Genomic DNA, 143,469 nt, shown 5'->3' on the forward strand with positions numbered 1-143,469 from the left:
AAAACAACATCTTAGATGAATGTCTTAAAGTTTGTACTTAATGCCTTGCAACAAAATCACGCCAATAAATAAAAAAGAAAGGATATGATGAAGTGGTTTTCAGTTTGAATATGTGCAGGACTTTGCACACAGACAGTAAACAGTAAGGGATAAATGTTCACAATACAATTTGAACCTAATGTCTGTTCAGAATATGAATATGCAGCTTTGCAAAGGACTGTCAAGTGTTGCTCTTTGATTGGTGTAGATTGGTGTACATCCACGGAAAAATTATAATGGTGCCACATTTGCTTGGAACCCAGCGTGAGGATGAAAAAGCAATGTAAAGTAATTAATTTGATTTGCTTTAGCCTGCAGATTACGCAGTTTTTAAGAAAATCTGTAAGGGGAAGGACATGCTCTTCGAAAGACACAGCAACTGGTATGGGATGCACACTACGTCAATACGCCAATACATCCGGAACAAACCTCTCCTCCATCTTACTGGTGGTGTTGTTCCATCCTATATGACAGTCTTATAAAACATCCAACACTCATGATAACAATGCTACTTTTCCCCTAAAGAATCCACAAAAAAAAGGTAATGAGCTTCTTATTGCCAACTATTAAAACTGGACACTCGGACACAATCAAGCGCCTTTTTGGTTTTTGCTTGAATTTGTTGCCCGTTAAACTACAGCTCGTCTCTACGTTCAATGCATTAACATGCAACTTTAAATATTCAGTAAAACAGCAGTGTTTTTATTTGCAACAATTATCGCCATTCCTTTCCCTCCTGCTTACACCAAAGATAGCGTATTATGTTAGCATTATTACTCTCATATGGAACACACACCGTGTGTGTTGCTCCGCATACAGTGCATCTGTCTTGCTGCAGTGGTCCAGCCGCAGTGTTAAATAAATATAAAAAATAAAAAAACGGGGTTAAACTGTTCAGGTTTTAGCTCCGTCTCGCCCACGGTCTCCTGAACCTCCACCTCCGGCCTCTTTACACCCTCCAAGCTATCGGTCACCAGTGTGGGTCTTATAAAGCTTCTGTTATACTTGAAAAAGACTATAATGTTTATCTATGGAGAGCAGGTCAGATGGGAAGAGTTCATGTACCTTTTTGATTGTTAGTGTAGCACAGCCTCAGACAGCAGCACACGGAGGAAGCAGCAGCATCCACGTCAGTATTCAGCCCAAATATGTGCATTAATCAATGTGCAATTACTTGGACATGAGAACGTGGTGGGTAATTGTTTTCAGGATGGGTGGTTTTAATGGCATGCTTGTTATTTATCTATTTATTGAATTTCCATGTTTTATCACGAGGGTTTGTCACATCACCTGCTTGGATGTGACTTTGTTGTTGAAATGGTTGTAATTATATTTTATAATTTAAAGTTATTTATTGTGAGTCCCACCGACTCATCGAGCTGCTTTCGGTGAAGATATTTGATCGATCTTATGGCCCCTGAGAATGTTCCCTCGGATTCTAAAGGGATGTGTGCAGTAGATGAGGGCGTCGGTACGTCGACAAACGATGATCCGGATTATTTTTTTACAAATTTCATCATTTACATTGTTCTCTGCGTTTGTGCTTGTGAGGTTATGTTACAAAAAACACGCCTCATACAAACTGAAGTTGTTTTTTTTTTCAATATTTCTGCTGGTTGCATGGTACATGGCACTGCAGTCCTGCCATCTGAACGTGAAACTTTTCTGAAACGAAAAGCGAAGAACAACGCCAGTCAGGGATTTTCATGTAAACTGCCTAACCCTTAACAGTGAAAGTAGAGAAGTTAGATTTAGAGAATAACTGTTGAAAATGGGAGCTTAACATTATCGAAATTTTGATTCTGTTCTCAAAAATGTGATTTTATCTAAAAATGTGCGTCAATATTTTGATTTTATTTGTGATATTTTGTCTTCAGTGATGCTGTAAGGTTAAATTTAAAATCCACACGTCAACTTATTATTGACTAAAATATATAGCGATCATAGAGGAGACCTGAGGTTTATAAGAATTAGGTTATATAATAAAACCAGAATAACGCCCCATTTACATGACAGGGTGAAAACACATTGTTTTTGTGTTTCCTTTTGAGAAGAATGTTTGCGTTAACCTAGCGAAGTTTTGGAAAATTATGTCGATTTCCACAGAAATGACAGAAAAATTGAAAACGATGTTCGACCATGAGTTGGTGCTGCAGTTTGTTTTTGTCATGAAACCACACACACGTGCGCAGAGAACAGTACGCTATTATTTACTGTGGGTGCGGTGTGTTTCTTGACAGCGGCATTTTCAAAAAGTAGTGTTTTCCCCCAATTAAACGGAGACGGAGTCGGTGCAGTTTGAAAAAATTCCACCGTGCGATTCGTTTTTTTTTTTTAAAGTTGCATTTTCTGTGGCTCCGAGCAACGTTGTCGTGCGAGCAGACACTCAAAACACAATGAAAGTTTAGTGTTCTCACTTGAAAACGTCCTGTAAATAGGGCCTGGATCTCTTTCCTGACACTGGAGCAGACATGGGTAAATGGCCCGTCGCTGGCCGTCGTTTGGCTTCACTGTAACCAGAGAGTCAGAGCCAGGAGAAAAGTTCTGAAAGCACTGCCGAATGTTATGTCGGTGTCACAAAAGAGCACAAAGGAATTGATTGAGGAAGCAGTTAAATACTTTTAGTGGCCTTTAAGAAAGAAATATACAGAAGTTCCTCATTGACAATATAAGTGGAAGCTGTGAAATTTTCCTCCGTGTCCCATAAACCAGTATTTGTGCGTTCAGACACACCGATGCCCACCTACTGCACTGAGAATAACTAAGTATTAATCACTTTCAGTATTCCTAATCACACCTTTCAAAAATTAAGAAGTGAGCAGTGAACAATCAATTGTGCTAAAGCACACGGGCAACTGGAGTCCCTGCTGCCTTATTTGTGGCCCATGAGAACATTTCCAGAAGTGATGACACAAAGAAGAAGGTCAATTAACCACCAACTTACCGCTATTTAATTAGTACTCCACATTACATTAGCAGCTCCAGTTCACAGGCAACGTTAAGTACCCTGTTACAGGTTGGTTCTCCGGTAGAGACGATGGCATTTTGTGCCCCTCAACACCGTCCCAGTCCACCGTTCTTGTACTAAAGCAGCGTTTGGAAAGAGTGATAATGTGAGTTATTGAGAATGTATCATCACTAATCTTGAGTAGGTCTGCTCCACCGGGTCTGTTTGGCTGCTGTGTGATCCAGTTCCATTGCCTTTTTTAACTGGTCCATGTGTGTGACATCACTTTGACGGTGTAACATAAGACTTCCACCTCAACACTCTTTCATACGTGTGATGGCTGCGAGTCGTTTTTGTCTTTTCTTTTCTGTTGTTTGACAGATCACACCGACGGGATTGTCAGGGAAAAAAATAAAAAATCAGGTTTTGGTGTCGGCCACCCTGACTCATACTGTGAGCCTTTCTAGAGCCACATTTCTCTCTCATCGTTCATCAGAATTTATAGTTTAACAGTCCATGACAAAAACAACGAACCCACCAGCCGAGGCCTCAACACACCACCATGCAGTGCAGCCAGTGGACATGTGATTTTTATTTATTTTTCATTTGCTGCTGCCACCATTGTTGTGTTTCTGCGATGTTTTCTGCACATTCACTTGTAATGTGACATTGGAAAGAACACTAAAGCTTTTATCAGAATAAATACACCTATTTGCCTTCTTGGTGAGGATTACTCTGTATGCTAAATATGAATCTCCAGCCGGCTCGGCTTCCTTTTTAAGGTTATCTTGTTTTTCCTTTAGCTTAGCTTCAGGACATGAACATTGTTGTCTACTGATATGTCATATTCACGCTTCCAAATGAAAAACGAACATGTTGAGGTGTTTGCTAAGAGACTAGATTTGTTTGGCTTCCTCTTCGTTTTTTGTGCTAAGCTAAGCTAAGCTAACTGGTTGCTTCACATTTGGCATGCAAACATGAAAAAAAAAAAGTGTAACGTCACAAAACGTATTTGAAAGAAAGACCTGAACGTTGTGAGTCCAAATGAAAAGTCCCCACCGGTGAAATATGTTGAGCAAACGAGGATCTGGGCATGAATGCAGTTGACGTTATTCCAGGTCGATCAAGTTTTTCCCAATGGAAGTTGAGCAGCTTCAGTTGTAGCTCCATTGCCGGTGTTGTTCAAATCTGTGTGTGTGTGTGTGTGTGTGTGTGTGTGTGTGTGTGTGTGTGTGTGTGTGTGTGTGTGTGTGTGTGTGTGTGTGTGTGTGTGTGTGTGTGTGTGTGTGTGTGTGTGTGTGTGTGTAAATGATTAGGTTTGTAAAGCAGTAAAGACACAATGTACACCGACTGGCCATAACATTATGACCAATAGCTCGCTACCAAAGCAGCTCTGATGTGTGGAGACTTGGACTCCACTACACCTCCTCACTGGTTTTCCTTCTACGAACGTATTTCAATACATACTGGCCCCGGAATACACCACGAGAGCCCAATCATCAAGCAATCACATTTTGACCCTTGTCGTCAATTAAGTCTCCAAACATGCCCCTTTTTTTTAATGCCTCTAACACACAAACTATGATTTACGAAATGTTCACTTAATATCTCCCACCTGGTAACGGCTGATGAGATATTGCGTGCTATCGCTTCACGTGCCAGTGGTCATAATGGTATGGCCGATCAGCGTATGAAGAAGTACCTTATTTTTGCACCGATTGCCACCAATCAGTTGGGTTGATCTTGTTTTTCCTTTTCTTTAAGTGTAATAACCCACGACCTCCTCCTTGGCTTCTTTGAATCAGTGTAATCTATCCATCACGTAAGAAGCAACTGAAACTGGACAAATATGAAAATGCCGTCTTGCTTTTTTTTTTGTCCATTTTAAACACTCTCTACTCTGTTCAGCTTTGACTCAATGCTGTGACAAGCTCTGCAGCTCCATCTGTCAGCTTCGGCGCAACACATCAGGTTTAAATGGAAAGCAAACACAATTTTTCCTCATCTGGATGTCTTAATAAACGCACAGCTTGAGTCGTCATCTGCGTCTGGGAGTAGGGCACCGGGGTTCACCTGGATCTCCGAAGGCTGTGTTTGTCTTTGAGTCCTTATTGATCTTATTATCCGGGTTTTTGTCCCTGTTCAGTCTGAGACACCCGTATTTAAAGCTAATCGATTCTCTCAATCTGTATGTAACGCTGTACTGTTCATAACCTGTGGCATTTAAAGCATAACCTTTTCTTTTGGAGGAACCTATATGAAGTCGTAAGTGGATCGGGGTGAGTCATCATCCTTGTACTAGTATACGTGGAGAACGGTGCGTCACTGAATGGTAATAAATGGCAGTTCTCTCTCTTTCCCCCCTCGCTGTGTGGCACTTTGTTTCATTCACCGCAGCTTTGGGACCGTAGCAGAGGGTTTGGGATGTACTCCATGGTACAACTGGTTATACTGCAGTATGAGTGCATGACTCATTCACTTTGATACAGACAAGCACACACTTTAGCTCCGAGGCCGACTTGAGTGCTTGTGCTCTGAATATTTAAGAGAAACAATCTTATTCCCTATCGGGAGAAGTCACTCAACATTAGGTTTGATAATCTGATAAGGTTATCAGTAAAGGCTCATTAGAATGATCACAGAGGCTTTGGCTTTGTGTAAAGGGCTTTACAAGAATAATTTGCATTTGGATTATGATTGTCAGCGCTGTTTCTGTAGTGTGATTCTGTCGAATCTCTGGGTCAGCTTGCATCGACACTACTGCAATCATGATAGAGACCGCTAACTCCACAGTCCAGATTATTCTGAGGTGCGGCCTCCACAATGAGGACATGCCAGATGCCGGCGAGCTGCTGTTGACGTGATGAGAAGTTGACGGAGAGGACACGGTGTTTGAGGAACAGCTCGGGGCAGCAGAAAGGAGCTGCAGCTGGGAGAAGAGTGTCAACCAGCAAAGACTTCACAAGGAGTGGACACAGACCCGGAGTCAGAGCATCAACGGGCAGCAAACAGAGGTGGGTTCCAGGAAATTAACTGCAAATTCTCCTGCATGCGGCGGACCAACATGGACTTCCATACTGCGTTTACTTTGGAATGCAGAGTCTCAGAATGTGTAGGAGTAGTGGAGACGCTCCTGATCCAGGTTTGTTTATTTAGGTCCAGAGTGAAGTGTTCAACATTCAGCGAGGATCTGAGCTCCAATGTCACTGTGCTTTATAAGTCCACGGTCACTGCAGCAGCAGGTTTTTTGAGCACTTAATACTCCTGACCAGCTGCATACAGATGCTGCTTTCCTGTTGCAGCAGGACTTTCCACCTTTGAGTGAGAAACTGGGCTTGGAATCTATTTTCTATGAAGTTTGCATGTTCTCCCTGTACATGCCAGGGTTTTCATGTGTGAACGTGAGTGAGTGAGTGTGTATGTGTGTGTGTGTGACTTTGGACCCGTTCAGACCTGGCATCATCATGAAGTGGAGCCTGATTTTTATCCATTATCAGCTGGGAGCAGTTCTCGCCCGTTAGGACCTGACCTCATGATCTGAGGCCAACATACACACAAAGCAGGAGGTCTGAACAGAGCCAATGAATGCTTCAAAGTAAGTTGTGACGCCAACTCACCTGAAATTTGACGTTTCGCCACAAAACTCGAAGTGCAGTGTGGAAAGGCCTCAACATGGTTTGTTCGTGTGTCAAACTTGACACATTGGATCAGAGTCCGGCCCTCATCACAACCATAGGATTACTCTTACTCGTAGCGCCAGACTCTCTTGGTCGGGGTCCCATCTGAGGTGGATGTCATTCAGTTAGCTGACACATTACAAAGAATCCAGCAGGTAACGTCTATGTTTGAGTTCATGCAAGACCTTCCCGGTTTTAAAAACGTAACTGTTCTGGCTGTCAAATAGACGTCCAGATTACCGCCTGTCAATTATTGACACTTGATTGCGTGAATGCTGATTCTGAAAGTTATTTGCATTTTTTGACTCTCTTTCGGCTCCTGCAGTCTAACTAATTTGAACCATTCAAGTATCAAAATGTGCAGCTTTTATTTTTTTTTATTCTTGCTTGTAAGTTTTTAATATCTTTTAGACTTTTTAAAATATCTAAACTTTTCTCCAGAAGTATGGGGATTTTGAATTTTTTTTTTAAATGCCTATTAGTCTCACTAACGAAAGGCTGCGGTTCCAGTTTTCCCAGCACAAGTGAACGTCACAGTTTTTCAATGAAAGAAATCTGTGGTGTTTACGCTCGTCACCATGGTTACGGTGTGGGGGGGGCGGTGTCCCTGCGCAGGCAGGCGACGTGCGGGAGGGACGCACGAGCCAATCAGAGACGAACTCCGTTGGTCCTGCTGACGTCACCGTTAAAGGGAAAAGAACCGTTACTTGGCAGCCCGAAACTCTACAACTGCAAAGGGATGAAGATATGGCTGAATCCCGGCGTGGTCTCCATTAAAGCCCCCGGCGCTGCGCTCCGTCCTTCATCCTCGCCTGCCTTGCCGGGAGAGGTCTGAGCAAAGGCGGCGCAGCCCGGGCAGAGCCGCACTTTGCGTCTGTTGAAGGGGGGCGTTTCGCTGCCCGTCCGGACCGGGATGGTCTCCAACTGTGCGGTGAGTGAATGCAGCGACTTCCAGCAGGAGACCGAACTGCTGTCAGCCCCCGGCCGCATTAAGTTCTCCCGTTCGCCCGCAGCTTAGAGAAGCACACTGGGGGGCGGTTAGAAGTCAGGACGTGCTTCTGGAACATTTGACTTCAAATAGCGGCGCTAAAACAGCTTTTTATTTGGAGTAATGTGAAGTTTTATTTGTTTTGTTGTTTTCAAAGGGGGGCGGGGGGCTGACTCCAGAACACTACGGTCAAACAGCTGATTTCGATGTCGGGCCGTAATTCTGTGTATTATTCGGTAATAAAGTCCATTAAACTGCCACGGGGGTGTGTAGTTTGGCTGTAGCTTCACGTCACACCGCCCCGGTCCGGGCTGGAGCGAGCTGGCCAGCGGGTTACCAACAGCGGACACGGTGAGAGAAACTCCACCGGTCACTTCGTTATTAACTTTACGCAGAAACGAGTGGAAGTTTGAGCCTCGCCTCTCCTCCCCGCCCGGCTGAAGCCAGCCTCGCTCCCCGGGTTGCCCACGGCAGCGCTCCCGGGGTCGTTACCTAACCCGGGCACGGAGCCCCGCCTCCCCGCATTTCGTATTGGAATCACGTCGATGAAGCGACGTAGAACCGGGCCCGCCGCCGCAGTGCACCGAGCTCCGGCCCCGGTCCCGGCGTCCATCCCGTCCCCTCTCCGCCCCGTGTAACGCTACACCGGAGAGAGTCCACCACCGCAGAGCCGCGGCTGGCTGTGTTTTCCATTGTCCCTCCCCGAGCTGACTCTCTGCTGCACAGCATGACGCCAAAATAACAGCCGGCAGGTGCAATCTGACTTTTCTCCGGAAGAAACCATCGCTGCAAGCTGAAGCTGAAGCTGAAGCTGCACCGGACTAAATGATGTCACATCTCACTTTGCAATGTGAAATTCCAGCGCCAGTCCAGCTGAGTGTCATTTACCATTACATGATGTGCCATTCTGTCCCCGAGGACTGCAGACATGCCGGAGGATGAATCATGATCCAGTGGATCTGAAAAGGAGGATCCAGACTTATAACAAGCTCCTGGAACTCTTTAACGTGATTATTAGTGAACTGTTCACTTTCTCCCTCTTTGCCAAATTTGCTAGGGCCACAATGCACTTTATATGAGGACTATATGACTATATGAGTGCTTTTTCTATGTTATGGTTTTTAAGTTCTTACATCTGCTTACATGACTACTCAGTGTGGGCTGTTTTAAATCGCCCCAAGGGGATAAATAAAATCATTTGAATCTTGAATCTGAAACTTTGGAGAAAACCACTTGATTAAACGTTCTGGCTTCACAGAATTCACCATGATCAGGGTTCAGTTTAGAAAGTCCTGCCAAACATAAGGCCCGTGTACCAAAACTGTCCGGCAAGAGGCTTCATGGGGCCCGTCAGGCCGCCAAGCAAGTTGAAAAAGAATTCAAAGAGAACATAGTTTTTCAAGCAAATTTCTTAAGAGCTGCAGACATGACACAACACTGAGATATCAGTGATGCTGCCATGAAAGATGGCGACCTCCTCGCTCTCAAACCAGCCTCACAGCCATGCTGTCAGGGTGAGTTTGTAGAAAGTTTAAAGTTTTAATCTAGAGGTTATTATGGCACTATTTTACCATCTGGTGATGTAAAAGAATCCTGGCTCCAACCCTGACCCCCCTTTTCAGGATTACCCAGATGACCATTGCTAAGTATCGAGATTTAAAAAGTCCCGATCTTGTAAAGAGTTAGGTTTGTTTTGAAGAGTCGAGGTCAGGTGTATCGTAAAGAATGGAGCTCTGGTAGGGGTCTGTGACCTTTATGACCAAAAGAGCTTTTCTTCACAATTTTCCACCAAACAGAATTTGTCTGGACTTCCTGTGGACTCACCACCTGCAGGAAAGGTTCTTAATCGGTGCAACCGACCCGGAAACAGATAAGCGGGAGAAAATGGATGGATGGATGGATGGAATTTGTCTGGAGACCCAAAGCATGTTTCTTTATCTGAAATGAGGAAAAAAAATACTGAAAAAATGTCTGTACATAAAAAAAAACCTGAGGTTGCTGTGCATTTTTTCCATTCTTTCCTTTTCTCTTTTCTACATTTTCTCTTCTTTTCATTTTTTCCCTTTTTCCTTTCTTTTTTTGTTTTAAATTCTTTTCCTTTTCCTTAAAAAAAGGTAGACTTGTAATCTTAATCATTTTAATTTGACCATTTTTCCTTTATCTCTTTTTTTTTAGTTTCAGCTATTTGATAATTTTCTGGCAGTTCTAGCTATTCTGGCTGTTTTGCCTTATTTAGCTGTTTTTAACATGGAGATTAGCCTTTTTTTTTTCTTTTTTTTTTTTAATCTGTGTAAAATGCCAAATCAAATAAAAATGAAAACAAAATGTATATTTACATTACATTTTCTGAAAGCTTCAGGGAGCTTGTGAGGCAAAACCTTCTACTAAACCCCTGAGTCCTGGTCTGTGCCTCTTGAAAGCATCTCAGGTGTGAATTAAAGAACCAGAGTCTTATTGTAAGAATCTGGGTGAAGAGTCGGGGTCAGGTCTAAATAAAATCCAGGAGAAGAGAAGCTCACGGTCAAGTTTAAAGTCTCAGTCTGTTTGAAGAGTCCGGGGTTTGGTTTGAAGAGTGCAGGTCAGCCGTCGTGTCCAGGTCTTTAAAGAGTCTGAATCTAAGTTAAGGAGTCCAGGTATGTTCTAAAGGGTTTGACTCTGGTTGAAGTAATGCTTTCTTCATTACTTTTTCTTCTTTCTTTAAGAGGATGTGAAAGGGTTAAGAGCAAATTGGAATGCCGGCGAGTGTTGAGTGACCTGTGGAGGTCATAGGCGTCTGCTATATTTACCAGGGCTGAAATTTGATCTGTGGCATTCTGGATGGCTGTGCTCATACTATCCTCTGGCACTCTGAGGCCAGAGCCTCCCAAGTAGCGCCCAGTGCTCCCACTGTCTGTCCGTCTGTCCGTCTGTCTGTGGGCCTGGCCGCTCAGAACAACTCGGGTGAGACTCTTCAAAAACCTAACCCACGACTCTTCCTTCCCTTTCGCTGCTTTAGGTGCCCGCTCAACAGTGAGGGAGCGTTTGCTCAGCTGTAGGATGTGTTGGTTGATTTTTTTTTTTAAGCCCCGAAGAGACGAAGGGTGGTAGAAACTGTTTCAGAAAGTTCTAGATTTTTCTAGCCTGAGTAGGACAAACGAGAACAGCCTACCGGGGGTAGTTTACACCACAAGTTGAACACTGTGTAGTCCAAGAAGGCTGTAAGCTTTGAGGCGAAGCTTCATCTGTTGGAGTTAGTTCATCCACCCTGAGATAAATAATCCAGAGACTTTGCCAGATTCATCTGCGTTGGCTTGACCGTCTTCTTCAAAAGCAGTTCACTCCCAGGAAAGACTCTGAGCCGATCAGTCAGATATTCGTCTTGATTATCTGCGGGTTTATAAGCAGTGAGGCGCCCACTATCTATTATTATTATTATTATTATTATTATTATTATTATTATTATTATTATTATTATTATTATTATTATTATTGCTAGCTCATCTCTTCAGTGTCTTCTGGATTAATCAGTCACACATTCAGTATTAAAAATGTCAGAAAACGATGAAAACTATAACGAAAACCTTCAGACCGAGCATAAAGTTACATGTTTTATTTTGACCAGCGGGTTACGATGAAAATATGTAAACACATTCACAACTATTGAATCAAAATGTGCAATGAAAATGTATACAAGTCAAATTGTGCAGAAAAGCGTCAAATTTATTACATACTTATTAAATAGTTTGGAAGAAATGTTCTTTGGACGAGTGAACTGAATGTTCCAGCTTTGCAAGTAACATCCAATGAAACTTTTGGAGTTATATCTGAGGTTTTATCCACAAATGTCTTTTTGACCAAAACAGCTGGCGAGAGCTGTAAGATTGGAAACGATGCTGAACCAAAACCTTTTCAGTTTCTGACCAGGAAGCACTACATTAATGGGAAATATTCACATGGTTATGATGGCATCAGAGTCTGAATCAAGCCAAAGTTTAACACATCAGTTTATAAATGAGTGGTTGTGTTTTTGACGTGGCTCAGAAACATTACATGACTTTCCCAAACCGTAACACGATTTCTGAGAAGTCAGAAAGTCTGAACTATGACACAAAAACTGGAATGTTGTCTAACTTTATATTAGAAACATAAGCGATATGAATAATTGAATCACAAAACTTTGTTGAATTTGTGGCGGCTCCAGTAAGACGCGGATGTATTCAGTTTTCCCTACAGAGCTGACTGACTCATACAGTCTGTAATCCCAACACGTTTGTTCAGTAATAATCTGAATGTTTCTCATGTTGCTGCTTCATTTCACAGACCTGATCGGCCTCACAAAACCTTCGTGTGTGTGTGTGTGTCTCTGTGTTGGCAGCAAGAGAAGGATGAGCTGCCCCAAAGCCTTCACAGTCAACGTGGACTGACACACTGTTACCAATACAGCAGGTAAGCACCGTACACACACACACACTTTGTCCCAGTGTGAATTCTCCACTGCACTGCAGAAGTCAGTTCTGTGAGAGACTCAGATGAACTTATGAAAATAGGAGACGTGTTAAAGCAGTGACTCACAGAAATGACTAAGGAAGAAAGTTGAAGCCGTACGTCGCTTCATTCTCACTTTGCCACGGTGTCGCCACGTAGACGTTCGAAGTGCAGCTAAAAGGTTTGAGATGATCACAGAAAAGTCTAGAGAGTTCAAACTGATATACCGCCTCCGTAGTCTAATGTTATACCTAAATTATGATCCAGTGAGTTGAGCCAGTAGGATGCATGATGGAGCCAGTAGGATGCATGATGGAGCCAGGCTGCTTGCATTTAGTCATCCAGCCCGGCATGGAGAGAGAGGGACATCTTTACTCAAACCCCAAACTGCCCCCATTGGAGTGACAGCGCCTTGCATGGCTGCAGCCTCCAATGGAGTGTGAATGTGTGTGTGAATGGGTGAATGTGGTGAGCTATGTAAAGCACTTTGGGGCTGCTGTGAGCGAAAAAGCGCTATATAAGTTAGTCCATTTACCATTTATCCACTGTGTGAAAGCCAGTGTTGAACGAGGGCAGAACATCAAACGACCAACTATCTTTTTATTTACAATTTGGTCTGCAGCAAATGCATGACAACAATGACAGACTTACACCAGTATTTACTAATGAATTCATGAGCCAAGCACAAAACAGTTTTTTCTGCCATTTATTTGTGATCAGGGTGTGGGTCGATCTCGTGCAGCCACACCGACACAACACACGTGTATTCTTTTATTAGGCAAGGTGCTGCTAGTTGAGAACTGTCCAGAGCTGAAGCTATTACTCCCGAGACGAGGCCATCCTGGATCCATGAGCAGTTTGTACCAAATATAAAAACTACTGCTGTACAACACCATCACTGTCAGAGGAGCAGCAAAGAAAAGTGATGTTTAGGAGGAAGCTATATACTTTACAAATTCTGTTTCAACTGTTATATCTAATGAATCTTTTTGCGATCGAGGCTCTGAACTTCGTTCAATGGTTCCACCAATCAGTGAACTCTGTGCTGAGAGGTCCATCTTCTCCACAGGTGAGACATTCAGCTCCGTCTGTTGATGGTTTGAAGCCAGCCCTGCGTATCTCATGCGTGTCTGTGTGGGTTACTGGCAGAGACTGACGTGCGTTTGAGATCATAATGGTATCTAATTGAGCGGATGATTTGCTCAATGAATAAAGAATTACACCAGTAAGCTGCACAGGTGCAGCATCAATCACTTTTGGCCCGCAGACGCAGCCCTCTCTGAGGTCACTGCTGCTTTATTGCCCCACAGATGGTGGAAGTGATGAATGCAGTCACCCCCCCCCCCCCCCCCTCCAGGTTTTCACAGTGTAGAAACTCGCTTTGTGTCGTGAGGATTGTAATGAATGACGTCAGTAATCAGAGAAAAGTCAGTCATTGAAACCTAGTGTGAGCTGTGTTTTATTCAAATTTGTTCAAAGATGAGGAATGTTAGGCGAGAGAGCCCAAGAGCTTTTTGGACTATGCTGAAGGGCAAGCATCATTTTTTTCCCCCAGCATTTTCATGAGTCAGATATTTGTACTTAGCGTTATTAACTTTTCTAGACATTCTTGTGCCAGGAACTCAAGTTTTTGTCTTTTTGGTGTAATGCTCTGAAGAAGCTTGGCTGTACCGTAGTGATCTGTCATTTTATCTGAGGTCAAAACAAAGTGTTGAATAACAGCTAACCAGCAGCTCAGTTGAAGACACGGAGCCATGGCGGAACAGAAAAGCCTGGTTTTAATATGTTTGGCAGAGCGGCAGGACGGGAGGCGTCACTGTGGCCCACGCAGGCATCCGCAGTCTCTTATCTGCTCACATTTCAGGTTATAAATATGGCAGCTTGTAAGACCAGGCCAAAGCCAGCACAGCTCCGAGTTCTACTCGTCCTCTCTGTCAAATTTCAAACATCATTTCCCCTGAGAAAACAGTCTGAGTGGAGCCGCATGTTCATCTGGGCCGCTAATGCTGATCCGGTGATAGTGACGATGAAGTTCACTGTTCAGTGTGCCTCAGAGAGAGACAGCCAGCATCAAAGTGAGCTGCATAACCTTTTGAGTATAGCTGGTTTAATAAAGCTGATATGTAATTATAATGCTAATGCAGTAATCCTATCATGCAGTGTCAAATTTAAAGCCCGTGGACCGAAACTGGCCCGCAAGAGGCTCCAATCCGACTCGCCAAACCAAAAAGCAAATGGAAAACATTTCAAAGAAAACATTGATTTTTGAACCGATTTCTTAACTGTCGCGGACACAACACAGCAGTGAGACCCGAGCTGAGATATTGGTGATGCTGCCATGAAAACTAGATAACTAGATAACTAGAATTAGCCTCAAAGCCATTGGTTGCTTGACATAGCCATTGGTTTCAACACAGCTGATCTGAGCTAGCGCCGTGATTATGAAAAGCCCATATTAATTGACCATCAATACCTCAGCTCACCATGGCAACTAACAACATAATGAGGCCCATTAGATCAACATGACTGACTGCAAAGAAAAGCAGTGTCACTAAGTTTAAAAGCCTGGAAATGATAGAATCTGTACTTGTGCTCTCATTTTGCTCCCAGGGAGGTTACACCACCTCTTCCTAAACAGGAATCTCTTGGAAAGGACACAGCATTTTCAGTATTAATTGGCTCTTTAATTTAAATATTCTGTTGAGAGAGGCAGAGAGGAACTCCAGGTTTATTAAAGTGAAGATGCCACCCAACCAGGTTAGATTCAAGCTCTGTTAATTCAGCAATTGACTTGAAGTTACATCTTTCTGTAAAACTAGCAGCAGTTAGTCTTCAAATTCATTTATATAGCGCTTTTCCACTGCTTGAGCAGCCCTCAAAGTGCTTTATGTCATTAGATGTGAGAAATTTTGCAATAGATTGTTCACAAATATTATCTGATTAAATCCTCCGATAAGAGATTTTGCTTTTGAAAATACTCAGTGATTAAGAAAACAGAATGTTGTTTGTTCTGCAATACCTATCACACCAGAGCTGTGAAACATGCTGTCAGTGAAAGGTAGGGTGTGTGGATGAGACTGGTACCGCTGCTCTGCTTGTTGTAAATCAACGAACAGAAACAGCAGGCCTCAGAACAACAGCTCCTATGTGGTCTGAAAATAAAGGCGGCGGGGAGCAGGACATCGCTCACTCGTGATTCGTTCTGGTGAGGCGCTTCTTCTCTACTCTGCAACACAGAAGGGCTGATGTGATGCTGATGTCAGGCTGAATGAACAGTAAGCAGGCTGCTGATTGACGATAAAAGATGTGGTGAAAGCATGTAAATGTGGCTTCTGGAGTCAGCCAGCAAACCACTCAGACATCAGTGTGAATCACAATCGTCCACCTGAGCAGAGAGGAAGTGAATTATGGAGCTACCTGTTGTGTCTTCTTTATCATCTATGTGCTTTGTGACTTTGATAAGTGAAACATCCGAGCAGGCATCTAGAAAGCCCTCGCCTAAAAGCTGAACGGACTCAGCCAAGACGGAGCGAGTCATTTACTGCCTCTCCACACACACACACACACTCGCTTGCTCTAAGTCACCAGAGAGCATCCACGCTGATGTTACATTCATGCGGCGTCACCCGGGGCCAGGGCTGCTGCGGCAGCGTTCCTGCGTCATCACACTCATTCACTCATCCATTCTCTTATCAGGCCTGAGGTGACCCGCGAGGACAATTTGTGCTGGAAGAGATCTGACTGCCTGACTCATTTAACATCTCACATTTTCAACAGGCGCACATAGAAGGCAGATAAATCCACTCAAAGTCAATTAGCAACACTCAGCTATTCAGATAGAATCAAGCTTGAAAATAATTATTGTTTCTTTATTATACACACTTATTTTTTCAAGACCTTTAAAGGGGCTTAACCCTTGTAGTGCATTCAATGACGTGCACAATGTTGCTTTGTTATTGCAGTAGATCTTACAGCTTTTTCTTTAACTTCAGTGGCTTTTTAAAGTCAAGGAAATATTAATGTAATTATAAGGCATTTATATCTGTTAAACCATTACACATATTTAATGTTTTATAGCTTCGAAGATATCTCTAAATGGTAGTGAAATTCTCCCTGAAGTTCTGTAAAAGGTTATCCGTTGTTTGTTTCTGTATTTGATACACTGCTGAGTGCTAGTGTCTGAAAATATAAAGTGCTTTTTGGAAAAAAAAGCATAGAAATTTCCTTTTTGGATGTTTTAGATGAATGTTTTTAAATGAAAATACTCTATTTTGCGTTCATATCAAATACGTTGCCGGTGGGGCAAAACACAATGTTGAGGTTATTATGAGAAATGTGAAGCATAAATCTCAATCATTTTCATTGGACTGTCCTGGAAAGCCTGCACCAGCTATACTTCAAATCATTCAGTCAAATTTCGACCGATACTCTGTGGTAAGTGTATCACCAGTGGTATGCGAGCTTCCTCTAGTCTACTGGTTCGTGGGAGCAAGTCATAAATGTATATATTTCTTCATTAAATATTAGTTGTACTTTCAAAGTCTTTCAAAACCTGGAATGAAAACATATAAACCTCATATTTAAAATAAGGAAAAAGTCCATAGCTAACAGGGTCTCTGCTACTGAAAGTTCAGGTCAGCCATAATGGTAGTACTTGGAAAGCTCAATATTTTCTCAGGTAGTATACACTGTGTAAAGTTTGAGAACCACTACACTAAATAATATTGACTTTACATGTGGCGATTAATGTTTGCGATTACAAAACTGAAGAATGGATTATTATTATTATTATTATTATTATTGCTGCTGCTGCTAGTTTTCTGATTGTGCCATCAGTTGCTTCTGAGTCCAGTTTTCATTGTTTTTCAGGGCATATTAAGCATGTAAGAATTTGAGCTGATGGTTCTATGATGCATGTAGAAAATGAATAACGTTTGAACATCATTTCGGCTATCACGAGGCCAAGCCAAACATGGTCACTGTATTCTTGGGTGATTGCAACGTCTCCCAGCAAAGCGGATCCGTATCTAATCCACGAGTTGCTGTTGTCTTGATTTCTTCCGGTTTCCCTGAGTTGCTCCTAAATCCACTTCCACGTATTAAGGATGAGGTTCTTGAAAAGTTTTTAGCTTGGTTTCCCAAAACCTGCCTGGTAAGTGAAACCTCATCTCTTCAGCTCAGTGCCAGCAGGATGCCGGTACTCAGCTGCTGAAATCACACAGGAGAGAGTTTGTGACTCCTGCCACACTGTTGACAGCTTTCTTAATACAGATTTAATAGAAGCTTGGCAGTAGTGGCAGTTTGTTCGCCTATGAACTCTCATATTCGATATCTGTCATTTTCCAGTTGCACAGAGCCTTGTTGGACACTCTTCATTTCCTTGGTGGTTCTCTGCAGGAAGGGCAGGAATGCAGAGCATTATGTGCAGGTACCAGGCTTAAATTGGCTTAGACTATTCCCTGCTGCTCCTTTAAAGTCCTTTATGTGATGGTAACAAGAAACAAATGCAGCTTGTTGCCTTGGTAGCTATGGTAACTACTGGTTAGCACAGCCTCGAGGGAGGCCGAAAATGCAGAGTAGCCAGAATGCGTTTGTGTGTGTGCTGTTGTTTCCTTGGAGACGTCTCTTCTCAGAAGTGGATTCCATAGTTTGCTCTCGTCTCTTCCCCCTTAGTGTGGTCCATACTGTGTGGTGTTACTCCCACCGATGCGGACGTATTAGCTGTTTGCACTTCACTTTCAGGAGCTCGCCCACCAGGCCAGCCTGAGCCTGTTCCACCCGGCTGCCCTCTCAGTGTGGATGTGACACCGCGGCGAGAACACACCGGGAGGTGTGGGCATCGGGCACCTCTGGTGAGGTTCAACCCGAGGCTGAGGCCGTGCATGGCAGGACTGGTAACGAGTCCCATTTCTGCATCATGCCTCATGCTGATGTCAAAAATTACACACCCTGCGGTGCTGTAGATCGTCCAGGATTCACACTGTTACTTTATTCCTGTTGTCTGAAGTGAAGCTCCAAGCAGCTGGGACTATAATGATGCAGCAGCTTTGGACCACTGTGAAATTTTCCGCGAAGACTGAAGTTTTGCTTGAGAAGTCAGGGAATGTGCTGCGTGCTTTTGGCTGCTCACTTTGTGCTCTGTCAGTAAATTACCAGCTGGAATGAACCGACAGTGTGCAGTACTGTAAAAGGCAATCAGTCCATGCCTGAGAGAAGCATTTTACTGTGGACTTAAAGCAATGGGAAAGATTCTTTTTTTTTTTGCTGAAGCCCAGTAGAGGTGTCTGAGAGCGACTACAGACTCCCTCTCCAAGCTCTGATTTGCCAAAACATTACAGTGGACAAACCCACACTCACTACCAACTGGTTTTCTTTCAACTTGGGATCGTGGGGCGCTGGAGCCAATCCCAGCTGACTGCGGGTTAAAGGGTAAATGGATTTCACTTATGAAGAACTTTTGAACTGCTTGGGCAGTCTCAAAGCGCTTTACATGGTTAATCACACTCACCCTGACATTCACACAGCAATGGAGGCGGTAAATATTTTTTCTCCTGTAATTTTAGGAAGCTCACAAACAGAACGTTTTACCATTTGGGATAAAGCTGAGGTCACCGATGAGGGGAGATGCTGACTCAGGCTGAGTTGAACCTAAAGCTGTGGTTTCAGTGTTTATGAATCCTTCATCCATGTTGTGATCAGCCTGCTTTGGGCCTGTTTGCCTCGGGTGGTAGGTCAGTGAGTCGTCTCTCGTTTTCTACAAACTCATTTTCCCCCCAGACTGCCCACCACATTGCCTTGACTTAGCAATGTTCTGGCTCCAGCATCTCTCGGAAAGAGGGGATTGTAGAGTAAATCCAGGTCTGGGTGACGTCAGACACATCGTCCACGTTTTGCTGTTGCTGTCTGCATGGGTCTGCCAAAACCAAAATAACCCACCAAACACCAGCACTGCCAAATTATAGAAACTAACCTCATACTTCTCCAAAGCCTGGCTTCAGCCGGCTGACTCAGAGCCGCCCGACCTGCCTCCGTGTGCTGGCCCGTCTCCATCACGGTGCCTGTCTGCCTACTCCAGATCCATGCGCTGAATTATTGATAAAGTTGTGGTCACAGAGAGGCAGAGCAGCAGCAGCACGAGGAGAAAGCAATAGAGACCCAGAAGGAAGGAAAGCTACACAGGAGGAGGAGAATGAGGTGGAGGAGGAGCAGGAGGAGGGCTCAGGAGGGAGGCAGGAGGCCGTAGAGGAAAATAGAGAAAGAGGGTGAGTGAGGGTGAGTGAGGGAGGACAGGAAGCACAAGGAGAGAAACTGGAGCCTCTGCTCACTGAACTCAACACGCATCAGCAACACCAGATATGTTTATTTATTCAGACGCTGCTGTGCATGTGAACAAGAGCCTCTCTGCCCCGGCCCGCCACAGGAACAAACTGTGCCTGCGTGGCCTTACCTCCAACACTCGGCTGGGCCGTCCCATTATAGCCGCGGGAGACCCTCAGGATGCCCAGAGAGGGGATTTGTAATGTGAGAAGTAAAAGCTGCTGCAGTATGCTTCCCATATCTCCACCGAGTTCCTTTGATTCGTCAGAATTTCTAAAGTTTTGTCAGTATGTTATTTAGTTTGTAATTATAAAAGACTTCCAACCTCTGTTGTGTTTACTATTCAGTCTGATTGGACTGAGGACAAACTCTGCTCTATTTACAAGACTGGGCAGGCTGGGGTGAGCTGCTTAGCTTGGTTTTATATGCAATTTATAAGACGCAGGCAGTGGAGCCTACACAGTGGCACACATCTCACCTCATAGTGAGAAGGTCCAGCTCGGATCCATGTTGAGTCGGGGGCCTTTCTGTGTGCTGTCATGTTCTGCATGCGTGTGCATGAGTTTTCTCTTTGACATCGGTTCCATGTCCCTTGCCTGTCTGTGTTTGGCCTCTCATGGGTGGCGGCCTGTTCAGGGTGAAACTTGTCTTGGTCTGTACTCAGCTCAGCCCCAGCACCTTGCAATCCTTAGTTTGATAAAACATAAATCACTTTCCTGACACATTTTAGGAAGTAAAAAAAAAAAAAAAAAAAGAACATCACATTTTCAAATCACGTTGTTTACACTGACCACTATTTTTAGAAGATGCCCTTTGGATAGCTATAGTTGGCTGCTCCTGGCTGAGGGGCTCAGGGCTTAACTTGGATTGAAATTCACCAAGCGTGGCAGGCTATAGCCAGTGACATTGTTGCTATAGCTCACATCACAGAACTCCGAGGAGCAGAACACACAACAGAGAACACTTTGGGAAACAATTACCACAAACTGGCATGCCTGCAGATGAAGTATCGATGAGTGATCCAATGCTCAAGGAAGGCACAGCATTCTTAACTGGGATTCAATTCCTCCTCTCTCTCTCTCTCTCTCTCTCTCTCTCTCTCTCTCTCTCTCTCTCTCTCTCTCTCCTCTCACACACACTCCTCCTGGATAAATACTTTTGGCGTGTGCGTTAGAGGACAAGACTAGAGCTGACTTCTATCTATGTCAATCAGATAATACACTATGTTTTGGCATGGCGCATTCAACACACACAATTAAAGCCTTGCTTTTTCGGTCGTATTTGGGTATGAAAAAGTTCTTCCTGATAAACAATTAAAGCAAATAAAATCACACCTAAAGCATATATTTTTGATCAGTAGACTAAAACAGTATTCATAAAAGTGGAGATGAGAAGCAGAATGAAAGCTCAATATATGAAAATGATTTAAAATTTATAATTACATTAATAACAAATTACAAGCCAGCTAAAAGGGAAACTAGAAACCCTTAAAGAAGCAGTGTGTTTGATTTAAGTCATGCCTCTGTTGTACATTGGGTGGCTGTGTTGAGTCACTTTTGCATCAGTCTGCTCTGCTCCAGGTTTTTTGAGTTTCACCTCTTTGATTCTTTTTGGTTGATGCAGTAGTCATGAATGATAGGGTTCAGAGTGTTGACACTGATACCAAATAATCACAAAGACTGTGTAGAAGCCAAGTGCTTTCAATATTCTTATAATAATGGTTCCTACTGCTGCTTCACTGACTGACTCGATACATCCTCCATTTATAAGATTCCATGCTGTACCTTTAAGTCAGGAAAACATTGTAAACATGATGGGATGCTCTGAAGGGGTTGAAACCTGACAGAATGCAGTAGAAATGGGAGGAGAGTGAATGTCAGTGTGTCAGGGTTTGGTCAATAGCAGCGTTTTATATAATCATCTGACTATAAATCATAGATTTAAAATGTCCATGATATTTTGCCCGCTGTTGAATCATTTTGTTTTACAAGCAGATTAATGCTGAGTGAAGCGAGGATGACTGATGACCTAACCACTGCCCAGCGTTGTTGCTGTAGTGTAAGTATTGATCAGATTGTTGCTGATGAACTAATACGGAGCTGCTGTGTCTTTTTGCTGTGTGTGCAGTCGATGCAGTCTTCCAGAGGCTCTCTCTCCCCGTTGCTGAGAAACCAGCGGCAGCATGTCTCGCGTCTCCTCCACCGCCAAGCGCTACGCTGGCCCCTCCTACACCAGCCACTACAGCTCCTACAGCTCCTCCCTGACCCCGGGCCTTAGCTCCTACAGCGAGCGGGACAGGCTGTCCTACAAGTCCACCCCCTCCTCGTCCTCGTCCACCTCAGGTTACTCCTCCTCCAGCTACCTGAGCAGCTCTGCAATCCGCAGCCGCAACTACAGCACTTCCTTGGACCCCGACCGTGACCGGGGGCGTACTATCCCCCGCACCGACATCCTCGGGAGCAGCAGCAGCATCGGCCGCCGGAGCGAAAGCCTCAGCAGGACCCCCATCAAGAGCTACGGGACGTCGGGCCTCAGCGGGGGGTCGGCGTACAGCGGCTACAGCTCCTACTCCTCGTCCTCGGCCCAGTCCAGCTACCTCTCCTCATCACCGGTGGCCTCCAGCATTTCGCTCAGCCGGCGAAAATCTGTTTCCCAGAGTGACTTGAGCAGGGACCTGGCCTCTCTGGGACTCAGTGATGCCTCGTCCTCCTCCTCCACCCCGTCCTCCTCCACCAGTGCCCTACGGAGCTACCGCACTCGGACCAGTGATGTGTCCGACTCGTACAGCTCCGGCTCTCGCTACTCGGGCCTGTCTCGGAGCTCCACTCAGGAGGCCCTCTCACGGAGTTCCACCCAAGAGGCCTTCAGCAGCAGCAGCAGCAGAGCCCACAGCTCCTCGACGTGGGAGCCGAGCAGCAACAGCCTGTCCGGCTCCCCCACCAGGGACTCCACGGTAAGAACATTTTTTTTCGCTCTCGATCTGCTTTTAATGGCGGAGCAATCCTCCAGATAGGATCGATATCTGAGAACTGAGTAAGGCTGAGTAACGCTGAGATCTACATCCTTTGCTGACTTTCAATTAATTACTTGCACACATGCAAAGCCCCACAATGCTTTGTGGCATTTGTCTTTACTGTTCTTCACCAGGTGGGGGCAGTATTTCTCAAGGTAGTCAGCGCACTTCAGGTCCTGGTTTCTGGTCATTTACCAGACACCTTAATCCAGGGGACAGAGTTGGAGCTCATATGAATGTCCCAATTCAGATGCCCCCCCCCACCCCAAAAAGAAAAAGAAAAGGTCCTCTCATATGCCAGAGCAGAAGTCATTAGTCCTGTGTGGTTATGCGACAAACAAGCTCTTAGCAGTGATATCTGAGCCCTTCTCACCTATCAAGCAGCCAGATTACACCTCCAGGAGGGTGTGCAGGTCACCAGCCTCATCACACGAGTTCAAGCATGAATGACTCACTGCTTCCTCTGTGCACGTCACACAGCACAACTGACCCACTTCCCCTCTGGATTAGCCCCGATAACCACTTACATGATCAGAGGCGAGGTGGGGGTGGAGTAACGGAGAGGGAGATCGCGAGACGGAAAAGACATTTGTGGTTAATCATGAATAAACCTGCGTTCAACTGTTATCTTCATTCATGCACCAGATGCTTAGTTTATGTATCTTAATGTGTGCGTCAACATTTGGCTTCACTGTAATGTTGAGGGTAACGGCATTACAGAATACAGATTACAGTTAAACAATTCAATTCAATCTAGTGGAAATCTGTGAGCAAATCACAATAAACAAACTCCCAGTTTGCACATTTTCTATCACCTCACCAAAAGTAATTAGTGTAATAATATTATTTTATAATTTTAGGGCTATATAATTGTTAAACATGTTTTTTTCTTTAAAGATGTGAAATTTTTGTCTAGATATAAAATGAAACAACCAGATATGGGAATAGATGACCACCTAATTGCCACATAGACCCCACAGAATGTGTCTGTATATTGTAGGTTTCCTCAGTTTTTATTTCAGTCCTATTCTTTTTTATTATTAAAAAAAAAACATTTAAATGTAGTAAGCTCATGGTGCAACCATGGTAGTCTGTGTTGAGTTTGTGGCCGGTTAGCTGCATGCTCAGGTCGAAAGTGGGCGGCACTGCGCTGAGGAGTCATGTGAAGTGGCTGGACAGTGTTTGTTAATCAGAACGTCTTGACTCCCACGCAGTCCTGAGAGGAGCCAGTGTCATTCAGAGCTCGGCTCTTCATACACACTGTCGGTGGATGGGGGTGTAAATATGGCCACACTTCGCTGTTTGACTGTTGAGCTTTCCTGAGACATCCTAGTCACTTTAGAGGAGTGTTGAGTGTACTATAGGAAATGAAACAATGGCATACCCAACAGGGAGAATCTCATGTTCTTTGTGAAGCACATAAAATTTTTGGGCATGATGTGCATGCAGCTCATGACTGTAATAGCAGGAGGCTGCATGATGCGCACTCGGCCTCATGTTCACGTGTCAGTGTTGTTCCAGACTGATCAGCGGATAAGCAGAGGTAGTGAAGTCTAAGTGACTCTTACCAGCAGGCCTAAACTTGACTTTTAATCCTGTGACCCCATTAAGTAATCAACACATTTTCTTCACACATGAACTGACAAGTACAGCGGTGGATGTGACCAGCTGTGCTATTTTTGCTGTTAATGAAGCACAGGCCTCCTCCCTCCTCACTGTGGAGTTCCTTCCTGCTGTATTTACATGCTGGTCACATGCAGTCCTGTCAGACCCCGTTTACACAACAAGGTTCGAAATGGAAAACCATTCTTTTTGAAAACAATGTCCATTTGAATGGAAATATGGTTAGAGCAGAAATACTGAAAAGGATGTAGTGAGACATGGGCAGAGAACAGTGCGCTATAAACATTAAGAATAGTGAGTACATGGACAATCATTTGGACAGACGACTAAGTCGGATTGTTATTACCAGTGACTCTGAACTATAAAACCACCAAGTCCCAGGAGAATATGGACTGGAAGCCATGCCACTCTGGAGGCTGCCATTGTTGTTATTGTCCATCTACTCACACGTGAAGGAGAACCACTTACTACAGCCATGGTGCGCATGTGCAGTAGCAACATTTCTGCTTTCTTCACGGAGGCGGAGGGCTTTGAGAAAGTTCCACCTTGGGAGCTTAACGGAGTTGCATAATCAGTGGCTCCGAGAACCATTGTCATGTAATCAGACACCAAAAACTCAAAGAAAGTTTTCCGTTTTCACTTGAAAACGTTGCAGTGTAAATGGTGCTTCAGTTTCAGCCATGTTACTGTCACACAACAATTATATCTTGTACGCAACTTGTGAAAATGGTAACAGTGACTGAGGTTTCAGTCGAAAACAGTCACAGAGCTGCACGGCTCCTGTCTGTATCGAATGTCAGCATTAGTACCTTCATTCATCATTATGGTTGCGAGTAAAAAGGCAATAACCTAAAGCTGGTCAGGAAACGGCTTAAAAACATCATAAACCTGATTCACAAGATGGAGATTTTAACTTTTATGCTATGACTACAAAAAGTAAAATGAGAGGAATACTGGGAAAAATGAGATAGCCACAAAAACTCTAAAGGACTGTGTATAGACTGAATAATCTAGCGTAACCTGTCTGAGGATTTCAGTGTTTTACTGTATAATTGTAAATATCCTTGCCCTCAAATGTTCATGCAAGAAGTTCAAAAAAATTTAAGTACATTTTTATTTATTTTTTATCATTAACTGCATCTGTTGTCTGCTGCTCTCTTACTGTTTCACTCAATTGTTCATTGAAGGAGGAGCTCCTGGATTATTCCTCAGTCTCGTGCAAGATACCCCACCATATTAATATATTAGCATTTCCATGTAACCACAATGGATTAACATCCTTTCATAAATGTTTGCCTATGTTTACAGGACAAGTCTGCACATTGGGAGTAACATCTATATAGACTGGACAATATTTCGTACAATACCACCTCATTAAACAGAGAGCGATTCTCCATAGTCCCAAATGATCTGCCTTTAATGCTGCTGTTTTATTCCTCTTCAGTCAAGCATAAATGCAGTTATTTCTGCTGCTCCTCCTACCATTTTCAGATCATATCTGGCACTTCCTTCCTCACACCAGCTGTACAAGCAGGTGAAGTCAAGGTTATCGGTCTGAGCTGCAGCACAGCAGTGACCTTCACTGGGACACTCCGACACACACACTGTTGATGTGGATGGATGATCTTTTAGTGGACAGACACCACTGCTTAACCACTGGGTTTGTGGAGGCGAAAAATATTTTTAGCCTTTACTTATCCAGTTAAGTCCTGTTGTATTCAAAGATGAGGTAAAATGTGAACCACAAACTTAATAATCCAAATAAAACGAGGTAATGATAGCAAAGAGCTTATTAGGAGCGGCAATTATAGAATTTTAAAGTGGAAGCAACCTTGTACTGGTGACCAAATAGGGTTGGCAGTCATGTATTATTTTACCTGTTCTCTCTAATGATTCAAGTATATTTGCCATCACAGAACATGTAGAAAGAGGTATATAATTATTTAACAATACAAGGTAATGTAACAAACATTAGTAATAAATGAACTGCAACCAAGGGCTCTGTTGATGAATAGTTTCCTCCCACTGGCTTCAATATTCTTTCAAAAATACAATTACAACAGTTGTACTCATCCCAATGTAGCCCAGGATGTTAGTTAACCCCTATTCAGTTATTTTCCTCACATAATTCTCATCTCAGTATGTTGACTGTGCACATTGTTTTCCACTTTCCAGGCACTAAGTTCATCATCATGCATTAAAGCACCTCCTTTCTTCCTGCCATTTTCTGAATCTTTGAACCCACTCGTGCCCTTGTTGAAGACTCTTTTGAAAGTGTTGGCAAAGCGAGTTAAACCCAACCCTGCTAGTTTCTGAGAAGCTTGCAGCAGCTGCCAGCGCCTCATGGTGCGTAACGTCTTGTGCCATGTTTATGAGTAAGGCAATCTGGTTAACATGACTACCATCCTCTTTGTTTTTCCTGTTTTCTTCTGCTTATTATTCATAACAGACCAGGCGGACACAAGAAAACAACAGTGATATAAGCATTTGAGTGGACATGACCCGCTACTGCAAATCTTTTAAAATTCGTAAGAACTTTTTATTTGGATCTGAGCACCAAGCAGTGTGAGAACCCTATTCGAATGCAAAGAGTTATTATTATGATTATTATTATTGTTATTATTATTATTATGCTGTCTTCTTCTTCCATACTATGCAGAACTGCTGCATTATTGACAGCCTAAACGTGCCCTATGAAAATTTGCACACACATCAAAAGTCCCAAAAAATTTAAGATTTTATGGGCGTTGCACATGTGTCTGCCAACAGGGCTCCATAGCGCCCCTACATTTTACATATTTGTAACATCTACTACGGGCAGTATATTTCACCTACGTCCACATCACGCAGCACGGATGTGCCACTGACATCCATACTCTAAAGCCAGCAGGAAGTCCGTCATTTTCCGTTGTGCGAGAACAGTTTTAAACAAAGACTTCATGAATTTGGTCATGTTCAAGAGCAGATTCCTCCTAGGGATTAACTCCTACATGCCTCAACCTCCTCTAGCGTATACAGCAGGCTGTCCTGATGACAAGTTATTAAAATGTTACTCACAAAGTCAAAGGGCCCGCTGAAAATGCATGCATCTCCATCCAGCAGGAATTGATCCAACTCTCATCTGCATGCTTCAATCTGCTTAAAACTTTACATGTGTGATTACATTCCTTCCCTGATGAATTTCACGGACCAATATACATTCATAGTGATAGCGTCACCAGGTGGATGGGCTGGAAGTGCTGCATAGCTAGCCTGTACGTCCTTCAATCTCCCTCAAATTTTACAAGTAAGAGCAGAGTTCAACCGTGATTAATTTCTTAGACCAATATACAGTCACAGTAACAGCGCCACTTGGTGGATAGACAGGAAGTGCTGCCTAACTAGGCTGTATTTGCTCCACTCAGCCTGACACTTTACATGTATGATCACAATCGGCACTCGTTAAACATCCGTAAGCCAAAATACACTGTCAGTCGCAGTGACAACCGGAGGACAATGCTTCACTGACCAGCAAGAATTCCGGAGACCCGTACAACGCTGCTTGCAGCTTCAATTAATTTAGTTCTGCTTGTTGACTCACCGCTGATAGTTCTAGTTGGGTTCGCTTGTTTTGTAAGGAGTAGCTCACAGGTCTGACACAATACAGCAGGCAGATAGCAATGTGTGAGCCTTTGTGCTCGTACCCAACACTTCAGGTTGTTAGAATAGACTGAAACTGGGTCATGTACAACACAAACCTAAGGGAGGAACATAGTCCCTTGTCCTTTTGGCTATGGTGATATTACACACAACAGAATAACAGCGAGCTGATCAGGCACAATGGAAGAAACGTTCTCCAGCCCGGTTTACACAACAACATTTCAAGTGAAAATGTATAATTTTTCTATTTCCATTTCCAGAGAGCTCAGTCTTTACATGGCAATGTTTGGAAAACGATGTCCGTTTACATGGAAATGGCAGAAAAAACTATATAGTTTTCATGTAGGTCCTCGAGTGGAAGCTGTTGTTGGTTGTTGCACTGAAACCACACACACACACACACACACACACACACACACACACACACACACACACACACACACACACAGATGCACAGAGGACAATACTCTATAAAATCAACCATTACGAGTACACGGACATTCGTATGGACCGACCACCAAGTTGGATTGTTATTATGGTGTATGCTATAATCCAAGTGACTCCCATCTATAGAACTACCATGTCCCAGGGGAATATGGATTGGGAGTCATGAAACTCTGGATGACCCCATTGTTGTGATTACCCGTCTACTCATGCAAAAGAACTATATACTACGGCTGTGGTGCACATGCACAGCAGCAGGATTTCAGAAAAGAGTTGGACCATTTTCAAGAAGTTGTGTTGTCCCCCCTTTTCCATGGAGACGGAGTCGGAGCCTTTTTGAAAAGTCCCACCTTGGGAGTTTTCAGTGCCTTCAAGCACGTGTAGACGGACACCCAACAACACTACCAAAGTTTTTCATTTATGTAAAAGCCTCAGCCCTGTTCAATTTGTTATTGAAAATGGATTATTATGGTCAAATGTAATGATGTGGTATTTGAATATGTCACTTCTTTATTTTACACCACTGGGTAAAAGAAAGAAGTATTATAAGTAATAAAGTATTATACACTATAATATGTAATGAGAAAGTATGTCTTCTGTATGAGTATTCCTTTATGGTCACAAAATGAATGGTTTTGATTTAACATATATTAGTTCTCAAGTAATTCACACTATTTATTTGTCCTCCACCTGAAAACGAAAGGTGCTTTGAACAACCTGGCCAATGTGTCAGCACGCCTACAAGCTGCGTCTTAAAGAATCTATAATTACCGTTATTAGTCAGACTCTTTGTAAAGTTTCTCACAGGACGTTTACTCGTGGCCTCACTTTACAAAGACACTCTCGTCCACCTTTTCCAGCCACTGTGAGGTCAGAGTGGGGACGGCCTTTTATTTTCTTTGCCTTGAGCAGATCTTTGTGTCCAGACTTTTTGTTGAGTCAACAATATTTTTAGACTGTCTGGCTCACTGTTTGCCACCTTGGTTTAGACAGCTTATGGCTTGATTTTTTAAAAAAAAAATCCATGAAAAATACAGACACGCGCTGTCTGGTACGTAATGAAGCTTTTCTGTGTGCTTTGGCGAATAAAGGCCAGGGCTTTAGTGGCTCAGTTTTGTAAGCTGTTATTGTGGGTCAGTGTGTGGCACGTCTATCAGGGTGACTGATTATACTGAGACCTCAGGATTTAAGGTGTCCTACTTGTTTACTTTCTCTTTTTGATATTCTATGCGCACACACCGACACTGTGGATTGCATGTCAGCCATGTGTCCACTCATTTCCTATGTGCCCACCCTGCTCAAGGTCGAGGGGCTGACAGCATGTGGTGGCGCACAGATGCTCGGGTTGACTTCTACTACTTGGCTCCAGGCTGCCGTCGCCGCCGTGTTCTACTGCCACCCCCCATCTTTCCAAATTGTTTTTTAATTTGCTTGAAAATTTTCAGTCTTCTTATATATCGCATATGTCGATATCACGGTAAAGAAGAGTTGGTGATGCGAACCATGTGTCAATATATTTGGGATTGTGGTTCTTTCTTTTTTTGTGCCGACAGCCCATGAACCGCTTCACAGCAGTGTTGATGGGTCGTTTGGGAAATTCTTGCTGCTTCAATTAAGGTCACTGGGCCTCTCATTTTCTTTCCACTTGTGCTTCATCCTGTTGAGGAGAAGGTGACACAAACTGTTTGGTTTTGTTTGTTCTCTCTCAAACGTTCTCCTAAATGAGAAGAACTCAGCATCAAATGCCAATGCTCAGGAGCCCCGGGGCAGGCACTCTGGATAAGTGTGGACTGAAAGCTTTTCCCCACCAACAGTGAATCATCGCAATTACCCTCTAAAGGAATATGTTAAATTTAAACACTGAAGTGAAGAGATTGTCGGCCTAATGTGCCTAATTAAGCTTAGGGAATAGAGCAGCTGTCCCACGGTAATTGTACTCTGCCTTCTCCTAGATATCACGGCTCAGAGGCAGCTTTTGTCCCATTTCTCATAACGCCACCGTATTGGATATCATAATACAAACACCGGCTCTCTGCTCCCTTCTCGCGTTGTAGTGTTACACCTCAAGGATTTGGACATTCTCACACACACACACACACACACACACACACACACACACACACACACACACACACACACACACACACACACACACACACACACACACACACACACACACACACACACACACACAGGCACACACACACACACACTCTGATGGAATGTGCTCCATGGTTATTTGTTATGCACACACACTTCAGCCTGGGTCATGAGACTGTTGCTGGGTACAAGCTGCACTTTTCGTTTTTCACATTACATATCAGTTCAGCCAGTAATACCTGCTGTTTCCCTGCTGCTCAGCCGCTGGTGATTTAAAGTGAAGGAAATGAGTCTCCAGCCATTTTTATTGCAGTGTTTGACTGCTTTCTGCTGCCTGTAAGTGGGAGTATAGGTACCGAACGTTCCTCTGTCTCATTAGGTAACTGTGTTTGTTGGGGAACTTTCTTTGAAAATCTCTTGAATGGGAGTCTGTCAGGTCACACGTTTTATTTCAGATCGTCTGAAACACTTTCAAGGTGGACAGAATCAACAAATGTGCATCTCCTGATATTTCCACCCTGACTCTATTTTTGAGTCAGAAATATGAAAACATCAACCCTCATTTACTAAAAATGGATGTGACAGCACGCTGTTAAGCCCTTCTGACTCAGTCGGGTTGGATCATTTCCCTATTTTGCGTGCTTATACGCGATCATGGAACTTGAAAACATTGAGGCAACACCTGCCGACTTGTGTACAGTTTTCCTTCCAGCTATCAACGCCAGTGTTTTGGCGAAATACTGAGGAGTATTCTGAGTTTTTGGCTTCCTCTGCATTAAACTGGAGCATTCCATCCTGGCTGCTCGTATTGTTTGGAGCATGTTTAGTTGTTCTGATCTGTTAGACTGTACTGCCACTTGTTTCCACACTGCCATCATTTTTTTTTCTCAAGTCTGAGGTTTCACTGCACCTGAACAGTCGATTTTAACATAAACAGATTTTTGGGATATTATTGTTTTTGATTGACGATGACAGTTTCCCTTTGTACTGTAATAGTTTGCACATCATATGTCCATGCGAATGTCCATGCACTCGCCACACATGTGTTTGGCGTGTGAGAGGAAAGCAGAATACCTGGAGAAAATCTACACACATTTAAAAGCCGTGAACCATCACACCACCGCAGCCTGTTCACATTCATTATCATTTTATTCTCGCTCTGTGTCAGTAGTACGCCTTCTGAACAGTAATGATTCATAAAGTTTTGTGAGAGGTGTCAAAACAGTGATCTTTAATAGACTGGAACATAAAACGCAGCCGTAAATCTGTCTGAAGTGTCTCCAGTTTGGCTGTCGGACTGTAGCTGTCATTTTTCTTTGTCCCTGCTGTCATTGGGAGGGTTTGAACCTCCACTCTGTGAGTCACTGGATCCACATTGAAGATGTTCGAGCTGCAGATTGCAGTGAGCAGCCATGCAGCTCGTGCTCTGTGTGTCATGGAGCTGGTCCACTGTCGGCCCCTCTGCTGTCCCCATCCTCGGTGTGGAGGCAGTCTCCTTGGACCACCCGTGAGTCCTTCACGGTGACGTGCAGGGGGGGCGGGTGGGGGGCTGGACAGTGACGAGCGCCGGCTCGAGGCGCTCTGACGTCGGTCGGAGGCTGACTTTTCCCCGGGCCACAAGGGGCGGAGCTCCGGAGCTCTATAACGGAATCCCAGCACTGTGCGCTGGATGGATATCACTCACTCTCACCTGCGGACCGGATCACTCGCTGTTTTTTATCGGGCTTCCTCCTCTCCATCACCAGCTTCATCCCGTGACTTGAGAGGGAGAGCCGCAGGTCCTCGGAGCCGGTATATGAATGAATGAGTGCCCGATCGTACGCGCGCCTCTCTGTCCCGACGCCGGTTCATTAACCCGGAGAGCAGCGGCTCCGTGAAGCTCCGTGTATCTCTGTGAAGCTCCGTGAAGCTCGGTGTTCCACGGCTCCGTCCCTCTGCCAGCATGCCGAGCATGCGGCAGTCCTACACCGTGACCCTCCCGGAGGAGCCGCCGGCCGCCGCCTTCCCCTTCCTCAAGCAGGAGATGCGGCGGAAGGGCAGCATGTCCGGATCCGTGCTGGTCTCCACCTTCGTGGGGCTCCTCATCAACCAAGCCAAGGTAGGAGAGCCACATCTGGCAACAAAGGGATTGTTTTAACTCTTATTACTCGAGCCGAGACACAACATACCAATAAGACAGTGATTTAAGAAGGAGACTGGGTTTTAATGTTGCTTTGATTTGCAGTGTTTCACCAGGTTTTCATGGTTGAAAATGCACATTGGTTGTAAAGTGTTGTGGTCCTCGGACTGGTGGTGTGGAGGTTTACTGGAAACAGGACAGATGTTTATTCCTCTGTGTTATGTATGTTGTGTGATGAATGTCGATGTGAGTCATTTGTGGAGTTAAGCTGTGCCAGGCTCAGAGGGCCTGTAGCCGGCAGGTCACAGTTTATATAACCTGAGTTTAATCCTCCTCCTCCTCCTCCTCCTCCTCCTCCTCTTACTACACCACACTTATGTATGTACCCTCATGTATCTGTACCATGCAAGGATGCTCTGATGCTGGTTGCTCTAACAATGAGCATGTGTAGGTTGGTCCCTCCTCCTCCTCCTCCTCCTCCTCCTCCTCCTCCTCCTCCTCCTCCTCCTCGTCCTCCTCTTTCCATATGGACAACAACAGAGAGATGTAGGTCTGAGTACAGGATGTACAGACAAACATTGACAACAGAGGTCATGCGGGATTACAGCAGCCATTGATTTCTTCTGGCTGATCTGACTGGGGTTTATTTATTTTTCATTATTATTGAATTCAGTCGATTTATCTGTAGATAATCTATAATATCGTCTCATACATCTATATCATTGTTTTTACCAACATCAACCGAGTTATCAAAGCTAATTTTATTCTGCGTTTGTTAATCTAAAATATGTTAAATTTGTTGTTATATATGGTTTGTCATGAAAGCAGTAATACAATGGATGGAAGGTGAATAGAAAAAAGAAATTTCAGTTCAAAAAGCATCACAATTTTAATGAAATACAGGGAAATTATTGATGACTTACTATTGCTTCTGCTCCAAATGTAAAAGCTTCTCAAACTTCAATGTGCTTTCGTTTTAAAAACAGCTGATATCAGGCTTCCAACCACAGTTTGTGACTGTGTGCAGCGTGAGTGGGAGTTTAGTGTTGAATGTATGAGCTGTTACAGTTAAAGACGTTTGTTGGATGGAATTTATCTGGTCTGCTGGTGAAGTGTCTTTAATGACTAATTACTAGAGATGATATTAAACATCTATCCGATACTGACAACCAATATTTACTGATATCGATGTATATTATATATTAAAAAAAACACCTCCCATAATCAGCTTGTGTAGATCCTAACAAAAGACATAAGCACTGAATTTGAACAGTCTTTCTAACTTTTTTATTTATTTATTTACAAAATCAGACTGATGTTATGGGATTTATTTCCCATAGTTGTAATCTTCAACAGGTTTGAGACTTCTGGTCTCAAATAACTGTGGATACATAATAAAACTGGCACCGGTCAGAGGAAGCATGTTTATTTTCCAGAACATCACACTGTGGTCTGTTTGAAGTCAATAATCTCACTGCTCACAGTAGTTTGTGGTGGACTGAACTGTAATCACATCTACAGATGCTTAACAATTGACAATTCTGGATGGCTTATCATTTGGAATTGTTTAATCTTAATATTTGTGACATTTTTTGGCGAAATTGTAATAGCACACAACAATGACAATGGTGTGCTTTGAAAGTGTAATTTGTAATCAGTTCAATTAATGCATTTTATGACAAATGTAAAGAAAGAAATGTCTTAAACTATAGTTTTGATGAATGCTGATGCTGTCAGCAGCCGAGTTGACTTCCTGGTCTGATGTGTGTCCTCGGCCAAAGCTGACACCTCTGTCTGCAACCTTGGAGATGAATCGAGATGGAAATTAGACATGCATCCTTATTAAAGTGGGGTTTAAAAGCCTGTATGTCAGCTGTACTTGTCCCTATCAGTGCAGGAGAAGAGGAATGACTTTCGGTCTGTACTGTGTGTGTGTGTGTGTGTGTGTGTGTGTGTGTGTGTGTGTGTGTGTGTGTGTGTGTGTGTGTGTGTGTGTGTGTGTGTGTGTGTGTGTGTGTGTGTGTGTGTGTGTGTGCGTGTGTGTGTGTGTGTGTTCCTGCAGCATGGAGCAGAGCTGCTGTGAGCCAGCTTCTGTTATGTAATGATAAATTACATTAGAATACACTTTAGTGGCAGCCAGGCCCCGTCCAGCTCTTGGCGTGCTTGTCTGTTTTGTTGTCAGCGTCCACCTGCTCCTCCTGTTCTGTCCTTCTCCTTCTCCGTCCGCTCTGGCCAATCATCTGTCCTCCACTCCCCCCACTAACACCACCAACACCACTGAACACCACTGAACACCACTGAACACCGCCCGCTGCGTGTGGAAGAAACATCCAAACGTGTTCCAGCTTTCTCTCAGTGTCTGCAATTATTAATTTAACCACAAGAGACATGCATGCACGTGTGTGTGTGTGTGTGTGTGTGTGTGTGTGTGTGTGTGTGTGTGTGTGTGTGTGTGTGTGTGTGTGTGTGTGTGTGTGTGTGTGTGTGTGTGTGTGTGTTTTCTCTGCCATAAAAGTGCAGCAGCTGTTGGGTCAAAGGTAGTTTTCCTACTGCAGATTTCCAACTTGTGCTTTGCGATAATTCATTCCTCAAGGTATTTACATTTTGTGCTACGTTATTAAGTGCACATATGCGATCTCATACAAAAACTTAGAAATGTTTTATTTAATTGTAGTTTCTGTAACAGTATCACTGACATGCAGTGAATGCAGTGCCTTTGTGCATCATTTTGACCTTTTTTTTCTAATCATGAATGAATAACTAAAAGAAACATGATTTGCTTATTTCTGTATTTTTTAACTAAACACACCAATCCCCTCCTGATTCACACAAACAATAAATAAATGCTTCCTCCTAATGTGTCTTTGAAAGGCATCATGAACTGCTTGTAATTTCACACCAGGCTCATCATCATTGTATGTGGAGTGTGTTCTATCAGGAGCAGAAGAATGAGCTTTTAAATCTGTGATAAGTTCACAGCAGCTGCAAGCAACATTTCATTTAGTTTAATTTAATTTTATTATTCTAAAGGAATTTTATTTTTATAGAATGGACAATCAAAATAACCCTTTTTTTTTGTTTGTTTGTTTTTTGAGAAAAGCATTTGTTAACCCACTTAAAGGATTCCTGTAGAGCTTTTGAAAGCATTTCTTATTAATTCTCTGAGATTCAAGGACAGCATGTGGTGCTGAGCGATGATTCACTGCAGAGACAGAATCTACTTCAGTGGGAGTAAGTTGGCCCAGCGTGTCATGTATGGTATTTACACATTAGTATTTGGTTCTCTTCGGCCCACTCGTGGAGGCTTGTGCTGTGATTTCTCCAGTGTTGTGTGTCAGGATGAGGCTCGGGCCTCAGTACAATGTAAACACGAGCCTGAGAGTGAACAGTGCGGCAGGATGCTTCTCCCGGGAGTGAAGCGCATGTGTAAAGATCAGTAGATCTTGTTACATAAGAAGCCACAGCATTATTCTCTCTGGTCACGTGCTTTCTAGCTGTAGTGTGAGGACTGCTGGGTAAAACCCAGAGGACAGTGCATGGGATGATAGCAGGAATATTTATCTGAAGTTCTGTAAGAAGATATCAAGGAGATAAAATCAGTTAACCTGCTTGAGTGCAGAAACTGCTTATAAAACGTGATGTGATATATCTATTGTCACAAGACGACTAAACACACACTGTAACCTAATACAACACAAACAATTGTAATATTTGCCATGCTGTACTGCAGTTAACGAAACATTCACAGTCCTGCTGAGAAAAGTGGAGTTTTACAATTACGTTTACGACTCCAAAAGACACGCTTGGGGTCAGAAAATAGATTTCTGAAGACCAGCCCTCCAGCTGCAAGACGTGATCAAGTCATTTCAAGGGCTTCTAGTTGAAACCCGGACACACTGTTCACGTGGGAGAAAAACTTGACGGTGTCAGAAGAGGTAATTTGCTGAGAGTGAGCGAGAGATTGTTTATGATGGTCTGCCAAACAGAAAGACGGGTCAGAACACAGTTTTCTCTCTCTCTCTCTCTCTCTCTCTCTCTCTCTCTCTCTCTCTCTCTCTCTCTCTCTCTCTCTCTCTCTCTCTCTCTCTCTCTCTCTCTCTCTCTCTCTCGCTCTCTCTCTCTCTCTCATGAGGCGCTGGCAGGCTGTTCTGCCAGGTGGACCAGGGCATCCTGCTGCTGGTGTGAAGTTTACAGCCCCAAGAGACACAAGCAGAATTGGCAAATGGATTTGGGGGGGTTGTGTGTGAAAGACATGTCATAACAACAACAACACTGCCTCCAAGTTGTTTTTGTTGATTTCGCATGCTAACATTCATTGCTCTCTACTTGAGTGTTGTCTTAAAGGGGACATATCATGCTAAATCCACTTTTTTAGCCCTTAAATGCATGTTGTTGTATATTTAGAGTGTTTAGAAGTACAGAAAAGTTCAAAGTAGTCTCTTCAGGTGCTCCGTTGATATCTTTATATTCTGTTTTGGTCATATTTTGCGATCCGTTTCGATTTTTCTATTCTCTATTACGTTTTTTGAACAATGACGTCACAGTATTCCCGGCGGAACTGCCAAATTAGGACATCGACACTTCGAGCAATCCGCCATTTTTGTTTCTCGCTGCGATTTTGTAGTCCAACCTAAGGGTGCCGAAGTTACGAGAGGATAAGTCGAAATGTTCGGTTGTTGGATGTAGTAACCCACAAGCTTCGTTACACCGTCTCCCAGCATCAGAACCTTTTCGAAGTGCCTGGTTGAGTTTTATTTTTCACAGAAATGTACCCACATCTGTGGGTAAGGTCATTTTTGTGTGCGCGAAGCACTTTAAGGACGACTGCTTCAGCAACCTCCGCCAGTGTAAAGAAGGATTTGCCGAAAGACTTGGTCTGATTGAGCGGTCAGTTCCTTCTATCTATGGAGACGACGAACAGAGCACTTCGGTAAGCTGTATATAACGCTAAAAAGTGTGATGATAAGACGTCCCTGTCATTGTTTTGTTAGCATTAGCAGTTGCACCGTCTTCATATGTTAGCGCTGTGTGCTCGTTTTAGATTATAATGTAACTTCTGTGTTAAATAGTCGTTGTAATACAGGCAGTATTGTAGTAGTGGGCATGGATGGAGAAGTTAGTGTAAATATAGTAACACACCATTGCGTTACATCCATATGAAGACGTTGTTCTGAAGGTGCATCATCGTCATTTTCATCTCGCTCCGCCGGGTCCGACTCTGGCTCCAACATGTATGGCTGGATGGACAAATCTTCCGTTGTTGACATTTTGTAAATAATGTGTGAATATAAAGTTTCTGCGCCGCTAGATAATTGTATCTGTTCTATCAAACTACAAAGATGGCCGAACAGGGTGACGTTGAACCGAGTGTGACCTCTGCAACCTGGAGAGGAGGCGGGGTATGAAGTGTCTCATTTGCATTTGAAGAGACCGCCCCAAAACGAGTTGCTCTCAGAAGCACATCAGAAAAGGGGTAGAAAAGGGGCCTGTGGAGCTCTAATAATGAGGAATTCAGACCCAAGCATTGCAGTTCCGCTTTATATAGACCACAACTGTATGATTTATATGTAAAAAGGAAGGATTTAAAAGCATGATATGTCTCCTTTAAGTTTGTTTTTGTTTTTTTGTTTTTTAATTAAATACTCAATCGTCCCGGGATTCCCGTTATCAGGAAACTGCCTGTTACTTTTATTTTGAAGGTTCCTTCTGCTTTTTTATGCTGGTGAGAGTGAGTGTATTCCTGTGTTAGGCTTCACCTTAAAGTTTTGGATGAAGCAGAGATTGGACAAGCTTTTCTTGGGCCCCGTTTACATGACAACGTTTCAAGTGAAAAAGCAAACATTAAACATTAACAATGGCGAGTACACAGACATTTGTATGGACAGACGACCAAGTTGGATAGCTATTATGAGTGATTGAACTATAAAACTATGACGTTCCAGGAGGATATAGACTGGGAGTCATGACACTCTGGAGACAAACATTGTTGTTATTGTCCATTTCGCGCATCAGCAGACGAACTATTTAACACGCCGGTGGTGCACAGTAGCAGCAATACCGCTGTCTACTCGGGACGGCGCCCGAGCGTTTCCAGAATGTGTCATTTTTGTCCATTTACACGACAATGGAGCGCAAGCTTTTTTTTTCAAAAGTTCCACCTCGGGAGCCATTTTCAAAAAGCTTTTTTTCACAATGAACGTTTTGTCTTTTCATTTGAAATTGTTGCCGTGTGAACAGGCCCTTAGAGGATATCGAGTGAGTTGCCACAACAGGATGAAAATAAGGGTCTCTACCATTTGGTAGAAAAAAATCTGTGCGACATGTTGAGAGAAATGTGTATTTCATATGTGCTTTTTCTGCTATCTTCTACATTGCTCTAGTCAACCTTGGGTTGGTCTAGGTAGTTTTTCCACATGAAATCTACTTTTGCTTCCTAAAAATCCCCATCCTCTGGATGGAGGCGGTAAGATCCTGACTATCTTTTGTCCATCATCAACTGATGATTCAATGAAAGCACGACAAGCATTTCTTGATTCCACTCAGATTTTGGGGTTATTTTCTCTTGTTGTTTCGCTCACTGTGTCACTCTGGAAGGCAGGGCCAGAATCGGGGATTAGGCCATCCTCTCCAGCCTCCTCACCTTGCTCTGACCCACTTCCTCCACCCCTGAAGTCTGCGGCCACACATCTCTGAATTAATTGAGCGCAGTGGATGGATGGCTTTTACCTTCAAGTGACGCTGGATGCGAGCCAGAGGCACATTTCCTGTGTCTCTTATTGCCGGCTCCGACCTGGAATGCTTTTTAATGTCTCCGCGTACCCAAAGCCTTTCAGCCTCAGAGGAGTAGTGTTTCAAAAGTAGCTCACTGGTTGCCTGAGCTACTTCTGCTATTTCTGAATAGACCATTTATACAAAGTTATCCCCCAGGGCTCAATTCTTTTGTGTACAGTACCAGCCTGCTCACGTGGAACGACTGGGAATACGATGAGTGGATGCATGTTCCCCCCTGTGACTGCTGCATTCATATATCTCCCCTCCTTTGTTCCTCTTATTCTCCTCATCCTTTTCTTTACTCCTCTCCTCTCACGCATTCACCTTTGATTTATAGCTTGGAGCCAATCAGACAGATGAAGTGCATGCGCAGCTTCATTACTATACTCTGAATGGAATTCGGAAGCGATCCACTGAGAGTGTGACTGCAGTGTGGTGGGATGCATTACGATGTGAAAAGCCGTGAGAATTGGTGGAGGATCATGTGCTGCTACAGTCATGAGCTCTCCACACTGCACCACGAGAAAGACTTTAAGAGTGTGACAGGATTTATCAAGTTAAAACAACAGGATGCTGGTGTGTAGCTGCTAAAATTGTACATTTATTGGGTTTAAATGCCTTGAAAAAAAAAAGGTTTCTTGATACGGTACTGATTCCCAAAAAACTGTCTATGGATTGTAACTGATAGGTAGAAACATATCTGTGGTAAAATGTTTTGAATTCAGCAGTTGGTTGCTTTTGACTCCTTGTTTCACTGACTTCTTCTCACACATAATTGGCTGACGACAGATTACAATGCTGCCATCTCATGATGGGCTGAAAGCACGTCGTTCTCCGGTTTTCTTTAGAGGGATTCCCAAAATTAAACTTTAAAAAAGCATATAATAACTTTTCAAACAGTCTTTAAATGAAACTAAACCGTATTTGTGAGCATGCAATGACACATACATTTTTGTAGCGTTAGAACACTTTAAACTATTTGGTTATTGGGCCGTTCATGAAGGGTGAATCAAACATTGGCATATTTCTTAACATCTCTTGTCCCAGCATCCGAAATAGGTTTAAGATTAAAGCATTCAGAGAAATCTCGGGGTGCATAAAATAGCCTGGGTCTTAATTCTATGTGTTTTTTTTTCCTGCGGTTTTGTAATGTGTGAAATTTCCACACTGCACCACCTCTCTGTCAGCACATGGCTTCAATCCCACATCTACTGTGTGCTGCTTTCAGCTGCTTATAGAGAAGAATCGCGGCAGAATTAGCAGAACGGAATTATCTATCATTACAGGGGTGCTGCAGGCTGCGATCCGAGTTGCAGCTGATGAGTCCTGGATCCTGTCTCTCATTCACACATACATTCACACACGCTAGTTTACATCAATCAGGGTTGCAGGATTAAAGAGGGAGACATTCATTTTTGCTCTTTCACGAAACCTCTGTCACTTTTAAAGCAAACAAAGCTCCCCCCTCATTAACGCTCCATGATATGTTGGCATTATGACTATAAATAATGGAGAGGCCGGAGAAATCCCTCCAGTGAGATTTGGGAGATTTTCCTCAAGCTCGCAATAAAAGCTGCTTTCCTCCACTCTAAGGAGAGCTGCTAACTCACCAAAAAAAAAAAAAAAAAAAAAGGTCATTAGAGTGGCTTTTAGTGAGCAGCTTTACTGTCCCATGATGCACTGGGAAAAAAAAAACTTTGTGAAAAATTATGCAACAGATAATCACATGAGTAAATGGAAATGAAACATGCAGGAGAGGATTACAACTTTCTTTTTTTTTTTTTAAACAATCTTTATTGATTTGCTCCTTTCATCATGTTATGCAAACTCTCGTGATCGTCAATCTCACACACACACACACACACACACACACACACACACACACACACACACACACACACACACACACACACACACACACACACACACACACACACACACACACTCTGATGTCACAGCATCTTTTCAGCCTTCTGTTCTGTAAAAGAAAGTAAGAATGGCGTTGCCATGGATACAGAGTCAGAGACGTTGTTGCATGGCGGTGACGTGTGCTGGCGCTGGCTGAAGGATCAGCCAATTGCTGGCGGACGGGCGCTTGGCTTGTTATTAAAAGCAAAGCAGCTATTTTTGGGAGAGTGGCCGTGGCTGGCATTACTCAGCAGAGTGCAGCAAAGTCAGACGTGTGTGTGTGTGTGTGTGTGTGTGTGTGTGTGTGTGTGTGTGTGTGTGTGTGTGTGTGTGTGTGTGTGTGTGTGTGTGTGTGTGTGTGTGTGTGTGTGTGTGTGTGTGTGTGTGTGTGTGTGTGTGTGTGTGTGTGTGTGCGCTCTCATGGAATGCCATGTGTTTGCATGTTTGTGTATTGATTCTATATAATCCCGGCTAACAACGAGCTCCATTCATCGCAGGCAAACTGGCAGAAATTAGGATTTAGATAAGCTGTTGTTAATTAAAGTGTCCATGTTTTTACCCCCCTCCTGCACGCTGTATATACCTCCTATTCCTCCTGACCGGGAGGCAGATGGCGGAGGTTATTTATGTAATACTAAAAAAGCCGGTCCTGTATCAGTGCTCATAACGAGATAAGCTGCAGGCACACTTTGCTGATGAGCAGACGGAGCATGCTGCCAGTCATGTGAACGTCCAGAAGCCCGGCAGCAGAGCTCCCTCTCATTTCTCCTTCCTGTCGCATCCTGTCTCCGCCTCCTGCAAGAGGCAGAAATGCAAACAGATTACAGCCGCAGAGTTTGGATTGTCATACATCTGCACTGTGAACATTTTTATTAGTCCCACAGTTTCTCACTTGTTGTACTAATAAAGGTTTATCTAATAGAATCACTTCTGCTCCATATGATGCAAAATCGTTTGCATATATTTTGTTGGTGTTTTAAGAATCAGAATCGTTAAACACGGGACACGATGTTAGATTGTCTTTTGTTTCAAAAGATGGTAGTCACAAGAGGTGTACCGTTTGAGAGTGGCATGGGAGCCGTGTCTCAGATATTGGAAGGATGTACATTTTGGGACACATCATCAGTAGCTGTCGCCGCGGTCCCACTGCAGTTTTTGTGCTGGGACGGGGCGGGACGGGGCGGGATGGGTTTTTGTGTGGTCCCACTGAAAATGTTGTGGATGGTACTGACAAAACCGCAACCACCGGCTACGATTTTCCGTCACTCCTCCGTTGAGGTACCCAGCACTGAGGAAGGGTCTGTGAGGAGGAGCGTCCCTGATGACTGTTTCCTTCTCTGTCTTATCAGCAGCTGTTTTGTCCCTGATGACTGTTTCACTTCTTCACTTGGTTTCAGCGGCAGTTGGCATCCGTGAAGTTACACTACCGCCATTGTTGTTTTCCTCGTCACTGTGCTTCAATCAACCGATTTGACTGGTTGCTTTGTAAGAAGTATTGGTCCGTGCGAGTCCCGAGCCTCTGCTTCCTCATGCATCCTCTCTTTCCTTGGTGGATCCTCAACCCTCTAAGTGATGTTATTTTTTCTCAGCCACAGGTGCAGGAGTGTCCTGCTGCTGCTGTCGTTGTCTCATGTGCCTTGTTCGTTCTTGTAGTCATGTCCGTTCCTGTGTCTGTAGCCGTGTTGTCAATCATTGAGCCATCTCGCGCCCCGGCTCTTGCAGGCTCTAGGTTGTATGTTCTTTTGTTTACTTTCTACAGCATTTGGCGAGTGTCTCCAACAACTGCAGTAGCGTTAGAGACTGCCACCATGAGTAGCTTGCCCATGGCAGCCCCAGTGGGGTGGGGTCTATCTATCTGAAAAGTAAATTAAGAAAACCTTTAAACGGTTTTAGAATTATTAAGTTATTCACATAAAGGTCAAAGTAGCTTTACAAAAAAATGCTCTAAAACGTTTCACATGGTCACTTATTCCATTCCAGAAACATTGGGGCACTTTATTTCATAAAGATTTCAGATTTACCTCATTTAAAAGGTTTAGAACCCACAAATCAATGCAGCATTGAGATAAACTGCTAAAGAAATATCGGGTTAATCACACAAAGTCGATACGAAAAAAGTTTAGTGAAGCAAAAAGTCAATTTGCAGCTTGTAGCTGGCTTAGTGTCAGATCTGGCTGCCCTATGTCTATGTCGTTGTAAATTAAATAGATTTGAGGTGCTGGGTAAGCAAGCCATTTAAAAACATCTGCCGTGTGCTCAGGACCGTTGTGGTCATATATTTCATGACTTTCTGACGTTTTCTGGCTTTTGTAGTGAAAAATGTTGACATGTTCCAGTGTGGTGAAAAAAAAAAACATTAAAGCAGGTTGTCATGCTCTTCATTAATCCCACTCCAGGAACTTCTTACAAAACAATAATTACAAAACAGTAATCACACTGATGCACAGCAGGAGGTTTTGCAGTCCATCCATCCATCTTCTATACAGCTTATCCCGTTCAGCGTCACAGGACGCTGGAGCCAATCCCAGCTCACTATGGGCGAGGGCAGGATACACCCCGAACAGGTCATCCAGTCCATCACAGGACAATTCAGACTGAAAAGATCACCAAAACAATACTGTTGTCCTGTTTCACATGGTTGAACAGATAAGACACACATGTTATTGAGTAAAAAGTGAAAAGTTAAAAAAGAGATCCGGTCACAGGGTGACCAAACTGCTGGACAACTCTGTACAGGCTGCAGGGGGATTTCTGGTCGTCTGGTTTCATGGTCATGCTGGCCTAAATAGTTTAAAATGCAGGTTTATTTGGCCGTCATGATGATAAAAGTTGCCCCTCTCAACTCAGTCTTTTGGGGCATTTGAGGCCTTGCAGATGCGGCACGATGCGACGCAGCGGTCACCTAGCAACTGTGGCATCAGTCCCATGGTACTGGGAGCGGATTCACAGACGGAGGCAATCGCTAGGCTGATATCACAGATTTAGATTTATCTGGAGGTAGTTTTTGTTTGTGATGTGCAAGTTGAGAACCAATGACAGTCCTTCAGCCATGATACAGTCTTAAAGAGATTATATAACCCATCATAATCCTGTCCCCAAAGAAAACCGTCCTGAATATTTATCTCACTTTAATTACTTTCATCTTTCGTCTCCCATACAGGCCTAATGGCAGCAGTATTTCATTTCAAGCACACAAACGCTTCCTCATCTTCTCATGCTTTGTTTCAATTTGTCAGTCTTTTTTATTTTTAACTAAATATTTTATTTCAAGTTGTGCACCTTACTGTGCAATATTGCGACAAAATTAAATACAATAAATAAACGCATGAATAAATAGAAGGCAATTCAAAAAAGGTTTTTCATTTCAGTTCCGTCCTGGGATTAGGAGCAAAGCCACAAAATAAAACCCAAAAACCACGGACAAGGGAAGTGACAGAAACAAATACAGTAAAGCAAAGCATACAAATGTACAGGAACCTTCCCCCTCTTTTGTCTTTCCTATTTTTCCCCATTCCCTCCCTTTTCCTCTCCCCCCGGCTCGCTCGCCCCTTAAGTTACTCTTCTTCAGTTGTTTGGCATTTTAAAGTAATTAATTACCAGAGCCCACACAGTCAAGAACAGACCCATTCGGTAATGGAGTTTTGATTTGGCCACTTTTCATGGTGGTCCTGCACTCTCAGTGAGCCTGAATGGGCTTCACCACAGGTGAGGGTAACAGGAAGCACTTGGTGAAGATAGGTTTCAGCTGCCTGTGGGATCGGGTGACTCACATTGGAAAATACAAGGCAGCCCTGCCTGTACCTGTTAGTATTAATGTACTAAAATGATCCTCTACTGGTAAAATCCACTGCTGGAACACTTAAATATAATCATTATTATTATGATTATTAATCATTCATCAAAACTGCAGCTGAAGTTGACACACAATAGAAACCTAATTTTTTATTTGTTTATTTATTCATTGTCTAGTTACACTACTAAACATCTTTGGACTTTTCATTTAGAGTCAGGTGGTTGTGGTAATGGCTTTTCTGTAGAGGTGAAGTGGAGAGAAGAGTGTGGCTCCTGTAAGACATTGCTATTCACATTCAGTGTTCAAATCTGTCAGTGAAGGAAAGAATACTGTGAATGTTCCTTAGTTCATGTTCAGCCACAAGCATTTTCCTGCCTCTTAAGCTAAATCCCCAAAGCTTTCTGACAGAAAATGCAGCTGTAAACTACAAGTTTGGTTGTAAAGAAGAGATGCATCCTTAATCCCAAAGGGTGGAATAATTATCGTTTGACGTATAATTGACGCTGAAGCTGATCAAACCTTGTTTTAGGCCTTAGCTGTTCTACTTCATGCGGACAGATTGGTTTCCTCAGATAGCTCAGTGAATAATGCAGGAGCTGAAAACATCATGTCTTTGTCATGCTGGATGTTGTTGTTCCACATTTCATGTTTTCTGAAGCTGCTGCTTGTGCTTCCTCGTCAAGTGCATTCCTTATCCACCCCCGTCCCCTTTGTTATTTCTTCCTATCGCTGCTCCATTATATAACCACTCAACTTATGTAATGCAATTTAACTGCAGCAAGTGATGACATAAGTTTGCCAAAGCTTTCTGCACCATTTCAAGATCTTTGAGATGGGGGGGAATATGCTCCGCCATCTGCTGCCTTTTACTCCAGATCGTGGCTTACTTACCTCGAGAGGAGCTGCGGTATGGATCAAAATCTTCCCTGTGCTCCAGTGGTATCTGCTGATCTCTGCCACCTGGGAGCGATTACTATGGGAGGAAGCGATGGCCACATCACACAAAACACGATAATGCTCCGCAGGATTAAGCTCCTGCCTGTCATTCGTGGAGCGACAGTGGAGTCGGATCACATCTCTGTCACATGTCTGCTTTGAACTCATCGTCTGGATCTCTTCAGCCACAAACACATCGGCACTGTTCAGACGCAGCCGGTGGAAATGTACATGATGATCCGAACACAGTTAGAGAACACACATCAACTGTGAAGAGTCGTTTCAAGACCATTTCACTTTTTCTATAGAGTGAGTTTTTAAAAACACATTTAAAAGACATACTGTGCAGATAAATTTAAATCTTTGCAGTAGTTTTTGTCATGCTCTTTTTTTGTTTTGTAATTGGCCTGACTGTCACCACAGAAAAAGCATCCCTTTCGTAGACACTCGCACAGTACAAGTCAACGCTGCTGTACACTCAACACACTTTGAATCCACACGGATGACAGCTGATCTGCTCCATGCTCACACACCTTTGGGAGTACGCTGGGTTTTAATGGATGATCAAGGTACAGATTATTAACTGCAGTCTGAAACACCAGCTGACAGAGGCCTGGATATTTAATCATTCTTACTGCTTGTGATGGTTTGTAAACAGCTAATCAACACAGACTTACTGTTGTGTCTTTTGTCTTTCAGAATTCAAAGAGTGCCCAGGGCCTGGTGGGACTGAAGAACTTAGGAAACACTGTAAGTTGTGGACCCTGATACTTAAAGTCTCCTAAGAGCCATCCTAAAACGAAAGTCCTGTCGTGGTTTCACCATTTTCTCAACAAATTTTCATAAGATTTCTCGAAAGAATCCTGTTGTTTTATGTCTGGGACCTGTTTGTTGACTTGTGAGCAGTGTGGAGCCCGGTGTCTGCCAGGCAACAGGCTCCCAAAATAAATGTGTGTGTGTTTTCAGTAACCTAATCACATAGCTGTGAACTATGGACCAGGGAGGACTGATTTGATCTGACCAAACTGCACGTGTCTCATGTGAACACGTGACGAGAACATTATACACGCACCTCATGCTCACATGTGAACGCCACTTCGCAGTCGGTCCCTCTTCTCCTAAAATCTTAAACTATTAACCCGGCACCGAGGACTTTTAACTCCAGCTCAGCTTTTAAAACAATTCCAGTGCACTTTGTGTAAATACAGCTTCAGTCAGTCAGTGACTGATGTGTTTTTGTCCGAAAAGAAAACAGAGAAAAACTACTTAGTATTGGAGGGAGTGGTTTCCAGGCAACCAGCTGAGATCTTAAGAAATAATCGAGGACATAAACTGCCTCAGAAGCTCAAACTGTGAAGGTATTTGTAGGCAGATTCAAACTCCTTCAGACGATTGCTGTGCAGATTTTAATCACTAGTTGTTCTCAAAGTTGTGGAGTTACTTTACTCGGTACTGCTAGTGCCGAGTTTCCTCGTAAAGTCAGTCTTGTGAAACTGGATGTTATTGGGGGGAAGATGCTCTATAATCTGGATCTTCACTCCTGGAGAAGAAGCAGTCACTAAACAACAGACCAACAGCTCTTAGAAAAGGAGGCGAACATTCATTCATGTGCCTGATGTGGACACAGGCTAATGCTGATGTTACTTGAAGTGGAACGTCAGGAAACATGCGACCCTTTTCCCACAGTAAAAAGTACTTTAGTGAAATAGTAACCTTGAAGCCAGTAGCTTGGGCGAGTAACGGCTGGCTCAGAGCAGGACAGAGCGCGATGGCAACTTTCATCTGAAACCAAGGTATCGAGTAATGAAGTAACTGAAAGTTTAGTAACGATCACCATGTTTTTCACGTTTTAATAGTAGTTACTGTCTAAAGCAATATCAATACAGTCCAGCTCAGGTGACTATAGTTACATTTGTACAGATGCTTAATAGCAACTTAAAACACAAAGACTAAAAGAAGCATTTTCATTCATGAAAAAAAAAAAAAAAAGCAGACGATGAGGGGTCTGGTTGCCATGACGTCACGTGTGTCAGACACGCCAACAGTTTCCAGATTCTACGCTCTCTGATTGTGCTGCTCTGTTTTTGTTTGTGCCCCGGCAGTGTTTCATGAACAGTATCCTGCAGTGTCTCAGCAACACACACAGCCTGCGAGACTACTGCCTGCACAACTCGCACCGCAGAGACCTTAACAACAACAGCCGCACCAACACCGCCCTCATGGAAGGTGAGACTGAAACACTGTTTACCTTCAGGCCAGCATCCCTCAGCATGTCAGGGAAGACGGAAACGTCCCCTGGGGACGCTGGGACTTTTAGCTCCCATCTTTTAAGAGTTTGTATGACAAGAGAGGGAAATCAGCTGCTTTGATGAGCAGATAACTCTGATTCTGTTCTCCTCCTCGTCGACTCATGTGAATGACTGCAGCGTCTTTGTGTCGGCAGAATTTGCCAAGCTGATACAGACCATGTGGACGTCGTCGAGCAGCGAGGCGGTCAGCCCGTCCGAATTCAAAACTCAGATCCAGAGATACGCCCCGAGATTTGTAGGATACAAGTAAGCTTTGTCCCTCTCCCTTGTCGTACGAGAACACGAGTGTAGAGATCAGAAACTAAGGAAAGTCTTGGTGTTGATGTGCTGCAGCCAGCAGGACGCTCAGGAGTTCCTGCGCTTCCTCCTGGACGGCCTGCACAACGAGGTGAACAGGGTGACGGTCCGGCCCCGCGGCACCATGGAGGACTTCGACCACCTGCCGTGAGTATCACACCTGCTCCTTCACTATCACAACACCACGCGGGGAGATGTATGAGGAAAACACAAAGAGAAAAGACTGACTCATCCCCAAAGTGCAGTATACAAACCGTCTGTTTTGCTCAGGAGTGTCAAACACATTTTAGTCCACGGACAGTAAAATATTTCCATGACAACATTTAAACTTAATCCATTTTTGCGCAGAGTATATGTTTATAAAAAAGTCAGTTAATTGCAAAAAATGACTGCAATCTCAACGTAAAGCCGATTTTAGTGATACAAAATACAGTAGTTGTTGGATTCTGCCTGTTTTTACAAAACTCCCCCTGACAGCATGGCTTTGAGGCTGGTTTGATAGCAACAAGGGATCCAGCTTCCATGGCCGCATCACCGGTAGCTCACTTTGTTAAAAAAAAATCTAAAAATCTATATTTCCTTTGAAATATTTACAATTTGCTTGGTGGTTTGGCAGGCCGGATTGGAGCCTCTGGTTTAGCTGCTGAATGCTACCAAATTGAATATCATGCTATAGAAACGATTTTCCTTGTTTTCAGGGACAATGGGATGAAATGAATTAAGAAAACACAAAGAATGCTAATTAAAACTTCTGGTTGACGGGGGTTGTTGCACATCACGTTTCACGGAGGGGCTCAGGTGGTTATGGATTGAAACTGTTCATAGGTTCCGTTCACATGACAACGGTGCTCCGAGCCACTGAAAACACAAGTTTTTGAAAACGGCTCCCAAGGTGGAAATTTTTGAAACTGCTCAGGCTCCGCCTGCGTGGAATTGGGCTAAAATACAACCTTTCAGAAACACTGCTACTGCTCATGCATTCTACGGCCTTCCTCAAGAGTTCTTCTTGCACATGCGTGAGTAGATGGTGATGTAGAACGTCATGGCTCCCGGTCCATGTTCTCCTGGGACTTGCTAGTTTTATAGTTGACAGTCAGCTGGAATAACAATCCAGCGTCGTCCTCTGTCCATCCGAATGTCTGCATACTCGCCATTTTTAATGTTCATAGTGTTCTTTACGCATGTGTGCGGTTCCATTACAAAAACAACCAACAGCGCCGTGGCCTGTCATGTGAAAGGTGTGTCCGTGGAAATGGACATCGTCTTCAAACCGTTGCCATGGAAACACAAAACCTTTCCGAAACGAAAACGCAAAATAAACCGCCACGTTGTCACTTGAAACGTTGTCGTGTGAACGCGGCCTTGTTCTGATGGGGTCTGAGGAATAGTCGTTGGGCAGAGTAAATGTCTCTGAGGCGTCTCAGATTGTGTCCTACATGTTTAGCAGCCGGGCTCCACTCATAAATAAATCCTTACGTTTTTTTTTAATAACAAGATTAATGCTTTTGTTTGAACAACTATTTCAAGAAATGGTTTCAGGCGATTTGCTGCTGAGGTCGAACCAACCAAGTGATAAAAAATGTTACTCCTTCCCAGTTAGCGTCCTCGTTTGACCTCAGGTTGTCTCTGGCGGTGAAACGTTTTAATGGCTGATTCAAACCTCTGTCTCTGACCTGCAGTCGGAACATCTGGAGACGAGCACTGAGCAATGTGTGGAGGGTTAGCACAGGATTCACATGAAGCCGACATGAATCATTCAGGCTCCGTCATTAAGCTTTAATCTGAGGCGGCGTGCCAGTTTCACCTCCCGTGTCGGGGTGTTGCCTCTCCACAGCACAGACCAGCTTAATGCTCCAATTCTTCTTGGATATTATTATCACTCATCTAACGCACAGTTAATCTCAGGGTTTTCAAACCGGGTCAGTTGTGATGAAATGTTCTAAACCCTGACCCAAAGCCTTTCCCATCTTCAGGCGAAGGGTGTCGGGGTAATCTCCCGATATTCTGCCACCTGTATGTTTGGATTAAAGTAGGTCAGGGTCATAATCTCTGACAGTAGCAGCCATTTTACTGCCTCCGACATGAAGACATGAATCCGTCTGTGACGTTTCCTCTCGTCTGTCCCGCAGCGACGAGGAGAAAGGGAAGAAGATGTGGAGTAAATACCTAGAGAGAGAAGACAGCAAGATAGTGGGTGAGTGGAAGGGGCCAACGTTTGGTTTTGTTTGGGGGGAAATACTCAGAATCTGTAAGTGGTTATATTGTGATTTATTTCAGTGGAGAAATAAAAGCTCTTCATTCTGTTGCAGATCTTTTTGTTGGGCAGCTGAAGAGTTCTCTGACCTGCAGCCACTGTGGCTTCTGCTCCACCGTCTTCGACCCCTTCTGGGACCTCTCTCTACCTATCGCTAAGGTTAGAACACACACACACACACACACACACACACACACACACACACACACACACACGCAATTATTATGAATGATGAAACAACAGGATTTTTTGTAAGACTTTCAGTAACATTATTACAGTAACTTGTAAAATACCTTGTCATACTGGTTTTTATCACTTACAAATGACACAGAGACTCTTAATAAGAAACAAATCTAATTAAAGCAGATTATCTCCAGTCTTTGTCCAGACGCTGACATAATGAGTCCTGATAGATCAGTGTGGAAATTGATCTCTACCTCTGAAGCGCTGCTTTTTATTGACATAATATATCTGAAATAAGTGTCTTAACTTCATACTGGCGTCAAACCACGTCTCAAAACAATGTGTTAATGTTGGATAAGACCCTGAGAGTCTCCACTCGCATTAGGATCTTAATGATTCTCACTCTGACCTTAACGCTGAACCCGTTGTCACTACATTGTGAATTCTGAAGCCACGGCTTAATCCTCAATTACATGTAAGGAAGAGTGTTTTGGTCCACACCTGTTAGACGGGACCCCACAAGTGTAGTATGAAGAGAAGAAATCCACACACGTGGACTTTTAGCGCCGACATGTCAGAAAGTTACACAACAGGTCCCAGAAGGTCACTACACACACGTCGGCACACTGAGCGGTCCAGAGTGTGTGTCTTTCTTTTTCTGTCCTCCAGTGATTTGAGTTAAAAATCACCCGACACCTGGTGACTGTCCTCAGCTCTTAACAGCAGCTCTTTGCTTTCTTCCCGTCTCTATCTGTGCTTTCTGTGTGTGTGTGTGTGTGTGTGTGTGTGTGTGTGTGTGTGTGTGTGTGTGTGTGTGTGTGTGTGTGTGTGTGTGTGTGTGTGTGTGTGTGTGTGTGTGTGTGTGTGTGTGTGTGTGTGTGTGTGTGTGTGTGTGTGTGTGTGTGTGTGTGTGTGTGTGTGTGTGTGTGTGTGTGTGTGTGTGTGTGTGTGTGTGTGTGTGTGCTAATGTGACTGCGTCTATGTTTGTGCTCAGAAGGGCTACGGCGAGGTGAGTCTGATGGACTGCATGCGGCTCTTCACCAAAGAGGACGTCCTGGACGGAGACGAGAAGCCGGTGGGTTTCCACAGCCACAGACGACCTCTGACCTTCAGCTCCGAGCTGCGATCTCTTTCACATCACAATGTTCAGAGAGACAATCGTTTAAACGTTGATTACAAATACAGCGGTTTGTCACAATGTGCAGAGCCAGGGGTGTCAAACATCACCGCACCTCGACCCCACGGCTCCAATCTGTCCACACCACCAAGCAAGTGGTCAAATTCATAAAAAGGAATTTGCTCATATCTCCTAATAGGGTCAGACACAACCCAACACTGAGACTTGAGGCACGCAGACTGAAAGAAAATGGGGGATAAGAAGTGTAAAATGTGTTTGACACTTGCACTGAGCACTCCTTCAGAGCTCCAAATCAGTGCGTCGAGTGACGCGATGCTGCCCTCTGGTGGCAGGGGAAGAGGGAAATCTGAAGTGGAACTAGAAACAAAAGGCTCTTCAATTACTGCATCTACTTCTTGCTTTTTGACATTATGAGCCAACTTTCCATTAGTTTGTTTGAATGAAGGTCACAAACAATCCGCCTGACACCTTAAAAACATTATTAAAAAGAAGTGATATCATCGTCAGCCTTCAGTGTGTCTCCATGTGTTGATGTGTGTGATTTTAATCTCACCCCGTTTGCTCCTCGCAGACGTGCTACAGGTGTAAAGCCCGCAGGAGATGCACCAAGAAGTTCACCGTACAGAAGTTCCCCAAGATCTTAGTGCTGCGTATCCTTTCAAGGAGATGTGTGACACACTTCATCACATGTACAGACCGATATCGGCCGGTGGAACAGAAACCGACACTGTGAGGATTCAGCTGGACCATTTAGGACAAGAAAACTTTTGATTTGAAAAAAAGAATTGTTGTTGTTTGTAATGAATGAATGAATCTAAAATGCCTTTTAGATTTCAAATAAACAAGCGGAGATATGAAAGTTAAACTGCTTTAAAATGACATTTAAAACACAAATTTGAATAAAACAAAGGAGGGAAACAAACTGATAAATCAGTTAAATATTATTTAAAATATGGTAAACAGTAGAATATTAAATACAGTCTCGACATGTATTAGAAGTCCAGAATATGAAGTGGTTGTAATCAACAACTAAGATCATGGATTTGTTCAAGTTTAGAGAAACGTTTCCACGCAGTATAGAAACAGCTGCTTCTCAAGCTTTGGTTCATTAGATCAGTGGTACAGAAACGTCCTTGGTGTGTTTCCATGTGTTGTATGATCCCCGGGATGCAGAGCTCTTCTTCCTTGACCGGCTCTCCCCCTCAGACCTGAAGCGTTTCTCTGAAGCACGAAGAACCAGCAAACTGTCCACCTTTGTTAACTTCCCCATGAAGGACCTGGACCTGCGGGAGTTTGCATCTGAAAATAGCAGTGAGTCCCTCATGACGGACTGAGATCCAAATAATTCACTTTGCTGGAAAATGATCCGTTTAGCTTTAAGCGTCACATTGTTCTCCGATTCAGGACTCAGTAGATATGCTTTAAATGTCGCTCGGTGTTGGCGAACGCACGAGTCTTTGTTGGGAAGGTTTTAATGTGTCTCCAGATGAGTTCCCCTTGGTGGTGAAAGTTACTCTGAAACTGACCGCAGTTGTTTGTGTGTTTGCAGTAAACGCAGTGTACAACCTGTATGCAGTGTCCAACCACTCAGGCACCACGATGGGCGGTCACTACACAGCCTACTGTCGCAACCCCAGCTCGGGAGAATGGTACACCTTCAATGACTCCAGGTGAGTGTTTCACAGCCCTCCAGGTTTCAACCAGGACGACCATATAAACACTGCAACATCCATCCATCTCTCTCTCTCTCTCTCTCTCTCAGAGTAACGCCAATGTCCTCCAGCCAAGTGCGCAGCAGCGACGCCTACGTCTTGTTCTACGAGTTGGCTTCGTCCTCGAGGATGTGAGGCAGCTGGAGGCCGGCGGGCCGCGGCACCACTCCGACCAGCAGAGGGCGGAGGAGAAGGATGCTGCTGCAGCCGCGCTCTGTTTTTATATTTGGACATATCTCTCTCTCTCTCACACACACACACACACTCTGGAAACTCTCTGGAAAACACAGGGACCTGATCAACCAGCCCCCCCCGCTCCCCTCTCTGTCTGTACTGTGTGTGTATATATGTGTGTGTGTGTGTGTGTGTGTGTGTGTGTGTGTGTGTGTGTGTGTGTGTGTGTGTGTGTGTGTGTGTGTGTGTGTGTGTGTGTGTGTGTGTGTGTGGGTGTGTGTGTGGGTGTGTGAGGCTGACACAGGGCAATAATCCCACTGAGCGACCATGTGACCCCGTCAGAAGCGCCCCTCTCTATGCAGCACGAGCTCAGCTCCCCTCTCCGCCTTCATCTCCTCGTTTGCCTCGAAACATTAAAACGGACTTCTTTTTTTTCTTTTTTGCTTCATTTCATGTTTTTTGTTGTTTGTTTTGTTGGCGTTGGGGGGGGGGCGTCGTCTCAATACGCCCCCCCCCCCCCCCCCCCCCCCCCCCCCCCCCCTGTGGACAGTGGATGAACTGTTTGCTGTGTGACTGGTTGGTGTCACAGTACGAGGAACTCACAGCCCACCGACCCGTCTGCTGGGATTTGCCCTCTTATTTCCCTCCACATGCACTCCATCCCCCTCTTCCTCCTCCTCCTCCTCCTCTTCCTCTCTCTGCAGACGTGGTGGAGGTCACTGTGAGGACGACCCTCCGACCCCCGTTTTCATGTCTCTCCCACGTGTGGCTGCTACTGATGTTTTAAAGTGCTGTGAAGGCCTGAGCGGACACTGACAAGCCCCCCGCCGTCCGGACGGGCTCTTTTCTTCCTCTCTTGTTTCATGCCATTGAACAACACGGAAAGAATGTTTTAAAGAAGAAGAAAAAAAAAAACAAACACACTATATCTGTATATTTTTATATCCTGATGCAATATAGAGAATGTACTATTCAATGGTGCTGAAAATGACCCCCTAACTGTTTTCAGTTGGTTTATTTACCAGGTTTCAAGAGAGAAAAAAAAGTTCTTATTTATGCTTACAGGTGATGATGTGATGAGTCACACTTTTTAACAGTGGCAGTCAAACACACGAGTATATAAAATATATATATAAATATATATATATATATATATATATGAATAAAATTCAACAAAGCAGTGGTTTTATTCCGAGTCTTTTGTCTTTTTTGTGTGCGTGTGTGTGCATGTGTGCGTGTGTGTGCGTGTGTGCGCGTGTGCGTGTGTGTGTGTGCGTGTGTGCGTGTGTGTGTGTGTGTGTGTGTGCAGAATTTGAAATGAGAATAGAATAGTAATACATTATTAGTCCCAGAGGGAAATTCTGTTCACCGTTGCTCCACACAGAATAAAGAGAATATATCAAGTAAGACTAAATTAAAGTTAAATAAGTTCTATTAAATATTAATGTGAGGATTAATGGTGACTAATATAAGCATAGAACCAATGAAATTAACCAAAACAACTATATTTTAACATTGATTGATCACGTGAAGACATATTGATGAATTTCAATATGAGGGTAACAATTCACTCTTATTTATTTAGGAAATTGTAGAAAAATGTAGAATATCTCTCCTCTCTCTCACCCAACTTAATCTTGCCGGGACGATTTCAATATCAAGGGCAACACCAACCTCCCTCTCGCCAAAGATTTCCCTTCCTGCCTAGAAAGCTTTGGATTTCTGCAGCACAGCTTCACAAAGGAAACACCAAATCTTCGACTTCCAGCCTCTCTGCCTCTCTGGCCGCACTCAGTTCACTCAACTGAAATCTTCTAAGTCCATCCCTTTCTCCGTCATCACAGGTGTGCCCCATGTCCCGGGGCCCCTCCTCCATCGTTTGCCTCCTTCCCCTTGGCAATATCTTCCGCAAATTCAACATACATTTCCACGGCTAGGCGGATGACACCCAGCTTTACCTCGCCACTAAACCCTCCTCCCCCACTGATTGCATCTCTGACATAAAAACCTGGTTCACCCTCAACAGCAATAAAACTGAGATCCTCCTCATTGGAACCAAGTCCACTTTATCCAAAACCAGCAGCTTTTGAGTTTTTTATTTTTTTTGTTTAGTTCTTTTTTAAATCATACCACGTAGGGAGATTCTTCGGATCTCACAATTAATACTCAGTTACCACCACAATGACTAAATATTAGGATAATCGGGTGATTGTTAATTTTGCACTGTGTATGTTCAAGAGAAAATATCAGAGTTACCTGCTCCTGATGAAGGAGTAAGCAGTTCAGAGACCTTGAACATGGACGAGAGACCTCCAATAAACATAGTCACTGGTAATTTGTTCAGAGAAGCTTGTCTGAACACGTCAGGTGGGAATCCATCAAACTGCAGTTTGAAAATCAAAAACGCATTTCGTCCCTGGGTGGGCTCGAACCACCAACCTTTCGGTTAACAGCCGAACGCGCTAACCGATTGCGCCACAGAGACTTATGGACCACATTCTAATAAAAACCCACATTATAAAACATTAAATAGACAAAATGCAATACTACTTTGTAATAAGACTGTTTCCATTAAAGCAAACAGTAAATTTACGCTGGGAATATTAACTTTAAACGTCACTGAGCGATTGGAAACTGTGGGGGGTAAGTACCCAATGTGACCACAAGAGGGAGACAAACCTGGTGGAGAAACGTGAGGTTGACTCACACTGGTTCATCTCAACAAAGATTGTATCTTTGGCTTAATAGAAAATAATAAGTATTCACAAAAATCAAAGTTGAGATTTTTTTTTTTCACGGAGAGACGTCAATCCATCCCTCATCATTTGCCCGTAGATGTGAATTCACATTAAATCACTTAATTGTGACAATATCGGGTTGCTTACTGCTTATGGACGTGTGATTTTACACAGGATTTCCTTGATTAAAAAGAACACATTTAAATAAGCAGTCCGGGATCCTTTGAGAGATCCTTTGACCTTTGACCTTCGTACTCGAAGAACTTCCGCGACGGAACCGCTCTGTCTCTTCTGGTCCTGATACTGATGACTGCACCGTGTTTATGAGCTCGATTCTGTCCTGAAGCATCTTTTCATCACTTCATTAAACCGCCTGATGCATTTTGAGGAAGCAGTCTCACCGCTGGCATGTCGATGGACAGACTTTTTTTTCCACCGTGAAAAAAAAAAAATCTCGACTTTGATTTTCGACTTTTTTTGAGGCCACAAAGGTTTTTTGGGTTTTTTTCGCCCCCGAATTTTTATTTATTTATTTTCTTCAGTGGCCCTAAAACTCTTCCGTAAAAAAGTCGAAAATCAAATTCGAGATTTTTTTTTCGGAGGCTAAAAAAAAACAACCTTCATAGCCCCAGAAAAAGTCGAAAATCTAATTTGAGATTTTTTTTTTCACGGAGAGACGTCAATCCATCCCTCATCATTTGCCCGTCGATGTGAATTCACATTAAATCACTTAATTCTGACTATATCGGGTTGCTTACTGCTTATGGACGTGTGATTTTACACAGGAATTCCTTGATTAATAAGAACATTTAAATAAGCAGCCCGGGATCCGTGCCTTTGTCCTTCGCACTGGACGAACTTCCGCGACGGAACCAGGCAGCAGGCTGCTCTGTCTCTTCTGGTCCTGATACTGATGATAACTGCTCCGTGTTTATGAGCGACATTCTGTCCTGAAGCATCTTTTCATCACTTCATTAAACCGCCTGATGCATTTTGAGGAAGTAGTCACACGCGCTGGCACGTGGATGGACCGACTTTTTTTTCCACCGTGAAAAATAAAAATCTCGACTTTGATTTTCGACTTTTTCTGAAGCGCGTGAAGGTTATTTTTTTTTAGCCTCCGAATTTTTTTTTTTCTTCAGTGGCCCTAAAACTCTTCCGTAGTCATTTTTCTTGAAGTACATGAGGATTTTTTTTTTTTTTTTACCTCCGATATTTATTTTTTCTTCAGTGGCCCTAAAAAATCTCAACGTTGTTTTTCGACTTTTTTTTTTCTCCGTGGAAAAAAATTTATCTCGAATTTGAATTTCGACTTTTTCTGGGGCCACAAAGGTTTTTTTTTTTTTTTAGCCTCCGAAAAAAAAATCTCGAATTTGACTTTCGACTTTTTTTGAGGCCACGAAGGTTGAGGCCTCAACAGCACTGAGAGAAAAATATCTGCTTCAATTGACCTAATGACAGATTAATAAACACTGCATAGAGAGAACCAGGAGTCAGAGTTCAGATCTCAAACACCAAACAGGCAATAATCATAAGACGTCAAGGAAGTTGTAAATTCAAAGGCTGGGCTGCAGTAATTGGCAGAATCAGATTGTACTACTTTTTAGTTTAGAAAAACAAAACATAAATACATGTTTTATTGGTGTATTTATTAATTAACTAGGCAACAAATTATAATCTTTACACGTTAAAAAAAAATAAACCACTTTGTCATAAACCAAATCATATTTCTCGGGGTGCTATGGGGGTACGTTGGCTATACTCGGGGGAGCTGCAGCACCCCAAGCCCCCAATAAATGCATTCTTTAATTTTTCCTGTAAAATGGAAAATTAATTTCCTGCCCTTGATTGTTTGTTGCAGTCTAATACAGTCACAACAAACTTTATTGTAAATCGTCCTGTGTACAGTTTAAAAATCAGAGGTCATTTCAGGTGAATCATTCTCATTGGCTGACAGCGCCTTTCCGCCAGCCAATCAGAATGAAGGACACTTGATGGGGCGGAAGTTCCATGACGCCTATAATGCTAAGTGGCTAACAGCAAACCCACGAGTAATGTTTCAGTGTCAGTTTTATACGTAACTTCGGGAGATTTTAACAGCTGATATGTGGACTGCGTTGGTGTGTGGAGCCGTGGTGTTTCCGGGTCTTTTCTACGGCTTCAGGACCGTTTTACAGTGGCGGTTTCCCAGTTGGAGAGAGGCTGACGTAGTGTTCGTCAGTGAGAGGTCAGCGCCCACCAGAGTCCACTCACAACAGAGCTAATTCAACATCTCATCCTTTTTATTGCACTTTATTCACTTTAGACACAAGTAATTACTGTGTCATAACAAGTAAGAGAGAGGTCTGATTAATTCGTCTCAATCCAAAAGTCCACACGTTTGTGAAAAAACATATATACAACTTTGTTTTTATTAACAACACGAGGGAGGGACTAAGTGGATCTGCTCAAAGTTGTAATTGTGCTAAATTAGTCACACTTACTTGTGTTATATGCGTGCTGCTTTACCAGCAAACCCTACTAAAGTCTCAAGCAAACTGTTAAGAATGTGTGCATTGATATTAAAGAGGAAGAGGCAGATGGATAAAACGAGCGTATTTGACTGGAGTTTGGTGTGATTGCCTGTATGTCTGAGTTTGTTGTTTCTGTCTCCTCAGCCTGCTTTCCATCACCCACGCATCTCTGGCCACTGCATCTGGAGCCCTAATAGTCACATCCTGTAGCGATGTGATGACCGACAGGTTGGACAGTCACCGTTTCAGTTTGTATCCAAACTTAAATCCAACATACAGAGACCAGAACCGTGTGTTTAAAACAAACCCACCGACACCCACAGAGCCTGAGCCACGACCAAACACAAATCCATGTTTACATCTTTATGTCTGTTGGCGCTCATCAGGGTGAAGGCAGGTCACACTTTGAACAGGTCACTAGTCCATCACAGTGCAAACAGACAGACAAATACCAACATGCAAGGTTTTTGGAGCACACAGGGACAACTTTCAAACCACGCTCAGTATAGTGTATATAAGTTTTGTTGCATTCATTCTAACTATTGTGTAGTCTTTAATGTAAATGCTAAACATTGTATTTTTCGTTGTGTAAATGCTTAATTATCGGGTTAAGTTTTTTTTTTAATGTTAATGCTATATATTGTACATTTTAGTTATGTTAAAGCTTACTGTTGTGTTAATGTTAATGTGTACTTTTATTGTGGTAGTGTTAAACGTGTAGATTTCTTGTCGTATTGCCAGTTATTCCCTCGTTTTGTTGTATTAACGCTTTGCATGGCGACAGCCTCCATTGGAGTGTGAATGTGTGTGTGAATGGGTGAATGTGACTGTCGATGTAAAGCGCTTTGGGTGAATATTGTAGAATTCTGTTAAGGTTATGACGTGCGCAGTAGTGTGCTTTAGTCAAACAGAGAAACGTGATGAACGAATCTGTCTCTCCACTCAGCCACTGGCTGGCGGACGGCTTCGTCCTGTTTGGAGCATCCTACATGGCCTTCGACATCTACGCCATGTACCTGAGCCACTACCACAAGCAGAGGGTCAAAGGTCACGGCGGGGATCACTCCATCCACACAGTGAGATCCTTCCTGCTCAGACACACCATGCTGGTGCTTCATCACGCTGCGCTGCTGCTCGTCTTCATGCCCGTGTCACTGGTGAGGAAGAGGAGGACGAGGAGGAGGAGGAGGAGGAGGAGGAGGAGGAGGATGTCATCTGACTGTGTTCTCTTCTCCACAGTTCCTCAGGAGGGGTCTCGGGGATTTCTTCATTGGTTGTTTCTTCCTCACAGAGTTCAGCACGCCGTTCCTCTCCTTCGGAATGATTCTCATCCAGGTGAACGAAACCGAAAATAAGAAATTCACCTAATCCGTTTGAAATATCCAACTGTGGAATTCAGGCTTCACATTTAGATGTTTTTGAAAAACATGAGCTGCATTATTGACGTTTCTTCTCTCTCTCTCGTGTGTGTGTGTGTGTGTGTGTGTGTGTGTGTGTGTGTGTGTGTGTGTGTGTGTGTGTGTGTGTGTGTGTGTGTGTGTGTGTGTGTGTGTGTGTGTGTGTGTGTGTGTGTGTGTGTGTGTGTGTGTGTCCAGCTGGGCCTGGATAACTCCGTCCTGCACAAGGTCAACGGCGTTGTGGTCCTGCTGTGCTTCTTCACCTGCCGGATCCTCCTCTTCCCCTTCATGTACTGGACGTACGGCCGGCAGCTCGGGATCCCGCTGCACCGGGTGGCCGCTCATCTGCCGCTGCACTGCAACCTGGGTAACCTGGTGGTCCTGTCTCCTCAGATCTACTGGTTCATCCTGCTGCTGAAGAAGGCCAAGAGACTGTACCTGAGACAGAAGACACGGCGGGCGGATATGGACGAGCCCAAGACGGACTGAGAGGAGCCCAAACGATCCGAACCAATCAATGAGCAGTGTTTCTTCTTTACTTCCTCTCTGGTCAGTGTTCGTGTCAGGCAACAGCGCCCCCAAACTGCCAGCTGTTGTAATTGCGTGAAATTTTACAGATGCTTTGGTCTCAAAACTGAATGTTTTGAGACACCCCCACCCCCCACGTTCCAATTGCACTTGAGAACGTCGTCGTGTCAACTCTGCCCATCACTGCCCCAAGAAGCACATATTTTTAAATGTTTACCCAAATGTTTACTCAAACTTCCAGTATGAGCTGGCTGCACAAACCAAAGCACCAAACATCTGGATCAGTCTGAGACAGATGTTTCCACTCAGTGCATTTTCATCAGGCGTTGACAAAGATGTCAGATATTGTTTTAATATATTTCCATGGCTGTAATTTGCACTTTAAAAAAAAAAAAAAAAAAAAGTCTTTAAAACGTACTCTTAAAATAACTTGTAGGTGACGATGTAAGACGACAGGAAGCTGCTGTACCAAAAATAAAAACATTACTGTTACGGATTTCACTGAAAACATCAAACCCAAAACTCTAGACAGCAGAATTTAAACTCATGATTAAACAAGCAGCCAAAAGGTTTGAGCGTGGAATAATAAATGTGCCTTAAACACCAGTGGGAACTGTTCTTTCCTCTTAATGCCTTTTTCTTTTTTAATAACACGTGACTCATATTTCAGAAAATCCAGTGTATTACTCGCCATGTTATGGTAATATGCGGTGTCCTTTATAACTTTTTTTTTTTTTTTTATTAATGTGGATGTAATACTTTTTTGTGGAGAAAGTTTAAACCTTTTAAAATAGTCTTGTTTCTTCTCATACAGGTTGTAAAGTGTTGCTGTTCTTTAATGGCTTTAATAGTTGAATTCTGGTGCTTTTCCAACCATGTTCTGGTTTTTAAGTCAAGGGTGTGTGTGATTCCAAAGATTACTCGTTCTTTTACTCATGTGCATATAATCACACCATCAGGCTCATTGGACGCTGCGACCCCGCCCGATCTGGGAAGACATCGCAGCTCCTCACGACACCGTCAATCTGGACTCTTTGCTTTTATGAAACTCGCCGACGATTCTGAACGTCTTGGTTCGGCCGAGTCACCGGGAACATCCTTGAGATGTGTGACCTCTGCTCTCAGGTGGAGGGAGAGTTCAGAATCGGCTCTCGCCAGACTTTCTCTGGAAGCTGCGAAGCGACAATCTTTCTTCCTGTGCAAAACGATTGTTAGACAAGTGGAGTCACGATGACGGGGTCAGTCGAATTTCAGACGCCTGCTTCCAGAAAAGATGTTTGATCGATTCCCTGCCAAATGTAGTTCTGGGTCCGTATTTATCAAGCGTCTTAGAATTACTCCTCAGAACCCTGTTAAGAGTTGACTTGTGTGTAAAAAAAAAAATTATTCTGTCACTCTGAGCTGAATTACTACGGTACTATGCGCCGTAAATGGAGTTTGAGGTGACATCACTTCAGAAATGACCAATCACGGAACGGAATTCCTTTTCTAAGAATAAATATCTTCGAGATATTTAAATGTACAATGGAAGTGTATGTTTTGACAATAATCTGCAAACAATACAAAACATAATGGCAATGAATCAAAAATCAATTTTCCCTTATATCTTTATTAAAGAAAAAAAAAAGGTTTTAAACACGGCCTCCATGGTGGGGCGACGGAGGGAGAGAGGGCGAGTGAATTCCTGGAAAAATTCACAAACACAGTTTTATCTCTGTTCATAGGATTTGCTGGTTGTGATTCTGAGGAGAGAAATGGCCTCTAAGATGCTTGATAAACACGGCCCCTCGATTCCAAAGAGTTTAATTCTATTATTTTCTGAATCAAATTGCAAGTGTGGTTTTTTTTACTTGTTTTTTTTATGAACAAGTCCTTGGTTTTCACAGCAGCATTAAAAGAAATCTATTTACTTAAATTGTCTTGTATTTTTTTTTCCATGAAGATGAAGAAATGGATTCCTTTACAGGAGACGTGGGCATCATGAGGCTCGGGGGGGGGGGGGCACATGTTCCCTTTAGCTCTGCGTCACCGGCCCTCAGCGAGTCACTGGGAGGAAAATCCTCAATCACATGAGATTTACTCTTATTATTGGCTTCATCACATCTAAAATGGTCCCATTTTCAGGTTATTTGCTATTATTGCATTATTGGTTGGGTCTTGTATCTTGGCCGGCAGAGCTCGCAGTTGTTACCTCACAAAAGTGGGTGTTTCACCGTGGAAACAAAAAGATGGGTAAACCAGTAAAATAGCAGAAAAGCCTTTCACTTTGTGTTGCAAACAATTTAAACGTACTTTTTTTGTAGGTTTTTTTCAGACGAGGCGTGGTTCCTGCCCAACTGGGCTTCTTGGGGAGCCGGTTTGCTTTTTTCTTTATTTATACACAGTTGCGTGCTTAGAACATTTATTACGCATGTAATAATTATAAGGTTTTTATCACGCGTTTCTAGAGGCTCAGACAGGTTTTTCTTGACATGGGCGGGTCTTATGTTGCATTTGGACTGGAGACGGCGAGTCAGATCTGGAAACCCTGGAGAAAATGGGGCTTTTGCTCGCGGCACAACGCACCAACATTCATGGTGGATTTATAGAAATAAAGACTTTATAGATTCTCCTGAAAAAATTCAGACTCTGCGTCTGCAGCGGAACGTTGTTACCACCAAGGAGCTACCGCTCGCTCCTGCTCACTGTAAGAATAAGTGTCAGTTTTTCATATTATACTGAATTTATTCAGGTGGAGTTCATTTCCCTGCATGATGTCATGAAGGGAAAATCTCTGCTTCGCCTGTATGAGCACAATCGCTAAAAGGTGGAGTGAGCAACATGACACTTTCTTCACTTCTGGGGCCTCACACACAGGCTAAAGGGACACATGTTACTGTTAGAAAACCATTAGAAAGTGAATTTTGCAAACAATGAGACCTTTTTACACTCGGACATCATCCTTGGACCTGCAGGTCTTATTACAGATCTGAGTTTATGTGTTAGATTATATAAGCTGATTGTCGATCACTGAGTTGCATTTTTTCCAGTCAGGAGGCGTTTGGTTTGATCGTTGTAGGAGGAAAGTAAAGGACCTGGAGAAAACACTGTGACGCACCTAAAGAGTGGACATGAATACAACAGTAGCAGCACAAACAGGCTCTTAGACATGACATATTACATTTTTATTCACTCCTCAGCCAAATGCGAACATTTCAAACGTCACTTTTTTTTTTATCAACTGTGCCCAGATATTTTCATTTAAATTTCACCTAGAAAAAAAAAAATTGAGTGTCTCGTTTTGCACACTTTGTGGGGTCCAAAACATGACCGCTCATGAGAATCGAGGGTTCCTACCTTCTCTGTGGGGACAGAACCATACTTTACAAATGACAATATTGTTTGCGACGCGGCATCAGGCGGCCGAGGAGACCAGCTGGGCGATCTTCTGCTGCAACACGGCCTTCATCTCGCGGCTCTGCAGGTTGTCTGTGATGGTGGAGAAGAAGTGGCGGGTGTTGTCGCTCTCCACCGAGGTGCAGCTGTCCGGAAAGGCGGCCATGACGGCCTCGTAGTGGCTGAGGATGTCCAGGCTGGACAGGAAGAGAGCCTCGCACTGTCCTCCAGGCATCATCACCTGAGAGGGGAAATCCAACACTGAGCGTCTGATCTGATGGAATTTATCATTTAAATATTATCTGATGGCTCCTTGTTAGCACATCGACAAAAACATGTTCGGACAAATCATCAAATAACACAAGGCTGAACAAAATAACAAGGAAACAAACATTTTCACCCTTTTTTTAAATTTGTACATCAGACTGTTCCACAAAAGGAATCATATCATGGCTAAATAGTTAGAAACCAACAAATAAATTGCTGAAAAAAAATAGACAAACAGTCAAAATGGCCCAGAATGTGAATATATCGCAGTGTTTGAAGGGTCGATACCTGGATGTGCTGAACGTGGCAGTAGAGCTGGCTGAGAACGAAGAGCACCTCCTGGCTATGAGCTGCTCCCACCTCCTTCACCTCCCCCTCTTCCTCCATCCGTGAGTGTTCTTCTCCTTCACGCACTTTACGAGCTCTGGCCGGAGTGTGGTTGGCGTCCTTGGAAGGTCGGGATGAGGGGAGTGGCTGCTTGTCTCTGACCGAGCTCATGATCTCCCTCACGGCCTGGGCGTACAGCCTGCCGACGTGAGCCCAGCCCTCTGCCGGCAGCCAGTCGGAGCAGCTGGACCCACAGAGCAGCTGCAGGGCCCGCAGCAGCAGCACGGACAGCCGCAGGTCGCAGGAGAAGCCCCGGAGGTCCAGGAGGGGCAGGTGGTCCACGTACTCCAGGGAGAAGGGCACGTGGAGGCGGGCCGAGGCCACGAGGTCGCGGAGGGTCCGGAGCACTCTGCTCCACTGGCACGGCGAGCACCAGGGCAGGACCTGGGTCAGAGCCACCAGCAGGCCTTTGCTGAACATGCCCACCTGCTCCGGACTGCTCTGGTCCAGAGCCAGGCGGGACAACATGGTGGTCAGCAGGGAGTCCGATATACAGCAGCACTCCATCCAGGCTAGAAGACCGGTGCCGGGCCCATAGGGGGGCAGGTCTGACCCGGACCACTCCTACAGAGGGGGGGGGACACAGAGACACGGGTGAGCTCCGGACTGCAGGAACTGAAGGTACAAACCTCCATCAGGACAATCCAACACAACACCACTACACAATGAGACTTAATGCGAAACAAAAAAAACTCGTTTTCAAAACGTTCATTGATAAAACGTTTCATTAATCCAGACTCACCAAGACTCTGTTACCCGACTCCCCGTCTGTGGAAATTACTTAACCAACTGAACTCATGAGGTTTAACTTTTTTTATTTGCTGTGTTGTTGTTTTATTCTCTATTGGCACACTGTGGACATTTCTAAATGTATGATTATTAATCTCATTGACTTCATCAGTCAGGGAGAAGTTTTTAACTTGTTGACTCTGTTGTCACTTGGTTCTTGTACCTCTGACTTTTGTCTTTCGGCTGCCGGCACCACATCAAATCTACTGGAAATGAAATAGAATGAATTGTCCTTATGAGACGTTTTAGTGTGAGAATAACATGATTACAATCCCCTCTGCCTGCTTCACTCTCCTCTGTGCAGCATCAGAAAGAAATAAGACTTTCCAAGCAACATTCAAGCTACAAAACAAAGTCAGGATCTTCAAGCATGGATATTATAATTGTAATTTACATATAAAACAGATCTAGCAAAGTGCAACCTGTCTGCAAAAAATACAGAGTGGAAAAACTTCGCAGTCCCACAGGATCTGGCAACCCTAAACCTCATCCTGATGACGTAGTTGCTTCCTACCTGCTCGGGCAGATCGCACACGGCCAGCAGAGATGAGGGCACCTCGTTCTTGAAGTGTTCCCCCCACACCGGCTTCAGGTAGAAGCGCACAGTCCAGTCCAGCTCCTCCGTCTTGTCATAGAGCCAGAACAGAGCTCTGGAGTATCTGCTGGGGGCCGCCGACACCTCCGCCCCCACCACCTCCCCCAGCCTGGTGATCACTGAAGCCAGCAGCTCCTTCGCGTCCATGGAGAAGGCATGTACGGCGCCCCCTGGTGTCTGCTCCCAGAACCTGTGGACGGATTCATGATGGAATGAGGAGACGGATTTGCTTTGCCGAAAGTTCCACCCCGGGAGCCGTTCGGTGGCTCGGAGCGCTGTCGTCGTGGAAACCGACACCCCAAAATGCAACAAAACCTTTGCGTTTTCCCTTGAAACGGTTGCATGTCATCATACAAACCTGAGAGTCTGGTGGAGCAGCTGGGCCAGGATGTAGAGGAGGGGGAACGGAGAGCAGAGCATCGCCCAGTGAGGAGAGGAAGCCTCGTCCAGAGCGAGAGCGGCATGGAGGAGCTGCAGACTCAGATCTGCATCTGCAGCGTGCACGGAGGGAAAACTGCATCAATACTTTTGAGAAGAAAACAATCACTGCTGCTGGAGAGAAATAACAGGTTGTACCAAGCAGGAGGGGTCGCAAATATTTAACTTCACACTTCAGGTTCAAATGTCTTGAAAATGAACCACATCCACCAATTTACATGTGAGTGCAGCAGCGACAATCATAGTATGTAAATATTCATCTGCTGGTGTTTCATCCGGTTTGGTCATTTACATTTTTCTTCCCGGTAATCAATGAAGGTCATAAATTACATAATTACACAGCCAACTTTTAAAAAGTGCCTAATTGAAGTACCATTGAAGTAGTGCAAAGAAATGCAAAGTAGAAGTATGACCATTTATTAATCACAAATAGTAGGATGGAGGTAATTCAAACTGTGTGGCCTTTATTTAGAGAAATCTACAGAAAAAAATTATCGCAATTCAGAGAAATATGAAGGTAGTTAATGTGTTTTTTTCTCAGTTTAATTCAGCTCACCATACTTTTATGTATGAAAATTGCACAAAGAGGTGTTTATCTAATACTGGTTTCTATACCACAGGGTTGACGTTTCCAGTGACGTCAAAGACAATATTGGAAAAGGTCAATACTTTGTTGAAGTGTAAACTTAACACAACCTAAGCTGATTAGTCAAATGTTTCAGGTATTTTGAGATTTTAATGTTGACATTACCAACACCTTGAAAGATGAAGGAATATTGACAATATTCATCAATACCGGTATTGTTTGCGGTGCTTCCTGCCTTTAGTGAGCAGCAAAAAGTGGAAAAGAGGAAGGACCTGCATGTACAATAAAGTGAAATATGTCTGAATGCTCACCCCCAGCAGAGATGTGGGGCAGGACAAAGGTGTTGATGACTTCCTGAGGAGGCAGAAAGCGTTGCTGCTTCTCTTCTCCCTCGGCTGGCTGGACAGGCATCATCAGCAGACCCAGAAACTTCAGGAACTGTTCCTTCTCTGTGTTCGACAGCGGCTTATTCCCGATGGTCTCCTGCAAACACCTGCAGAGGAGAGCACCTCCTCCCTGCACATCCTGAGCTGCAGGGTCTCCTGACGTCTGGCCCGTCAGTCCCGGCAGCTGCTCCAGGATTGTGGCCATGAGAGAAAACGCTCCTTTGTTGAAAACAGCTGATTGGCAGCAGGACTTCAGAGCAGCTTCGGGGTTCTGGAAGGAGACTCTGGCTACTAAGGAGACGGCTGTGTTCAGATTAGCCGCCGACGCTCTGCCTCCTCCCTGGATGATGCAGTTGAAGGCCATGTTCAGCTCCTTTTCGAAGCCCTCGGTCACGGCTGAGGGGACGGGGTGCTGGAAGAAGCCCCTGCTGGACGACCGCAGCGTGGCAGCCAAGCATTTGTTCTTATCCTCTAAGGAAAGAGCAGAGAAGATATCTGCGATGATCTTCATGAGCTTCCGGCACTGGCTCACGTCGGAGCTCTGGCCGTGCAGTTTTCTCTTGAGGGTGGAAGAGAGTCTGATGAGGGCATTGTGCTGTTTGAAGGCCGCTTGGTTCTTCTCCAGGCAGTCCAGCCAGTGCTCATCGCACACTGACTCACTGGCAAACAGCACGGCGAAGCGCTCATGGTCCTCCAGACGATTTGCTATGACTGCAGTCATGACGGCTGCTCTCACTTCTGGACTGCTCTCTGTGGAGGGAAGATCCATGGACTTCAGCAAACCTTGGAGAGAACTTCCCTCAGAGTCTTCGTCTCTTTCATGAAGCGCCGGCAGGACTCTCTGGATGCTTTGCTCCAGTTGCAACGTGTTGTAGCTCGGATCAGCGCCGTTCTGAACCTTCAGAAGGTTGCTGCTTTGCCAAAACTCTGCGAGCTCTGTTTCAACTTTCAAGGCTTCCCTCAGTGTTATCGAGCTGGGCCGGAACTGAGACGGTGTGTGAGAAGCGCGTAAGTCTCTCTGAGTGTCCCTGATGAGGTCAGGACTCAGCTGCTCACTGTCCATCTCTCTGCTGCTGATCATCTGGCTTAACATCTGCAGCTTTCTTTCAGGTGGGAGTTCAACTTGTGAATCTATTAGAAAGGATGTGTATATAGCATTGAGAGACACTGAAAGCGCCTGAAAGCAAAGATCTGTGGAGGAGATATGAGCTTTCAGCTCTGCAAGAGCGTGAAGAAGAAGGTGCAGGATGTCTGGGTTTGGTCCTGACTGTTGTGACTCTGTGTTTTCGAGCTTTAACCTCTTGGCGCTCTGATAATTCGGACTGGAAGACTCGGAGAAGAGATGCGACAGCTGGTTGGAAAACATCACCTCAGTGCTCGCCGCTTCTCCACCTCCTCCCGCTTTCTGCTCGTCTCTTCCTTTCCACAGTTCCCACCACACCTGCAGGAAGAGTCGCACATCCTCCTCCTTCGTGGGAGAGCTCTTCACATGTTCAGCGAACCGCTGCAGCTCTGCATGGAGCTGCGCTGGAGGGAAGCACAGGAGGAGCCGGGCGAACACACCCGCAGCCTCGGTCGACTTCACCAACTCCAGCAGGACGACTCTGTTGAGCTCGGGGAGGCTGTTCTGAAGGGAGTAGAAAGGGTTCTTCCTCCACAGCTCCTCGATGTCCTCTCCTGCTTCTCTGCACAGCAGCTTCAGCCACACGACACAGACGATCCTCTCCGTCCAGCTCGCATCCTGCCCGCAGACCTCTCTGACCGCCTCGACCACCACGTGACCCACCCGGCTCCAATCATCCTTCTGAACGGAGGACAGACATGATGGACGGCAGAGCTTATCAGCCAGGAGGAAAGCTCCCTGCAGGACTGCTGAATCTGAAACACAGTTTGACGGATTCACAGGAATGAGCAAGTAGGAAAGAAAAATACTTGCAGAGCTACACGCATGCAAAGTAGTTAGATGCATAATAACGTCTTCACTTTTTATTCAAATTACCACTCCACTTAACATGACCAGAGGCAATTTCCAGCAAAGATTCTAACGGCTTTATCTGTTCTGGCTAAATCTTATGTGTTCAATGAAACAGATTTCAGAGTAAGTTTTACGTATTTCTATATATATAAGTATTTATTAGAATTGGATGTAGGAAACAACCCAAATTACAAAGCGAGATGATAAATACGACACCTAAAAGAAGAATATTTCATATAAAAATACACAAATCAAATCACAAATCAAAAAAGAATAAAAGAAAAAAAAACTGCATCATTATCTAATGGCGTCTCTTAAACAGATTATACACGACAATTGAAAAGCAACAAACGAGAGTTTTCCCCTTCTGATGCCCTTGAGAGAGGAATGTTGGTCAGTAGAGGAGCATCAAAAGCTCCTGGATGCATCTCAAGTTGAAGAAAGACTTGCTCACCAGGAAAGAAACCAGGGTGTACACACAAGGAGGGGACAGTGGTGCTTTTTTCTCTCAAAATCTGAATGTGGTGACACAATACACAGCAAAACCTACTAAATTACAGTATTAGTGTCGTAATGATAGAAAACTTCGCATAAGCGTGATGGTTCTCTTAGACTTTATAGCCATTTTGTTTGTTGTTTATTTTTTTATTATTGTGGTAAAATGGTTTGCTACAAAGGGGCAGATTACAAAAGCCTTTCTTCCTTCTTCTCCCTTTCATTCATAACTTGGAAACTTTTGTTTTGTTTTGCCCTTGAGTTGTTAAGTTTGTTGATTTCTTTATCATCAATGAATGGAATAAAAATCAACTAAATAACTTGTATTTGGTGAAATAACAATAAATTGAGTTGAGATGTGAAAACGTGAAGGTATCCGTGGATCTGGAAGTAAACTGCTGACTTCTTCCAATATATTCTGACTTCACAGCAGAACTGATAAACTCCAGTTATCGACCTCCTCACCTCGGTTCATCTTGTGTCGTCGCCGCTGCGTGCAGCCGGTTCTCTAACTTTAGTCCGCTGTTGACACGTCCGAGGAGTTTGTTGGGTTCAGAACATTCTGCCTGAGCTCAGAATGAACCGCAGAAAAGCTCGGGAAGTACAAAACACACTTTGTGAGAGAGAAACTGTACAGAAGGCACAGAAGAGGGCAGGAGTAACAAACGTGTGACAACAAGTTTGTATGAAGCGCTTCCGCCCTGCGGACGTCGTGACGTCATGTCCATGAGGCTGGTGGCTGTTCGGGTTTCTTCACAGCGCCCCCTCAGAATGTCTCCGGTACTGCAGCTGCTAAAACACCACAACCTCAGGTTGAATCTCAAAATATAACAATTTTCAACAAAACTAAACATAATATAACAGATATGACGTTATAATACAGAGAAAGACGGCTAGATATTCAAAAAATGTGGTGTTTATTTGTTTGAAAAAACAAAACTCAATTCATATAAATGATAACTCCCTCCACTGGATTGCATCCTCTAGCCATTACATATTTATATATTTATTTATTTATATTAAACACATTGTTTGTTTGTTTAACTTTTAAAAGAAAGAAAATAGATTCTGAACATAAAAAAAACTCAAAACTTAAATATTAAGTCACATGATGGTATTCATATGAGCAATATGCCTTGTCTTGTCGTGGAATGAAATTAAAGAATAAAGTAAAAACTCTCTCTCTCTCTCTCTCTCTCTCTCTCTCTCTCTCTCTCTCTCTCTCTCTCTCTCTCTCTCTCTCTCTCTCTTCGTGTCACGTGTCTCTGCTGCGTACTCCAGTTTTTCTTCCCCTGAAGTGAAAGTGAAAGTAAAGTAATCCTCAGACTCCTGTTGAAGGCTCTGCCTGTATGAAGAAGAAAAGGAGACCACCAATGAACGACCATGGCTGTAATCCTACAGATGCTCGTGTGCGCGTGTCTGTGTGCGGGTGAGTGTCTGTGTGCGGGGTTTCTGCGGGTCTGTGCGTTAAAGAGCGTGACACAGAACGCTGACATGAACGAAATGACAGCTGCACGATACTACACCACTTTCAGTTACAGCGTACTCTGAAAGTTACTTTAACCTCGACTGTGAGACGAATTAGAAATACTCACATTACTCGAATCAAGTATATTTTGTGTTTTGATCATATGACCAGTGAAATGAGCAAAATAACATAAATGTTTCAGCTTGTTAATGCAAAGAGCTCTTATGAAAATGTACTCATTTAATTAAATATCTTTTTCACAAAAACTGCTTTTGCTGTTTTTACTAACAGTTTGTGTTTATTTTAGAACAATACTAAATACCATTATTGTCTGTTTAACATGGTGCAGCCCTGGTCAGCAGGAGTTTCCTTTTAAGCTGTATTGGTATTAATGTAGACACAGACGGTGTGTGTGACTGTGTTGTGTGTGTTTCTCCCCCCTCAGGTGTGTACTGTGTGCCTCAGATATCATGGCTGCCCTGTCAGTTCACTGATGAACACGTGTTCCTGAATGCAGAAGCATTAACTGAGACTGAGCTCCGGCCCAGACAGGTGGTCCTGCAGTTCGGTCTGCAGGGAGATCCTCCCATCAGTCCTCACGCCGTCACCTTTCTGCTCACCGGTGAGTCTCTGCAATACGGAGCAGACTGAGAGCTGCCGGGTTTCTAAATGTTTGTTTTTTGGGGGGTTTTTTTCGCTGTGTTGCAGCGTCGAAGCTGGACGTGCGTCGGTACCTGGAGGGAGCGGAGGCCGAGCAGCTGGACTGTGAGCTGGCGAGGTACAGCACAGAGGGGATCCACGTCCGCTGGCCCGCCCTGGGAGCACATGGCTACAACTACTGGTTCAGCTGCACCATCCGACACAGCAAGGGGCTTTTTACAGTCACCAGCTTCCTCAGACAGGCGTCCGACCAGCCTCCTCCGGGACAGCAGGACTTCCGCAGCTGGCCTGTGATCCCCGATGGAGAAATCCTCACCACCACAGGTGAACCAGCTCGGGGCCGGGAACCAGAGAGAATCTGTTCTGTACTATGTAGAAATAAACATGGCAATAATAAAAAACAAAAAAAGGAATTTCATCATAAAGAGAGAAACAACACCCTATTACTCCTGAAGCTTCGCTCGTCTGATTAGTTGTTACGGCTGTAAGACATGAGAAGAGGTGGAGAGCTGCTGTCACTGAGCTCACTGCCAAAAGTCTTTGTTTAAAGTTATTTTAATACCCTTTTGAACTTTTCCACATTTTGTCTCATTACAACCACAAATGTAAATGTATTTTATTGAGATTTTATGCGACAGACCAACACAACATGAAGTAGATGGAACATAATATATGGTTTTGATCTTTTTATCTTTTTTTTTTACAAATAAAAATAACTAACATATAAGCCCAATAAATTTCCATTTACATTGGTGGTTGTTATGTGACAAAATGTGGGATATATATGCGTACGCCACAGGTTATTTGCTGTTTTTGAACTACAGCAGACATTAAGGACTACAAAGACTTTATACTCTGTTATAACTGCCTACAACCCCCACATTTTAGCAGAAAGGCCACAGAGCAACATAAGTTAGAAACATTCATTTCAGACATGTGAGAAACAAATGCAGTCATTCAAACAAACAAAAATAACAGAGCAAAGCAAAAAAAATAATTTAAATGAGCCAACATATTCAAAAAGGAGTAAGATGAAGCATAAGCTTATTTACTCCAACCTCTTCTTCATCTCAACCATCAGTCACTCAGTACCACTGTCCCATAGTTACTTATATACACGTAATAAAAAACGGGGGCCTTATAGACTATATATATATATATATATATATATGTTAGGTAAGGCAAATAAATTATTAGAGCACCATTCAGACATGAGGGAATCCACAGTGCTTTACAAAAAAACCAACTAATGTATTAAAGCAAGTAATTAACTGGAATATGTTAAAACCTCCAACATTCTCTCTCACACCCTCTCATCCTTTTAATTGGATCAAGTTTACTTTGCGCTTTTCCCATATAGTTGTTTGGCGTCTCAGCTCACCTACAGATAGTACGTCCTCTCATCAGAGCAACTCACTGGTATCATTCAGTAGGTGAGTGGGGATAAAGATGAAGCAGATGATGCCAGATTTCAACTTTCAAACTTGAGACACTAGTTTGGACAACAAACCGACGATGCTCGGAGCCACTGAAAACGCTCCAACCTTGTCTCCATGGAAGCAGGGGAAATGCAATTTTTCCTAAACGCTGGTACTTTGCACCACGGCCGTAGTAAATAGTTCTTCTGCAGAGTGTCGAGAACGACGTTTGCCTCCAGAGCGTCGTGGCTTCAAGTCCACATTCTCCTGGGACTTGGTAGTTTTATGATTGAGAGTCTCTGAAAACGACTCGTTTCCTTCTGTTGCCGTGTGAACGGAGGTCATTTTCAAAATGAAAACAAAATGCAAAAATGTTTTTATTTGAAGTTTCATACTCAACTATCTGTTTTATTGAATCGGCTTCTTGCTTCTTCTTTTATTTGCTGGTTTGTCTCACTGTCCATAAAGAGTCGGACTCGACTGCAGGATGGTAAGAGGGTGATGGTAACAGACTGATGTGAGCCGCCAGTTGGTCTCTGCTTCAGCTCTCTGGAACTTATAGCAGGTTTGTGTTCCTCTCCCGTCCGTCTCCATAGCCGCCATGGTGATCAAGACGCAGACCCCCATAGTGAGGGCCAGGCTGGGGTCCGAACAGAAGCTCCACTGCCACTTCGACGTTGACCACAAGGGAGCGAACTTCACCGCAGAGTGGCACAAGCAGAACCGAGGCGAGAGGACCAAGCTGTTCAGCCACAGCAGCCGGTCGGGGCGGACCGAGGGCTCCGGGGTCCGTGTGAAGCCCCTCTCTGGAGGAGAAGCCTCCTACACCCTCCCCTTCTCCAAGATCAGCAGCGAGGCCACCTACGTGTGTTCGGTGTCAGTGATACCCATCTTCGCAAGTGTGGAGGTGAATCTGCGTATAGAAGGTGAGAGGTAAAGTCAAACATTTTGGGGGGAAAAGAATATTTAAATAAGCACAAAACATTCACCATACATTTTGATACCAGAGGGACGATGCAGCCAGTCAGTGAGGGACAGATTTATTCCTCTATTTCCATCTATTTTTCATTTATAACTACTTTCATTGGATTCTGAGAAAGAAAGTACATGTGGAACGTGTATGAATGATGATATTTTTATATTTCTGTGGATGGAAAAATTAATGCAATAGAAAAAAAACATTGTTGAGGATGCAGTAATGTCCTTCTTTCTCTTCTTGGACAAATTTAAAGCGGATGCTGCAGTCTTCCTTTTTTTGTTGAATCACATATGCGTCTGCAGTTTCCGCCAGCAGCATTTCTGAAGCATACGAGTCGTTGACTTTGTTGGCTTCAGTCATTTCCCCTGATTTATGTGCTTCTGACTGCATCGTGCCCGACCTGCTGTCACCAGGGACGCTCATGTGTTGACATGCAGAACACAAATGCACAGTGCATGAAATCATTTAATCTAATGAAGTTCAGTCAGTATTATGTGATATTTAACTTGCAAACTTGAGTTAAATGGTGCAGCCCATGTGTGTACAAAGTGATATGATTTGTGTGTCAACAGGGGACGTAATACAAACCTTCAACTGAAGATCGTTTATTTAAGAAATATACCGATAATATACCTGAACTTCCTGTGTGGCTCAGTCTGTCCTGACCTTTAATGGCTGTCAGCAGACCGGTGCACAGACTCTTCGGCTGAAAACACAAGCGTTTGTCTTGAAACAAACCTTTTGGAAATCGGAGGTTACGCCGCTGCAGCTACCTCATGTCATACCTGCAGGAAAAAAACTCAAAAATCAGGGAGAAAATGACCCAAAAATACAGTCAACAAGTGCAACATTTCTGAGAGGCTTTCGCCTTCTTCTCCTCAGAGCCTCCTCGGGTCTCCATCAGCGTGGGACCGTCCCTCTCTCTGCAGGAGGGCGAGGAGCTGAAGGTCTTGTGTGAAGCCGACAGCTACTTCCCCCTGGATGTGGATATCGTTTGGTACGAGCAGGACCCTGCAGCCTCGGGTCAGAGGGTCGGTGCACCTCTCCCCAAAAAGCTCCAGAACATTCTGGTGTCCAGCCACAGACACAACGCCGACAGGACCTACACCATGTCGGCCTTCTTCTACCTGAAGGCCTCGCTCAGGGACTCGGGGAAACAGTTTACATGCAGCGTGTCCCACGTGTCGCTGAGAGTTCCCATCAAGAAGAACTTCATCCTGACTGTTGAAGGTATACGAAGGCTGAAAGTAAGGCTGCGTTCCAGTTGCTCTCAGGGCTTGGAAACCTGAGCTGTCTATCAATATCTGTCAATATCCTGAGAGTCAACAGTAGCAGTTCAATTAGTGCCACAGTATTTAAGTCAATGTGACGTGATATTAGCGTCCACACCTATTGAGAGCTATCACATAGTTTTAATCACTGCCTCCGTATTGTTCCCGCTGGAGTTTACAGTATCTGCACTGTACTGCCACCAGACGGGAGTAGAGTTACACGTGTGGTCTGTTTTCTTCTCAGAACCTGTCAGCTGGTTGTTCATCATCTGTGTCGGTCTCACTGTGGCCACGCTGTCCTCTGTGCTCGCTGTGATGCTGTGCCACCTGTACTCGGGTGAGTTTAAAGGCATGCATAAAAAAACAAACTCCACCAGAGACAATTCTCATTTAACGATTCCATCTAACAATAACAGGTTGACTTTCATCGCATTTAAAACATTTGAAATGCACAGATTTATATTTAGTATAAAATCGGATACGTGGGGGTGGGATGTCACCGTCATTTCAGTTGTTGATGTTCTAAAATGTATTTTTATTTTCTTTACAGCAAAGAAGAAGTTAGTTGAGGTAAGATGACATAGAAGACCACGTTTGCCTTCATTTCCCCATTGTCATCAGTTCAAACTAATATTTATTTGTATCTGTGTGTGTGTGTGTGTGTGTGTGTGTGTGTGTGTGTGTGTGTGTGTGTGTGTGTGTGTGTGTGTGTGTGTGTGTGTGTGTGTGTGTGTGTGTGTGTGTGTGTGTGTGTGTGTGTTTGGTCTGAGCAGAAGAAACCCTACTGAGTCCCACCAGCATCATTACTGGAAGATTGCGTCCTCCTCCATCCTCCTTCATTTCTAATGTACAAACCTTCACCTGTGTGATTTTGGTGTCTGGGTGGGATTATTTATTGGGGTTGATATGAAACTGATTGTCACTACTTAATTTTGCACTATTGCTGTAATAGTAACTTGTTCCTGCTTGGACATTGAACGGCCTCATCAATCGGGACAGATCCATGTTTATCATTAGAGGTTATGATTGTTTATATCAGGATTTGGTTGTTGTTGTTTTTTTGTTTTTTTCAACACATTAAGCTTTAGTTGGCACTATCAGCCGTCCATTCATCTTCTATTCCATGAAGGCAGGCTACGTCTTGGACAGGTTGTCAGTATATTACACGGTCACAACCCAGTGGTTCCCAGAATGTTTCTCCCAGTGCCACTTTTAGTAATGCCAACATTTCCATGGGACCCTGATCTGGACATATACGCAGTCCTATTTGCATTCAAACTCTGCTGCACATGATTTTACTAAATGACTGATACAAACTGCAAAGTTGATTTAAAAAAAAAAAAAGCACATTAGAAGTGAAATTATTAAAAGTCGTCACGTCTTATCATTTTTGCAGTCGTCACATTTCAACAGCCATTGCTTTCGGGATATGCTATAAAACTACTCAATGGGAATGGCTTCCACCTCTCTTTCCTCTGGTACTTTTGATAAAATAGACTCTCATCTTATCAGCAGCGGCATCTGGCCTACCGAGTCGTTCATTCAGCGACTCATGACAATTATCTTTGCAAAATCCAACATGGCTGTGAACCGAATCAGTCAGAACTCATCTCCTCACACAGCCAGGAAAAGGTTGATTCCACAGTTTTTAATGACGTCGACTGTAAACTGTGCCCCGCCTGCAATGGCTCCAGGCTCCTCTAGGGGGTGTGCCCACCCCACCCGACCCCACCCCCCACCCTTCACACTTTGGGAACCACTGTATTGGCATATAGATGTTTTTGGATTAGGGAATCAGAGTACCTGGATTAAGCCCATCCATACAGAGAGAACATGCAAACTCCACACAGACCGATGCAGACCGCTGGTTTCTATCGGCTTTCTTGTGCCAAAGTGACTTTGGAGAAGTAGAACCTGGAAGTATTTGGAAATCTGAGCACTTCGGGTCGCGTGATTGGTTAAATGAATCGGACATGTCAGGGTGGGAAGACGGAGGAGTGAAATGCAAACAAAATAAAAGACAAAAAGTCCAGAACTGAAGAGGTGGAGTTTGATGTGGACTGTTCCTGGTGTTTAATGTGAAGATTGAAGATGACATTCTAAATCATCAGTACTTGACCTCACGGGAAGTTTAGTAAGTGAGATTATTCATCATCCAAGTGAACCAGGAGCAACAGCATCAGACTTCCTGTATTTACGTTGCCATAGTAATGTAGTAAGTACAGGGTGATTCAAATGGAGCATTTTATAGAGTTTTCTTTTTTTTTTTTTAAATTGGGACAGTGGATTGATAGTTTCTGTCTTTTGCATAATTCTCAGGAATAAAAGTTTTCTTCGAAAATGGTTTCCCTCGTTTCTTTTTTCTGATGTTTTGGCAGCTCTGGACCTAAAGTCACTTCAGGTTTTTCAGAATTTACAAACTTTGTGTCGCTGAGGCGAACTAAAACTCCCTCCCACACCCCGTCAGGGATACAGGCGTTCAATACGTCTAATAGCCCCCAGGAGGGCAATTCGTTCTGCAGCCAGTGAAATAAAGAAAAATACAAACACAAGCATGCAAATAAATGAATAAAAATCTTTTGCAAGCCTTTTTCAAAAGATTGATCATGACGTAGTTTCAAGTCCCTTCCGGATCTGGACCTCACCCAATATTAAAATTAATCAGAAAACCTGTTTAATTTCTTTCTGACACTCCACTGAAAAGGAGTCAAAAGTGAAACTTAGGTGTGAATTTGAGTGTGTGTGGTCGTCTGTGTCTCCGTGTTTGTCCTGTGATACACTGGTGACGTGTTCATAGTGTGTCCTGGCCTCGTCCACGCTCAGCTGGGATTGGCTCCAGCGCCCCGTGAACATGAACGGGATAAGCGGTACGGAAGATGGATGGACGGATATATTGAATTGAATAAAACCACCGCGGGGATGATTTTGGTTTTTAGTCTCATTTACATCTGGAGAAACCAAAAAAAATTTACTCCCAAGTTGGAGAACTGATAATTTTGTCGATAAAAACAACAGAAGTGGAGCAACAGGTTTCAGCTGGATTCCTAAAATAAACCCACACCTATTGTCAAAGTGAACCTGATCTCCCTGCTGGGACAGACGACACGATCATTCCTGCTGAAAAGTGACTTGAGTTGCAGCTGTCAGGGCCTCACACTGCAAGGTGTGTCCCCCATTCCACTCGACGTGATGATCCAAAAAGGGTTTCATAACTGAGTGACAATTCCTGGTATGTCTTTGTTTTTCAAAGCGCTGGATGTCAAGACCCTGGGGGCGGCTCTGCTAAATCACAGAGGGAGTCTGGCCACAGCAAAGGAGAATGACAAATACGAGGCTCCGTTTGTAAGTCTGGTACATTTGCTTTTGTTTGTAATAAAGGTCACAGAGATATGTGAATGAAAAACTAAAGATCGAAGTCTCGACACTTTTTAACCTCATTGTTTATTACATTAATAAACTGGAAGATATGTTTTGTGATAGCTGGATATTTGTTTATTCGTGACATTATTTTTCTGTTTGAAAAGAGGATTTATGTTCTTTGTATTCTTTTGTAATTCAAAGATTTATAAAATTTTCATACATGTAATAACAAATAAATAGAATAAGATGATCAGAATGATTGAACATAACTACACACACACACACACACACGCACAAAGTCGTTGTTGCTGCTGCACACAGGAGAATGTTTTGGCCATGTGTATGTTTGACGCCCCTGATCTAAAGTCAATTGACCTCTTTTTTTATAAATAATAATATAGTCACCCTATTTCAATAATCTCCACTATATACAAAATGTAATGAAGTTCTTAAAGATTAAATCTGATTTAATACGCAAATTAAATCAAGCATCCAAAGGTCCCAGCTAAGATAATTATAATTTAGTGACACATAATATCGTCTAATGTAACGACAAAGGCTCCGTTGAGGAGAAAACATTTTCCAGTTTGATGGCTTCATTCCACGCAAACACTTTCAGCCTCAGGTTAGTACGCACAGGTACATTTATTAACCTGTCTGCCATGTTTCTGTGTGTCGCTCTGCTTCCCTTTCCTCTTCTCACGGGTCCTAACTCAGTTTCCTCTTATTCTGCCTTTGTTGCAATGTTCCCTTGTGTGTGTGAAAAAAAACATTTTAAACTTTCCCCACATTGCGTTTTAAATGCAAACTGACATTTCAAGCTTTATTCATATGGAGGTCGTGTCATCGAATAGTTCATTCATTCCTGTAATTTGATTTTTAAAAAACGAAACATCTTTGCACAGACCGAAATATTCCAAGTGTGTATTTCTCCTAATTATGACAAGTATAACTGAAACCCATTGAAAACATAAATTTCAGACTTACGGACACAGAGAAATGTTGCCTGAGCTTTTAAACGGTGTAACTACATCATTGTGTGCAATTAAATCCTAAAACCAACTGACATGAATATTCAAGACACACGTTCACTGTGTGGCGACTGGTTATGATTGTGTGATTGCTCACCACGTGATTCCAACATGCAAATGAAGTAACTATGGTTTGTATTTAACTCTGAATGCATCTTGAGAAACCTGCCGTGCAGCTCAACCAAGCAGGGAATTACAAGTGCACAACCATGAGTTTCATCTTCAAGATACTTTTTCATTTGTGTCTGTACACGGGTGAGTAATCTCATTTTTTTTTTTTACAAGTTGCAGCTTTTTAGTCACTGAAAAGTGATGAATGGAATGATGACTAGCAATGGAGGAGTACACTGACCTTCACTACACTTAACCTGAGAGCGAAATGCCATTTTCAGGATAAATACGTGTCTTTAAGACAAACATGCAGTTTCAGTCCATGTTGAGTTTCTATAATACATTTGTTGTAATTTGTTGGTGTTTTTTTGGAATCATACGAAAGAAAAAAAAGGTGTTTCTTGCTGCTGTGTACTCAGATTACTTCTTTGTATGGTGATTCAGACTAATGAAACTAATTGTTTTAGATATTAGTTTTATCTTCATGACATATTTCATGAAAAACTTGTCTTGTGGACAAAGTTTGTAATTTTAAACATTTCAACAAGAAGCACAAGGTTTTTAAAGGTTAAAAAAAAAAAAAAGGCCAAGGAGAAAATGTTGCATATCACCGACTGAGAGCTTCAGGATTCTTAATAATGCTTCAGTCACTATAGGTTTGTTGCTTGAGGGCGTCACTGAGCTGATGTGGAATGAAAACACCGAAGCTTTTTCACATTGAAATGATGAAATATATTATTAGATCAGGGGTTGTACATCGCTCACACATCTCAAAGTTGTGTGGAAAATCTCCAGAACTGGCCAAGACAAGTATTTTGTAACTTTAGCAAGAAGGTGTTGCTCCAGCTTGTTCCTTCCCTTGAACGGAACCATCTGTTCGTCTAAACAAGCTTTTCACTCATTGGGATCATTTCCAACTTCTACGCGAGACGATCTCCCGGTGGCCTGATCTTGTAAAGTGCATTTGAATGATCTAGTCTTCCTGCTTCATCGTTATTGAAGCGAAGGGCTTTCTTGATGGCGTCTCATCGATTCAGATTCGCGGTGTCAGCTTCACGAGACACTCGGCTGATTTGACGCCAAATCCTGTGGGTGGCTGGTCATCCCTTCTGTGATACGTAGACCACAGTACCCAGGAACTGCTCCAGCTCTTTAGTCCAGAGGTTTGGGGGTTTTTCTGGGTCTCACAGGAGCATTCAGATTTGACTGCTCTGACACTAATTCACGGACATCTTCTCAGAAAAGCAGCTTGAGGTATTGGCAAGGCGATAGAATGAATGTTGTTCTGTGGAGGGTAAAAGGGGCACGTTGGGTCATTAGGGTGTAATGGTTTCATTGAGTTTGTTCGGTTGGCAGTAAACTGTGGATGATCATGTTCATAGAGATCAACATTAACTGCACACACTCTTTGGTTTAGTGTATTTTTAATTGTCTAGAAAAACTGAGACCTTTTGTGTTTCAAGCCCCAAAATGTCCAGCTTTGTATGTATTAACAGATTGTTGATTTTTTTTCCCAGGTGTACAGTGTTTCAACCACATACTTTCACTCACCTGTAAGCTCTCTGACCAAGAATTGTTCCAGAATAAAGATGGACACCCTGAAATCAGGGTCACCCACAGAGAAGTAATTCTGCAGTTTGGCCAGAAAGGAGAGGCCCCTGTGAATCCAGACGCCGTCATCTTCCTGGTCAATGGTGAGCTACTGCAGCCTACAGACAGACGAGACTGGACGCTGCTGGTTTACCGGTTTTTCTTGTGCTGTAGGAAGTAATCTGGACTTGCGGTTGTACTTGGAGGATAAAGACGCAGACCACCGGGAGTGTGAGTTGCATCGCTACAATACAAACGGCGTTCATGTCCAGTGGCCTCTTCAAGCAGCTCAGGACTATAACTACTGGTACAACTGCACTATCAAACACAGACTTTTCACTGTGACCAGCTTCCTCAGACAACCGTCCCAAAAACCTGCTCCAAGACAGGACAGTTGGCCTGTTCTCAAGAATGGAGATATCCTCCCCACAACAGGTAAAGACAAGAGGCCCGATTTACTAAGATCCTGCATAAACTGACACAAACAGATTAAGCTTTCAGTTTTGCAAGTGGTCCACCGACAATAACAGTGAATGAAAGTCCTCTCAGCCTTCAGCAGGCAGTGATGTTTCTATAGTGAAAGGCATTTTCTCAGCTGCACCCCCCACATTTCTTTTAATCAGAGATTTTCTGTGTTGAACATCAAACATGGGCTTTTTTACTAAAAAGGAGAAAAAAAAGGCTTTCTGTTTAAAAAAAAAGAAGATAGAAATCAGTGTTATAATCAAATTAGCAACCAGAATGTGTGCGGGAGCCAGCGAGGGAAATGCCTCTCACTAAAATAACGACATCATGTCTGCTGAAGGCTGAACTGATTCATGTCTCCTTTTCAAACACGGGTTGTGCGTGGAGCTTCAAGTTTCATCAAGAAGACACAATATCACACTTGCAGGGAGAACGTGCAAACTTCACACAGAATGAACCCCGAGACTCAAACTGGTGATGTTCTCGCTGTGAGGCCAGAGAGCTAACCACTACACCACTGTGCAAACATGGTCTGTCTTTGTTTCCACAGTTGCCCTGGTCATGAAAACAAACACTCCAGAAGTGAAATCAGCGCTGGGGGCCAAAACAAAGCTGGACTGTCAGTTTGTGATTGACCACGAGGGAGCAGACTACACCCTGGAGTGGTTCTCATACATCAGTGGTCAGAGGAAGCAGCTCTTCAACCACAACAGCCGCTCAGGATTGACTCAGGGGACTGGTGTCGGTATGAAGGCCCTTCAAAAAGGAGATGCCTCCTATGACCTACCTGCTGCTGATAAAGGCAGCCAGCAGACCTTTGTTTGTTCAGTGTCCATGAATTCATTGGTCACAAGCCTGAACATACATTGGATTATTGAAGGTAAAAAAATAAAAATAAAATAAAAGTTCTACATCGCATCAGAAATACCCACGTGTTTACCTGGGCCAATATTTTAATATATTGTTAGTGCTAAGTTTAAGAGAACTATTCAGTAAGATCATTGGTAGCTGCTTTGCAACCTCTTTATTTGCTTGAATTAAATTTTTCCAACCTGTACTTACCTCTGACTTCAGAAATATTTTTGACGATTCGGATGTTGACTTTGTCAGAAATAAGCTCATTCTATTTTTTTTTTTTTTTTTTTTACTTTCTCTCATAGTAGATGCAGAGTCAGCAGCCCAGTAATTGTTAGTATTGCTGAAGAATATCAAGCTTCAGTGATAGAATAGTTCTTGGTTACTGTTTGATGCCAAGAAAATATATAAGTTTTGAGAATTAAATTTTTTCTTTTCAAATTTTAACCTCATTCTCTCTCCTCTCTTTCCTAAGTGCGTCCCAAAGTTTCCATTAACGTGGAAAGCATACTCTTGTTAGTGGAGAACGGTCCAAAAGCATCGATTACTTGCACAGCAGAGGACTTCTACCCTGAGAATGTGGAGATACTTTGGACTCAGATCAAATCGTCAGGCCTGAGCAGCCTGGGCCGCGGTCCGGTCCCTGCTATTCTCAGCAAGAACGTCAGGGTGGTCGGCTCCCAGGACAACGGCACTCTCTCAATGTTTTCCAGCCTCGACCTCCAACCTTCAGTGAAGGACTCGGGGACACAGTTCACCTGCAGTGTCTTCCACCAGTCCCTGACCGTGCCTATCAAAAGGAGCTTCATCATATATGTCGAAGGTAATGGGAGTTCTTGGTATTTCTACTGTAGCGCACATGAATCGTCAGCTGGTGGCAGCAGAAGTACATGTGCTGTGTGTTTTCTCTGCTCAGAGCAAGCCATGGTAATGCCATTCTTCACCATCATCGTCTTCATAATGCTCGTGTCAGTCCTTTTCTATTTCGCATACAACCCACGTTCAGGTAAGAACAGATTTCCACAGATCTACAGTCCTTGATTTAGAAATTTTTTCAAAGATTCAAAGAAAAGCCGAGACACAACAAAGAAACTCATCCTGTAGGAGTTGAGTATCATCTCCTGAATTCAGATGCTTCAGATTTGACTGAGTCTGTGGATAGAAAAGTGATTAAATCACCACAAACCAGTTAGTTCAATAAAATCTCTGTAAGCAGTCCTGATCAGATGTAACAGCAAACATAAAGAAAGGAATATATTACTAATAATCATTTCCTTTTCCACAGCAAGAAGATTGAAGTATCGGGTATAAAGACATGAATATATTCAATGAGTATGAATATCTACATATGAATATATACATAGATTTAAACAGTCTCATGAATACGTGTTAGTACCTTTATTTACATGTTTGCATCTGCGTTTGTCTTTAACAGATGTCTACTCATTGGTACTAGTTACATGAAAACAGCCTCGTCCAGCCACAGTGAAAGAAGACCCTCTACCTTTCCTCCCACCTCACTCATATTTCTTTTACCTCTGTCGAGGCATCTATGTTTTCAATGATGCAGGTTTGGTGGATTGTTGGTGAGAGGCGGATCATATTCTGGATCCAGAAGCTGGAAGGGAGAAATTGTCCTTTAAGATGGATTTAGTGTTTCGGGGGGAATGGTATTCTTCTTTTTTTATTTTTTTCGCAAGTGGATCATTGTAGTCACTACGATTGCCAGGGCTTGCGGTAGTATTTTCCCCTCTCTGATCTGATTCACTAAAAGATCACAGGGAAGCCGAACTGCGGCAGACACGCCCACTCTCACCAATGTACAGAGTTATTTTTTTGCAGGTTTCCCCCAAACCTGGAGTTACATTGATTGATTGATTGATTGATGGTTAAAGGAAATGTTATGATGAGTCGAAGTGTGCAAGCTTTACTGAATAAAAAACAATGCAAGACTGAGATTCCGTGGTTTCTATCAGCACATTGATGCATTCACACGTTTCTAACTTCTTTATATGGATGAGAAAATGACCACGTCATATACCTGCTGAGTGAGTGTAGAGCACAGGTGTCAACCATACTGAATTTACCATGATCATTTATGTACTGAGGAGTTTAGTGTTTCAATGAGAGTTATGGACACAAAAATGAGCCCTGAACTGAAAAACTGTGTGAACAATAACCCTGCAAATACCAGACTTGGTTCTGTTTCTGCACCAGGGCGCATCAGTAAATATAGAGTAAAGCTGAAATTGCACATATTTCATTTTGTGAACTTGAACTCTTCGGGGGTTTTGTAAAGATGTCAAATTGAATGTATTTTTTTTTCCCATCTTTGCACTAAAGCACAGTGAAAATGAAGAGACGAGCGCCCCGGGGAACTGTCTCCAGGACAAAGTGGTGCCACAGCAGATAATAGCTGAGATGATCAAACACCCAACACACTGCTTCATCCCCTGGTTCTCTACTGGCCTCCTCTCTCCGATGATCTCTTGCAGATCTCCTACACCTTCTCCCGAAGCCTCCACCTGGAGGACAGGCTGGCTACAGACGGCTTCCTTCCGGCATATGAAGGCTTTATGACACTCCTCAGTTCAGCGTACCTCGTTCGGAGCTCAGGTTTTGGTGAGATCAGTCAGTAATGCAGCTGAGAAAACAATTCCGATACCATCCAACCAAACTCGTGAAATTCCTCACCGTCTTTTTTGGACATACCTGAATAGCCCCCATCTTCCCAACTTGTGACCTCACCTTGGCAGATCTGGCTATGTCACATTTCCTCGATGGACGTTCACTCCAGTAGAACCTAAACGTGGGTCGCATTGACCTGCTATACGACAACATACTCCAGATATGCTGCAGCAAACTCAGACGTTCCCCTGAGGTCATGATTAGACTTTGAAATGTGACTGGTGCTCCCTGGAGGCCAAATGGAATGAACAGGTAAATACACCAGTGTCTTCAGGCTATAAGCTCCTTTGCTTCTGCTGCCAGAGCTGCTGCCAATGTAGGGACGTCCAACGTGATGATGTGCTCGCCGACTTTGTCCATCAGTTCTTGGCAAAGGATATAGGTGAAAGTTAAGAGTTGGCATTCAGATACATGAAATCAATGCAAAACCTCGGGGATCCATCTTTCACTGGCAGCAGAACAATTGAGCAGACGCCTCGATTATTCCCAGTTCTAACATCTGAAGATGATAATGAGTGGTACTGATCCCCTTCGGACCTTGCAGCTGATGCAATAGTTCAGAGGAAAAAAAAGACGTACCACAGTGTGTCAGCGTCTCTTTAGATATTCCTACTCTAGAAAAGAGCTACAACTGACGGTTGGTTTTCTGTCTGGCCTGAACTGTTCTGAGGGGGAATGTTCCAAAATATCCAGAAGCTTCGTCACAAATGACTGAGATGTATTGGTTCCCTGACAAACTCTTTACATTGCTTACACCATAATGAGTACATTCAATTATTACTCCCAATATAGTGATACAATACTTACAACGAAAAGTTATCATCTGATATTTAAAAGAGTATTGAATAAGAAATATGAGAAATTATCTTCAATTAAGTTAGTTGAAAAAACAAATTGTGATAATTGACTCAAAATAGTTTTTGTTGCTCCTTCAATCGAACTATACAATCTTTCTGTCGTAACTCAGAAGAAAGTAAATGAAAAAAAAAAATAAAGTTAGCCTGTTGGTTGGTTGTCAAATGCTGCTGGATAACATTTCAGTGAAGAGATGAAATATGGGGTTAGATGTGCTGGGAAAATAATAAAACAGGCAGAAAAAAACCCTTTTAATCCATAGAAAACATTTATTATTCACTCAAAACATGGCAAAACTTGATAAACCACATCTAAAATATAGGACATTAGTCTCAAATCTGAAAATATGACCTGCATAAACTCCTACTGCTATTCCATTGTTTTACACTCGGGGGGGTATCAACTTCATTTTAGTCCACATGCAGTCCCTTTCTATCCAATCTGCAATGTGACCTTAGAACATTCAAATAACTCCACAGTTTTACTATGTTTTAGTGCAAAGAGTTATGAGTACAATATGAAAATTGACATTTAATTTAACATCTTTTTACAAAACCTGGACAACTTCAATTTCACAAAAAAAAAAAAAAAAATTTAATTTGCAATTTCAATATTATACCACGTTTACTGATGCTTACTTGTGCAATGAAAGTGTACCATCAGAAAACCAAGTCCCCGAAAATCCTCAGGATTTGCTCAAATTAAATATACACGTTACAAAGCAAACTATTACTAGACACTTTCTAGAATCTAAAGTATCTATTTTATTGTGCATTTTTACACCTTATTTATTCTACTGTAAAGCACTTTGGTCCACTGCGGTTCATTTCAAGTGCTATATGAATAAAATCGCTTGCCTAACAGATTCTGTACGTTGGTGAGAGTGAGCACGTCTGCCTCAGTTTGGCTTTGCAGTAATCCAATAGTGAATTATATCCGAGAGGGGAAAACCCTTAAGGCCTTGAAATCGTAGTGACGACAGTGATCCAGACAAACAAAGACAAAAACGGCATTCAGCATAAAAACTAAACTCAAAACAACTCCTAATTAATCAATCCACCATTTCCCCCTTCCAGCGAAACCCATCAATCGCAAATATGTACACTTAGATATCTGGATCATATTGTCCATCTTCTATCCCACTCATCCTGTTCAGGGTTGCAGGGCGCTGGAGCCGATCCCAGCTTCCTGAGGGGCGACGGCAGGATACACTCTGGACAGGTTACCAGTATGTCACAGGGCAAACTCATATACACAGACAAACAACCACACACACTCACATTTAGGGGCAATTAGTGTCACCAGTTAACGTCACATGCAGGTTTTTGGACTGTAGGAGGAAACCGGAGTATCTTGAGGAAACCCCAACACACACATGGGGAGAACATGCAACCTCGACATATAGAAAGGCCCCAGGCCGTACTTGAACCCACAACCTTCTCTCGGGTGTTTATATTTGATTTAATGTCCATAATATGACCCGAATCTCAATCAGATTGCATCTCTTCTGCCTTCATCGAGGAGCCAATCAGCCCGAGGAGTTTGATTTAAGACATTCATAATTTCCATATTACAGTAAAATCCAACGTTTTCTTCTGGATCCAGAATATGATCAAACTCTAACCAACAAACCCAAACAAAAAACAAACAAAACCCCACACCAATGAAAACATGGAGCCCCCGACGGAGGTAAAAAGTGTACGTGAGTTGGGAGGAGCAAAGCGGAGGCTCTTCCTTCACTGTGACTGGATGAGGCTCTTTTCAGGTCACCAGTCCCGATCAGTAGGGCAGCCTCTGCTCAGGACAGATTAAATCACAGCCATGCAGATTCAAACGTGTGTTAACATGTGTTTATCAGATTAGTTAAGCATTTGTGTTCATGTCACCATACCCGGAACAGCCGTCTTCTTGCTGTGGAGAAACAAATATCTATTACTATTATCTGTTTCAGTGACTCTCATACACATGCCTTTATGTTGATGTTACATCTGATCTGGATCGGTTACAAAGATTGTACTGGACTGACTGGTTTGTGGTGATTTAGTAACTTCTGCATACACAGATTCATACAAATCTGAAGCATCTGAATTCAGAAGATGATATTGGCCTCTCACCCAATTCCTCTGACCACAGTATGAACTGACATTCTCTGACCAGAAACACCAGAATTTTCTTTTATGCCCAGAACCTTGGGTTTCTATGTTAATGGTTTCTATGTTAGTTGGCCATGTTGCCCACAGTGTTGTTCAGCGACACACTGATCTGTGCTTTAGACATGTCTGAAGAGGGATCAGTTGGTGTCTGAGAACCAAATCCATTTACGCATTCAAGTCTGTATGTTTTTGCAGAACTTGCCTACACGTTTTTTTTGTCTCTTGCTACTGTTTCTTCTAATCACAAACGTTTGTTCAGGACTGTGCATCTGTGGCCCCTGCACTTACCTGAGCGCATGCTGTGTATAATGTACAGAAGGGCTGCCATTATGATGGCGCTGAAGAAGATATAGAAGATGAACAGCCGCTTCATTGGATCTGAGCAAAGAAAACAGACGGAACATGTTTCTTTGCTGCCACCAGGTGGTGACTCGTGTGTACAACAGTGTGAAAATCGAAATCTCTTCTTACTGGGGCTGGGAAAAAATGGATGTTATCGATTAATGGAATTTGTGGCTAAAAAGGATTTTCAGTTTGCAAATTCAACCCAACAATTTTATTTTTTTTTGGGGGGGGGGGGCATTTTTCACATTCCTTTCTACCATTCCTGGTGGGTTTCAATATATCTGATGTTTCCAGTCATTTCTAAGTGCATTGAAAAAAAAAAATCAAAAATTTAATCGAAACTCAAATTTTTCTTTAAAAAAAGTTTTTTTTTTTAGGTCAAATTTCCCAGCCCTGCTTCTTACCTTCAACTTGTATTATGAAGCTCATTCTGATAGGCACCCTCAGGGACTGGTGGAAGACACTGCATATAAACTGTGTCCCTGAGTCCTTCACTGAAGGGCGGAGGTGGATGTAAGCGTCCAAAGATGCAGTGCCGTCGTCGTTAGTCATGTGGCTGGAGTGCGTCTTGTTGAGAACATCAGGGAGAGTCTGACCCAATGCTGTCGGTTTGTACCGATACCAAATCATCTTTACATCCCGAGGGTAGTAGTGACCTGCTCGACAATCAATCCTTTCAAATTTGCCCTCCTTGATTGAGAGCACCCGTGGCACACTAAGGGAAACTTTAGGTTTCTCTTAAGAGAAAAAAAAGAAGAGATTACATCAAATTTAGCAAAATGATCACGATTCGTACATTGGAGCTGAAAACATTGTGATGTTTACGATTGTTTACCTTCAATGGTCCAATGTATGTTCAGGCTTGCGACCAATGGATTCACGGACACTGAACAAACAAAGGTCTGCTGGCTGCCTTTATCAGCAGCAGGTAGGTCATAGGAGGCATCTCCTTTTTGAAGGGCCTTCATACCGACACCAGTCCCCTGAGTCAATCCTGAGCGGCTGTTGTGGTTGAAGAGCTGCTTCCTCTGACCACTGATGTATGAGAACCACTCCAGGGTGTAGTCTGCTCCCACGTGGTCAAACACAAACTGACAGTCCAGCTTTGTTTTGGCCCCCAGCGCTGATTTCACTTCTGGAGTGTTTGTTTTCATGACCAGGGCAACTGTGGAAACAAAGACAGACCATGTTTGCACAGTGGTGTAGTGGTTAGCTCTCTGGCCTCACAGCGAGAACATCACCAGTTTGAGTCTCGGGGTTCATTCTGTGTGAAGTTTGCATGTTCTCCCTGCAAGTGTGTGGATTTTCTCCTGGTACAGATATATATATAGATATATATATATATCTATATATATACCTGTTGTGGTGAGGACGTCTCCATCGTTGATCACAGTCCAGTTGTGGTAGTCATGGTGTCCCGGAGCGGGGTTTGGGGACGGCTGTCTGAGGAAGCTGGTCACAGTGAAAAGTCTGTGTTCGATGACGCAGTTGTACCAGTAGTTATAGTCTTGAGTTTTTTGAAGAGGCCACTGGACATGAACACCGTTTGTATTGTATCGATGCAGCACACACTCCAGCTGGTCTTCATCTGCTCCCTCCAAGTACAACCGCAAGTCCAGATTAGTTCCTACAACACAAGAGAAACCAGTAAACCAGCAGCGTCCAGTCTCGTTCATATGCAGGCTGCAGTAACTCACCGGTGAGCAGGAAAGTGACCGTGTCTGGTTTCACAGGGGCCTCTCCTTTTTGGCCAAACAGCAGAATAACATTCTTGTGGATGAACCTGATGTCATGTGTTCCTTTATCAGTTATAAATGATTCTTGGTCAGAGAACTTACAGTTCAGAGCACGTATGTCGCTGACACACTGCACACCTGGGAAAAACAAAAAAAAAAGAGTTATAAATACAGGACTCACATTTCAGCGGTCCTAAACAATTAAACCAGAGCGTTTATGCATAAACATTATACATTAAATGTTTACCTCTGTTAACATGATGGTCCATTTTCTGCCAACTGAGCAAAGTCAGTGACACGTTACTCTAACTATGACCCGAATTGTTATAGAATATGTGATAAAACCTGAAATGTATCAACTGGTCAATAATGTACAAGTATTTAACAAGAATTCAAATGTGATATTAATATGTTTATTTCTTATACAATATGTTGTGCTGATGATTTTTAGAAATAGATTCCAGATTGTAGAGAACAGAAGACTATAACTGACTCGGGCAACAGCAATCATACATAAAAACTACAAACTGTATACAGATATATGTATAAGCTTGGGATGTCGATATTAGTGATTTGTGAGTGATCGGGAATCGGCAAATCCAGCCGATCTAACAAAAAACAAACAAACAAAAAAAAAACGAGGTCCACAACGTCCCCTAATAACCACAACAATCAGGGACTAGAAGCTCCGGTCGAGCTGCAGAAGCTAGAAGCAGGCGGAGCGGGGCCATAGACCTATAAAACTAGAGTTATATATAGTGGTTTATGTGTTTATGTGTATAAGTCTACTTCTAAATTTCTATGTGGTCTGTCTTCTTCTGCTTTTTAATTGTGTTTGGTGAGTCACAGCGCCCCTAAAGGCCTGGCATGTGTACTACATGCCCTGAAGCCTCGTGTTGAGCCGTGTTCATAGTGCGGTGTGGACGGAGGCTTTTTAGGAGAAGGCCAGGGAGGACAAAGATCGTTTTATCGTCGTGTGGATGTACCCTCAGTTTACAACAACAACTAAAAAGAAAGAGAAGAATTTTGATTCAATAAGTGAGTTTTACAATAATTTCTATCTAAACAAAGCTTCTGCCAATAGTGCTTTTAGCTTTAGACATCTTAGTTGCTCCAAAAATAGACTATTGAGTATATTTGCAATAGCAATGTGAGTATCGGATCGGCAAAGTATCGGTATCGGCCGATACTCAATTCTGAAAAATCGGATCGGTATCGGGGCAAAAAAGTGTGATGGGGACATCCCTAGTATAAACAAATAGTCCAAACTTTAAGAACCCGTTATTTCAAGTTCAAACCATGAATTCATTGCCTCACTTTATGATGTAATAAAATGATTACACTATTATTACAATATTGTGTCTGCCTCAAAATGTAATATTAAAAGGTTTTTTTAAGTTTTGGGCTCAGCATCATGTTGCATTATTGACCCGTTATTACATTTTGGGTTTTATTACATCTTTTAAATGACGTTTTGGGCTCAGTTCTTTCTCGTTACACCAGTCGTGGTTCCATGTTGCTCCCACAGACACACTAACAGCGAAGTGACCAAATTCCAGCCTTTTACTATGTGAATTGTGCTTATATGGCTGAAATGTTTTAAATGAAGTGTTGTTGCTCGATAATGTGTATGTGTACACTGTGAACAAAGCTCATGCTAAATATGTCAGTATTTCAGGAAGCGATTCCAAGACGTGGCTGATTTGTTGTCGGTTGACAAAGTAAACACAACAAAGTCAAAGACAATCACTCACCTGTGTACAGCGATAAATGTAAAAGGATCTTTAAGATGAAACCCATCGTTGTAAGGATTAAAGTCATTGCTTGTTTTTCCCCGTTGGAGCTGCAGAGCAAGTCTCTCCTGAGACTTTCACTTTCATTTCATAGTTTAATATTCATGACTTGTTGATTTGCCTTTTGCTCGAATCACGTGACGAGCAGGCGCCGCCGACCAACTGAATCCTGCGCGCGCGTAAGTGTGTGTTTGTGTGTGTGTGTGTGTGTGTGTGTGTGTGCGTGTGTGTTTGTGTAAAATCTGACTGACAATGCATTTGCATCAGCAGCAAAGTGAATAATACCTGTGAGAAGAGGAAAGACCAACACAACACCCTCAATGAACATTCTAAACAGACAGGTTAATAAAAAAAAGTTCCATAAATACCTTTATTATCTAGGCTAGAATCTTTGGAGTTGTGAAGTTGTGTAAGAGGACATCTGACTTTAATAAGTAAGAGAAGTTATTTTGAAAAAAAAAAGATCTGTTATGTGACAAAATAATATCTAAACCAAATTATAAGCGAATACAACTTCAGTAGGATTCTCAGTGGTTAATCAATTCTTTGTACCTAAATAATCTTTTTGACAGTAAAAGTAAATTTAACATGTTTGTGATTAAATATTCTTTCTTTATACGAAAATACAACAAGAGCATAATCTGGAATTAAAGAAAGAAAATAAGAATAGTGTGTCGACACGTACATGTGAGCCAGCTAAACATATATCTGAACGATTTGCAAGGACGACCAGGTGATTCAGTTTTATTGCTTTAAATGACTTCATGATTCTTTATAACGTTGAATTTCAAATTCACCCCTTGACAACTCTTAAGAGTGACTTTTGTCTCCTATTCTTTATATACAGACACAAATGTGGCCAGTAAAAGTGTCTCGTCATTTCATTTCACTTCATTAATTTACTTGAACGGGACAGTGGATATTAAAGCACAGACAACCAGTGCTGGAGGGTTCGGGTTCGGGTTCGGGTTAGGGTTAATGTCAGCCATGCTGAAGAGGAGCAGCGTGGATGAAGAGGAGCACAGATGAAGAGCAGCGCAGTGTGTTAGGAGCAGTGGCACTGACAGAGACAGAGATGATGGCTGAAGTGGCCACTTAGATCTGAATGAGGCAAACAGAGATTTATTCACATTCAGTCTTTCTTCCTTGTTCAGACACTGAATGAACGGAGATTCACAGAGTGCAGGTTTTTACTGAACCAGATTCTTTTTTTACCCAAAAGTACACGAAAGGTGTGGAAAAGATTTCATGCCAAAGGTCCAAGAAGAATTACAATTAATGAGTTTGTAAGAATATTTTTCTTGAAACTGGAAGTTGCAGTGACGTTTAGATGAAAACCATTAAAATAATTTAAGACCAGATTTTGTGGCCTCTGGGAAGCCAATGGAGGTGGTGGAGGAGTACAAATATTTGGGCACCATCATGGACAACCTCCCGAGATTCTCTGCCAACACAGAAAAGATTCTCAGGAGGTGTCATCAACGAATGTACCTCCTCAGGAAACTCAATTCCTTTGGAGTCAGCACAGCCATCATGATGACTTTTTACTATGCCTTCATTGAAAGCATCATGACCTTCTCCATGACCTGCTGGTTCCACTCCCTCAGCCTTCAAAACAGGAACAGACTGCCGCGCACTGCATCGGTTTGCTCAAAAATCATTGGTTTGCCTGTCAGATCTCTTGCACACATCTTCAGCCAACAGGCCCTGAGACAGGCAACCAAAATCATTAATGATCCCTCCCACATTCTCCACCCCGCATTTCAATGGCTTCCCTCCGGGCGGCGCCTCCGCTGCATTGCCTGCAGGACTGAGAGGAGGAGAGCTACCTTTGTCCCCAAAGCCATTCTGCTCTTCAACTCCAGCTGCTAACATAACATCACATTCCCTTTTCCTCGATTATTTATACTATTTATACTATTTATACTCATTTATACTCATCTTACACTGTCCACACCCCATTTCACCCACTTCAGTCACTTTACTTGATATTATGTACAGTTTATACCATATAGTCTATAATTATTACTCTTTTTTTTACTATATTTATTTATTCATTTATTTTTATTCGATTTTATTCTATTGTCTGTCATTGTCCTGCTCAGTTGTAGTTGCCCAATTGCCCCTTGGGGATAAATAAAGTATTTTGAATTGAATTGAATTGAATTGAATCTCTTGAAGTGTAATGCTTCCAGCTTTAGTGGTTTTTAAAGTTAGAACCGGGAAGACATTATGGAAAGAGACGAGAGAGTATTTGATTGTTGTTGTTGTTTTTTTTTATAAGATGTCTTTAAATCGAAGCTCAACAATATAATTTGATTTCTCGACCTTGTGTTGGAAAAGGTTGAAAAAGATGCGCTTCCAACAAGACTTTGCCTGCACAGCTAAAAAAAAGGTCCTTTCATTGGAAACAATGATATATGAAAAGGAAGAGTTATAAGTTCCAAATGTTTTATTTGCAGGAAGAAGAAAAAAATAAAAGATGAAGAAGAGAGATAAGAAATGTTATGATGCGTCAGTTCAGTGAAATGTCTTCGTCCAGCCGCAGAACCGGAGACGTTGAGCCGGTTTATGGGCCGAGGGGCAAGCTGGGGCCTGATCTCACTGGAGACGGAAAAACGCTCTCTGATCCCTGGATGTTCTTACTGTACCCGGAACAATTAGCCCAACATAATGCAGCAGGCTGCGGATGATTTAGGGGCCAATCTCATTTTATCCTTCGGTTTGACTTTGGGATCAACGGCCCGGTGTCTCCAGGGAGCTGTTAACACTAACCAGCATAGAAACCGCATGTCTGAACGGAATACAGTGCGTCCGCCGATCGCTACGGGGAGGCTCCTCCGTGTGAGTCTACAGTATCAAGCCAACATCTTCATGTCGCCTCCCCTCAGATTTATTTATGTACACAATTATAACGGCCATTTCATGGTACTGTTACCAAAACAAACCAAAACAATTCCACATGAGCGTCTATAGGTGACGATGGAAAGGAGAATAAACTCCCTTTTAACAGGAAGAAACCTGCAGAACCAGATTTAGCGCTTCCAGGTGGAGGTTAGAGAGTATAAGAGGAGAGAGAGTGAATGTTAGTGACATGTAATAGTGAATCATTGATACATGGTGAGTGTGAAAGGACAGATTGTAGTGTCCTCCGGGAGTCTTAACCTGCAGCAGCTCAACTAAAAAATGGTCCAGGGTGGCCTGAGCCAGCCCGAACTACGGTATAAGTTTTATTTTAGAAACGTCTTAAGCCTAACCTCGAAGTTAGAGACTGAGTCAGCCTCACTAACTGAAACTGGGATCTGGTTCCACATGAGAGGAGCCCGAAAGCTGAAAGTTCTGCCTCCAGTTCTACTTTCAGAAAACCTAGGAACCTCCGGTAAGCAGTACTCTGAGAACGAAGTATCCTGCCGGGTGATATGGGAGTACCAGTTCTTTAGGATACGGTGGAGTCTGATTGTTATGAGCTTTATAAGTTAGATGGAGGTTTTTTAATTCTACTCTAGATTTAACAGGGAGCCAATGAAGAGACGTTAGTATCGGAGTAATGTTTATCTCTGATGCTGGTTCTTGTCAGGACTCCCGCTGTAGCATTTTGAATCAACTAAAGACTTTTTAAGCAGTTATTGTTTCACCCTGATAATAATAGGGAGCGACAATAGTATTCTCTGGAGGTGACAAATGCATGTTTAACATAGTTAAGAAGGTCTGGATTAAATCCAGCCAAATGGCGCAACACTGGCATCTACTGTTGGATAAGTGCAACTGCAGTTCTATCGCGGGGTTTATGTGGCAAAGCATTGTGGGTAATTCCTCCCCCGCTACGAGGGAATCACTGCAGGTAACACGGCCGAGAGGCCCGTGAAAATATACATTTATAAATGCACATACTGATTGAATTAATAGAAACTACTGTACCCAAGTTATTATTTGTACTTTTAATTTGATTTCTGCCATGTTTTCATGAAGTTTAGCCTTTGTTTGTGTTGAGTTTTATCACGTTAGTTGACGGTTGGTATTGTGCTGTCTACAGGCTGCTGTATGGTTACAACAAGAAGCCATGATGATTGTATTTGTCCAGGTATGTTGCACTGTGCCATATGATTATTGAAAGTTCACAAAAAATCTCTTTTACTGTTTTTATACTGTCAGCTTTTCATGCTGTTGAAAAATCCACTACACGATCACATGATACCATGTCATGTAGAGGTTGCATTTATCTTTCATGATGTAATTCCTTCACTGCGACGGGGGAATTACTGCAGGCTGCTGTATGTGCCGTTACAACAAGAAGCCATTATTCCCTGTTGATTGTATTTGTCCAGGAGGATGCAATGAAAGACTGCTTGAACCAACCCGAGCGACTCCCAAAAGTTCTCCCAGGAGCAGACAACCGACGTCACACAGGTCACACATGGATTAATCTCTCAGCGTCACTCTGAGTCAACGTGTTCCTGATTCTACAGATTTTACAGGTGAAAGAAAGTCCTGCAGATTTGTTTAATGTGGGAGTTGAAGCACAAGTCCTGGTCAAAAGTAACTCCCAGGTTCCTCACAGAGGTCAAAGTAATACCACCCAGTGTTTCTATATGTTTTTATCATTTGTCTCTCAGATGTTTTGACGCCAAATATAATAACTTCCGTTTTAACTGCCAGTGCACTAATAAAGCACTAATCTCAGGATCCATACAAAAGAGGTCAAAGTTATCATCACATATAGATATTCAGCAGTACGGTTAAACTACTTTTTCGTTTAAGCCTCAAAAGGCAAGCAACCATATTTGGTAACTTCCTCATTTCTTGCTGCTTCTTCCAAAGTCCAATGAGTTAATGTCAATGACACACGATATGAGAAAATGCTTTTCAACAAAATCAAAACTAGAGGCGCACAAATTCTCATACCAGTATCAGGTATTGGGTTCTATACTGCACGGAGTACTTGTACCTGTAACAGCACCTCGATACAACCCGGCGAGACATCATGGATCAGCAACGCCACCTACAGGTACGCAAGAGAGCACAAGTCTGTGGTTTGGAGATTCTTCAATATTAATGAGAATGACAAACATCAGGCAGACAGAGGTTGATGCAGACGCGGTGCGGAGCTGAATTACAGCAGCACATAGCCTTCACACATTGTTTGCACATGGAGTATAAATCAGGCTTAATTGTAAAAGTACTCTGTATCAGCAAGTAGCTAAACTCAAAGTTGTACTTTCAAAAAGTGGTATTGGTACATCCCTAACAATAACACGTCCTTTAAACCTCTCGCATACTGACATGAGCTCTCATTTTTCGCCTTGGAAAATCACCTCTTATTCACAGCGAGTGCACGCAGTGACCTGACTGATGCTCAATGCAAAAAAAAAAGAGAAAATATTCAAAAAAAAACCATTTGAATCTGATTTTAAGCTATAAATCATTAAATATTTTATCAGTTTTACACCTTATATTCTAAATAAATTACACAAACTGATGGCATTTTTGAGTCTTGTTTAAAAAAAGTGTTTAACTGTGTGCACTCCAAGGAAGGGTTAACATATAAAATAGACCTGCTGCAGTACAGCCAGTAAATGGAAACATTGCCTTTCTGGTGTGTAATAATGTCTGATGTCACGACCGCATGTTTAGTTGTCAGTGGTGCAGTGTATTGCTGTTCCTCCGGTCGACGGGTCATTCGGGGTAACTCTTGTCAGGGTTGCATTGACCCTCAGCGTTTGTTTGGTCTGCAGCGATAAAGTGGTGCCTGAAACTCAGTGGAAAATTCATGTGGAGAGCAGGGAACATCCTACGTGTGTGTGTGTGTGTGTGTGTGTGTGTGTGTGTGTGTGTGTGTGTGTGTGTGTGTGTGTGTGTGTGTGTGTGTGTGTGTGTGTGTGTGTGTGTGTGTGTGTGTGTGTGTGTGTGTGTGTGTGTGTGTGTGTGTGTGTGTGTGTGTGTGTCCAAACCGCCAGCCACACACTTAACCGCTGCACACATAATGAAGATCCTTGCAGCGCTGGTAGGATTTCAGTGTCTGAGGGCACGTGCATGCCGGTCCTGCATCTGCCTGTGGTTTCCAGTCTCTCTGCTGAGGTCAGGTTGCACGAAGTCTCAGAACGACATAATAATAATAGAAGAAAGTGCATGCTGCAGCTAGGAGAGCATGAGCTCATACTCCCAGCGTCTGGCCTGGCTGGAGGCTTCACTCCCGTCAGCCAGCGGCCCCGGATGCTCCGGGTCTTCGCCATGAAACATCGAAGCTGTGCGAGAGAGTGAGCGTGAAACATGATTCATAAAGCCTGCTGCAGACATTTAAGACAGCTCGTAAAAAACCAGGACGTGTCATTGCTCAGCTATGCAGCCGGCGTCATGAAAATGTTGGGAGAAAACTGTGTGTATTGCTTATCACGAGCAGAAAAGAGTCCGGGGACCGACTACATCCAGACGGGAACTTATTAGGCATTAAAGTGCGACATGACTCTAAGACGGTGATATTATAGAGCTTAATGACACCGTGTATTTATAACTTTTATTCCTCCTTCTGTTTGTGTCCTCATGGAAACTGAGGGGGAATAACTGTAAACGATAGCGGTCCTCTGGGGCCGGACAGCGCCTGTTTACGCCACCCGATGCCTCGACTACTCTCTTTATTGTTGTGCCATACCCGGATAATAGCAGCTTCCTGCTGTAGCGATGAGTGGCTGTTAACCATCATTCACACACATAAACAAACAAGCAAACAAACAAACACACACACAGTTGTGTTTCCATGACTTTAAAAACAGAATATTAACTTAGTCTAACTTTAATCATAGCTGCAATTAGCTTAGCCATGACACTGACCTCTGACTTTAACCCTTTAACTGCTCTGCTTTAGATTTCTGAGATTGATCATTCACAGGTGGAATCTTTCAGAGATGTCAGATGAACTGAACTGAAAACTGAAGGCAAGGCGCGTTGGCATTGGGGTGAATAATGATCTTATTCCTACTTTCTGACAGACTTCTCATTGTCATAGACACAGACCTGCTCCAGGATGCAGGAACAAACCCAAAAGAAGTTGTAGTTTTAAAATGTATTTCCACTCAACTGTGCAAACTTAACAGTTTTTTTTTTTTTTTTTTTTTTTAAATCTGGTTTAATATTGAGCTGATATTAATGGAAGAGATGTCTGGACATTGTACCGCACCAATTTATATCTTTATTAAGAAAAGGAGGAAAATGTCTCCACCTAATGAATGCAGTCTTGTAATTTTATATATTTGCAATTAAAAATTGCATTTTGAAAGCTAATTGGGCCGTTCCAGTACTATTTCAAGACAAAGCTGCTTTTATGACTGCGTCCAGTTGTCTGGTGTCCCGATGGGACGGGCGGTGGATCCATGGTTACGCCGCTCCGCTCTGTTTGTTGTGGCGTGCGGAGAGCACGGTAACAGATCAGCCGGCACACTTGAGCTTGTTTTTGACAGAAGACGTGCTGAGGTGACGATAACACGATGAAGGCAGACTGAATTATCTGCAGGCTGGATGCCGTCGCTGGGGACTGAGATGTGGTGCGAAAGATGAATCCTCCGGGTGAATTCACTTCAGAAAGGTGAATCCAGCTGCACAAGCTGTGCTCATCCTCTGGTTATCTAATCAATGGGTTAATATCCTACTACAAGAAGATCAATACAGTAAGAAGCACGTTTTCAAAGATTTTTCTAACTTTTAACGTCATTTCCCGAAATCGATGTAAACGGGAAGAACTGTGTTCCAGGTTGAACGACAGATTAAATTTAAAGTCCTGAGAGATTACAACTATACTGACAATGTAGGAGGAGAAATACAGCTGTAACTTCAACTGTAATCATGCAGACTTGAATTACAGTAATACGTAGGGTGTATTTTCACCATCATAAACATCCCCAATGTGGTGAGTTGATCACGGTTTCAACTCTGACAACTTCTGGGTTGGAAACTCGTCTTCAGCTGGGCTCTGACCGGAGGCACGGGGTCACCGGGAGGCCATTCCTTCACTTTAACTTGGATTTATTTGTGGTTTGATCGTCGTTTGTGGAGTGGTGGCAAGAGACGAGGTTGTAACAGAAGATGCATCATCTTTGCGTATTCGTTTCAGAAAGGTGTCGCGATTACATGGCAATGTTTTGAAAACAATGTCTGTTTACATGGAAACGACAGAAACGCTGAAGTTAGCCAGTTGGGCCACTAGTGGGTGCTGTTAGTTTTTGTAACAAAACTACACCAACATATGTGCAGAGAACAGTATGCTATAAACATTAACACTTGCGAATGCACTCATATAGACCAGGGGTTCTCAATCCTGGTCCTGGAGGGCCGGCGTCCTGCATGTTTTAGCTCTCCCAGCTTCAGCACACCTCAATCTGATGTTGTTATTGCATTCAGGTGTGTTGCAACTGGGAGAAACCTAAAACATGCAGGACGCCGGCCCTCGTGGACCAAGATTGAGAACCCCTGATATAGACGGACGTTGGATTGTCATTACGTTTGACTCTCTGACGCCATGGTTATAAACAAAGGAGGCTACTTACTCATTAAACAAACAACAATCAAATATTTTCCATTATTGATGTTACGAACACGTTTAAAGTAAATACTGTATATTAAAATCATAAATCACCTCTGAGTAAATGTCTCCTCTTTGTTGGAAATTCAAATATGGCCGTGTTACATTTCAGCTCCACCGTCCCACAGTCATCTGCATCATGTTCCCTTCATGCAGCAGCAACGCAGCTTTGGAGGATTTTTCGAGGGCAGAAATGCGTATGAGCCTCCTTCCCTCCATTTCAAATCGTAATATCTGGAACCCACAAATATTCAGTACTTTCATTCAATTTCTTCAGAAAAATCATCCCTGCAGTTTGAGTGAATATAAATAATGGCTTGGAGTAAAATGTTAATGCTAGGTTTCAGACTACAGCCACATGACAGCAATGTCAAAACCTCCAAGCTTCCAATGCTTTATCAGGAGTTCAATTTTTTGTAACCAGTTTTACGAGAGATGTACCGATACTGCGCGGAGTACTCGTACTCATAAAGGAACGTTGACACAACTCGGTGAGTAATACGTGACATCATCAGTCGGCAACATCAGCAGCAGGTAGACGAGTGATGTTTGGAGGTTCTTTAATATTAATGAGAATCACAAAAGTAAAACAGACTGTAAATGATATTCTGCCAAAATATCAAGAGGAGGAGAAAGATAATGCAGACGACACCAGCAACTTAGTCACCAGAGACATTTGGACCAGCTAATGTCCTAGAAACAGTTTTATAAAGAGACATAAAACCTTCAATTCTATCAGCTGCAGTTTTTACTGATGTTTTTGAAGGTGAAGGATCAATCCTATAAATCTACTGCGTCTCTTATCTATGAGGAGAACTGCTATATGTCTCCTGTTCACGCGGATTTGTACATCTTTTAACTTAAGACGAAGACATGTAGACGAGGACTTTTCCTAACAACGTCCCCTTGCATGCGGAAGGCTGTAATTTAAAAGCAGCAGTTCAAACACGACTTAAGTGGAATCTGTAGCTGATTTTACGAGTGGGTGGCATTCAGAGATGATTTAAGTACCTGAACTGTCGGAGGATCTTCAGAGGGAGAAAACACTTTGTGCTGAGGCAGTGCCTGTACTGAGCCTCGCTGAAACTGGTTTTTAATTTGTGATGAGGAGGCCAGATGTGTGTGTGTGTGTGTGTGTGCGTGTGTGTGTGTGTGTGTGTGTGTGTGTGTGTGTGTGTGTGTGTGTGTGTGTGTGTGTGTGTGTGTGTGTGTGTGTGTGTGTGTGTGTGTGTGTGTGTGTGTGTGTGTGTGTGTGTGTGTGTGTGTTGGTTATGTCACAGTTAGAGCAGCTCCCAAACAGCATATCGCGGGAAAGGTCAGCAGGATGGATTCCCATGCTGTTAAACAGAAAGACAGGACGTTCAGGGCTGACGTTCAGAGTGTCACACACACACACACACACACACACACACACACACACACGCGTCAAAAGTGACTTTTTTTTTGTAAAATTATGAATTCAATCAAGACAAACTACTTAGAGTCCATTTACGTGACAATGTTTTTCAAGTGAAAACAGAAAACCTTCGTTGTGTTTTGAGGCTCGACAATGGTGCTCAGATCCACTGAAAACGGACGTTTTTGAAAACATTCCGACTTTATCTCCACGGAAATGGTGGAAAACGCAACTTTTCTGCCAGTGCGCTTGTGCCTGCACCACGGCTGTAGTAAACACTTCTTCTGCACATGAACAAGTAGAAGGACAATAACGACAATGTTCACCTCCATAGTGTCATGACTCCAAATCTATATGTTCTCCTGGGACTTTTAAAGTGGAGAGTCACCGCAGTAACAATCCAACGTGGTCATCCCTCCATACGAATGTTTGTTTACTCAAAATAAACAGCACCCACTAGTGGCCCTACATGCTAACTAAATTGTCCTCGGTTTTTCAGCCATTTTCAAAGCGTTGCTGTTGAAACTTTTCTGAAACGAGGCCTTGTGGTACAAACAGTCCAGTGCATGAATGTGAGTTCATCGACTGACTGTCACTCACAAAGGTTTGCTGGTGGTTTTCTATGTTACATTTGCTTTATTTGCTTCAATTACTATTGGGAAAATCTTTTTTATTTCTTGCTGTTGGTAAAGATAATCAAGCAAAAGGGGATGACATCGAGAAGACGGAGAATATGTCGCTTCCAGCAAATTGCTCTCAACTTGTATCTGAAGAAGTTACAATTAAAAACGTGTTGAATATTGCATTTTTACCCTTTTCGACTTGTAAAACTGATTTATTATTGTAGGGTAGAGCAGTGTTTAGACTGACAAGAGTCTGCCTGGTTAAATTGAGGTGTAAACCTTTAGAAAACAGCTGGTTGATGCAGACTTACTGTAAACTCCAGCGGTTGCAGGTCCCGCCGTGACTCACCGCACTACATTACATAAAGTAATGTGATGCAACACTACTCGGCGTGCAGTCTGAGCGGTGTGTGGGATCCTGCTGGATTTACCGGCTCATGAAAACACATGCCGACCTTTGTGTTTAACTCTAAAACCACATTCAGACGAGTCGTAAGCGGTTGAAGAAACTGTGATATTTAACTTTGCTGCAGTGCGAGTAACCCTGGGAATTTCACTTCATCCATTTTTTATTGGCTGTCAGAAATGAAACTATTAGAAGGCGGTATAGAGGGGATTTTAAGATATGTTCTGGGCATTTATGGCTGAACATTGAAGTACAAAAAGAGGGAGGGTGAGACAGAAATTAGTCCTAAATTCTAAAAGTTGTGCAATTACTCAGTTTTACTTTGGCTCACACGACAGCTGTTGGACTATTTCTGATGTAGCATCAGATAACGTCCAGATTATAGAGCATCTTCCTCCCACTAACTGATGTAACAGTATTTTTCTTTCTTTTTAACATTTTGTAGTAGTTTTAGTTATTTTAGCTACCTTTTAACAGTTTTAAGGAGTTTTAGACATTTTCATTTCTTTCCCCATTGGAGCCAAAAAACAGATTGAAATAAGGTAGAAGTGATTATTTCCCAATATTCTTATGAAAAGCTGCAGGGAGCCTCCATAGAGGGGACACAGAGCCACGTGTGGCTCCACAGCTGCAACTTGTTGAGTTAATTTGTAACAGCAACGCTAAAATAATACAATTATATGCTCATCATTTAAATAGGATGGTTTTAGGAAGGCAAAGGAGTCACTTTCCCAAGTAAATATTTGCGTTTGCATTGCTGAGTTACGTAAGTCCATTTCTTATTAAAGTAGAAACAATCATCAATTTTGAGCATTAAGAAGGAGATATTCAAAGACTGAGACCAGAACATAGAAAGGAGGGCGAGTGAGGGCAGCGGGGACGCCTGATACAAGACAGAAAGACATAAACAAACCAAAAGAAACAGAAAGCACAACGTGGATAATCAAAGGTATTACAACACCCCCCAAAAAAACTACCTAATCACAACAAATTCAGTATTTTATGACATGATTTTTTTACCTTGAGAAAAAAGAAATTCTGCTAATTTTGATAAGAGGAAGAGGAGGAGGACATATTTTGGATTGTTGGACGATGAAGATTAATTAATTTATTGTTTTGGAAGAATGTAGGTGGCAGGACTATCTTATTCTTAAAGTGTGGAGGGGTTAGACCCCCTTCAGAGAGATTAAACCGTGGTGCTCTCCCCAAACCCACCAAACCCACCAAACCTTCACCCATAATTAGAGTATTGTGTTTGGATTTCCTAATCTCTGCCACATACTAAGAAAATATAGATTTTACAGATCTTCTTCTGCCAGACAAATATAAGGCCCATGGGGAAAAACTGGTCCACAAGAGGCTCCAATGCAGCGAAAACATGAAGCAAATAGTAAAAATTCCAAAGGAACACAGATTTTTTTTTAATAAATTTCTTATGTGTAGCAGATACTAGCAGGATGAAACAGTTATAGAAGTTTTTTTTTTTGACATTTCACTGTATTTTGCTTTCGAATGTTTTGTTAAAATTGGCTTTATGTTGAGATTGTAGTCATTTTCCACAGTAATTCTTTGGTTTAGTGAAGATATTGACATCTCCATCACGTAATTTCTGCGTCACAACAAAGAAAAACTTTAAAGTTTAAATTCGAAGGTTATTGTGGCTTTATTTTACCGGCCCAGTTCACTAAAGATACTGTCGGACTGTTTGTCGCCCCTGAACTAAATGTGTTTGTATAGTCATTAACTGTAAGTACAATAGATTCAGTAATGCAAACGTACGTTTTCAACAAAATTATTAATAGTTTTAATCTTGCACTTACTTCTTTGTAATATCATTTCTTCCCAAAAACAAAATGAAAGGATTTGGATTCGGTTTTATGATGGTTTTGTGGCGTGATGTGCAAACCTTAAGTGTGATCAGAAGACCCAAAGGAAGCCTAACCTCTCACCCTAAAAAGCTTTCGGTGGGTATGGATCTCTAGAAATGGAACAAAAGCGTATTTTCATTTGTCGCATCGACTGACTGACTCGTGATGAATAATGCAGGTAATAACGGTCATGAAACTCCCACATGCTAAAACCCTCAATTTAATTCTAAACATATGCCCTCTCAAACGATTTTCCATACTGCGCGCTGACATCACTTCTCACTTGTTTTTCTTCCACGCTCCCTCTCTTAGCGCGCTGCGCGTGCGCCGGACCACAGATCTGCTCCTGCGCTTTTCACATGGCGTGTTGGACGTATTGACGTTGTCTCTCCAGGTGCTGGCTTTAAGGGGAAGCATGTTGTGGACTTGATGGATGTCCTCTAATGACCCTGCTGATTGGCTCTGCTTTCCGATTGAGTGTGTGAGTGTGTGTGTGTGTGTGTGTGTGTGTGTGTGTGTGTGTGTGTGTGTGTGTGTGTGTGTGTGTGTGTGTGTGTGTGTGTGTGTGTGTGTGTGTGTGTGTGTGTGTGTGTGTGTGTGTGTGTGTGTGTGTGTGTGTGTGTGTGTGTGTGTGTGTGTGTGTGTGTGTGTGTGTGTGTGTGTGTGTGTGTGCGCGCACGTCCACCTCCAGGGCCTGGACGAGGAAAGGCTGATGTAATGCTGCATCAGGGGGCCTTGCAGTGAACTGAGGGGCTGGTTATGGTAACACTGTGTGTGTGTGTGTGTGTGTGTGTGTGTGTGTGTGTGTGTGTGTGTGTGTGTGTGTGTGTGTGTGTGTGTGTGTGTGTGTGTGTGTGTGTGTGTGTGTGTGTGTGTGTGTGTGTGTGTGTGTGTGTGTGTGTGCGCGCGCGCATGCTGAGAGAGAACAATTGATGGATATGACTGAGCTGTATTTTGGCTCAGTGTTGGTGCATGACATCATGTTGCACGAACACATGGTCTCGCTTCACAATCAGTCAGCAGTTATCAGTGTGTGTTCACCACGGAAAAACAACAGAACCTGGTTGTACTGTTTACTCATGCTTCAGTCATTAAGTAAGTATAACTCTACAATTTGATTAAATATTTAACCTCAAAACACGATCCAAAGAAAGTTTTTTTGTTTGGTTTTTCCACAGTAAAACCATTATTTGATTGTGTGGTTTGTGGTGGGATGTGTGTTTCTGTTTTTTTTTTTTTTTTGTCCACATGCACTTAACTTTTCAAACTCCCATCCAGACCTTGAGGTCACTTCCTCACTGCGGTCTCCAGTATCCTCTCTGCTGTTGACATTAGGGGCCCGTCCACTTCCACACCTATCTAATCCTGAAGCCGACCCAAAGAGGACACCCCATCCAGACTCATTCAGACGATCTGTCTGTGCAGTCTGCTTCTTAAGAGAGCATCTGCTGCACCGTGTTTGCACGTCAGCTAAAAAGTTGAGATGTGTCAGATAACAATAGCTCTGTTGTAGCTGGAACAGCCAGCAGCCGAGTGTGAAGTGATTAACACTGGGAACATTAAACTCTTGAGTCCGGGGTCTCATGGAAAAGATGATATTCATGTATGAGGTGAGAGCCTAACCCAGGCGGAGGCATTAACGCTCCTCAGGAGTCGAGAAAAACAAGCCGTAATGTGGAACAACGTCGTGAGTCGTGACGTACTGTTTTGATCAAATGGGGCTCAGGATGTTTGGTGAATTCAAACGTACAACCTCACTTAAATATTAGACCGAAAGCCAAAGAATGAAATAGCTGATCCAAACTGCGTCATACTTCATGAATGTTTGAGGAGCTCACCTCTCTTGGAGAATTCAAACGACAGGTCGTCTTCCTCCACATTATTAGAGGCTGTTTTCTTTTCATTCTTTTTTTTACTCCACACGCTCTTTCATTTGGAATTAAGACTGTAAGGAAGTAGACTGTACGAAGAGGACCCGGGACACTCTGACTTTCACATATTGTCATTATCCTTCTTCACTGATTTGAACTGTTGCATACTTCTTGAAATGGTTGAGGAGTTTTTCTCTATTTAAGATCTCATAAGACAGGTTGTTTGGGAACCAGAAAAACGTTTAGTGATTGGGGAACCGGGCTGGACCTCACTGGTCACGGAGGACCTGAAATGTTGGTAAGTCTACATTCCAATCCGCACACAAAGGTCACAGACTGAAGCTGCAGAGATGACCCTTCTTTAAAAAAGCAGTCCTGTGGGATGCCTTTGGCATGGTGCAGTGGTGGCCTCGAGGTCACCAAACTGAGTTTGTACCCAGAAGTTTGCTGGTTTGAGTCGAGGATCACTGAAAAAGGCTTTTAATACACAAATTCTCAGTTTGCATCAGGAATAGTGTAAGATTTGAAGATACCATGATCTGCCCCAAAAGGGAGAATCTCCCACTGTCCGAGGTTGTTTGTGGACTTCCTAAGAGAAACCTGCTGATGTGAGAGATTTGTCAGCTCAAGCTGCTCATTTGGCCTATTTGGCTGGATGAAAACACGGTTCACATGCTCGCCAGTTGGGCTCTTTCTTTTCAAACTAGCATCTGTTTGTGGTTACGAGTTGTTCTGGTCTTAGATTGAATAAATGTCTTGGGATTTCAGTTTCTCTCTTGTGTGGTCAATCCCTATTTGCCACAAATCTGCATCTGGTTTTAGACAGGGACCAGTTGAAATGCAACTTTTCCTTGAACTGAAGGACGGAATCCACAGGTCAAGTCAGGCTACACTAAAGAGATTATACCCTCATATCCCAAGAGACACTAGAAGATGTTGGATTTGGGGGATGTCTGGGGATTCCTTATACTCTCCATATTGTCAACACAATCCTTGCAGAACGAAGTGGGTATAAAGACAAACATGTATGACACTCACTCAGTGCTTAAAGCTGCACCAAACACCTCTTAAACATCACACAAACAATCAGTTTTAGGATGTTTACACAGTGTGGTGCCACTCCTGCTTCAGACCAAAACATAACAGTCCTAATACCAAACATTAGAATTAAACATTTCTCTATTCCACATATCAATGAAAATGTCAAGAGTTTCATGGAGTAGGACTTTTTTTGTTTCGTCAAAACTGAGCAGAGAGTTATGGTATGTACTACATTCTCATGCAATGGGACAAGAGTATTTTCCAGAGGGGCTGAAGGGCTGTGTGGATTCGATTTGTATTTGCTTTAATTTTCCCTTCTGTGGCCCTTCAGGTTTTCAACTCTTCTTACCATCTGGTACAAGGAATCAATGATCAACAACATGTAGTACAAAGAACACAGAGAAGAACAACGATGGCAGATTGCAACTTGATCACTCAACCTTCAAAGTGGCTCAAATGGAATATTTTTATGTGGAGAGTCCAGCATCCAAGATGATAAAGGTTTGAAAAGGGACGACGGGTCAGTTACAGTAAATTAGTTGCAAAATGTCTCCCTTTTGACCGTCCATCCCCTTCCTTTCCTCTTCACAACCTCCCACCATTTATTCTGACACAATTTGCGCGCCACTTGTAGTCTGATTACTAATAACCCCCGAGAAACTAAACGTTAGATTGCAGTGTTCAAACGCAGTCCACACATAATGATAACAGAGAGGCTTCGGTTCCAGCAGCCTCAAACAAGTTTCACCTTAAAACAGTAAAATAAAGCCTCCCGTGTTGAAGCAGCAGAATGATTAATGTGAAACAGACGTCAGGTTGAGAGCAGAGGCTTCATCGTCCCCGTGAGCTCCGAGATGGAAGATGTTGTGAAAATAAACCAAATTCCGACACTCGGGGTGACCCCTGTATGATTGTTGGATATTCCTGAAAGACACAAATCCCAACTTGTTGCTCTTGAAAATGTAAATCAAACACACCTCGTCCTCCCACAGTTTGCTGCCTGGACTGATTCAGATTTCACCTTTCTGACATATTTACCTTCGTCTCCTAACACTGGGGGCTCCCCTTGTATTTTCCTCACTTTATTATTGGCATTTGCCACTACCAATGAATCCGTTCAATGAATTTCCACACATTTTTTTTTTCCGTTCATTTTTAAATTGCCCTAAAACTCTTTGGTTTGATAAGGATCTGCATCGCTATAAAGTACTATTACTGCTTTTTGCATTTATTGCTCGCTGGTATTTTACGGCCATGTTACAAAAGTGTGATTTAACATAGAGTAGTAAAGCTGTCAGATTGCTAGATTGTAAGCGTATGTCCACTATGGTAAAGAAGTTATGTGAGCTTTCATTAAATGAGATCAGATTCGTGTAGAGCTGGCTCACCCTATCCCAAGAAGGTCAAACACAAGGCTGCTGTTTCAACTTTTGCCAAAATGTCATGGTCTCATTTTGTGGTGCAGTCATTATATAAAGTAATAAAAGTACATGATGTAAGACCTCTGCAGATCGAATGAGAGCTGAAGGGCAAATGTCACAGTGTCGGGAAGTGAGGCTCCAAGCACAGGTACAAACGTGTCAACAGACGACGATCTTTATTGATTAATCAAGATGTGATGACTATTGCAAGTACACATCATATGTAGGGCACAACTAACCTGTCTCACGCCATTCTAAACCAAGCTCACGTTCCGCATTAGTCGGTGAACAAATGAACGCTTGGCGAATTCTGCTTCACAATGATGGGAAGAGCCGACATCAAAGAATGAACAAGTGCCAACAACACTTGGCCGCCAGAAATCCCTGAGATGAAGTGAGACCCATGGAGCGACAACACACTGAGGACAGGAGGGGAAACATACCACACAACATGAAACACAACATGAAAAGACATGATAATAATATGATGTGCTGTGAAAAGACGAGGCGAGACTCGGGGATTGAGATACAGTGATATAATATGAACTCGACAAATAAACGTACAAGACAAGTAAGACACTGAAAAGCTAAAGACTTTCTAGTAACTTGTACAGACAGATGGGACACCAGTAAACAGCAAGTCCGGGCGAGACATTTAACCTACGTTTGAATATATGAAGAAATGAAAAAAGAACAGACTTTTGCTGGAGTGTAAAGATAAAAGCCTGTAAGCCGGAACCAGACGTAGCATCTCCTACAACCTCTGTAACGTCCTTTATCTATTTGTTAGCTGTAAAACCTAAAATCACGAGTAGGGTATTCAACATTATTTTCCAAGGTGACAAAAAATGACTAATCACTCAGCAGAAATTGCTTCTCCCTGACCCTTGCCCTGATCTTGGAGAAAGTAATTGGTGGCTGAGAAACAGACAGGTGAGCCTGAGGAGCAATGAGTTACCAAGTTATGACTCCCACCGCCGCTGTGGCGGCTTCCAGCTGCTAGAAATAACACTGAGTGGCCTTGGCGTTTTTGGCATAACTGCAACCAGTTGAAAAACGCAAAAAGTGAAAATGAAAAACTTTTTTCGGGGGTCTGTTTACGCAACAACGGTCACTGAAAACTAAACTTTTTGAAAACTGCCCATAATGTGTAACTTTTCAAGAAGCACTCCAACTCCATTCCGGTGGAAACGGCGGCTGGAGTAGATAGTTCTTCTGCACATGTGAGTAGACAGACTGTAACAACACTGTTTGCCTCAAGAGTGTCATAATTCTCCAGGGACTTGGTAGTTTTATAGTTGAGAGTCACCCGGATTAAAAAGTCCAACTTGGTCGTGTGTCCATATGAAGAATATACAAAATCAGAATAAGATTAAGAAGAAAAAAATTATCCCAGAGGGGCACTTATGTCTGTGTACTTTCCACTGTTAATATTCGTAGCGCATTGTTCTCTGCACGCATGTGCGTGTAGTTTCATTACAAAAATTACTAACCGCACCCACTCGTGGCCTGGCATGCTAATCTCGTCGTTTTTACAATTTCTGTCATTTCCGTGAAAACAGACATGCCATGTAAACGCAAAACTTTTCTGGAATGAAAATGCAAAATCTATGCATTCTAAATTGGAAAGTTATGCATAAACAAGACTTAGGAGCAAGAGAGGCTCATGACTTCAGGACAATTAAGCTTGAATTTCTAAACTCTAACTCATTATCAGACCTTAGACTCATTTTTGCACCAACTTCTTTCCCTACCAAGCATAAGGCTTTTCTGGCTGGAAATCTTTTGCATTAAAACAGGCAAGGAGAGTTACGTAGGGAAGTTACAGAGGATCTGGAACTCCAGCTGACTTTTTGGCATGTGATTTATTCAATAATCTCAAAGCCTAAAATAATGATTTTTGTCTTGGAACAGGAGCTTGTGTTTAATCACTAAATCTGCCTAAATCTACAGTACAAGTGTCAGAATGATAGTTCGGATCCTTATGAGCAAAATACTTGGAAATATAGGTGTATATGCCCTTCAAGCTTTGTTATCCTGCTTCTACTTCTACAGCAGCACTATACTTGGCAAACAGCAAAAGGTTTGTAATATTTTCATTTTTATTTGGGTGGGCTGACTCTACTTAGTCTACTTTGCCAGAACACTCATGTAAGGTAGTGAGCGATAACATAAACAACACGAAAGCAGCAAATTTGTCGTAATTGCCCTCAAAAACAATGTATTTCTTTCTCCTCCGCTCTCCCTGTCGAAGCTCCACATGCAGTCAATTAAAGTCAAACTTTGAAGTGTCAATGACATCAGAGCTTGGCTGCCTCGCTGTCCCTGTCCAGACACGACAGGTTCCCATGGAAACCCTGAAGTCAGGAGGGGGTCGAGGCGAGTGAGAGTGGGTGATGTTTCGGGGGTTAAATAAGATGTCTGTTAGCGCGCAGACGGAGCCGTGTGTCAGCAGGCCGGGGTGGAAGCCAGCAGCTCGCCTGTCTGTCAGCATGAGACGACACTCTGCCTGAAACATGTCTTATTGTGTCTCTCCAGGCAGAGGCAGCCGGTTTACTGAGTGTGAGCTCAACATAATGGAAGGAGGAGTCGTGTGGTTGCATGCAAACCCCGGGATAAGTGAGTCTGCTTGACGAAATGAGCATAAATTGAACAAAAATATGCAAATTCTTTTAAACTTCTTTCATAGCATAGGTGGATCTTCTATAAATATATACATATATATATATAAAAATTCAAACACTTTTCTTTTCATGTAAATATATTAACCACAATATGCTGCAGAGAACCGTAGTGGCACATTTATCCCGCTGCAGAATTTCCAGGTCTCCAGGTCTCAAGTGTCCCAGCATATGTGTCAGGCTGCACAGTGCTGTGCTCCGAGACCTAAGCTTCACATGTACACAACAAATATTACGACTTAAGCTTATCTTTTTTTTTGCTTTTGCCTGTTCTGGATGGAAGATGAGTTTCCAGAACAGGCAGTGAGATAATTGAAGGGTGTACGCCTAAGAGCTATGGAGATGCCGGTAAAACGGAGGAAAAACTCAACACAGCCTTCATTGCATTTGGCCTGCATGCCAACAACCTTGTGAATGAGCTGCAGCCGTTTACTGAATCGCTCACCTGTGTGTAACCACGCCCACACCTGAAAGTAGGTCACACACACACCAGATCAATTAAGAACACAAAGTCCCACCGGTCAACAAAGGGTATTATTCTTTTTCTGAATTCTCATTTATCATCTCAAAAGACTCCTACTATCAGCTACAAGTCCAGTAGATCTACAGCAAACCACAATAGGATGATCAAACCAACAGAGAAAACAATAGTTAATGGATTAAAAAGCTGGATCATGTCTGTCTGTGTTTTCTGTCTACTTCCGGTCTACTTTCTTCCCTCCACTTAAATGCTTCTACAGCACAATTCCTGGTACACTCTGTTTATTTTTTGCTGATCTATGCGAATGACGTACGGGATAACATTGGTATTTGTGCATGAGATTACTTCATAACAATGATCACTTATGTTCCAGTGGCGAATGAGTTTGATCTGTCAAGTTTCTATCGTTCGCTTCCTCTTGATATTTTGGCAGGCCATAATTTACAGTCTTACTTTTGTTATTTTCATTAATATCAAAGACTTTCCATATTGCGGATATCACTTGTCCTCTTTAGTCTGCCTGTGGGAGACGTTGCTGACTCATGACGTGACGTAATACTTGCCGGGTTGCATCCTGGACCTTTTATAAGTATAACTTTGCCATAAAGTATTGGATCAGAAAGTGCCAACATGCCCAAACCTTTTGGTCAGAGGTCAAGAGCAGCCTCTCAGAGACACTCAGCATCCCTGTCTGCCCAACAACTGCACTGCTACATCAACATTTCAGCTGCCTCATTGTTTAAATAATTATTACTAACATGGATAATGGTTAAAAAGACTATATTGTTAAAAAAAAAAAAAAAAAAGGCAAGATATCCACAACTAAATGGGTACAATCTGCCTACCGATCATTCAAACCTGGAAAAACTAACAGCACTCTGAATCCTTTGAAAACAAAATCTGATCTTTATTCACACAATAGGTACAATGCTGAACCGTCTTTATCTCCACAGAACTCCAGTAAACCATACTGTTTACCTCATGACTATTGTAGTGGCTATTATATATATATATCACCTGGCACTATCCGGTCTTTGGTTGCTTGGTCTCGACTTTTAGCCTCGACTCGACTGCAGTATAAAGCTGAGAAGAGCGACTCTGCTGTGGTGCTTCTGCCTCAAACCATAAGAAACGTGAGCTTCTTCAGGACCTTGTATAGTCATTATGGGATTTGAACGTCTCACTTCTGTGTAACTCCACACACTTCAGAGAACTACATGCTGTGCAACTTTTGGGCTGTTTCAGACGAAATATGAGCCATCGCAGATCTTTGCTTAATACCGCTGGTCCTACTGCACAGTTACAGATGTCCTCATGGCTGTTGGGAGGATCTTGCAAGCAGTTACATAAATTTGAATCACATCTCACAGAGTGACCACTGCTGCAGCCTGCGGCAACACTGAGGGAGGGTATTGAGGCGTGGACCATATTTTCCCGATTTGGAGAGTCGTGTGATTAGGAGGACCGTGAATCTTAATTGTCTCTAACGCTTTCCAAAGCCAATGAGGGTTTTTCATTTTCACTTGAAAACTTTGTGGTGTAGACAGGACCTCCTCCAATGTGATGACCCTTTCCTCATTCCAGTTCACGATGTGGTTGTGCCTTTTGCAGGGGTCACCGACCACCGACCGGGACATCACATCGGAGGAGAACAACTTCATACGGTGGATAAAGGAGGCCATCGAGATCAGGAAGCGGGACACCGTCAACCGGGACCCACGCCCGACAAAATCCAGGCGAAGGCCAGGATGCATATTTAACCTTTGGCCTACATTCTTTGTTGTATTTATATCCGACTCACAGTTTCTATTAACAGATTTTTAATGTTACCGGTATTTATTTACCCGGTGGCTGGACTGAATGGCTGGACCGTTAGAGGCAGAGAGACCGAAGAAGACCGGGGCCTCCTCAGACAGCCAGGAACCTCAAAGAGCAAAGATGGACTTCAAACAAGAAGTGACCGAGCTGAAGTCGGGGCTCGCTGCCTTACAACACACCTTTTCTGAACTTGCAAAGTTGCATAACCTCTCCAAATAGCTGGGCCACATAAAGAGCCAGGACCTTCAGACAGAAGAGGACAGGACGGTGAAGCTCAGCGCTCCGGAGGAGAGGCCCCAGCAGAGGACAGTGAAGCTCAGCGCTCCAGAGGAGAGGCCCCAGCAGAGGACGGCGAAGCTCAGCGCTCCGAGGAGAAGCCCCAGTAGAGGACGGTGAAGGTCAGTGCTCCGGAGCAGAGGCCCCAGCCGAGGGCCGTGAAGGTCAGTGCTCCGGAGCAGAGGCCCCAGCCGAGGGCCGTGAAGGTCAGCGCTCCGGAGGAGAGGCCCCAGCAGAGGACGGTGAAGATCTGGCTGAGAAAGACTTGCTGGTTGTGAACGAGACCCTCCAGTCTGAGAAGATCAGGCTGGAGGAGGCCAAGAAAGTCCATAGATGCTGGGGTATATAACTCACCCTGTGATGGCTTGTGCGCCCGAAGTAATATAAATAAAGTTTGGAGTGCTGCTGCTCAAGTGCTGGGCTTCCTGTCAACTTCATTAAAACACAAAGCCAAACATCACATGGTGTCAGAAGTGAAGTGTCAAGAATGGCACTCTTCAAACCACCACTCAGTCTCAGTCTTCAAGGAAATCTGTCGGAGAACTGGAGGACGTGGCTTCAACGATATGAACTGTTTGCTGTAGCGAGTGGAGAGGCTGAGGCCACGTTTACACGTACCCAGTTTTTTTTTTTTTTATACGGATATTTCCCTCTACGTTTAAAAAAAAATCTTCATTTACACTGGCCCACAGCTGGTTCAGAGCTGCTATGAGCATGCCAAACCTGTAGGGGGCAGTGTAGCAAGAAGCATGAAGCCATGATAACCAATCAGAATCCTGGAAAAAATAAATAAACAGGACGTCACAATTTGTGATGTAAATATCAGCCGATCCCCCTTTAGATGCAAACAGAGACACAAATTTTATCCAGATCTCCACTGTGGTCGGAGTTTTCAGGAATCATCGTTTGTGGTGAGTCATAGCTGCGTTTATGTGTAAATGCGTGGCCCAAACGCAGAATATCATCGTTTTTTCAGATACCCAGGGACAGTATTTCTTCAGCACCATGTTTAGATAAAAGATGATCGAATATTTTGTGCAGATGTGCAGCAGCTGTCAGTGTGTGTGTGTGTGTGTGTGTGTGTGTGTGTGTGTGTGTGTGTGTGTGTGTGTGTGTGTGTGTGTGTGGGTGGGAGCGTGGACATGTTTGTGTTCTGTTGAAAGCAGCAGTGACGTATAGCGTTCTCTGCAGGTGAACTCAGAGCCCCCTTGTTAATGTTTACGGTCTGGACAGAGTGAGCGTGGCGATAATGCAGCGGGGGAGGAGGCGTTACTGGAACGAACGTGTGTGTGTATGTGTGTGTGTGTGTGTGTGTGTGTGTGTGTGTGTGTGTGTGTGTGTGTGTGTGTGTGTGTGTGTGTGTGTGTGTGTGTGTGTGTGTGTGTGTGTGTGTGTACCCTCACACTCTTTCACACATGTGGAAGGATGTGAATGATGAAGAAATTAGAGAGGACAGGGAAGGGGAGTGGTGAGCTTTGGCATGTTTAGTTATGCAGTGTCTCTATAATTAACATCCTAATTATAAACAACATTTTTCTGAGTTACGACATGTTCCGTAAATCCACTTGCCTACAAAATTGAATTGTTGCCAGCTGCGGCATATGCACCAGATTCACAACCTGGAAACTTCTTGATTAACAAAAACTAATTTCAGAATGTGTTTACGTCTTGCTTCCTGACAAAACAGGCAGCGGCCTTTTCAATGTAAAGCTATGAAGAATAGAGCATGCCAGTCTGAATTCAGGGCGGGGAGATCAAAGCCTTTAATAAAGAAAGGTACCTTATAAAAAAGGAAATAAGTGGGTGACATTAATGCTATGTATGTCATTAAAACACGTCATAAAGAAACAAAAACAACCTCACTGTGTTTACTGGATCAAAAGGCCACTTATTTTGGTAAACCTGCAACAAAAGCTTCTTCATGCAAATATATAATGAACCAGTCACATGGCAGCAACCCAAAGCATTTATGCATGAAGACATGTTGAAGGTGAGTGGCTGAAGTTCAGATCAAGCATGAGAAGTGGGGGGAAAGTGTGATTTAAATGACTTTGAATGCTGCTAAATCATTCTAATACTACCTGAATAATATAAACAATTGACCCTGTGAATCAATCAGCCCTCTGCTGCCACTAATATGGAAAAACTACGCTTTGCAGCAGTTGGTTGAGTGTTGAGCTTGATGATAGAAATAAATAAAATTGTCAGATAGCTTTTGTAGGAAGTAACTCTTTGTAAAGCTGCTGCTACTTACTGGAGACTGATTAGCATGAACACACTTCCACTGATCCACAGGCAGTAAAAATGGGCCAAACTATTGGGAGGCAAATGTGGATGAGGGAGGGTACCAGTGCTTTCAGTAATAATTTACATTAACAAATAGCGAAATTCTATCATTTAATCAAATGGTATTTTCTATACAATTGTAGAATTATCTGAGAAAGTTGGATGTGGACCAACGTGTGTGATTTTATCAAACTGCAAACTCCTGTCCCAGTGGCTGGCGATGAATATTGAATCACAAATTGATTGGTTTCAGTTCATGTTTTCCAGTAAAAGACACAAAGAGTGTGAGAAACTTCATCACATCATAATGTGTCATGCTTTCAACAGCTGCTTGTCTGTCCTTGTTTTGTGTTTATTTCACAACACTACACAGACCTGAGGGCAGGTGACACTATCAGAGATCTGTGTTTGGACCGACTGTGCTCTCTCCGCTTTGTTTCACTTTAATCTTCAACCGATGAAATATCTGTCATCACGATCAGGAGTGTAACAGAGTCGCCGTTTCATCATGATGAAAATATGAAAGGCGCGGCTTATTTTGATGAACTTAGAGTAACTCGTCATCTGTGTACAGTGATCTGATCAGACGTGTAGATTATAACTCCCACGGCTTTAAAGCTTCTTAAAGCCTCTGAGCTCTCATTTCAAAACATTTCAGCAACAACAGTTTCAGTCAAAAACTATGAATCCAACTTCTCAGGAACTGGAAGGAATGAATTATAGATACTCATAAGACTGCGAATAAGTCGTATATTTGGGTACTTGTATCAAAATAATTTTGAAGTATATCCTTTTACTGAACTGCATAAATACATTTTTGACAGATGCAACTTCTAGTTTAGAAAATACAGTATTGCTTTGGATGGCACTTTGCACTTTATGACCAGGAGTCATATTTAGATTTAGATTGATCCAGTTAATCATTTTCCAGCGTCACACTGACACAATCTCAATCGCAAAAGTTTTTCTCATATCTGTGCACATTGGTATAAAGGAAATTGCGGCCAAACCATTGCGGTGTATAACTACATTGAGCCAATACTAAGAACTAAAATAATATTTCCAGCCAATGACGCAGTTTTAAATTAAAGGGTAGTAAAATTGTGTATTTACAGTTTAAAGAATGTTGTTTCAAAGACTTCCTTCTGATAAACGACGCCAGCCATGAGTTGATGCCCAAACTGTAGGTTTCTATGAAGGCAACATTTCAGTCATCACAATTGTTTGTCAAGACAAATTTATGGTTGGATTATTTATCATTTAAAAATAATCCATCATTCCTCAGTTGTGCAAACATAAAGGTTTTGTCAACCTAGTTTTCAGTGACACAGACACAATCTTTTAAGTTGCACTCCATAGTAAAGAAAGTGAAAAGATGCACATTCTAAACTCGGTATGATCAAGCCTCCACGTCCCAAACCAACCTCACATTATGGATCTGCCCTGTGCTGCTGATTTGCACGTCACTGTCTTACTCAAGAGCACTTTGGGAGAATTTCTTCCACGCAAGTCATGACTCCCAGTCGTATTCTGTCATTTCTGAAACCTGTTTGCGGTCAATTCCCCCCTAAAGTTGCTTCAAAGAAGAACAAAGGAAAGAACAAACTGAATGGCTCGTATGGTTGTGTACTTTTTGCAGATGTTTGGACCCTCTTTAAACGTGACATGTGAGATAAATGCATCGTAAAGTCCAAACGTCTTCCACTCAGCTACATGACCTAATCCACACTAAATCAGCCGAGGCAGCCTCGCCGTGTCTGTAGGAGTCTCTGCAAATATCAACAAATTCTTGCACTGGGTGAGGTCCAGACCAGGAGAAAATCAAAGTCTGTGGCCTTGGGTGTTCGGTAATCACTCTGGAGGGGTACGACCTCGCGTTCGGAGAAGTTAAACACTTCTAGTTATTCATCAAAACAGCAAAGGCTGTATGGGGTTGGGAGAAAATGAGTTAAATCTATTGTTATAACTTCAGCTGAACTGTTCCTGTCATAGCAGCTCTGATTCATGCAGGTCAAACCGCTTTATCTGCTGACTCACTGTTACTGGAAAGCTGTGGTTTAAGGAGTGGGGCATGGGACCCCCAGGGAGTCTTCACTGTGCCCCCAATAAAAGAAAAACTGTTTACTTTCACTACAAGAATGCCTCGTCTTAGTTTCCTCCTCTTTTCTTATAGGTGACATCACTCTTAATGGGCAGCAATAATGTATTCTCTTTACTGATGCTGTTGATGCATGATGAACAAATCAGCATGTCAGATCAATTTATATCAATGTGATTAATTCAGTCTTTTTATTTGGTTAGTAGGCCTCATGAGAGTGTAGTGGTTAGCACTCTCAGCCCACAACCAGAATATCCTTGGTTTGATTCTGAGTTTGGGGACATTTCTGTGTGTGTGGGTTGCAGATTCTGTTTCCTCTCACAGTCCAAAGATCTGCTTATTTTGCTGGTTTGGCATCTATGAAATGAATATAAGTCTGAATATATTTGGGTTTCTCTCTGTGTCAAATGTCAAGATTTTAATCAATGTCAGCTGGGATGGCTTCAGCCAACCTTAAGGTGAATGAAGTGTATGGATGGATGGATGGATGGATGGATGGATGGATGGATGGATGGATGGAAACCTTTTTAGTGTTTACTAGTTGATTTATGTCAAAAACTTGTTCCCATTAAAACAGACAACTACTTTTAAACGTGTTATCAAAAGTTAGATTTAAATCGTAGATCTTTAGATTTGCTGGGTTGAAGAGTGACAGTCCTGATCAACAGGGGCATCCTCAAAAAGTCTTGGAAAATAATGTCAAAGAGAATGAAGAAAATAAAACTTCAAAACGTTAAAGTCTTGTGCCCTCCCTGTGATTTCCAACATAGTCTGAACGTTGGGAACTGCTGCTCCAGCAAACACCTAGCGGACTGTAGAACTGTGGAAGTTTGTTAGATGTTTCGCGAAGTGCCGATGTATTCATGGCTTTCGATTGAACGAGGAGTCAGTTTATTTCCCCCAAACAATCAGGACCACTTCCCCTTCAACAAGGGCAAAGCGCCCTCACTTGTTGTGACATGTCCAATATATTGATTGTATCTTTCTTTGATAAACTGACTTGTGGTAAATAATAATTCACTTTTATGAACAACGATGTGTTGCTCTGGGGTAGAAAATTGTGACATGGAAGCTGAATTTTAAATGTAATTAGAATTGAGTAAAGGATGTCTACGAGAAACCGGAGTGGAAATCTTACTGAAAACCGGTCTGACCGTGTTTGTATTGGAACTCTCATCATTACTTAGTAGCAGCTTCTAGGAGGAAAAAAAAGATCATTTTGAAAATACGAAAAAAAAAAGATATTGTGATGAACGTGTGACTTGTGTGTTCTGGTTCCTCCAACAGTCGAGACGGAGTCGATGGTGATGAGTGTTTGACCGGGAGAGAAAGGTGGAATTGTGGGGCAACGATCTTCCAGTAACGACCCCCCCCCCCCCCATCCCATCACTGAGCTGTCTGAACACACACACACACACACACACACACACACACACACACACACACACACACACACACACACACACACACTTAGTATCTGGCGTGGAATGTTTGCTTTGTTGGGGTCCAGTTACAGGGGGGAGGATGGTGGTGGTCCTCAGTCTGTCTTGGTCTGTCATCAGGAATTAAACTACAATAAAACGGAACTTTTTAAAAGATTGATGAGAAAAAAATTAAGTTGAAGTCAATTCAAATCCCTTGTGAAGCTTAGTGATAGTAAACTTAAAATATGAAGTACCAACCTAGCATTTCTATGCTCACTTTAGAGTAGTACGTATTGAGTAAGAATAAATTATTTACATTCCATTATTATCCTTTATGCATCACCTTAGGCAAGACTGTCAGACGACTATTAATCTCTCTTGAAAAGTCTTAAAGAAACTTGTGTTGAGAGTTGTTTGACCTCGTGCAGCTTTTTGGCCTCCTCTTATCAACAAGCCCATTGTCTTTTGAAAAACCTCTCATTCACACGCATGATCTTGCTGATATACAGCATCACCAGTTTGGGATTTGACATCTGCCTCACCATCTTTTGGCTGCAATGTCTGGAATGTCCCGCTCCCTAGAATGCTTGACCAAACGTATATAGAAAGAAGAAATCTGTGCTGGGTGGAGGTCAGAAAACATCCGCTTTCATAATAAAGTGAAGGATAAGATTCTCAGTAAATAAAAGTTGCTCTGGCTTTCAGGTAATTCCTGAAGTTTAGACTTGGGACGCTTTAGCGTAACATGAACAAAACTGATCCTATTTTAGTGACAACAATGATGAATAAGCACAATTGGAAGCTACAGAAGTCTCATTAGTCTACAGTCCCAACCAAATCTATGATTCATCTTCATAGTTTCGTAGTTTTTAATAGTTAAAAACATGACAATTCTGAACTTGATAGTCTTGTCAATGAATAGTTTTTCTCTATTGACATTTTTTTCTGAAATTTCAAGGGATCTAAAAAGAAGAGACCATTCTGAAAGTCTTAACGGTTAACCCCTTTTACATTATGTATAAACACTTCCAATGTTGTTGTGTACGTGGGGCCTGAATATCACTGCCTCAAGCAAAGTGACACAAACACATTAAAAATCATTTCCATCTCTTCATTACTCTGAAAAGTCCCTTGTGGTGAATTAGAGGATGCTACTTGAATGCTAAATTCAGCATTGTGAAAATGATCTGCAATCTTTTGTTCTTTTTATCCCGGTGAGTTTTATAAGAAGTCAAATTCTTGCTTCTGGAATGATCTGCTTTGTTAATAGAGTTTTTGTCTTTGTCTCATCTTCCTTAAATTTTAAGACACCAAGAGAAAGACACGCCGATGATATAAAGGAGGAGGAAAGAGTGCAGTAAGAGTTTACATAGCATTACCAAGTCCACCTCCCTCCCTCCCTCCCTCTCTCCCTCCGTCTTACTACTTTCCACTCAACCACCACCCTCCTCCCTTAACCCTCCCTTTTCTCCTCCCTCCTCCGGTCCAGGGTAGAGGAGTGATCAACCTGAGAGTTTAAACAATCCAGAGTGCCGGCAGCGCAGAGCAGAGCTCGCAATACACTCACACACACACACACACACTCAGACACACACACACACACACATTCTTCCAGCAGTTCAGCGCTGAGGAGCCGAACCGGAGGGCGAGGCTGAGGTACGTCTATATCAGCTCTGACTGAAACAGACCTGCATCTTTGTGTTGATTGCAATTGTGTTACATGTATGGATTCAGGATTGTCTTCCTGACCTCTGTCCTCGGCGGAAACCTTTTAAGACTTTGACAAATTCGTTTGATTTGTGTTTTCAGGCAGAAGTGAGGCAGTGAGACCTCGAGAGCAGCTAAAGAAGACTCAGGGAAAACTGTCCTATCTCAGGACAGAGCTCAAGGAGTGAGGATAACGCTATCCAGACCTTTGCCCCCCCCCCCCCCCCCCCCACCCCCTGTCAACTTTCACCTCCCAACCCTTGACCATCAGGCCCCCGCCCCCCTCCCAGACAAACCCTGAGCCCACTCACTGAAGCCGGAGATTCTCCAGTGAGTAGTGGATCTCACAGACGTGGAGTGTGAGTCTGTCTGGCCTGTGAACGGAGAGTCAACCCCCCCCCACCCACCCCAGCAAGAGTTGTGCTGATGGAAGCCCAAACCCTGCCTGAGATGGGAGACCTGTGTCACCCCCGATCTTCCTCTCCGGAGGGGGAGACCGTGTGCGCGGCTCTGACCCGGTACGAGAACACTCTGCGGGACGCCATCAGGGAGATCCACCTGGACGTCAGCACTTTCAAGGTGGGCATGGAGCGTCGCCTGGAGGAGACGGCCAACCTGAGCGGACCCCTCGGGCGAGCCATGGCTCAGCTCCAGCAGGAGAACCGACAGCTCAGGAGTCAGCTGGAGACTCTCACCCGGCAGGTGGAGCTCCTCAGCGGGCTCTCGTGTAACAGGAGCTCCTTGTTGAACAACAATCACAGCGACAGTCAGAACCACAAGAACCACCTCAATGACATTCAGGAGAACCATCAGGAGATCAAGGAGGTCTTCTATGGAAAGGGTCAGGCCCACACTCAGAGCCAAGCTCAACTCCACATCCAGACCTCCACCATGGGAAGCCCAGCACAGACTTACAACAACCTCGGCAGTCAATCCAGCCCTCCGTCCCCACCTGCTACCTTCTCCTCTTCCCCCACCTCCAGCAGTCCTCCTGCCGGCTCCAGAGTTTCCTCCATGGTGACGAGCCCGGCATCCAGTAGCAGCCCTTCCATCACCCGCTTCTCCAGCCGAGCCACATTCGCTGTGTCCAGCAAGACAAACGTGAGTACCGGCCATTTAATGTAAGAGTCTTGAATAAGCTCTTCTTGAAAAACTTTTCTTCTTTCTTCTCATATATTTATAAACACTTTTTTTCCAATGGAGCTATTGATCATAAATCGGAAGTTTTTGCTTTTTGTCTGACATAAGGAGGGAAAGGGTATTTTAGGGAACAGTTTTCAACATTTAACTTGTTTTACAATCCACTATTTTTATCCCGTGATTTCAAACTACTTACTGCTTTAATGCCATCTCTTTTTTTGTGCACAATACATTTTATTGCATCAATCTGCATCCATTATTGTTATTATTTGCCAGCTGTCAGAATTATTTAGTTGATAGGTTTAAACTCTGCTGACTATCCTTTACATGTGCTCAGTAGCTTTCAGTCGGGCCATCATTCATTCACATAATATGAAAAATACATTTACACCTTGTGTGACCTGTTTTGTAAACTACTTCAGTTGCAGTCTTTTCATGTACAGTCGCATTCTCCTGGCAGTACTCTTGATTATCCAAAATTCCAGTTTTATAGCTCCTCCTGTTTTGTACACAGAAATCATCTTCCATACATTGCAATAAAGGTCTATGTGGAGGAGACCAGTAGCAATGATTACTTCTGTCGTGCAGAAGTTGTGAGTTTGATTGAGGGCTGGAGGTTGTGCAGCAGCTGAGTAGAGGCACTGCTGGGTTTGTCACTGCGGCAGCACAATAGCCTTCTGCCAGGATGCTTAAGGATTTATGAGGTACAGTAACATGAGGAGAGCAGGCTCTTGGGAGGTGAGGTTAGTGTGGTTCTGTGGTTTTTACAGACCCGAACCAAATATGTGAAATCAGCATTGTGAAATGTCGGCTGTGTGTAAACCTCATGGGTCTATTGTGAGAAATATATTTTGCCTGAGTGATTTAATTAGTTTGATCTCCTGGTTTTGGGAAAGTTTTTCAAACTTATTCAAAAAGAAAAATAAAAATAAAAAAATGCCAGTGAAGCCAAAAGTCCCAGTTCTTGGAAAGCCGACACATTTTTTAAAACTGCTTGAATAACTTTGACTTCGGTTATTGTGCATCCATCAACAAGTGCTAATAACACCATTTATTTGGTGATATATTAGGTAGTGGAATCAAAGATGGGACATCGCATGTCAAACTGCTTTACAAGCACTTCAAAGCTCCTCTGCATAGGTTAAAAGACAGGAAGGAGTCTGCAGAAGGTGTTATTTACTTCCAAACCAGACCGTCCTGCTGTGGAAAGTTTGACATTTATGAGACCAGTATTAAGGCTGTCATTTTTATTTGGAGTGGAGCTGTTCTGTGGTGAAGCTCTGTATTTTGTCTTAGTGTAGAATCAGCACTGATGCAAATCTGGAACGCATTACACACATGTACAGTCATATAAACAACCAAGTGCAACAGTGGTTTTTTGATTTTAACACGTTTGATTCTGTTAAAGAATGCTATTTCCTCAGGAGACACAACTCACCAATTGATATTTCTTTTACAAATGATTACAACATTTTTAATTACAACTAAACAGATCCCGGATTGCATGAAATACAGTCACACTTTGGAAGACGATCAGATGGAGCCCATATCTGGCTCTGGTGGTACAACTGTTGTCTCATGTCAGCAAAAGCAGGTTCAGTTCTTTGTGAAGTCTCTATGCTGTGTCTGTGTGGCGTTTTTCTCCATGTACTGCCTCCCACAAGCCAAAGACATGCTTGTTGCAGTAATTGGCCTTAAGTGTGAATGTGAGTAGTTGTTGTCATCTCTGAATTCGCTCTTCGATGAACTCCAGAATTCCAGATGTGTTCACAACATTAGCTAATATGGTGAGTGTGTAGAAAAGGTGGATGGATGCTGGAGTGTCACATAAGCCCAAATGAAATCTTCCATTAGACCTAATCCTAATGACATACTCTCCATGCATTAGAATACAAAAATAATGTAGTGGGAAGATTTAAATGATTTGTACATCCCAAATCATCTTTAACTATCTTAAACTGAAGGAATGTTGATGTGTATGTCCAGCAAGAGTAACTGAGTAATTGTCCACCAGTTTTCCATTAAAGGGGCAATAGAAGCCTCGACTGTGTGAGGGTACTTACTTTTTCCATAGTATACATTTCTTGGATGAAACAATGACTACACTTAAAGATGATGAAATTACCCCAGAAATACACTAAACCCTTTATAGGATATGTAACCAGATTTGGTAACTTGTCAATTTCTTTTGTTTTCCTCTGAATGGTTATCTCAAGGAAATACAAAAATATTCATCAAGTACTTACATTATTTTTGTTTTACTGCCAATTGTTGATATGGCCGTTATTTTAGTTGTGTTTCTTAACATAAATTTATTATGAGAGAATTTGATCACTTTTCATTAATAAAACATCTCATCTTGATCAAAAAATGGATCTAAAAAATTATAAGCAAATGTGCTATAGCATCAATAATGTACACATCAATCTACCTCAAGTGATTGTGTCTATTATCAAAAAACAAATGACAAATCTTTAGTGTACCTTCTTTGTAAATTACCACATTGTATTGTAGGAAAACAGCTATAGAGATATTTGTGATATTAGTCCATTTTGCACCACTCACCAAGCAATATCATCTTAAAATTCTTGAGTAATGGTGAATATATCTCTTTAAAGTCTTGAAATATCAAAATAATTCTAAGAATAACATTTCTAATTTCCCTCTATTTTACTGGGTCCCCTATAAAGAGTTAATCAATACAGATATAATGTTTGAAAAAATTTAATTCCCAACAATTTATTGTGAGACGTAATGGATTTTCCTCTTCCTTATAGGCATTTTCATCTTTGGAGGTAACACCAATTTCTTTACGCAGCCCAATGCATATTCACACATCATGATGCTGGTACCTAAAAGACTCAAAAGTGTTTGCATGCACATGCACACATTATGCAAATGCTTGCTCCTCCTGTATCTGTAATTACCGCGCTATGTGGAGGATACAACAGAGGAATGTTATCTCCTGTGAAATCATGTGGTCAGAGCTAAACAACACAAGGGTGCCATTGTTTCTGTGTGTCTCTGCTGTGGGAGATCCCCCGCTGTCAGCCAAACACACCACTTCAGATACACACACATCAGAAAATTGCGCAGGAATAATACTCGAGTGCACAAAGGTTCGCTGTGTGCATCATGTGGTTCTGCTCAGCAGGTTGTCATCATTAGCCTATGGGACTTTTCATTCATTCATGCTGTTTGAAATCATAATTGCAGCTTGTGTTTTGAGCCACATCCTCACCTGTCTGTCAGGAGGACAGATGCAGGGCATGAAGTTCAGTCGACTGCTCCAACAGGCCCGATTGACGACACGCAACCACACGGACCTATCTTTCTTCGTCAACTGATGTCGCCCCTCACTCAAGCCTGAACAATATTACCCGAGTGCCTGAGCGTAACAAGTACCATCATTGCATTCAAAATAAATGTGAAACAGCATCTCTTCACCACAGTGACGAGGTGTCTAATATTTCCACCTTATGCTCACCCAACCACATGAAATATTTACCCTATTGCCAATTTGTAGCTGATAAATGTTTCACATTTCGGTATAAGCCCCCACAAGCCGCCTGGATCTCACATGTATGGTAGGCCTTCGAGGTATGGACCTCACATCGTAGGTAAACGGGGAGAAACACACTCCACACATTCCTACTGCAGCTCTCGGTGCCAGAGAGATGTGTATGTGCGCGTCTGTCTTCCGTCCTGCTCTCCAGCTGTTTCTCTACACTGACCTGCCAAGCTGTACCATGACACACACACACACACACACACACACACACACACACACACACACACACACACACACACACACACACACACACACACACACACACACGCACACACTCTCACAACGTAGATAAGCTATACTGTAAAAATGAAGAAGTCGGTTCAACAAACATTAGTAAACATCATGTTTACTCTTTCAAGAGACAATTTATAAACCTGAAACCAGCAATTAAAAAAATAAATATTAAGTTGTCCAACCCTAACATGTCATTAAAGCCAACAAACATGGTCAAGCTTATTGAGGAGTTAACTTATAGTGGGTACTGTATGAAACATTATAGGCTTTGTCCACATGGAGATGGGTTTAGGTGTATCCACATTTTTGTTTTTATCTATTTATACGCTTCGGCTAGTTGATAAATCTGAAAATTCATCATCATCATCCAACTGATAAAAGGTGATGTTATAGCCTCACCCTCCCAACCAAATGAACATCAATGGTGATTTACAGGCTTATGTTCATGCCACAGATACAACTCAGCTTGTTTTGACTTTTACAACAAAATGACAGTTGTCTTGCTCATGTGTCCGTGATTGCCATCGTCTTTGTTTTTTTTTTTTTGTTTGTTTTGTTTTGTTTTTTTGTTCCTGTGTTGCTGATTTTCATGTGAATACTTCATGCCTTCTTTGCTTTTTGTGTATTTCTGTATTTTTGTGGCGGCGTTACTTTGCAGGTGGGACTGGCCCTGGTATAAATACAACAGTGTTTTCAGTGGTTCCATATGGACAGACACATTTCTTGATGCAGTTTAATGTCCACAGGAAACTTTTTGTTAATGAAAATGCTTTCGTATTTGTCTGAACGTAGTCTTGGTAATGCCATCTTTATGCATCAGGTACAATTTTCTTCCTTTTTTGGTGGACTTAGGAGAAACTAAATGTTGGATTGTCTCACTACACTTACCTTCTTGTAAAAAAAAAAAGTACTAAAAGACCAGATGGGATGAGACTACTCAGTTAGCATGCAAACTGTCATAAAATTCCCATTTGGACAATATGCATACAATACATCTTCACAAGTTTGTGAATTCCTCTTAATTATTTTAGAAAAACCCAAATAGTTCTTGTTCCTTTAAAGCTACATTTAAACTGAGATTTCCAAAAGACATTTTTTCAGCTGAACTGCCCGAGGTCCTTTTTCTTTTTACAGTATCTTCTCTTTGAATGTATCCATGTCAGACGTATGTTCCTCTTAGCCCGTCTCATCAAAACCATAATTTAGGGGTTTGTGGTAAATGAGAAGCTTTGTCATAATGCTCTGCCCGCCTCTTTCTGATTACCTGCGGCAGAGTTCACATAAAAACTCTTGAATGGAATCCCAGCTGTGTGTGTGTGTGTGTGTGTGTGTGTGTGTGTGTGTGTGTGTGTGTGTGTGTGTGTGTGTGTGTGTGTGTGTTTTCTGGCCAACAAAAATTAGCTGAGATTAGGATTAGGACAAAGACCTTCTCAACAACGTCTCGTCTTCTCCGACTGTTTCCACCTCAAAACTCTCCTCTCCATCTCGCTCTCTCTCTCTTGCACGCACACACACACACACACACACACACACACACACACACACACACACACACACACACACACACACACACACACACACACACACACGAACACACTAGCAAACAACAGCACTGTTTACAATTACAGCGCTGCAGCAGCCGCCTCAATAGGCCATTGTGTGGGATCCCGTGCTTCATCAGGAGTACATTGGGTGTGGAAGGATTAGAGAATCAGTCTTCCTTCTCATTCCTGCATTCACTCTGGCTTTTAACTCTATCCCAGTCGATACGTCCAACATGTTTCACTCGAGATCAAGATTTTCTTCCCGTTTTAAACTTTGAAACAGTCAAATTAAAGTATTTAATATAAATATATTTCAACTCAAGGTTCTTATCGGGGCTTTTTCAAAGGGATTTCATCTCGTTTCGTTGTCTTTGTTAGCAAATGACTCAATTGTCATGATGTGAGCAGAGTGCGAGTGTGACAGCGATGCGTGGAGCTACTGGGAACGCAACTTTCTGAATACACTCTGATTCTGTGTAGATGGAGGAAACTGTAAAAACTGCAAAAAAGCTGGACCGGCCGAAGTAAATAGTTCAGTACGTGTACGAGTAGATGGACAATAACAAAAATAACGACCTCCAGGGTGTCCTGACTCCCCGTCTATATTCTCCTAGGACTTGGTGTTGTTGAATCGCCTGTAATAGCAATTCAACTTTGTCACCTGTCCATACGAAAGTCTGTGTACTCACCCCTTTGTTAATGTTTATAGCGTATTATTCTCTGTGCCCATGTGTGTGTGTGGTTTCATTACAAAATCAACAAACGGCACCCACTATTGGCCTGGCATGGTAACTACATCGTTTTCAGCATTTCAGCCTATTCCGTGTAACCGGACATCATTTTCAAATGTTGCAGTGTAAAAGTGCAACTTTTCTGAACCAAAAATGCGAAAACGATGCATTTTCACTCGAAACGTCATGTAAACAGGGCCTCGGTGTGCATCAGCAGAGGAAGTGATCATGTTGGAGCACACAGGTAAGAGACTGATGTACCGTTGATTAGCAGCCACGTCAAAGACTGCTTGTCCTTCATCTTGGGCTCAGTGCAACACTTGCAGCACATGTTACATAAGTGCTGCTGTCTGGAGATGAGAAATCTGAGCCTGTTGGGAATCATGGATGTATTTTCTTTGCGGGCTCAGCTCCAGACTGTCGCATGAGTTTTCTGCTTTAGGTGCTACACGTCCCAAATTAAACATCATAAACCATTGCTCTGTGTATTTTGCGGCATTTTCACTGTGAACAGTCTGGTACACACTGAACGGAGGGTTTCATTGGTGGTGGCAGACAGTGGAAGGAATGAAAGACAAATTGCTTTTTACAGATTCTGAACAGGAGGCAACAGGATTTACGGGAAAATGTGGTTTTAATTCTGAAGAGCATCTGCCCTGTCAGAAGCTCGCCATTGTCTCAACCCTCATCTCAATTTTTATTTATTTTTTTGCAATTAAACCGAGCTATTAAAAGTCCATGTGTGACAGTAATCACATACTGCCACTCACAAGTAAAACCTTGTCTCTTTTCAGCATCAAACCAGCAATTTAATGGCTTGATCTTTTGATTTGTGGAACAAATTCCACATGGTTTCACATCCATCTCCATCCGTTCTCCCCCACGCTCCGTCTCCCGCCGACATTACACAACCCAACGTTATCTACTTCTTATCTTTACCTACACACACACGCACACACACACACGTAAGAGTGGCAGACTGCAGCAATATTTAGCCTGTTTTAGTTTAGTCACAGTCTGAGAACTGGCTGATGGATAGATTGTGTGTTCGGGGCACTTAAACGTACTGATCCCCTTCCAAACAGAATTACTCTGTGATTACCAGCTCACATTCACATGCACGGACCCTCTTTTAGCAATAAATCAGGGGAGAGGTGGAGTCTCCACAGCGCTCTCGCTGCCTCGTGTGCATAAACACAGTTGTTCTGCACTCGTACACAGACATGCACACACATCGCTATGAGTTGACGTCATTTTTCTGGAGTGTGTATAGAGACCCGGCAGCAGCTCGCCGATGTTGTTTTGGCAATTTGAAGGAGTAAAGCTTTAAGGAAATATTATGTCACGATGTAATGTGTTGATATTCAGTATCTGGTTGATGCAGCTGTTTAGAGCAGATGTCAGTCATGATAGTTTAAGGATTTCATTAATATAGAGCTTTTCCACTCTGTTAGCAGCCCTTGAAGAACTTTTTAAGTAGTCACAAATGATGGCAATTATCAAGTCTTTGTAATTCAGAGCCCGTTCAGATCTGGCGCTAACATGCATTTCTGGTGATCTGATCACACGTGGCGAGCCCAAGTACAGAATGTTTACATTTGTCCGTATCATGAGTTTCTGGCTAACCACTTGAGATTGGATTGTGCTGCTCCCTCTACGTCACTTCTGCTAAATGTTATGAGTCATGTCATCCAGCTTGCGCTGGACGGTATCCTCCGCTCGGCCGCTATAAGGCACCGTGTCTCTGCAGACCGCCAGGCACAGACGTCCATGTTCCTTTCCTGAGGTGCTTTGGAAAGACTGTCCAACTCAGCCTGGCACATTCTCTTAAATAAAAACACAGTGCACATGTTGACGTTTCGGTGTTACGTATGACATATATATTCCTGCGCCGCCGCCGTCCCGGGATGCATGCAGTTCACAGGGCGTCCCTGACCACCTCGGGAAGTGGTTTGAGTGAAAGGTGCCTTTGGTGCCCGTTCCCTCGTGTCTTTAGGGCTCGCCATTTGCGATCAGATCACCCGAAACGCAGGTCTGAACAGGGCCCTGTAGACACTCAGCAACTGATCCAACTTTACCACTCCTCTCTGAAGCCCCTTCCTCACTCTCTTCCCCCTTCCCCCATCTCCCATCTCAGCTGCATTTTGAGGCTGGATTCCTGGCACCAACCACCCCTCCAGTCCTCTTTGTGGCTATTAATACATGAGGAGCAAGACATAAAACAGAGATTCAAGTATGCAAACACATTCGCACAAATGCGTGCTGGCCTTTAGATCATAATTAATTTTAACCCGTCTTTTCTCGTTTGACCACGTACCCCGAATCATTTCCACGCTCCTGCGCGGCCGATCAGGTCTCTGTTATTATGGCTGCCAGAGTGGTTTGGCAATGCAAACTGCTTATCGCGGCTATTTTGGATGCTTTTCCAGTGCTGTTAGCAGTTTTAATAGATCTGGACTGATATAGAAGCAGAAAGGGAGGAAAACAGGGCACAGCTAAAACGAGAGCAAAGTAGTGCGTACACATGCTGGGGGGGTTTAACAGAGGTATGCAGCCACTCCCTGGCTACCCCTGGCTCTCTTAATGACTTCCAGACAATAGGCCGTGTTCCCGTCATCATCTCTGTGGAAACAGGTTAATAAGTGACCGGGACAGCGCTCTGGAACCTGTGAGCCTGACTGGAAGTCCGACCTCAGGAGCTCATAAGATTTTAAGGTCAGCTCAAGCTGTCCTGGGAATACTTCACCCATTTCATTTAGCTCCAGTGTTTTGGAGGCCTGCCCAGAAGGCACTTAAAGCAAAATCACTTTTAGGGGTCGAGTGACACCGGGAAAGGGTCATCAGTGAGGGGGGGGGGGGGGGGGGGGGTTCCTGGAGTTTGCAGGTTTCGTAACATTGTAAAGTCTCCCTCCACAGGGGGGCTGACCTCCACATAATGACCACACAGGGATTTTTGGAGCCCAGCAAACACAGGTACAAGACTCAGAGTTAATTTGTCCTCCTGTCAATCACTGTGAGGGTGAAGTCCTCAGAGGTGAAATGATGGAGAGCCGGAGGTGAGATGATGACATGCTAAATCTTCCCGCTGAGCTGAGAGAGCAGTGGAAGAACAGTCGACAGAGAGGAATCTTCTCCACTACATTCCTGTATAAGATGATGCACCACTCACACACTGGGAGGCAAAAAATGTCAATTAATGAAAAAACCTCAACTGAAAATGGACTCCAGTATTTATTTTTCATGGTGTTTGTGTTTGCAGTAATTGAATAAGATAGACTCAAATATCGCTGTATGATCATAGAAAAACAATCAGTTGCCAACTGAGCGTTACGAAAGCCCAAAATCGACATTATATTGCACCAAGATTATTAGAATTTATTGTATCTCGTGCTTTTATAGACATTCTGCATGATATTGCTTTAATTTCTGTTAATGCGAACCTTTAGAGGCCTCTCATTAAAAGACTTCCAATTCAACATTCATGAAGAGCATTAAATAGTCACAGATTGTAAAAGTAGTATTCTCGCTTCTTTGCACATTAGCCAATTATGTGCACTATATGGATAAATATCCCCCTGGATTTTAATAAAAGGTTGCAATGATGTTAATGTATGCTATTGTCTAGGACAGAAGTATATGATGTTTATGTTCTGTGCTTTGAGGTTTCTTCTTTCAAATAACGGTGGTTTTTTTTCTCTAATTTTTCTTACCTCTAATTTACACCAGTTGTGACGGGACTGTTATTTATTTTCATTTTGTTTTGTTTTTATCCATTACATGCGGATCTACATTTCATACCCGGAGTTTCAGAAGCAAAGCCGTTTATGTTCATTTCCCCCAACCTGTGGCCTCCATTATTCAGACTAGAAATCAGTCAAAATGTTTGAAGCAGCTGATCGCACAATTTTTCTTTCATTTTTAAAATCATGCCACCATGGAACAAAAATAGTTTGTACTGCTTCCTTTTCTGACCTTATACTAACCTCAAGTTGTCTTTTGAGAGAATACATGCATACATTTGTACAATTTATACTTTACTCTAGAGAGGAGTTTATTGCAGCCTCATTTAAAGTCAACAATAATGATAGTAATAATATTAAAGCAAACAGAGCTCTGCTATCAGAGTCGTATCAGCAGATATACAAATTTAAGTATGGGGATCGGATTGGAAGTGAAAAAACGTGGATCGGTGCTTCCCTACTGCAATGTAGATGAGCAAACCACTCAAAATCCTTAATGTCAAGCCCTGAATTAGTATAGTGACCCAACCTGGGTTTACGGCTTTGATAAGCACAATGGACAAACGGTTGGCTTGTTGTGGTGAATGCTTACAAGACTGCAAATCACTGTATTTAGTAAGTTTGCTACTATAATTGAAGTAGAAGATAAATAAACTGTCTTTCATATTAATACATGCTTCATTTGACTTTATCTTAACATAAGCCTAGCCTATAAGAAAGAACAATTTATGTATAATAAATCTGATATTGTTTATTATAATACACATTGATTTATTGCTTGTGTTTGTTGAAAAATACATGAGAAGAGGACCTTGAAAAAATAATGGCATATTAAATCGCAATCGCAATATTGAGAAAAAAATTTACTAAAATTTACACTAAATTGCGGTGTAGAGTGAGTGTATACATGACTTTTTGCCCGACACTGAAGTCAGTAGAAGAGCCATGCATAGAAGCAGTTTTTGCAAGAAATTAGTTGCTTGAATGCAAAAACTAAAATAAAAAATGCTTTGCTGTGGTTAGTTTTTGGTGGAAACCAGACGACATCAGACCTCCTCTGCACTGTGTAAACTCTTTCAGACTCTCGGGGTGATTACATTTCGTAGCATGTGTGTGTTTACGAGTTTGGTAGCAGAGCAGTCCAGCCCCAGGACAGATTATTAACATGACACGCGCAATGACGTGGACTCCTAAAGTATGTTTGCTCTGAACGGTCTTTGGCAACGTTTGTGTTTCTCAGTAATTTGTTGTGAAATCAAAACATCTTCTAACCACCAAACATCACTTTCCCTCCTACTGTGAGCATAAATGTCCAGATGGCCCAGATTATTTGGCCTCAGCACATATCCCACATAAACCTAGGAACACATGGGTCAACAAGTTTGGTAATTGAGTTGATGATTTTGAGTTTGAATGAGCTTTTACAAACTGACGTGTTCACGTTTGATCAATACACAATGCAGGTACGTTAAGGTGGATTTACTCCACACTTTACAGAAACAGAGGACCTCCATACTTCGGTCTTGACGTACGATTTCACCAGGTTTGCCAAAAAATTGCACCTCTTGTCCCTATTGTCTCACATGAAGCGTAACGTTGAGAAAACTTACTCTGAGCTTAACAACACTTCTTGAGCTTTTTGGAAAGGAAGTGGACGGAGAGGAGTTACTCACTTATTTATATTCCCTCAACTGCTGAAGGTCAGCGTGTATGACTCCCCAATGTCCCGTCTTCGTACTGCCAGGAACAGATGTAGATAAATGAAAAAGGTGGTCGAGTAAGATGGAGGAGTCGCTCTCTATTGCTGCCATATGTTGGAGCCCGATGCTACGGTGAAAAACAATCTTTTCCCTGTGGCGACGAGACCTATTTTTCATTGATTCCTGGCCTGAAAAGCACAGAAGCCACCGTGTTCTTCTTCCACGAATCTTAGATATAAAGAAAATCAGATTTAACCAACACCAGACAAGGAGCAGCTAAAAGGGAGCATCGGGAAACAGTTGAGCAAATAAGTGTGCAGTACCATACGTTATCCTTTGGAGTGACAATTCTTCTGTTTGGCTCTCTGAGATGCCGGAGAGGTTGAACTCCCTTCAAAACGTCGAACTGATTTATTCGAGATCTGGGAGGGTGAAGCAGGCTGTCAGCACCGATCACAGCTACACAACAGATGAGAATCCTTTGTGTTCAAGAAGATTTTACAGCTGAGGTTTCAGGGAAAGAATTAAGTTTATGAGCTTTTCTCATGAAATTAAGGAAAGTCATGAAAGGTCATGGAGTAGTTTCTTTTTCTTTTCTTTTTTTTTGTCGCCTTGTTTGTTGCTGTATCTACAAACAACGAAATTTACTGCAACGTCGACATCATGACATGACCCCCCCCCCCCCCCCCCCCCCAAAAGAACTTGCACTTCAATACCGCACCTTACCAAAGACTATTATTTTTTATTTTTTTTTATTTAAATGTGAATGTGACATGCTGCTGCTGCTATTAGTGATGCAACAAACGGAATTTCGTTGTACTTGAACAATGACAATAAAGCTTCTTAACTTATTTTGGACTGAAAAGGATCCAGAATAGAAAACCGGACGACCAAAAGAGATAGTTACTTGTGCCCGGTGTCTGCCAATGGTCCTGACCTCAAACACAACAGGAAAGTAGAAGCGTAGCAGCGGACTACTTGTTGAGATTGTAGCTTGCGCTTGTAGCGACTCTCACCTGCAATTAGACTTTTTATATCTTCGCAGTTCAAAGGCTGTACGTAATTTCCACCTTCAACCCAAAGTGCTGTTCCCTACCAATTTTTCATTTTTTTTTTTTCCTGGGAAGAAATTGCAGGCTGTGGGAATGCATTTGAAGAACAGGTGGTTTGAGCGCGTCCTCCTTCCTCACTGAGGATTCCGCTATAGAGCCCCGCGGGGGGAAATTACAGAGTGGGAAATCTCCGTCGCCGTTTCCTCTGAGAGCGACACAGTAGCTGTTACACGTGATAACATGCCTTCTTGCCTCATATGCGACACTCCGGCCAGAGAGTACCCCGTGTCATTTCTTGACAGTAGTGAAATACACGGTAGAAAGGAAACTGACGTTGTTTAATAGGAAGTGAAGAATGGTGACGGTGTTTTCTGTTTTCATGGAAACCTTCTTTTGTTTGTGCATCTGACAACTGCCTCCATTGTTTGCGCCAATGTGTCGAAAGAGAACAAGAAAGAAGGCACAGCATAAAACAAATGGTTACGATAAGAAGAGCTGGAGGAGAAAAACAGGTTGACCGAAGTTAGTTTACCTTGTAGGAATTCAAACCAATCGAGTATTCACAGAGAAGAGACTTAGACAGGGTAATCTGTGTGACCATCGTCATATTGCATGAGTGGAATTGAAACAGTTACAGATTTAGAAGCAAACAATTGGGACCCAAACGGTTTGGCACTAAGAACCTGTCGTGTGAACGGAGTCTGAGATTCTGTAGAAAGTGTCCTGATGTAAATTGCTTTTGTTTGTGGGTGATCAGATAAGAAAGACTGAGTGATATTATGTGCAAATAAAGGTTTAGTGTCCAAAAAAGACATGGTTTTGGCTTCCTAAATATGGAAATGATAATTCTGTTCACCATTGATCAACTGTAGGCATAAACTAGCTTTAATATTTAACGATTACAGATCATATTTCAAGCCAATGATCACTATTTCTTTCTGAATTCAACACACTAGAGGACAGGGAAGTGACATTCTGGGCTCAGGTTTCCCTGCAGCCAGCAGCCGACTCGTCCCGTCGACACGTCATTTTTTAACCCCGACACAGTTTTATATCAGTGATGAAGTTGCGTCTGACAGCTGAACAATGTCTTCTGACCAAACACGGGAGGTGGCGCTCACACAGCAGCCTCTGTCCCTCCTCCTGTTTGAACACACAGGTCTCCACGCAGGGACGTCCAGCAGCCAGCATGGGTGACATTTGCAGACATTTCAGGTCACGTGTCTGATGCCTTTGTCACAGTTCATACTGGGAACTGGATGAATGCTGTATTTAGTGTGACAGTATAATCAATTGTTAACATTTAAAAAAGCCATTTTTCTGCCGAGCCATTTCCTCCAATCCGTCAGCTCCCTGAGACGTGGATTTGAGCCGATGCATATTTTGGTTTACAAACTATAGAAATATCTATTTATAATGTCACATTTGTCTCCTTGAGCAGCAACATAAATCTCTCTTCTAAAGATTATCTGCAGGGGTACAATATTTAGATGAGAAAGAAAACCCATTTGTATATAAATTTGAAAAGCTGCATGAAGTCTGGGACAAAGGAGCTGAATAGACACGAGAATTTGTAGCTCCCTGACTCAGTCTGCTGTTTGTTTAATAGAAATGAATGATAGAAAAGCACCATTCGGGTTAATAAATTGATAAATGTTATATACATGGACAATTCATTCCTCAACATGACTCCAAATAGAGGAAATTCAAAAGTCTCTGATGTGAATGGGGAAAAAGCGACCATGTCCCTTTTTCCTTTCCAGCCCTCTTCTGTCTCTGCTCTCCGACTGGAGGCTTTTCCAAATTTCCTGCTCTGTTTTACTATGTCCAAATATTTTATAGCTCCAGGTTCACGGCGCAGTGACGCACGCTCGGGGAATCGGGGATTTGTTGTTCTCCTGAGACAAAAAAAAAAAAAAGTGAGCTTTTGTCTGCGTTCAGGCCTGTCACTGGATTACGAGGTTTTTATGGGAGAAAAGTTTCATCTGTGAGTCTGTCCGTGTGCGTTTACGAGTCCACAGTGTATTGCAATAACTACAAATAGCAAACTTGACTAAGGAGCTGATTCATTCTGTCGAGGCCTTTAATATTCACAATCTGTACTGTGCTGTAGATACATGCAGAGCTCCTCTCCCAGCTCTGCTCGGTCTATTTTGGTAGCACGTGGATGTGATTAGTCCTGCTCACAGACACTTATAAGTAGAGCATGAATGCAAATACGCACGTGTCGGCCAATATGGCAAACGTGAGTTGTGTCGCTGCTCTGACATGCGAGGTGATATCTTTAAAAGTTGGTTCCTGATTTATAAGTGGAAAGAGCTGCAGCCCGATGCTGATTGTTGGTGTGAGAACAATTAAACACACTCATTTTCAACTCTAAACTCTCAGTATCAGCTCTGAACTCTCACTTTGTAACTCTAAACTCTCACTATAAACTCTAAACTCTCACTATAAACTCTAAACTCTCACTATAAACTCTAAAGTTTCACTTTTAACTCTAAACTCTCAGTATCAGCTCTGAACTCTCACTTTGTAACTCTAAACTCTCACTATAAACTCTAAACTCTCACTATAAACTATAAAGTTTCACTTTTAACTCTAAACTCTCAGTATCAGCTCTGAACTCTCACTTTGTAACTCTAAACTCTCACTATAAACTCTAAACTCTCACTATAAACTCTAAAGTTTCACTTTTAACTTTAAACTCTCAGTATCAGCTCTCAACCCTCACTTTTAACTCTAAACGTTCACTGTGAACTGTAAACTCTCACTATTATCTCTGAACTCACACTATTAACTCTAAACTCTCACTATTAAATTTGAACTGACACTATCAGCTCTATATTCTCACTACAATTGCTGCATGCCAACAATTGTTTGCTTTTGGGGTTTTTTTGTTTAGCGTTTTGAGGTGTGGGGGGGGGGGCTTTTAAACGGACTGCACATTATATATTGACTCCTTCGTCGATAAATATTAGTTTTGTAGCAGCTGCTAACCTCAGGTTTGACCTTTGAAGTTTCCCTCAGATAGCTGCAGCGCTCAGCCGGCCCTCCTCTGTGAATTAGGTGCCTCCTTACGGCCCCGCAGCCAGGAAGGGCCCCAGATGGTCGTGAATCAAACTCACTGAGTGGAATAAGGCTGTGCTAAACTCTGCTGTGCACAATACAGACAGCAGAGTCTGGGTGTTTTTAATTTACAAACAATGTTTTGTTGGGGGGGGGGGGGGGGGGGGTTCATAGTTTTGCCTTTATCCTTCTCTATTTGCAATTTGATTGTGTAAATTATTTCTATTACCGTTAGAAAAGTTCAGATTAGAAAGTTGGGACTTGAGGATTTATTTTGAATGTAGGCTGTTTTCCATTTTCCCTGTAATATATAAAAACTGTCATTCAAATGTCTCTTTCGCTGCAGTTTGATATTACCAGGTTTGTCCATGAGATATTTTATGTAAATGGTTTGTCGATGTCTTGCTTCAACAACATACAGAATTCAGATTTTCCGATAAAAAAAAAAAAGACAAATTCAGTCAGTAAACTTTAAGTCTTTCATTGAGTTTGCTCAGTTAGCATTAAACTATGAGTCATTATGTTAATAAATGTAAACATTTAATGCATAATTTTTTATAATTGTGCACATTTTTTTGAGTCTCTTTTTGCAAAAGTAGGACCCCTGAAGCGCCCTGTTGATACAGTATTAAACCTGTTATGTGTCCACCAAGTGAAGACAACTCCAGCACATATCAGATGTTCAGCATCACCATGAGGTTGTTACGCCAAAATATTTGTTTATGCGAACGCACGCACGGATGTTCAGGGTGCAGCAGGTCCACGGACCCCGCAGCCGCCTCGTGCCACCTTAAGCTCGGAGAACTTCACGGGAATCATCGGTGTTCTGCCAGCAAATAAGACCTCCAGATACCAGAGAGTTTACAGGAACCTCAGAGGGTCCGCTATCACGTTTCCCCCCGCGGACCCAAAGTGGGCGCCTGATGATGTGGGAAGCCTCCAGTTTGTCCTCCTCCTCCTTCATAGCCAGCTGTTTCCATCGAGACCCGCCCACCCCCACTCCTCCCCCCCCCCCCACCCCCCTCGCTCACTGCCCCTCTGTGCAAATTCCTAAACTGAAATGACTCCACCTTATCATGCACACTGATATTTTCTCCAGGAGTCATCATTTTCTCCTTTTCATGTGTGTTATCACTAGATTATGAAATGAAACCCCCACTTCCCTCCACAGACACACACACACACACACACAAACACACAAACACACACACACACACACACACACACATACACACACACACACACAGGCCACAATTCTTGCCTTGTGTTAACACACGTAATCTAGCAGCATTCCAAGATACACACGCAGACACAGGGTTTGTACTCAGTCTTGCTGTTGCTGACATTAATAATGTTAGATCCATTAACATACTGACATTTTTCCAAGATGCTTGTTGGCTTCTTTTATTTTTCCTCCTTTTCACTCTCATGTTTCGATCTGTTCTCTATAACTATATAATGTATTTCAATTGCGCGAGCATCACATTCATTCTTATAGCACAGATCAATGCCAAAGTATGAGGACTTCTGATACCTGTCTGTTTTTAAGTTGATTCTCATGTTAAACTATGAATATTTACATTGTAGGAACTGTTTTTGGTTGAATTTCTTGCTTGTTTGCATTTTTACACATTTTTTCTTGGATACCTTTAATATTCTTTTCTTTTACCCCAGCATAGGGTTATTCTCACACATGAAGCTTTTATACAAATCATCGCCACAGTATTGGTATCGTATCGTATCGCTATCGAACCGATATTATATTGGTATCGATTGAAATAGTTTTTTTTATGAAAGGGGTCCAATCATTCTGTGTCATCAGTTAAGATGTCCACAAAATTAGAATTACATTTTAGCGTTGAGGTCCTTTTTTTTCTTTTTCTTTTATTTTTTGCAAAAAGACATAAAGAAGATCTTACTAATTTAAGTTACTTTCAGACTTCATGAATAATGCTTGGCTTTTAAAACTTGTTTGCATCTGAAGGTAGCTGCTGTCGTGAGTAAAACCACATAGCGGATGCTCATTTAGAAAATGATGATGTTTCCACGACTACCACATCTCCGGGATTGAGCCATCTCTGGGAGGAAAGGGAAAATGTATCCCGACAATGCTTTCGGAAATTAAAGACGCTCCAGTAACCACTTATCTTCCTTTTCTGGCTCAGTGAAACGGCTGAGTTAGATTTTTCCATAAAGTCACTTCTTTTTGTGTTCACTTTGTGGTTTCCAACCTCATGCTGCTGCTTCCAAACACACTGACGTTAACACAAAGTCGATGATTCGGCATTCAAGTCAATCTTCCCAGTTACGCTCAGTTTAATTCCAAAGTGACCATTGAAATATAACCATCCGTTCATTAATTAGTTTCCAAAGAGCTGAGGATGTGGTTTTGATCGTGTTAGTTAGCTGTTGGTGTAGAACGATGGGCAGTTTATAGTGTTTTTAGGTTTTGTTTTGTTTTTGTTTTTTATTTTTATTACATTTTCTTGGCCTTGTAGCTTTAAAATGGCTATAATTTATTTATTTATTTATTTTTAACTCCTTTAGTCATTTTGGTGATTTTAGCAGACCTGGCTATTTAATACATTTTCTTTGTAAAGTTTTACCTTTTGTAAAGCGCTTTTACCCAAAAATATTTTACACTATTTTAGCAGGTTTTTTTTATCCATTTTAGCTGTATTGCCATTTTATACTGCTTGCTTTCAGAAACTTTTGCTACCTTCGCTGTTTTAGTTGCTTTTGCCAGATTTTAAAAGATTTTTGCAGGTTTTTGCATTTCTAGCCATTTTAATAATTTTAGCTGCTTTTCCATTTCCATCTTCTATCTCGCTTATCCAGTTCAGGGTCCGCGGGGTGCTGGAGTCGATCCCAGCTTACTATGGACGTGAGCAGGATTCACCTGGACAGGGTTGTTCCATTTGACCTTTTATATTAATTTTAGCTATTTTTAGCCACTTAAGCTGTTTTTACCTTTTAAGTCCATTTTAGCCAATTTTCAGCCAGTAGATAAGAGTCTCTTTGGAAAGTAGTCGAGTGTGCAAACTAAGTAATCCTTTTGTGAACGTACTAGAACTCTGAAGGCTGGAAGAAGCCACTATAGGAGTTTAAGAGCCTCCTGTGGCTCCAGGGCAGCAGAGTTGCATACCCCTGACCTGAGAAGTGTTGTTCTGTGCCAGAAGAACTATCAACACCCTGAGCTCTGCGTCTATCTGGCAGATCCACATTTAAAGTGACAGATTGAACCGCAGCCTATGTGGGTCAGCAGCAGCGTGAATCAAGAGGTCCGATAGAAGTATCTGGTGGTGACGGTGATTAGCCGTTCGACGAGGATGATTGTGTTTGAAGGGAGGGAAGTCAGCACGGATCGGATCACGATAAAGAAAGTCTGGACACTGATGATGTTTGACATTAAGACTTGATCTCTAGTCACATTAGCAGTCAGAGTTTTTTGGCAGGGATCCCTACCCTTAAGATGTCAGATTGAAAACAAAGACTTGTAAGGTCCTATCAGAGGAGGGACACCCTGGACATACTCACCCCGGTGCCTCTCACACCTTCGAGCTCCACCGAGGTCACCGCTCAGTATTTTTTTGAAGTGAGCCAAGCTGTGGGGTGACACTTTATAGGATTGTT

The 143,469-nt window shown here is 42.9% G+C and overlaps 7 protein-coding genes across 13 annotated transcripts in view; 5 read left to right on the plus strand and 2 right to left on the minus strand.

Annotated features, from left to right (window-relative positions):
- Positions 1–7,466: 7,466 nt before the first annotated feature.
- On the plus strand, positions 7,467–54,739 carry usp2a (ubiquitin specific peptidase 2a; the record flags this gene model as incomplete). Of its 5 annotated transcripts, none has more annotated exons than XM_080459408.1 (14): positions 7,467–7,594; positions 12,006–12,076; positions 21,560–22,385; positions 46,478–46,528; positions 47,881–48,004; positions 48,222–48,333; positions 48,421–48,531; positions 50,514–50,578; positions 50,694–50,797; positions 51,816–51,896; positions 52,531–52,609; positions 53,166–53,270; positions 53,509–53,629; positions 53,722–54,739. In XM_080459408.1, 12 exons carry the CDS (start codon positions 21,615–21,617, stop codon positions 53,804–53,806), a joined length of 1,809 nt encoding a protein of 602 aa, XP_080315534.1. In that variant the 3' UTR covers positions 53,807–54,739. The 5 variants fall into 5 exon arrangements, with proteins under 5 accessions (XP_080315534.1, XP_080315536.1, XP_080315535.1 ...); XM_080459410.1 differs by having other exon boundaries at positions 51,819–51,896; XM_080459409.1 differs by lacking the exon at positions 7,467–7,594 and adding an exon at positions 10,540–10,591.
- A 3,817-nt stretch (positions 54,740–58,556) lies between these two features.
- LOC308107689 (ceramide synthase-like) lies at positions 58,557–62,933 on the plus strand. Of its 2 annotated transcripts, XR_013935228.1 has the most exons (6): positions 58,557–58,810; positions 59,241–59,324; positions 60,043–60,253; positions 60,336–60,431; positions 60,692–61,042; positions 61,981–62,933. XR_013935228.1 is itself a non-coding variant. In XM_080460168.1 (5 exons), the coding sequence occupies exons 1-5, from the start codon at positions 58,689–58,691 to the stop codon at positions 60,980–60,982; spliced, it is 804 nt and encodes a 267-aa protein (XP_080316294.1). In that variant the 5' UTR covers positions 58,557–58,688; the 3' UTR covers positions 60,983–61,450. The 2 variants fall into 2 exon arrangements, 1 of the variants encoding a protein (XP_080316294.1); XM_080460168.1 differs by lacking the exon at positions 61,981–62,933 and having other exon boundaries at positions 60,692–61,450.
- Positions 62,934–64,165: 1,232 nt separating this feature from the next.
- Positions 64,166–71,026, minus strand: gemin4 (gem (nuclear organelle) associated protein 4). Its single transcript, XM_080460001.1, has 6 exons — positions 70,780–71,026; positions 67,770–69,722; positions 66,793–66,925; positions 66,354–66,624; positions 64,952–65,614; positions 64,166–64,637 (listed from the first exon to the last, which is right to left on the minus strand). The coding sequence occupies exons 1-6, from the start codon at positions 70,787–70,789 to the stop codon at positions 64,416–64,418; spliced, it is 3,252 nt and encodes a 1,083-aa protein (XP_080316127.1). The 5' UTR covers positions 70,790–71,026; the 3' UTR covers positions 64,166–64,415.
- Positions 71,027–71,588: 562 nt separating this feature from the next.
- Positions 71,589–78,454, plus strand: dhrs13b.2 (dehydrogenase/reductase (SDR family) member 13b.2). Of its 2 annotated transcripts, none has more exons than XM_080460394.1 (8): positions 71,589–71,743; positions 72,228–72,404; positions 72,491–72,766; positions 74,457–74,786; positions 75,722–76,069; positions 76,355–76,447; positions 76,661–76,680; positions 76,884–78,454. In XM_080460394.1, exons 1-8 carry the CDS (start codon positions 71,698–71,700, stop codon positions 76,896–76,898), a joined length of 1,305 nt encoding a protein of 434 aa, XP_080316520.1. In that variant the 5' UTR covers positions 71,589–71,697; the 3' UTR covers positions 76,899–78,454. The 2 variants fall into 2 exon arrangements, with proteins under 2 accessions (XP_080316520.1, XP_080316521.1); XM_080460395.1 differs by having other exon boundaries at positions 71,601–71,743; positions 75,722–76,086; positions 76,884–78,447.
- A 2,200-nt stretch (positions 78,455–80,654) lies between these two features.
- On the plus strand, positions 80,655–85,479 carry LOC308107064 (uncharacterized protein). Its single transcript, XM_080459174.1, has 8 exons — positions 80,655–80,756; positions 82,130–82,306; positions 82,377–82,637; positions 83,218–83,547; positions 83,998–84,345; positions 84,439–84,528; positions 84,808–84,854; positions 84,958–85,479. Exons 1-7 carry the CDS (start codon positions 80,711–80,713, stop codon positions 84,831–84,833), a joined length of 1,278 nt encoding a protein of 425 aa, XP_080315300.1. The 5' UTR covers positions 80,655–80,710; the 3' UTR covers positions 84,834–84,854; positions 84,958–85,479.
- A 1,825-nt stretch (positions 85,480–87,304) lies between these two features.
- Positions 87,305–93,192, minus strand: LOC308107050 (uncharacterized protein). The gene is made up of 8 exons (XM_080459157.1): positions 93,054–93,192; positions 91,261–91,437; positions 90,921–91,190; positions 90,399–90,728; positions 89,968–90,300; positions 89,507–89,596; positions 88,957–88,976; positions 87,305–88,859 (listed from the first exon to the last, which is right to left on the minus strand). The coding sequence occupies exons 1-8, from the start codon at positions 93,118–93,120 to the stop codon at positions 88,845–88,847; spliced, it is 1,302 nt and encodes a 433-aa protein (XP_080315283.1). The 5' UTR covers positions 93,121–93,192; the 3' UTR covers positions 87,305–88,844.
- Positions 93,193–122,872: 29,680 nt separating this feature from the next.
- smtnl (smoothelin, like) overlaps positions 122,873–143,469 on the plus strand; it is a 34,405-nt gene continuing 13,808 nt past the window's right edge. The window contains exons 1-2 of the mRNA XM_080459139.1: positions 122,873–123,007; positions 123,161–124,159. Coding sequence (XP_080315265.1) covers positions 123,485–124,159 — 675 coding nt within the window. The 5' untranslated portion in view covers positions 122,873–123,007; positions 123,161–123,484. The remainder of the gene's footprint in view (positions 123,008–123,160; positions 124,160–143,469) is intronic.

Source organism: Lipophrys pholis (assembly GCF_963383615.2).
Source record: "Lipophrys pholis genome assembly, chromosome: 3".
Taxonomy (NCBI): domain Eukaryota; kingdom Metazoa; phylum Chordata; class Actinopteri; order Blenniiformes; family Blenniidae; genus Lipophrys; species Lipophrys pholis.

What these genes read in the sequence shown, in the direction of transcription:
- dhrs13b.2 (XM_080460394.1), top strand. Translation starts at nt 71,698, where the DNA reads ATGGCTGTAATCCTACAGATGCTCGTGTGCGCGTGTCTGTGTGCGG. An exon ending in CGTCACCTTTCTGCTCACCG is followed by an intron (nt 72,405 to 72,490) that starts GTGAGTCTCTGC and finishes GCTGTGTTGCAG; the next exon opens with CGTCGAAGCTGGACGTGCGT. An exon ending in CTTCATCCTGACTGTTGAAG is followed by an intron (nt 76,070 to 76,354) that starts GTATACGAAGGC and finishes TTTTCTTCTCAG; the next exon opens with AACCTGTCAGCTGGTTGTTC.
- LOC308107064 (XM_080459174.1), top strand. Translation starts at nt 80,711, where the DNA reads ATGAGTTTCATCTTCAAGATACTTTTTCATTTGTGTCTGTACACGG. An exon ending in CATACATTGGATTATTGAAG is followed by an intron (nt 83,548 to 83,997) that starts GTAAAAAAATAA and finishes CTCTTTCCTAAG; the next exon opens with TGCGTCCCAAAGTTTCCATT. An exon ending in CTTCATCATATATGTCGAAG is followed by an intron (nt 84,346 to 84,438) that starts GTAATGGGAGTT and finishes TTCTCTGCTCAG; the next exon opens with AGCAAGCCATGGTAATGCCA.
- LOC308107689 (XM_080460168.1), top strand. Translation starts at nt 58,689, where the DNA reads ATGTGGACTGCGTTGGTGTGTGGAGCCGTGGTGTTTCCGGGTCTTTTC. An exon ending in TCTTCATGCCCGTGTCACTG is followed by an intron (nt 60,254 to 60,335) that starts GTGAGGAAGAGG and finishes TCTTCTCCACAG; the next exon opens with TTCCTCAGGAGGGGTCTCGG. An exon ending in TCGGAATGATTCTCATCCAG is followed by an intron (nt 60,432 to 60,691) that starts GTGAACGAAACC and finishes GTGTGTGTCCAG; the next exon opens with CTGGGCCTGGATAACTCCGT.
- gemin4 (XM_080460001.1), bottom strand. An exon ending in GCCCCACATCTCTGCTGGGG is followed by an intron (nt 66,926 to 67,769) that starts GTGAGCATTCAG and finishes TGCACGCTGCAG; the next exon opens with ATGCAGATCTGAGTCTGCAG. An exon ending in TGTGCGATCTGCCCGAGCAG is followed by an intron (nt 65,615 to 66,353) that starts GTAGGAAGCAAC and finishes CCCCCTCTGTAG; the next exon opens with GAGTGGTCCGGGTCAGACCT.
- LOC308107050 (XM_080459157.1), bottom strand. Translation starts at nt 93,120, where the DNA reads ATGACTTTAATCCTTACAACGATGGGTTTCATCTTAAAGATCCTTTTA. An exon ending in AGACGTCCTCACCACAACAG is followed by an intron (nt 90,729 to 90,920) that starts GTATATATATAG and finishes TTGTTTCCACAG; the next exon opens with TTGCCCTGGTCATGAAAACA. An exon ending in CTTCATAATACAAGTTGAAG is followed by an intron (nt 89,597 to 89,967) that starts GTAAGAAGCAGG and finishes TTCTTTGCTCAG; the next exon opens with ATCCAATGAAGCGGCTGTTC.